Source organism: Mirounga angustirostris, unplaced genomic scaffold (assembly GCF_029215605.1).
Source record: "Mirounga angustirostris isolate CCGP_5_RB_7025 unplaced genomic scaffold, mMirAng1.0.hap1 SCAF_3, whole genome shotgun sequence".
NCBI classification, from domain to species: Eukaryota; Metazoa; Chordata; class Mammalia; order Carnivora; family Phocidae; genus Mirounga; species Mirounga angustirostris.
In genome coordinates this window covers 8,650,057-8,794,235 of record NW_026991711.1, presented here as the reverse complement: position 1 = coordinate 8,794,235, position 144,179 = coordinate 8,650,057, and positions in this window count along the sequence as shown.

Here is a 144,179-nt window from a genome sequence, read left to right as displayed (position 1 = left end):
AATCAACTATGACACTGGTCAGTATGTGGGAAATACTGTTTTCAGATATTTGTCAATAGGCAGCACAGTCAGAAGAAAGAAGGCTAACAATGTGAACCCTAAAGTTGTCTCAGATTTCCTGCCTGAGAGTACGGTTTGGACCTCAGTGCAGGGAGAAGGAATACAACCAGTACATGCCCGGTGTGCTGAGCTAAAACAGGAGGGGGTAGCTGGAATTTGTAGAGCAGACTGCTGAAGAAGGAAGCTGCTGGCAGGAAGAGCTCCAGAAGTCTGCACTTAGGTCTGTCCTTGATCTTTGGCTGACCACTAAGCTGCATAGGCAAAGGATGAAACTCCACAAGGCTGGGCCAAGGATAACCAGTACAGGACTGTGAATGAATAATTCCTAGAGCTGACACAGCACTAGGAGACATCGAATTTCTGACAAGTCAGAAGGAATACCTGGGGCATTCAGTCAAGACTCCAGAAGGTCATGCATGTCTTAGCAGAGACTCCAAGAGTTCCTGCCTCAGCCCTAGAGCTAAAACAGCCCCGGGATTAAGATTATTCGGAATCTACAGTGGTGGAGCCTAAAAAAAGTATCTAGAGGATCTAACTGCTGCTTTAGTACCTGCCAAAACAAACACAATACTCCTTAAGGAAGACAACAAAATACTCTAACATAATATTCACAAAATCCACCATCCAGAGAAAAATTATTAGATACGAAAAGAAGCAAAAAAAATCTCACCCATAATTAGGGGAGAGAAGTCAATAGAAATAGGTCTAGAAATGACAGAGATGATGGAAGTAACAGACAGGAACTTTAAAGCTGCTACCAGAAATATGCTCAAAGATTTAAAAGAAAACACGAATACAGCAAGAATAGAAATTAAAGATAGAAGAAGAACCAAATGTAATTAGAAAGCTGAAAAAATACAATATCCAAAATACAAAAATAACTCGATGGGCTTGCTAGCGGATTGGACCCTGCAGAAATCAAGGTCAGAGACCTTGAAAATATCCATACAAACTATCCGCACTAAAGCACAGAAGACGATGATTTCAGTAATTATCACAAATCTATGAGATACACATCCATGTTATCCCCATTTTGTAGGTGAGGAGGCCGAGGCATAAGGCTGTGAGGAAATTTGGAAAAGGTCACACTGTTGTAAGTGTGGGGTCAGGGAGTATGCTGGGGTGTAGGGGCAAGAGGGAGGGAACATGGACCCTCAGGAGGAAGTGAGTGTTCCCTGCCCTGAGTCTGGGGGAACTATTTTGCTCCTCAGGGAAGGAAGGAGAGGAGTTCAGGCACAGGAAGAAGCATGAAAATGCAGGAGTCCTTTTTTCTTGTATTTTAGTTTCCCCAGATAGCTAGAAAACCATGCAGATTTTGTAGGGAACCAGGCGGGTTTTACCCACCTCAGAAAATATTCCCTTCCTTCTTCTTCACTCTCTTTGTGATGTGAACCTTTTTTTTTAAAAAAGATTTTATTTATTTATTTGAAAGAGAGAGAGAGAGTGCACAAGCGGGGGGGGGGTGGTGGTGGGGGGAGCAGGGAGAAGCAGACTCCCTGCTGAGCAGGGAGCCCTACGCAACTCGCAACCCAGGACCCCAGGATCATGACCTGAGCCGAAGGCAGGTGCTCAACGGACTGAGCCACTCAGACGTCCCCTGTGATGTGAACCTTAGATATTCTCTCTGGCTTCCAAATTGCTTCACTGAGCCCAGCAAGCCTGGTGTGGGGGAGAGCCACCTTCTTCACTGGCCATGCTCTCTGTGTGCTTGCTGGAGTGTTCCTTGTGCCCTACATCTGGCTCAACTTGTACAAATATTCTCACACAGCAGGTTCAAATATTGAAGAATTTCCATGCTTAGTCTGGCTCCACCTGAACCTAAAGGAGAAGAAATATTTTTTATATGGGATTTTTTTTTCTCAAATTTTTTTCCTCAGCTCCAAGTTTATAAAATTTCAAAATCAGATGTAATATCATAGTTTTGAGATCTTTATCCCAAGTTGCTCAGAATACATAAAATCTATTACCTTGTTCTATGGGCAGCATTGTGCCCCTCTTCATTCCAAATTCATATGTTGAAGCCCTAACCCCTAATGTGACTGTACCTGGAGATGGGGCCTTTAGGAAGTAATTAAGGTTCAGTGAAGTCATGACGGTGGGGCGCTGATCTGATGTGATTGTTGTCCTTATAAGACGAGACACCAGAGAGCTCTCCCCTTCTCTCTTTCTCTCTCTGTAAAATGGAGATCCTCCCCCGTCCAATAGCTATAATAATATATATAGATATATCATAATATGTAGATATTATTATATCTGTCAGTGCCTATAAGGAGAAACCGAGGGTGAGGGTGGCTCGGTAACTAGTGGACAAGTAGGTATTAGGGGAGGTCTGCTGCAGCCCAAGGCCCATGCTTTGAGCCACCATGTTATACCGCATCACAACCAAGAATCCGAATTTTGGAAGCAACGTTTCATTATCTGCCCTTCATTTGCAGCATATCTCTTCTTCATCCTGCTCTGTGTCCGAACGTCTGGTGGAGCATGTGGAGGCCTGTGGAGACTGATGCTGTTGATACATGTCATCTCCTCTGAGCACCAGTTGGCCAGGCATCCTGGGACGCGAGGGATGCGCAGGTGGCCCCTGACAGTCCCCTGACGGAGTGGTGAGTAGCGTGAGACAGCCGTTGGCTTTGAATCTGCTTGCAGTGCCACCAGTGCTTTGTCATCTGTCTAAACCCAGTGCTGCTTTGTTCGACTGTCATTTATTGAGGGGCCGTGGGCTGAGACACACACCACGGCGATCACCTGGTAGCTTCGGTAGTGACGAAGGCAGGGAGTGTTCTCTGGGCACTGAGGACAGTCTAGACCACAGCGAAGCAGAGAGCTGGCCGCCTGGAGACAAAAGGGAGAAAATAGGAGGCAATGAGGCGAACTGCTTTTGAAAGTGTTTTCAGGAGTAGAGACTTTAAGTTAGCTTAGGCGTCCATGGTATTCCAAAAATCGCATGCAAACGTGTGTGTGTATGTACCTACGGAGTACGTTTGAAAGATTTTTTTTTATTTTTAAAGCTGTCTGTAACTTATGTAAAGTAAGGAACTCCCGCTTCAACAAGAAGAGCCACATCTTGTCACATCTGAATTCGGGTTTTACTTGTTGAACCAAAGCAGTTATTAGTCCCAAGGACAGACATTTAGAGAGATGCAGGCACCATTCCTGTTGGAACCAGAAAAGGCTAAAATTTAATACTAGAAGCGGTGAAAACATGAGCCAGCAGAGTTCCTGCCCTCTTGTGATTTACATCCTGGGCTGTTATCCCTATGGAGCAAAATATAAGATCCACTGCAAGATTCTACCTTTGTGGGGCACCCGGGTGGCTCAGTCAGTTAAGCGTCTACCTTCGGCTCAGGTCATGATCTCAGGGTCCTGGGATCAAGTCTCAGCAGGGAGCCTGCTTCTCCCTCTCCCTCTGCCTGCCGTTCTGCCTACTTGTGTTCTCTCTCGCTCTGTCAAATAAATAAATAAAATCTTAAAAAAAAAAGCTACTAAAAAAAGATTCTACCTTTGCTATTTTTATATAACTATATGCTATAGATATATAAATAGCATATATATCCTCATACTCATCATACACACACATATACATGCATATACACACATATACACATACATACATATGTACACATAAACACACATACACATACATATGTACACATGCATATGCACACATATCACACATATATACACACATACACAGATATATACACACATATACACATACACATATACACACACATTTATACACATATACACACACATATACACATACATATGCACACATACACGCATTTATACACGTATATATACACATACACATATATGCACACATATATACACACATACACAGATATATACACACATACACAGATATATACACACATAAACACCTACATATATACACACACATATACACACGTTCCTGAGTGTCTGGGTATTCCCGTGCGTGTGGATGTGTGCAGAGGCACCCCTGTGGGACACGTACAATACATCTGGGCTTCTCTCCCATTTCTCCCAGGCACACTCCTGCCACCTTGTGAAACAGTGGTCAGGTGAGCTAACTGGAGTGTCCTGGCAAAGGACAGGGATGTGAACTAACTGGCCCAAAGTGCCCCCTCAGGTCTGGGAGAGAGCCTCTGCGGCCTCTGTAGTTGAAACTTGTCATTTCCCAGGCAGGGTCGCCCCTCCCAGAGCAGAGCGCGTCATGGGACGAAGGTCGGATGACACACGAAATGAAGGGGCTTGGGCTCGGCCGGTTGGTGAGTGTGCGCGTTGTGCATCACAGGAGAACTTATTTCTCCTAAGGACAATCTTTAACTTCAGCAGTATGTCCTAAAGATGTCTTACAAGGGCAATCAAGATTTAGCCAGGGGGCTAAGTGGGAGGAAGTTATAATGTACAAGGTGAGTCTTTTGAGACTCTGAAAAACCCATTAACGGAGAAGTTATTAATGTCTTTTTTTATGCAGCTACAGAGCAGAGGCAGACCCCAAAGAAACCAGTCCACATTATGAAACATTTTATAGAAATCCATTTTTAAAAATAGGAGAATGCTCTAAATGGAGTCTGGAGGTGGGAACCGAGTACGTGCCTGGCCTCCTGGGCCAGCTGCGGATTTTCTACAGAATAAAGGGAAATTCTCCTTAGTCTTCACTTTGAGACAAAGAAATAGAACGAAATCTCCTACTGTAAAATTTGATTATCTTTTCTATTTTTCTTGCTCTCATATTTAATTTTCTCCCTTTCTCTCTTGTACTTCCCCTCCCCAAACCTAATATCTTCAGGCCTCTGTTAACTTGAATTTAACTTAAAAAATATCAAATTGTTAAACCTTCATTAGGCATAGATGTGATCTACCATTAAGGGAGTTCCTCTAAGAATGGTAGAATATTCTTACCCTGGTAGAAGATAAGGGTAGGTTTTTCATCATGAACATGAAGCCTCTGAACTATTATCAGAGGGAAAGAATAAACTTAGAAATGCTTTCTTCCATAGAGGTGACATAGAGGAGGGGCATTCTAGAGAGAGGGTCACAGACAGGGTCAAAGCCAGGAAGGAGTGAGCCTACTGCCCACAGTGTGTAGACGCCTGACCAGTCAACATTCCTTGTGATCACTGCAGGTGAGCTGGCGAAGGCTAATGCTGGAGACAAGTGTGCAGGGGTCACAGCGGAGGACCTGAGGATCCGTGAACCGTGCCCTGATGCCCCAGTATGTTCTGACCAGATCTTTTAGTGCCCTTGAGAAACATCTTTTTAAACAATAAGATGCACACAGGCACAAAGAAGTGCATGAAACAATGGAATCAACCGTTCAGCAAATGCAAAAATGTTTACTGATTCCAGTTCTTTTAATTCTTAGGGCATAGTGATAAGTAGAAAAGTATTAAAGCCAAATAAATATGAAATAGAATTTTAAAAATCTGCACTTGAATTTGCTCAGTGTTGGTCCCGTTGTCACTGCATGCTTTTGTGCCTTCCTAATATCTTTAAAGGCAAACCCAGAGGGAAATATCTTAGGTAAAAAGCCTGTTGGTGACCCAGAAGATGATGTTTTTGGGATGATTCATCACAGCCCGCTGGTTTGGGGATGGAAGGGGGGATATTCAGGCAAAAGTTTAGCTGGATGATCTGATAAATCACTGATTATTTTCACTTATTAAAAGAGAGTGTTGGAATAAGGGATCCCTTTATTTTATTTTTTAAAAAAGATTATTTACTTATTTATTTGAGAGAGAGACTGAGCATGAGAGAGTGAGCTTGAGTGGGGAGAGGGGCAGAGGGGAGGGAGAGGGACAAGCAGACTCCGTGCTGAGCAAAGAGCCCCACATGGGACTCTGTCTCATGACCCTGAGATCATGACCTGACCCAAAATCAAGAGTCAGAGACTTCCAGGAATCAGAATCTTAACAGACTGAGCCACCCAGGTGCCCCAAAGACATCTGAATATATATTTTTTTTAACTTTTTAAAGTGATCTCGGGCGCCTGGGTGGCTCAGTCATTAAGCGTCTGCCTTCGGCTCAGGTCAAGATCCCAGGGTCCTGGGATCGAGTCCCACATTAGGCTCCCTGCTTGGTGGGAAGCCTGCTTCTCCCTCTCCCACTCCCCTTGCTTGTGTTCCTGCTCTCGCTATCTCTCTCTGTGTCAAGCAAATAAAATATATTTTTTTTAAAAAGTGATCTCAACACCCAGCGTAGGGGTCAAACTCACAACCCCGAGATTGAGAGTTAAATGCTCCTCTGACTGAGCCAGCCAGCGCCCCATAAGTGATCCCTTTAGCTCTCAAATCCTCAGACAGTAGCAATTCCTTACTTGATCCTTATTTTTCATAAAAGAATAACCTTTACCTTTTCTCTTTATCTAGAAGTTAATTTGTCTTCTACTCCAACTTCTGTTTTTTTCCCTCTCTTCTTCTTCTTTGCTTTTCCCTTTCTTCCCCTTAATTTTCTTTTCTTAGAGACAGAAAAAAAATAAAAAAGAAAGAAACTTCCTTTTGGTTACAACTGAAGTTAAAACACAGATATGAGAGAGATTACCTTTAATAGTTTGAGCTGTGCTGGAGAGTTTAAAGAGGATGTTTCTGACTCAATTGAATTTTAAACTTACCGAGGTGGGTTTTAACCTTTTCTTGAGAATCTGATAAAAGCTGTTTCCACCTCTGCTCACCCCCCGCACAATTTTGCATCTAGTAACAGGAAACCATCTTTCTCTCAAAACCCTCTTGGGGAGCTCAGGTTGGGAATGCTTTGCATACACAGGAATTGAAGGTAGACCAGGGATGGGAGATGGTCCATGCACATGTTGAGTTCGTTTTAAGCACAACCGCTGTTTCTTTTTTCTCTTTTGCTTTTTTGACTCCCCTCCATAACCTGCAACCTTCATATGGGGGCAATTCACAGTTTTGCCAGGTGGCTAGTTGGACACAGCACGTGTGTCGTCCTCTGTGCTCCTTGGAGAGGGGCCATAGCCCCTGCTGCAGGCCACTCAGCTGGGAAAGGCCTCTTGCAGATTTCAAGCTGCAGGGGAAATGCAAACCAGGCTTCTGGGCTCCGAAATGGTAATAAAACGTGGCCAGGAGTGCAGCTGTGGGTAGGCCTCCCCATTGAAAACCTTTTTATTTTATGAGATATCCTAAATTGTCTGCTCTGAGTTTTATAGGATGATAAGTCAGAAATCTCAGATTCTACCTACTGTGTGGAAAGGATGGGGACTGAGCTCAGGTGGACGTTTGGTGGTTGTCTCTAGCACAGCGGGGATTCCTTACATGGTAGTGAGTATTCTGGGTAGATAAAAGTTTGTAAACTCTGGGTTTAGGGAGGGGGAGTTGAACAGCAGTCTGTGGTTGGAGTGATACGACTCCAGGAAGTGTGCCTGCATGTGAAGCGAACATGTGTGACATGTTCACCTGCCAGGCTCTCTCTGCTGCTAGGGCTCATCACGTTTAAGTCTTCAAGTAAAAGAATGAGAACTTAAGACATTAAAATAGCACCCAATATTATCAAACGTCTGGTTCAGCAGGGTGACTTTTAGGAGGTAAAGATATCTTTTTTTTTTTTAAAATATTTTATTTATTTATTTGACAGAGAGAGACACAGCGAGAGAGGGAACACAAGCAGGGGGAGTGGGAGAGGGAGAAGCAGGCTTCCCACCGAGCAGGGAGCCCGATGTGGGGCTCGATCCCAGGACTCTGGGATCCTGACCTGAGCCGAAGGCAGATGCTTAACGACTGAGCCACCCAGGCACCCCTAAAGATATCTTTCTTAAGAACGAAACGGTTTCATTTTGCAACTTCAAAATGTCAGCAATGATCAGTATAATGCCTCTTGTATCTCCTAATGCTCAAAATAATGCACACAGGAAAACAAAGTCCTTTTTGTTGAAAGAACATCCTTGTAAACATACCCATCATGAGGTTTGGGGGTACCCCTCAAGGGTTCCACAGTGTAATGATTGAGAGAAGATTCTCTTTTCATTTTTTACCCTGGGGAATGGTATGATTTGCCTGAATTCTGCAACTTGTACTTTTTTGATTTTGAAATGGGATAAGAGTTCTCACATACAGACATGTGTGAGAAGGGGGTCATCCTAAGAGGCCAACTGCACCCCTGTTGTTTGGACTAGAGTCCCCATAGTGATGATCCTCTGGACTCTGGGCCACTGAGGAACTTAGGACTGTTCTTAGAGACTTCCTGCTATGCTGCCTGCAAGTCTGGATGGAAGGATCATTGATCTGATTGATCAAAGATCCTCCTCTTGGTGACCTCCTTCGATCCCAAATTGTCACCACCTTTGCTCTGAGCACTACCCTACTTGCAATGCAATGGGAATTACGGCGGAGAGGAAAATGAGGTCATTTTCTCCTGCTCCTGCTTTGTTCATTCTCCCAAGATGGCTCTCATTAGTAAGCTGCTGTTAGTGGAACTAGACGGATGTGTTAGTTTCCTCTTGCTGCTATAACAAGTGACCGCACACTTAATGAGGTCAAATGAGGAACAAATGTGGACTTTGGTAAGGAGGCACTCTATTCGAAAGGATTATTGCAAGAGAGGTGGAGTGACTATTGCAATAGGGAAAACATTCTGTCCCTGAGATCTGTAAGCATCTCCAAGTTCAGGCAGCAGAAGGCTTCTCTTTTATAAGAAAGCGTGAATAAGGCTATCGGTTGAACCGGGTGTGTGCAGTGGGGTGACAGGACAATAGGTCAGAGAGGGCTTTACCCTGAGGTTGGCCTATTCTTAAGAGAGGACATTAAGGAGGGGCTCTGGTTGAGGCTGGGTCAAAGTTCAGGGACATGGAGGAGGGAGAGAAACTTAACTGATGTTTGGTAAATGTGGATTTTGCTCTAATTGTCAATGTGGCCCAACAGTTCACTCAATCACGTATGAGGCCAAGAACAGGGATTTGGAGGGTCCGTGTCTGGCCTTGTCTCAGGCAAACAAGAGGGTATCCTTGTGTCGTATCTAAGTCACTCAGGGAAGAGGGGATTCTTTGCTGTTTCCCAGAGCACAAAATGGCAGTACGAGTTTTTCAACATTGGCTGTTTTTCAGAATGACGGGGCTTCGGTAAAATTCAAAGTTGTCAGGGTCTTAAAACAATGCAAATGTATTATCTTACCTTCAGGAAGATGGAAGTCTGACATGGGTATCACTGGGTTAAAGTCATGGTGTTGGCAAGCCTGTGTTCCCTTCTGGAGGCTCCAGGGCAGGATATATTCTCTTGAAGTTTTCAGCTTCTAGAGGCTGCCGCATTCCTTGGATTGTGGCTCCTTCCAGTCTCCGAAGCCAGCAATGGCTGGTAGAGTTGTCCTCATGTTACCTCACCTTGACACTGACCTTCCTGCCTTGCTCTTCCATCTGCATAATCCAGGATAATCTTCCTATGTTGAAGTCAGTTGATAAGCAATCTTAATTCCATCTACAACCTCATTCCCCTTATGCCACATAAAGTAACATATTCCCAGGTTCCAGGAAATAAGACATGGTCGTCTTTGGGGGTTATTATTTGCCTAGCACTTGAATAATTTGTGGTAGGTACAAAAAGACCTATTTTCCCAAATACTACTTTTTTGAGTACTTAGAATTTTTTTAACTTAGGGCAGCAGCTCTCAGACTTTTTCATCTTGGGTCTTTTCTACATTCTTAAAATTCTTAAGGACCCCAAAGAACTTTAGTTTATGTGGGCTCTATCTATTGATATGTACTGCATTAGGAATTAAAACGGAGAAAATTTAAACACACTTATTTATTAATTAATTTTAAGTATCCGTAATAAATGTATTGCATGTTAATATGAATAACATTTTAATTAAAAATAAACATATTTTCTAAAACAAAATTTTGGTGAAAAAAGTGACTGCTTCACATTTTTGTAAATCTCTTTGTCTCATTTGATTGAAGACAGCTGAGTCTCATGTTTGATTCTTCAATTTCTTGTAATATGCTGTTTTGGTTGAAGTATCTGAATAATATCCAGCCTCACACAGATATGTAGTTGGAAAATTGAGGGGGGAAAGGGTGTTTCAATCATAGATAATTGTGGGTATACTTCTTTAATACTACACCAGAATTTGACAAGTGAGACAGGTGGTGGTTTTTAAAAGGTTAATTGCAATGTGGAATATAAAAACACATCAATGAGCTTTTTGTAATCTATTACTCTAATATCCAATGGTCTTGCACTTTGACTAGATCTTTTATTCATGCATGATTTTATAATCCCATTCATGATAATTTGGAAAATGTTAATTCATAGAGTTATGAAGATCTTCCAATTATCAAATTTTTAGTACATCAAAAAAATCACACTTGTTAATATCACTGCTAATTTTATCAGAAAAAAACTAAGTTTTAGAGACACCTGGGTGGCTCAGTTAGTTAAGTGTCTGCCTTTGGCTCAGGTTATGATCCCGGGGTCCTGGGATGGAGTCCAGCATTGGGCTCCCTGCTCAGCAAGGAGCTTGCTTCTCCCTCTGCCTGCAGCTCCCCCTGCTTGTGCTCTCTCTCTCTCTGACAAATAAATAAATAAAATATTTTTAAAAAATGGTCCAATATTAAAAAACAACAACAACAACAACAACTAAGTTTTGAAAAGTTCACACTGACAGTATGAGATTTTTAAATTTCTATTTTTTTCTTGATAGGTCAAATTTTATTAGTGGCAACAAATCGGCCTTTTCCCCTGTGTGGGCACTTGCATTAATGGTACAAAACCAGCAGTGAATAAAAGTGCCGGTGCCTGCCTGTGAATCATGGCCATGACCGCAAACTGGATCAACAGTCACGGCATTCTTTCGCATCCCATGCAGCAGAAGCAAAGAAACAAAAGTTAGTTTCACTTAAACAGGTTCATGATGAAATAGCAAAAATCATATTTTATATTAAATCTCTACCCTTTGGCAAACATGTTTTTAAAACTATTCCTGAGTAATGAAAGGATAAGTATATATATTGACTTTTGCTATGGACCAAAATTTGATGGTCATCCCCAGGAAAAGACCTTGTGCTGTTGTTTGAATTGTGAGATTTTTTTTTTTTTGGTGGACTTGAAAAAATGGTGGACAAACTATGGCTTATTTAGACTTGGGTATTTGGCAGATATCTTCTTGAAAATGAGCTCAATAGGTTAATCACTTCAAGGAGAATAATGAACAGTGAGAAAGGCAAACAGTATCTCAGCATTATTATAAAAGTGGTTGGTCATATGGACCGCTGAAAGTTCTTGGGGACTTCCAGGGTTGCTGAAAATACTCTTGGAGAACCTTTATATTTTTATCTACAGTAGGAAATGAACAGTATGACCTTTGCTTACGTTAGGACCACCATATTTATCAGATTATCCAGTTATCAGATTGCCTTTGTCATGAGAGAACCAGGCAGGACATAGGCACGTTATGTTTAGGAAATTGGAATCAGAAAAGGTTTGGAGAATGAATGGGACCCAAGACAGCAAGATAGAAGGACCCAAGTTATCTGCCACCTAAGTAGCCAGGAACCAGCCTGAAAGCAGCAGGTTCCTTGTGAAGTTGAAAGGGGAAGGGAAACTCAGGACAGGAAAGATTCATCTTTGCTCACTTTGCATGACCTTTTGCCGAACTTCTTCGGACACAGGTTTCTTTATACAGAGGGGAGAGAATGAGGTCTGGCTCATAGTTTGATTGTCAGGGTTCAATGAGAGAGTGAGTATAACTTGACGGGCTCAGGGTGGGCGCTCAGTAATGGAACCGTTATTGGTATGACTTCGTGAGCTTGTACTGTGCCTCTTCCCTCTCCAGATCTTTGTGCAGGCAGTGCTCATGGTTGTTCTGATATCTGTGGTGTTTAGAACCCACATGCGCCAGACCAACCACGCCTTCTTCTTCCTGGACCCTGACTCTGCATCACACCATGGGTTTGTCCCATCCTGGCTCACTCCTTATTACCTCTGCCCCAGGTGACTCCCGGTCTGGGGACATATACTCTTTGGTGCTCCTTTGAGCGGGGGTTCACCCCCTGGATCAAGGGCAGTGCACCCTCCTGGGCTAGCAGACCTTTGTCTTTACCAATTAGCCGGTGGCTTGGAACAAGCCAGGGTCTTCCCATGCCGAGGTGATTTGTACTTTTCAGACGTAGGGTCAGAAGGCCCCTTTTAGTGGACTAACTATCGTTTATCATAGAATTTAATCTTGAGGCCATATTCTCCTCATGAAGGAAGTAGTAGTTGCATTGTAGAGATTGCCGATAATCATGCCACAATTCTACTAACTACCAAAGTGCCAAGCGCTTTGCAGATGCTGTCTCATTTAGTCTTCCCGAGCCCCTGCCTAGGAGTTGTGGTGATGCCCTTTTAATGAGAGCCCGGTGTTCTGCGGGACGGTGAACGGGTTAGACCTACACCCCTACACCGCTAGCTTTGAGGAAAGTTGGATTTCCAATCCAGGTCTGTCTCATTTTTACAACACGCTGCCCCTTTTTCCAAAGACAAGTGTGTTGCTATGATTTCACCTACCTAGTACAGTCACAATTAAAATTCAAGTTTCCTTCCATGGAGTGATTTTCATCTTTGTTAGCTGCATAGTTCATGTGCTCTGGCTAGCTCATCCCGAAGTCAAATGCTACCCACTTCAAGCAACAAATACAATGCAGCCTCGAGGGAGTTTATTTATGCCAGCAGCCAGGTGTTCAGGCCTCAATACCTCTTCCTGAACCAGAAAAGTAGTGTTTTTCTATTTGTCTCTCTTCAACTAATCTGCAATTCTTCAGGCATTATCTGTAACTGCTGAGTCTTAATGCTGCCTTTCAAACTTTAATCAGCTACACGAGGCAGATGTGCTGTCTCCTGTGAATTTCTCGTCACTTATAAGTGCCAGTTTGTAGCTTTAATATCATCTCAAATGTCAGCGTTCTGGCATGATTCTAATTTTAGTTCCTTTCTCTCTTTCCTGCATTGTTTATAGAAATGGCAAAAGCACGCCCCCCACCCCCCTTTGGTAGGAGCATGCAAAGCATTTGGTCACATGTGTCTTGGAGTTCTGAGTTCATCTGGCTCCTTGAAGACGTTTTAGCTTTCTTTTTAATCTCAAGGGAGATTACTTATCAACAAGAGATGTTTAGTTGGTTCCGACGAGCAGATGTTGGAAGAGCAGGATATGCTCTATTATACTGGTTTTCATGCATTTGATTCCTCGGCACTTCGGAGTCATGAATATTATTAAACTGTAATTAATGAGCTGTTGGGCTTATTGAATGTTGTAGTTTGCCTGTAATTCGGCTTCATCAAATAGCGTTTTCCTTCCCCTTGTAGCATGCATGAGTCCAGGATGGTCTGGTGGTTCTGTGATGTCCCCTGTCTTAGCCTCCTCCCGTCATTTTCCTCCCATTCTTACCTTATGGTTTTTGTCTTCCCTCTCATCACCTCGTGGTTGTAAGACAGGCTCCAGCTTCAGCTTCATATTCATGCTTCAGGCTGGGGGAAGAGGGAGAGCCAGCAGCGTGCCTCCTTCAGAGACTCTATCTGTCCTTATTGGGGAGGGGATGGCGTCTTCGGGGGTTTCTGCCTCCCTCACACGGGGCCAGAACTATCTCGTGACCCTGTTCCCATCCCCTGCACCCCCTACTCATGCAAGGAAGGCTGTGAGACTATTTTCAGCAGCACAGATTCCTGCCCTGAACAAAACTGGGATTCTTTAGGAAGCAATGGGAGGGATACTGGTGTACAATCTGCCTAAGATATCCATCTTAACTTAATCCCCTCCTGAGCCTAATGCTCAATCTTTCTTTCATCTGGCCCTGCCTTTGGGTAGTTTTGGTGTTCTAGTTTCTGATATATGCTTCCCTAGACTCTCAGTGTTTTTCTCATTAACCTTATGCCATTTCTCACTCTGATTCCTTAACAGGTTGCCTGTAATTTGGTACAAGACCCTCTGTATCTTGACTCCATCTTTGAGGCTGCATGGTGCATTGCCCTAGCCATATCTGTGGTTCTTCATTCTGGAAACAAGACACATTCCAGGCTTGTCTCGTACCCAGGAGCCTCCTCGTTTTCCAGTCTATGTTTTCATATTGAGCCTCAGTATCTGAATTTTTATGGGATCTAGCCCCTTACAACCTCAGCCCTTCTACCACCCATTCTGAAGTTGGCTGTGTTCTTTGGACCATTGGAAAGCTATATATCCCATAACCTATAAATATCTCTTAGAAAGTCTCAAAAGCTTTACGCAGTGGTCCTCCCTGGAGACCACAAAAGGAGGAACTCATGCCAAGTGTTTTCTATATTATGGGCATAAACTCTGAGTACACTCTAACCATGTGCCCTGATCTTAATGTATTTGAATTGTCAGGAGGACCTGGGAGAGGCTCAGATTGAGGATTTGCCCTCTAGTCATTGCTGCTATTCTGGTACGACCTTGGTCAGGGAGTGCTGATGCAATTATTTGGACAGGAAATCTGAATTAGTAATTTTCTCTCCAAGTAGGATGACTGCTGGGTAGAAACTTTGGATTCTGGAGGTAGAAGGGGACCTGGACACCCCTGGTCAAATGCCTATGTTTCACGGATGAGGACACCTTGCTTTAGGGAGAAATGAGCTATTAGAAGTCATATTGGTAATAGGGACAGGTCTAAGCTTGGAACCCAAGTGTTTTCATGCCTGGTCACAGAGCTTTGCCCCTATATTATTTTTTAGGGGAAAGGCTTTGTCCTTCTGCCCTGTCCCCTCCACTTAGGAATGCTGGGACAACCAAAAAGACTGACTAGCTGAAGGAGAAGCAGATACCAACAGGTAGCATCGAAACAGTTTTGTGAAGACATTAAAAGATCTCAATCAAATCTTACATTTTCTATCCTGTTGAGCGCCTTAGTCTCGCCTCCTTCTGCACTTAAACTGTATTTTGTTACTGTGTGTTACATTGTTGCAGTTGCTTTGTGTAATTAACTTGAAAGGGAAAAAAAAAAGATGTTGGGTTTCAAAGGAAAGTCAGAAATGTGTTTAATTCACCTTAGTGACTGTATTTAGTGCAAAATCTTCCATATACAGAGAGATCAATCACATCACAGATTTTCTTAATTGCACTATACTCTTGAGTGCAATTAAGAGCATTGGTGCTGCCCTGTTTAATGCTTATATTCTAAGACTTCATTAGCAGTTACAATGGATGGAGTCTTAAGTGTGAGAGTGCTTTTCAAAGATACAGAGACCTGGGCCCCACTTCCCTTTTCTACACCTTTCAGATTCTGGATTAATTAGTCTTAAGTGTGTGCTGGGCATTGGAATTATTAGAAGATAATGAAGCAAATAGTAACAACAACAAGACAAACACCCCAGGTGATGCTAAAGTGCAGTCAGGGAAGAGATGCACATTTTCATGTGTTTATCAAAAACATTACTTAGATTTAAGGAATCAATTTTCATGACCTTTAATATGTATTTTATTTTTTTTTTAAAGATTTTTATTTATTTATTGAGAGAGATAGTGATAGAGAGAGAGCATGAGAGGGAGAGAGTCAGAGGGAGAGGCAGACTCCCCGCTGAGCAGGGAGCCTGATGCGGGACTCGATCCCGGAACTCCAGGATCATGACCTGAGCCGAAGGCAGTCGCTTAAACAACTGAGCCACCCAGGCGCCCTGTATTTTATTTTTCTATGTGAAATTCTGTGCATAGATTATTTGGTCTAATTTATCTGAATACAGACTTGTGTTATCCGTGATAATGTAGATAATGTGCTTGGTGATATCTCTTCTACAATCACGGTTTGCTATAACTGCTTTTTAGGGCAAATGAATCAATCAGACTTTATGGAGGGAAAGCTGTACTGAGAGCATAAGTAGAAAAAAGGTGGTCAGATTTCATGTGTCATTAAATGATTCAAATCATTATTTAACAAAAATAATTAGTTCTCGGCAGATAATGATAGTTTTTCCTCAACATCCATTCTACCTTCTTCTTTAATCATAGAGCTTCTAAATGCTAGCTGGGAACATAATTTCCCAGGATAAAGATGAAATTCCCTAATCTCTTTCACAGCTGTATGGCCATATAATTAAATTCTAGCCAAAGTGCTTGAACAGAGGGGTATAGACATCTTCCAGTAAGGATCCTTAAAGGGAGGGAGAATACACTTCTGCCCTTTCCTCTTCCCTTCTGGCTCCTTCCTTCTGGACACGTTGCTAGAGCTGAGGCAAACATCTTGATCCACAGGGTCTCTGCCATGTGGCGAGAATAGCCGAGATCCCACGGATTGTGGAGCCATCATACTTTGTATACTTGAGAGACAGTAAATTACTTCTTGCTTCAGCCACTGTTATTTTGTCTTTTCTGTCTCATTAAACTCAAACTAAATTCATTGCCCATTCTGAAGTATAGCTGGATGTGTCACTGTTGATTAGCAGAGAATCATAGTAAACAGAGGGTCTGACTAAGTCTCTAACTGCATTCTGAAAATATTAGGGACTAAGAAAGCCCATTTGATGCTGTTGATACTTTTTCTGAGTATCGAACCTTCATCCATTCTCCGGTCTGTTTAAACTATATTTTGGCTTCTCTAGTTGTTTTAATATTTCCTCTTTCCATTTCGATGAGTTCTAATCAAGGTTGGCAAAGCCAAGAGGCAAAAGAAGTGATAAAACCTGCTATCTCAAGTAGGTGAAATTGCTTCCCCAAGGCCTCAAATACCACTTCCTCAAGGCCCACACCTGTCATATGGGTTCTAAGCACAGTGTGTCTCAAGAATAAAATTACTATGGGGCACCTGGGTGGCTCAGTCGTTAAGCGTCTGCCTTCGGCTCAGGTCATGATCCCAGGGCCCTGGGATCTAGCCCCGCATCAGGCTCCCTGCTCAGCGGGAAGCCTGCTTCTCCCTCTCCCACTCTCCCTGCTTGTGTTCCCTCTCTCGCTGTTTCTCTGTCTGTTAAAAAATAAATAAAATCTTAAAAAAAAAAAAAAGAATAAAATTACTAATCGAATGGGTTAGTCCTGAAGACTAACAAATTATTTTTCAAACTAGATCCAGCATGCGAGTTCCTAAATGGGCGTAAACACTGAGATTTTGGTCTGTGACATCGACTGCACAGTGACTTTGATAAATTAAGAACCGTGTCTTGAAACGAAAAGTACATATGTAGGGACCAACATCAAACTCAGCTAAAGGATATTGAAATTACCTAGCCACTATATGGCTGGATTAGTCAAATGATAGTGCATAATCAGGTCAAAACCAGTCACTCACTGTCACTGCACAGAAATCAAATGGCTGTGACCTGGGTATGGAGGTACTACCAGTGAGAGAGAGGGAATGTGGTCTTTCATACCATTTGGGTAGTTATTCAAGCTATTTGCCTACTCACCCCACCAGCCACCATGGGACTCGGTACCTGTCATATGCTCAATTAGTATAGAAACACTCGATGAATTAATGTATTAGAGAAAATGTTAGTCTCAGAATTTAGAAAGAGGTTGGAATCAACAGTGTTCAACATGAACAAAAAATGCATTAAGAGTTAAGAAGAATAGGTTATATAAGATATTGAAAGATTTCACAGTTCGGAGAAAGGAAGTTGAAGACAGGATAATGCTTTCAAAGTATCTGTTGACATGAAGACCCAAACAAAATAGTATGATTTAAGATACATTGCAGACTTCCTGATTTACACAGAATAAGGTAAATGGGTAGACTGCATATGGTGGAAGAAAAAAAAAAAGGATTTTACTATGGATTGATTCTTGAAACTTAAAGTGATTAATCAAATTCTTTCTTTCTTTTTTTTTTTTTTAAAGATTTTATTTATTTATTTGAGAGAGAGAGAGAATGAGGAGCATGAGAGGGAGGAGGGTCAGAGGGAGAAGTAGACTCCCTGCCAAGCAGGGAGCCCCATGTGGGACTCGATCCTGGGACTCCAGGATCATGACCTGAGCCGAAGGTGGTCGCTTAACTGACTGAGCCACCCAGGCGCCCTAATCAAATTATTTCAATAACAAATGATTCACAGTATTTTTTTAAAAAGATTTTATTTATTTATTTGACAGAGAGATAGAGAGCACAAGTAGGTAGAGAGAAAGGCAGAGAGAGAGAGGGAGAAGCAGACCTTCTGCTGAGCAGGGAGCCCAATGCGGGACTCGATCCCAGGACCCTGGGATCATGACCTGAGCCGAAGGCAGCCGCTTAACCAACTGAGCCACCCAGGCGACCCGATTCACAGTATTTTGACTGACTCAAACCTGCGGCTGACATAAACAGTTTATCACAGAGAATAGTTAGTAGCAGAAACTATTTCACTGAATTCACTAGCTATGTCTAGCTCAAGTGTTACAAATACACAGGAAATTGCAAAATTCTTCTAATTTTTAGGTACTAAAAGTCAGAGTAACGATTAATTAGATTGGGAATTTGTCTCTGTAGTAAAAGATGATCTTGACAATAGAGGGAAATAATGGAGTTTCTATTCTAAGAAACATTCTCCCCAAAGCAATCTTGCCTTTACTGGGACTGGGTAAGCAAATTTGAAGGTATTCCCTTTAGATTCCTAAAGAATAGTGAACTCGTGAAAATGAAGAAATCTCAGTTTTAAACCCTCAAATAAGGAAGAGATAAGGGTAATAGGCTTGATGAAATGCAGACTCATTAACGGCACCTTTAGTTTTATTTTACTGAAGGGAAGGGAAGATTTTCTTGCCTGTGTCTACCCAGGCACAGAGAACAAAATACATTGAGTCGATTATGTAAGTCATATATATTTGAAAGCCCTGTTTGGGGGCCACAATTTAGTTGGACTGCCACTCAGATCCTCTGCATACTTTCCCTCTTAAAATTTTATTTCCCGGGGCTCCTGGGTGGCTCAGTCATTAGGCGTCTGCCTTCAGCTCAGGTCATGATCCCAGGGTCCTGAGATCGAGCCCCGCACTGGGCTCCCTGCTCAGCAGGAAGCCTGCTTTTCCCTCTCCCACTCGCCCTGCTTGTGTTCCCTCTCTCTCTGTCTCTCTCTCTGTGTCAAATAAATAAATAAAATCTTTTTAAAAAATTTATTTCCCTGTGTAATTGAAGACTATAAATAATGACAACAGACTGATTTATTTGTTTTTCAAAAGAGGCAAAATCAATGATCATGTTCTGCAGTGGTAGATGTGAATTGATGAGTAACTATCTGGTGGATTTGCTTCACCTGAACAATTGAATGGATGACAACATCTTAGCACTTTTCTCTCCTTTTTAAATCCAGATGATAGAAGTCTCTCTCAGGTCTAAGCAAAGTCACAGACACTACCCTCTCCCCTCTTTTTTTAAACTCAAACGATACAGGTCTTTCTCAACTCATCATTATACATTACCTGCATTTTCAGGCTGTATGCAGAAACTTTCCTTCACAGGTATTTCAAACTTGTTTGTTAAAGATCATTTGTAAGGCTTGCTTTCCTCATTGAAGAGTCTAAATAATTTGTAGAATTTTCAGATATGGTCTAAGCAATCAATGATTCACATTCTTTACATCTTAATATAGTTTTAGAATAAGCTGGACAATTTTCTTCATAGCCAACTTTACTGAAACAAGAAAAGTAAAAAATATACCATCAAGCTTGACTAAGGATACAGAGCTTTAAAATTCATGGTAGGCCATCAGTAGCCTTAAAAATGGTTTAGGTGCATATAGCTCCCCTGTACTTAGACAATAATTGTGGGAACTTGAATGGTGATGTTGTTATGACAATAAAATCACTCATAACTGGAAGTCCATTAGAGATGATCTATTTCAAGCTCTCATTCTATTTAAGATTAATTAAAAGTAATACTTATATTATTGTATCATATTACAAAAATTTGGAGAAGCAGAGAAGTATAAAGAAGAAAACACCATAGAAAACACCGCGTTTGACATTTTTTCTCCCTCTCCCTCTGCCCCTCCCCCACCTCTCTCTGTCTCTCTCTCCAAAATAAATAAATAAATCTTAAAAAAAAACTACAAATTTTACTGCAAGGTTATTACTGCTATATTGAAAAAAACTATTGATTTTTTTTGTATTTCTCTTATGTGTATCCACTTTGCTGAACTTCGTAATGAATTAGGAGAGGTTTTTCAGCTTATTTATGTAGATTTTCTAGATATACAGCCACATTTGTCATTAATAATGACATTATTCTTTCTTCCTAATTATTGCCATCTTTTTTTAAATTCATAGTAGCATCCAGAACAATGCTAAAAAAGAGTGATGATTATACCCTTCCTTTAATGAGGTTGACTCTCATTGACTTAATAATGGCAGTGGCTTTCGGTATGAAATTGTTGCTGTGTCTCATGTTTTTAATTCCTAGATTGTTTAAAGCTTATAATGTGCATCAAGACATCTTGATTTTCCTGCATTTTCCATCAAGAAAAATGGCTAAACTTTATTAAATATTTTTTTTAACCCCAAATCAAGGCAACCACAAGGTTTCCCGCATTTGAGTTAACATAATTTCAATGCTAAAACCTTTATTAAAGCATCCAGGCATTTGTTCTTGATTATAGTGGATTAGAAATTTGCTAGTATTTCAGTTAGGACTTTCATATATACATACAGAAATATATGAGAATGATCTCTAGTTTCTGTTTTTTTCATTATCAAACTTTGATGAATAGGATTATAGTGGATTCATAAGTTGCTCATCTTATTTTTTTCCCTAGATGTTGAAAGGGCATATAAATATGTAGAATGGTCTAGGATGTTAAAGTTTGAAATAATTTGCCATGTGCCCAGAGATGTATTTGGAAGTGGTCTTTTCCCCATGCATTCTTTGTTTATAGATATATTTTTGTTTTCTATTTTCTTTTAATTGATTTTGACTATTTCATATTGCTCCAGGGCAATGTTCCTTTCTTTGAAATATATCAAATAGTTAACATGAAGTGATACAAAGTATTCCATATTAAAAGTTATTTTAACTTTTTCTTTACTAATTTTGATTTTTTTTCTTAATTTGGTATTTCTGTTATTTAATTTATTCCCTAGGAAGCAATCTCTGTATTAATATATATTAATATAAAATTTTCCTGCAATTATTTTTAAATTCTTTTTTATAATACACAAATGTATTATAACTACTTGTTATATTAATTTCTTCATTTAAAAAATGTAACATTCTAAGCTTTTAAGTATTTTGTGGTGTTCTCATAATTTTATTTTACAGTGTTTTTCTCTCTTTTTTGTCTGTTAAATATTTGAATAGTTGTTTTTTTTTTTTAAAGATTTTATTTATTTATTTGACAGAGAGAGACATAGCGAGAGAGGGAACACAAGCAGGGGGAGTAGGAGAGGGAGAAGCAGGCTTCCCTGCGGAGCAGGGAGCCCGATGTGGGGCTCGATCCCAGGGTCCTGGGATCACGACCTGAGCCGAAGGCAGACGCTTAACGACTGAGCCACCCAGGCACCCCGTGAATAGTTTTTTAATATTCAAGGAATTTTTTGTATTACATGAACAAATTAATTTATAATATAGTTTAATAATCAGAAAATCTGGCTTCTATAACTTCTGCCTTTTAAACTATGGGATAGATTTTTTTGGCCACGTTTAAGATCAATTTGCCAAATTTCTATTGATGATTTTTTTTTAAAGATTTATTTATTTCAGAGAGAGTGTGTGCGAGTGGGGGGAGGGGCAGAGGGAAAAGGAAAGAGAGAATCCCAAGAAGACACTGTGCAGAGCACGACATGGGGCTTGATCTCAGAAGCCTGAGATCATGACCTGAGCTGAAACCAAGAGTCAGACCTAGATCCATTTTCTCCTGGAATCTAGTCTGATGGAGGAGACATATGAGGCTAATATGGTATCTCTTCTCTTGCTGAAAACCAGGAATTTTGTTCTTGACCTTTGAAATTTAACAGTTTTGTCAAGTTTTATATTCTCTTCCTGGAATGAGGTGAATCCTTTTGATCTACAGAGGTAGTTATTATTTATTTATTTTTTTCAGCTCAGGGAATTTCTCTTTAATTTCTAAAAAAATATATATATTTTAGTTTCTTTTGCTCCCTTTGCCACTTTCCCTCCATTGTATCATCTACTCCTAATCTTTTTATCTTTTCCTTTGCATTCTAGGTAACTTCAGTTTCCTTAAGTAGGAGCTAAATATGTATAGATTCTTCTTTTTAAAGATGGTTGCCTTTGGATTTTAATTCTGCCCTTGTGGTTTTAGGGAGGGTTTACAACTTTTCTTATCTCAGATTAAATCTCAGCCTTTGTCTTCTTGTCTTACCTTGGTCTCTTTTTAGGGCAGCCTATTCTATATCATTATTTTTTCAGTGGAGTCTATAATTTCTTGCTTATCTCTGAGAACAAGGAAAACATTTTTCTAAAAATTCTTCCTTTAATTAAAGCAAATCGTTTTCAGAGATATGATTCTCTGAAGTCTTTAAGACTTTAGGCCATAGAATAATCATTCATAAGGAAAATGAGGATTTATTGTGTCTTCATCTAGATTTAGGAGGCATAGGTCTAGTTTTAGTTTTTGCCCACAGATAGAATACAAAGTCTTCCTTTAACTGTGCTTAGGGTCCACTTAGGTGCCTTGTTGAAAACCTATCTCAGACCAAAACCAGGGTCTGGTCTCTTGAAAACAGAAATTATCCAGTAAAATTCTCCTAGACTAGGATGAGATTTTCTCCTTCCCTGCAGCTTAAGTGCTTTGCCTGCAGGATTGAGAAACTCTATCCCCAGATCACCTGTGGCTGTCCATGGTTCTTTTCTAATCAGAAACATTTATATGAAAAATTAGAATTTCTGTCATATTCGGAAACCAGAGTTTCCCTGTCTCTGCCTTTATGTGCACATCCCAAAATGTAATAAATTTGGGAGGTTGAATATAGAAAAAGAAAATGGCCAGACCATATATAAAAGGAGATCTGTAGCAACCAGCCCAAGAAAGCAACCCATTATCCAGAGTATCCAGTCCAGGAAGCCAGCATTCTAGCTGTAAGTCAAATCTAACAGAAGTTCCACCACTATCTCTAGCAACCATACAATAAATGGCCTTTGTAACAATTGGCCCCAAATGGCCAGGGCTTAATTAATAACTGATGGCTTCCTTAATTTTTTAACTCATTTCCAACTTGGGACCAATCAGAGAAAGCCAAATGTGTACCCTAGCCAATCACATCCATCACCCCAGTTCTAGTTAGCCTGCCTCCAGCTTCCTCAGGCCAGCAGCCTCCAATCAGGGCACCCCTGGAACCTTCCCTTTGAACTCTGTCAAGCTCTCTCATCCTCTGCTTGCCTTTGAGTCTCTGCCAAACCCAAGTGATGGTGGCTCCCTCTCTCCCTATAGCAAGCTCTAAGTAAGTAGCCTTTGCCCGTTCTCATCTGATGGTCTTCATTTATTTCCCAAAATGATACTGTCTTCTTAGTCATTAGGTTTTTGAAATTCTAGGTCTTTTGGTCTGTTAAATGAGTATGCTTATATGTGTGTGGAGGATATGATGGTATGGTGGTAGCCACATGGGGGGATATAACTTTTATAAAAATAGGTTGTGTGCATGGTAGGGTGAGGCAAGGTGGGTGGGAATGGATGCACTTTATTTATTTATTTATTTATTTATTTATTTATTTATTTATCTGTTTATTTATTTATGATTTTGCAGATCCTCTAACTCCAAGCAGGCAGTGAGATAGTGGGTATAAGGTTTGGCATTTTCCTACCATTGTCTAGGCATGACATAATGTTCTACTTTAGAGAACAACACATACATAGGCCAGCAGTTTTGTTGATGAGTCTATCTCTAACCATTTTCTTTTCTTTTTTTTTTTAATTTAAATTTAGTTAGCCAACTTATAGTACATCATTAGTTTCAGATGTGGTGTTCAACAAATTATCAGTTGTGTATAACACCCAGTGCTCATCATATCACATGCCCTCCTTAATGCTCATCACCCAGTTATCCCATCCACCCCCCAGCAACTCTCAGTTTGTTTCCTGTGGTTAAGAGTCTCATGGTTTTTTTGCCTCTCTGATGACTTCCCATTCTGTTTTCCCTCCCTTCCCCTAGGGTCTTCTGCTCTGCTTCTTATATTCCACATGTGAGTGAAACTATATGATAATTGTCTTTCTCTGATTGAGTTATTTCACTCACCATAATACCCTCCAGTTCCATCCACATCAATGTAAATGGTAAGTATTCATTCTTTCTGATGGCTGAGTAATATTCCATTGTGTGTGTGTGTGTATATATCTATATCTATCTATCTATCTATCTATCTATCTATCTATCTATCTATCTATCTATCTATATCTTTATCCATTCATCTGTCAATGGACATCTTGGCTCTTTCCACAGTTTGGCTATTGTGGACATTGCTGCTATAAACATTGGGGTGCAGGTGCCCCCTCGGGTCACTACATTTGTATCTTTGGGGTAAATACCTGGTAGTGTAATTATTGGGTCATAAGGTAGCTTTATTTTTAACTTCTTGACCATTTTCTATATATTAGAAGTTCCTCCCAAATCCACAAATGATTTGCTATTAGCCTTAATTTCCTGGAAGTATTGCACATTAAAAATTTTCCCATTTCTTTATAATTTTTTCAATGAGGGAAATTTGGAGAAGACCAGGAATTGCTACACAAATACCGTCTTAACCTGGAAATCAAGCTCAATCTATCCATTTTAGAGATGTAGAAACTGGGGTTTGGATCTCTGGATTTGTTGTCCATTATATCCTCTGCTCTAGGGTTTCACTTATTTTTTCCATAGCTCATCAGAGTCTTTAGCCAATTCTTTGGAATTAATTTAGAAAAAGTCACTCCTCCACATAAATAGCTGTATAATCTTGGATGAGTTACTTAATCTTCTTAAGCCTCAATTTTGATAATAGGATTGTCAACGCATTGAATATGTCAGAAACCATTTTAGGTAGTTTTAAATGCATCATTATGTAGTATTGTTAATCCTCTCAAAAAACCTTATGAGGCAGAAACTGTTAGCATCCCTAATTTACAGACGAACAAACTAAGGTTCAGAAAGGTTCTGTTTGCTCAAGATCATATATCTAGTGAGTGGTAGAGCCAAGCAGTCTTAATTATGACTCACTCTTTAACCACAACATAGTTTTTTATTGTTTCTTTTGGTGCTAAAACATAACTATACTTAAATTTAAGTGATATTGTGGAATGAGGCCAGGTAGGTACAAATAAAAGGGGCCTCACCATATACTGGGATCCTCAGAATTGAGAATGTTCAAGATTTCAGTCATCCTATAGGGCAAAGTGTCTATGATGGGGGATGTAGGGCAGCAACATGGCCCCATGGGACCATTTAGGGGCACAGTTTTGAATGGTGGCATGACCTTGAGATATATTTAGTTCTGCAAATTCCTTAGGAATGGTTCATTCCAAAACAACTCTAAGGTTTGAGACATTTCCAACCACTCTGGGGAAGAATGTGGTAGGTCTGGGAATTTGAGATTTCATCAAATCCAACATGGATAATCTTAGGGGCAAGATAGGCTTAGGAAGCAATTTATATTTTCCAAGGAAAGCCCTGGAATCTTGCAACTTGCTGGAGTTTTGGAATGCAGTGAAGAGAGCCTTCTGGGACCATCTGTGAAGTGTTCAGAGGCCATAGTAAAGTGGCATAATTTGAAACAATTCCTCAGTGGGCTTTATTATTCCTTTGAGTTCCCTGCCTATGCCTGGGGAATTCCCCATCTTCTGAGTATTTGTGGAGGAGAGTCAGCCTCCCACTGTAGAAGGAAAAATGCCAGACACACACTTTCCTATTTACTTTTGTAGCTAGGAGTCCTGAATCATGACTTCCTTGTGAGAGTTAGGACCAGAGGCTCCATTTTCGTGTGCGGTGGTTGGAGCAAGATCAGGGGTTCAGGTGGCAGCAGGTGTCACGTTCACCGCCATTGGCAGGAACCACTTCTCCTGGCTGCTAAGTTGTGTAGCCAACGGGAACCAGAGGATGTTAGTGATCATTCACCTCAAAGATCCACCACCGCATGCTGCACTTCCGACAGAGCCTGCACCACCCAAGTGGGCTAGCTCAACCTTCATCCCAAATTTAGAGTCCGTCTTCTGCTTTTTCCCCTCAGCCCCGATTCACCCTTTTTAGGCATCGCTTTTAGTTCATGACTGTAATCCTTGGTCTGAAGCCCTCTCTTTGTCCCCTATTTTATAGCTACCTCTCGAATTTCCTTTCTTAGTTCTCTTGTGGGTCTTTTCTGTCCATCCTGCGGGATACAGACTGATATGGAGGCGGTTTACTTAAAATTTTGTGTGGGTTTCAGAACTAGAAAAGCCTCAGTGACAGCACGGACCTGTTACCTCCAAGGCTGGGTTTCCTGATCTCAGCAATGCCCTCCGAGTGTCACTGGGGGCCCACACATGGTCGTGTACAGGAAAATGCTCAGCCCGAGCACACAGACCCTTCTAGAATGCTGGCTTTTGGAACACAGAGTGTGGGAGGGAGAGGTGTTGTTCTCAGTTTGGGAGAGTCCCAGTTACACTTCCCTCTCTGGTTACCAGGTAGAGATCATTTTCTACGTGGCTATGTCCTTAATTCATTCCACTGACTTTTTGGGACTTGGAAATGCTGGGTTTTGAATCTGTTTCCCTCCCACCACCCTTTTTTAAGACAGAAGCACTCCAGCTGGGTGTTGTAGCCCATTCTTTTCAGGGTAAAACTATACATGGCAATTCTAAAGTGCGCCCAAACCAGTATGTTCAAGAAATAAACACACATAATGTTCAAAAGAGAATATAAATACACACAAGTGAAAGTGGCGATAGTTTGTGTAAGCTGATGTTCACACCAACAAGAACCCTCCTGGGACAGCAGGCTTTGAGATACCAGACATGCCCGTTTTCTTCTGGCATTCTTCTTTTGCTAGGAGATACACTATCCTTTCTCAGGGCAAAGCCCCTACACTGATCTAGTCATTTTGCTCTGATTTCTCCCTCTTCTCTCTCTCATCTTCTATGACCTGTTGTATCTCTCTCCAAGCTTCCCTAAAGTGGGCTGAAGAGAACCTTTTGGGGAGTGGGACCCCTGGGAGTCATTTTAAGTAATGTGAGTCTGCACCTCATTGGAAAGATGTCCAGTCCCTCTTTTTGTATCTCCCCTCTCCTCTCCCACTTCCCACCTTGTCAAACTTACAACGTGAGGGCCCAGGGGGGTCAGGGGTGCTAGAAGGAGAGGGCAAGCATTTCTTGAGGTACCGGGTCCAGGCACTGTGCTCGCCATTTTACTCATAGACTTTGATTTCAATGCCATTGTAATCTAATGAGAAAAGTATCATATCACTATTCTATAGATGAGGAAACTGAAGCTCCAAGAGACTATGTAACTTGCTTACTGTCAAATAGCCAATAAATGAAGAACTGGGATCCGAACACCAATTGGTCTGACTCCAGATCAGGTGATCATTTCACTACCCCCTTCTCTCTCCTGTAGTTCTAACTCTATTCAACAGACCCTATAAACAGTTTCTAAGTCTCTACTTATGCCAGTTCAACGGGAAGAAGGATGGGAAAGGATTAAAATATGCTGGACTCAGAAGGTTCTAGGATACAAATGACTATCCATCACTTTTTGTCAGGGGTGGATGTTCAAGTCTACCCCTGGGGGGTTGTGTTCACTACATAAATCTGGAAGGTCTTTCTGACTTTGTCCAGGATGCTAAAGGTTTTCCAAGGTTTTCCATTGCAGGAGAGAAGTGACGAGATTAAACTATTACCAGGTGAAACCACCTGCAGGCTCAGTTTCAAAGTATTTTTGCCTTCAAATGACTTCTCTGGAGGAAAAGGGATTATAAATCCCCCAAAGAAATAATAATAAATGTAATAAATGTTCTGGTCTGTGTGTGTGTCACAGGGAGATTACTTTGGCATGCTGGACTTAGCAAATGAGAAATGTCAAAACAAATAAACTGCTTAATCCATATTGGATCATGACAAATTGATTTGGAAATCCTGCTTTCTCCTCTCAGGTGCTGCCTCAGGGATGGATTGTTTCACATTTTTTTATACTGGCTTTGAGGCCTTTGACTCATGTTATTGAGAATAGAAAGGCAATTTAGAAGTTCTAGGAGGTATCTGACAAAATGCTTTAAAAAAAGTTTTTATCATCCTTTTCCTGAAGTGATATTTTATGTCACCTCCATACAGAGTCATGGTTACATTGACTTTTTATGCTGGGAAAAGTGTCTATAACCATTTCTATCATCTTCCATTTATTATTAATTCATCCTGAATATCTATAAAGAAAGTTATCTGCTTTCAAATTATGCAGAATCCTAATGACTTTGGTAGCTCTCATCGTTCAATTACTGCTAAAGAGATTCTTAATAAATTATTGTACCTAAAACAAACTTGTAAGAAGCTATTTCTTTTCCTATCAAATTAAGACTCACAAGTTATAATATATGGCTATACCCTCACTTATTTCCTTACATTATTCTTTTCTTTTTTTTTTTTTTTAAAGATTTTTTATTTTATTTATTTGACAGAGAGAGAGAGAGACAGCTAGAGAGGGAGCACAAGCAGGGGGAGTGGGAGAGGGAGAAGCAGGCTCCAGGCCGAGCAGAGAGCCTGATGGGGGGCTCGATCCCAGGACCCTGGGACCATGACCCAAGCCGAAGGCAGACGCTTAACGACTGAGCCACCCAGGTGCCCCCTTACATTATTCTTAATCAGCCACTTTCTTATAAGCTTAATAATAATAATAGACAACAACATAAAACATGCTGCTTTTGTGTCATCAGATCCCCATCTGAAACTCACACCCACACTCTAAGGTGGATACTGTTATTACCTGCATATTGGAGATGAGCAAACAGATGCAGTGACTCGCCCAAAGGTCACAGGTGATGAATGATAGCACCTGGATTTGAATGGAAGTGCCTGTGCTGTATTTCCTTGATACATGAAGGAAGAAAGCTCCAAATTCTCTCTTCAGAGTGCAAAAACATTTTAGACAATTGTATTTCTTTTTACCTTGTTTGCCAATTTAACATAACCTCAGAGCATTACGAATACTTGGGATACGTATTTTTCAGGCATATATCGTTATTTCTCAGCAATGTTGTCCTGCAAGGGCCCATGGTTGGGGGTGGTGGTGGTCATGAAATCAAAGCCACATGACTCTGTGGGCAATGTCAATCAGTGGGACGAGAGAGACATCGTGGAGCAAGGAATTTGGGTTCTCCTCCAGTCCTCCTCACCACCCAGATGATCGGTTAGGAAACACCAGCCATCGCATCAGCCTGTTCCACGTTCACTCCGACTTCTGCTGAGGCTCAAGTCAGTCTGCTGTGTTCCTGTGGCCGCAGTTCCTGGATGGGTCCAAGGGTGACGCCCCCACACCAACATCATGTGGGAAGATAGGCCCACCGCCGACGGTATGAAGAGTCATCAGAATGATGCTCCACACCAGAGGTCGTGAAGTGGTGACTGCAGGCCAAGTATGGCACATAGATGTGTTGAGTTTGGCTCACTAAATGTCTTACTTTTTAAAAATTAGCTGTCGATGTTTAAAAAAGGGAAGTTTTCCCGCACATCCAGATCTTCTTTCCCTCAGGAAACATCAGAAGAGCTGGCAACACTGGGTTCTCATCCACAAATGCTAGCTGATCTGGAGGCAGCTGCCCTGTTTGGATGATTTGTCCATTTGTCAGCTCACCCCAGCCTCGCCATGCACCATTTTCTTATTAACTCACTCATTTTGTATTTTAAGGGGCCAATCAATGGCATTTGAGTTTGCGATACCTGCCTCTACAAAATTTTTGTTATTGATTCTTGTGATGAGTAAATTTCCTCTGATGAATTGAACTGTTTCATGGTTAAATTTCATACCAAAAACATTGTAGAAGAAACATGGGCTTTGCAGTGAGGCAGATCTGGGCTCGAATTTGGATCCTGGATGTGACTGGTCCAATTACCTTGAAAAAGTTCCTTGCTGTCTTTGACCATCAACTTCTTCCTGTATCAAATGGGAAAATTACCACCTGACAGAGAACTGTGAGTACATACTTGGCTTCCAATAAATGTTGGTTCTCTCCACCCTTTCTACTACACGTGGTGTTTTATAGAATCTGGGAAAGCAAAGATGAATAAGCCTAGGACCTTTTTTTACAGTCTCACAGTCTGGTGAGGGGTCCTGTGATCCATGTCTTTAACTTTGATCACTTGCTTAGCAGTGGCTTCTCCACAATAGAGTTACCATTTTCCCTTTTGTGATTAGTATACAATTTGTTGGAAGGCATTTAGAGATGTTGTAAATATCTTATTCCTCACCAACCTTCACTCAGCCACTTGAAGATCCGGAAATGATTTTTATCTGAATAAATTCTTACTATGATGGTGGCCAAGACAACATCTGAGCAAGGTGTTGGGACTTAGGGAACACAATCAGTGTTTTTCCAGACAGGGCATGGTCAGGCCTTCTTTGTCCCTACTGCATCACAGGATACCTTTGTTACTGCTTCTGCAGTGAAGACAATCCAACCTGCTATTCATCTTGGCACAACTTACTCATTTTGCTGGGTGAGTGGCTTGGGTGTAGGTCAAAAAGAGGTCTACTCCCCTCACTGTGGTGGGGTGGGAAGAGCAACACCTGGGTTCTTTCCTTTCTTTGGTTGAATGTGGTGAACTGACTCCCACCAAGAGGACAGAGTCAAGGAGGCCTCAGAAACGTTGCAAAAATGCATGGAGCGTGTCACTGGCATACCTACAATGCTCCTTTAAAACCTCATACACATTTAATCCCATATCCGTCTGGAGCATTAAGCCCTGTATCTTTCTCACTTTTGTAAAGGTCCTAAATAAGTCACTTTTATAAATTCTAAACACTCTGATGATGAACATTTTATGTTAATAATTTAATTATTTACTTGCTTTCCTATAAAATATAGAAAATTCAGTTATGTGTGAGAACTAGTAGAAAATAAATGCAGAAGAGTATAGGAAGATTAGATTATTTTTATTTACTTTCTGCCAATTTCCAAGTAGAAAATGTTCCCAGACCCATGTTCCCATTATAAAAATGATATAATTTGGTATAGAGAAAAGAATAGAAATATTTCCATTGTTTATCTTGCATGTTCTTCTACAACATGTAACTTTATACTTTATACTACTTTTAATTATATGGGATATATAATTTTACCTTACATTGTATTACAAACTAGCCCCATAAATTTATTCCCATAAACTATTATGTAGCCTACATAGTCCTTACTTTTAATATCTGCATCAAGTTTAATTGAGTGCATGTAACAGTGTAGTTGGCCACTCTTCTATAAGGTGTTTATTACAAAAATTTCTATAATGAACATTGCTTTGCATAGTGCTTTTATGTATTTAAGACTTTTTTAAGGTAAGGAAGAGATATTTCACAGGAAAAGACTTTTAAAAACTTTTCATGCATATGATTAAATCAATTTTCAATACACTTTGGCCACTTTTCATTGTTAATGGTAATATATTAGTCTGTTAATCTAGTAGTGTTACCCGTCTTTACTATGTTTCTGTGTTAAAAAATTCCTTTGATTGGAAATATTTATTGCCATTGGTGTTGAACATTTTAAAATGTTCCTTACCTTTCCTCATTTATAAAATTTATCTTCTGTATATCTATCTATTCTATTCTCCGTGCTTTTCTTAGAAATGTGTTTGAACTCTTTATATATGAAACTCAAATATTCCTACTCTCATCAGCCTATGGCTACAAAGTAAGACCTAATCCAGAAATAATTCTAGCATGGATGGGGCCATTTGGGTTTGACTGACAGAAATCAGCAACTCTTCAGTGCCTCCCATTAGAATCTTCAAAGGCGTACCTGGTATTGGCCATGGTCCAGGTTGCCAGCTATGCTACAGAGTAGGATACACAACTTTGGGGTGCTCTCTGGCCCATGTCCATGAGGCTCCTTAGAGAATCTTCATCTGTTGCTGGCTATCAGAAGAATGCCAAGGGTCGTGCCACAGATGCTATTTCCAGATGTTCCCAAACTTCTGTTCTTCCAGGTGTAAGAGCATTGCTAGGTTCAGAGGTTGGAGGAATGTTCTTCTTCCCAGTTTATCACTTGGTCCTCCTAGACTTCAGGAGCTTAGGGTCATTCAAATTCTATTTGGACTATTCCATTGAATTTTGTTTCTTACTCCCCTCACTACAGGCTCAAAGCCTGATCTGGACCCTCTCCTCCAACCCAAAGTCCTTCCTCACTCATGAAGCAAGAGCTGCTGAATATGTCAATAGATACAAACATATGGCCCAGGGGTACGATAAGTCCAAATCATATTAAAACATAATATCCACAATCTCTTGTCTTTCTCTACCATCTGAAGATAAAAGAGTCTTTGCTTGTTTAGCTATGTAGCCTCCTTTGTGTTAATCCTTGTGAGTGATAAAGACAAACATTAGAAAACTGGAGACAATGGTCAACAAAGAAGAGGGAGGGAATATATAGATGAAAAAATATGATTTTGGAGTAGGGGGATTTAGATGAGCTGATCCAAAGGGAGGACTAAAGAATGGGGAGGAAATGACCTTGTGCTAGAATTTTAAGAGCATAAGAAGAGCCCCTGAGCATTGTAGAAATTGGGGATTTTGTCTTCCCAGCATGCATTTCCTTTTCCACTTCTGTGGACCCTTGTTTCTTATAGTAAATCTGTTTCATTTGGTTTGAGTCAGGTAGATGCATCTTCACCCCATCATGGGGGTGAGCATGTGAACCCAAAAAGGTCAGTCATAGAGCTCTTTGGAACATTTGTTAGAACTCTTGGGGAAGGGAAGGGCCTCTCTTCTTTGGGATCAATGACTGCGATGACTGTGTAGTCCCACAGGAGCTGGTGGCCAAAGCAGCGGTGAGATGAGCCTAGTGACAGAGGGAGACACAGAGTCCTAATGACACCACTGGGGACTCTGGATTCAGCCATGATAGGAGCAGGTCCACTCCTGGACTTTCCAGGTATTTGAGAAAAGAAATTCTATATTTTCTCATGTTAATTTGATCGAGTCTCTAAAACCTGTAATCAACAGAGTCCTGACTATTCCAAGATGAGAGATAATGGCAGGATTATAGGGGTTTTGCTCTGTACCCTTGTGTCAGCTCACTTGGTTTCCTCAACTTCAGTACTAATTTGCTTTACTGTTCAAGGGTTTTTGATCTGGATTTGCATCTCTTCTGAGTAATCTTTAAAGATGAAGCCAAAAGCTCATTCAGGCTACAGAAGTTAAGAAGTGTTTTCTGTATGAGTGGTCTTTGGGCCCTAGTTCAGGCAGCTGGAAATACCTAAAAAATGATTAACCCTTGCGGCAAATATCTTTTCCTAGACTATTTGCCAATTTTCTTGCAAAGGGATTTGAGGGTCTTATAAGAATGAACATGATAGAAAGAAGGACACTTGGGTTGAAAAATAGGATCAGAGGGAGTAGATGCTTCCAGACAGCAGAAATGTGTTTTTATTTATAACTAATCATTGTATTTAGCTTTACGTTTCCTGGCAGCTGTAGACAAAAAGGAAAGATTTGGGGTTAGAGTTGTTTTTCCTGACAAAATAAGTCATAGAAATTCACTCAGGATAAACTTTAATCTGGAGCCAGATGCTGATGGGGGCATAGTATAGAAGTCCATGTATCTAGCTCACTGGATTATGTTACACAAAGGTGTTGCATGTTGTATTCATCACGAGAGAGACTCTGAAAAGGAGCTTAGTGCACAGAAAGGTTGTCCAGGTGTGTTCTTGGGATCATCCCCTCCAGAAGAGAGGAGAAAATAGCAGGATTGGGCAGAGAGAGAAATCAGACCAGGCCATAGTCTCTGAGGCCTTAGGCAACTCTCTGGGGTGCTCTTAGGCTGGGAGGACCCATCAGAACTGTCCTGAATGGGAGAAAGGAGCTTGGGTTGCCCTGGCAAGAAGGTATGTCTTTGGTGAAACTGCTTTCTACAGGACCCCCCCCCCCCCCAGGTAGTATAATTATTTAGATAGTTGTCATTCTTGTCTCCCAGCTAGACTGTAAATTCCATGGAGTCTGGAATCCTTGTTTTAAATCTTATTTCATTGCTTAAAAACTTAACACTGGGTTGAACACAAAGTAGATGCTCAATGAGGCAAAGCGAATAAATGGGTGGTCATAGTATTGAGGATCATGTAAAAATAATAACACAAATTAATATGAAGAAATAATTTTGTTTCCACCTTGGAAATATATCTAAGTGTTGAGGAACCCTTACTACCTCTCCTGCTAGTACCCAGATCCAAGCCACGATTGTTTCTTGTCTTTTCCTGACACTGTTAATGTCATTGGTCCCTTTCAGTGTTCTCAGTGGAGCTGCGAGAGCCATCCTGTTGAAGTGTAAGTCAGATGATGTCACTCTCCTAGTGAAGGCCACCAATGGCTCCTGATTTCTTTCAGAGCAAAAGGAAATGTCTCTCCAATGGCCTGCAAGGCCTCACAGAGTCTCTGCCCCTTTACTGACCTTGACTGAATCACTCTCCCGCATCCCCATTTTACCTGGCCACAATGGCCCCCTTGAGGTTTCCACCCCTGGGCCTTTGCACTGGCTGCTTCATCTGCCTGGAGAGCTTTTTCCCTACATGCCCATGTGGCTCCCTCCTCACTCCCTTAAAATCTTTTCTTACTTGAGGAAATGTTTACTTTGAAACTCAGAATTTCAACTTTTAGAATTCCCCCAACACTTGCGGTTCTTATCCTACAGTATCCCCCCCTCCCCTGCCACAACCCTGACAGACTCTATAATATGCTTTCTGTATTATCTTGTTTTTTCTTAATCAGTTCTCACAAGAATGTAAGTTCTACAAAGGACACAGTGTTTTGCTGTTGTTGTTCAGTTTGTCTACTGCCTAGAACAGTGCTTGGTTCAATAAATACTCCCAAATGAATGAACGGAGGACTTTCTGCTTAGAGTTTAAGCATGGGGCAGATTTCCACTTGGTCATGAAATACAAGGAGATTCAGCAGTCTGGGAGAGTGGGAATATTCTCTGGCAAGCTTGCCTGTGGAGATGAGTGGTCGGGGCCCTGACCCTGTGCATCTATCTGCCTCATTTCTAACGCATCTGCAGGGTGGCTCTCTGCTTTCCTGGTCGGTGGGTGGGAAATGCTTCCCCACCTGACCCAACAGGTCCTGCACTTAAAGTGCTTAGAACAAGGGCTGCCAACTGTTTTTAAACCAGTATGCCACAGATCTTGGCCTCCAGAAAGAATTAGAATTTCTTTTGTTTCCAAATTTCATACCCTTGGGAGAGTCTCTGGTTGCTCTTCCTTGGATCAGTGGTTCTCCCTTCTGTTCAACTAGTAGAAAGGGGAAATAAAGTCGGGAATAAGGTTGCCAGACTGCATGAGGCTACCCCTATGGTCATGCACATGAGGCTAGTTTAGAGAAGGAAAACTGCTTTCTGCTTAGGAATCACATAGTCACCCAGGGCATGGGTCCCTGCTTCTCCCCTCCATCTCCATCTCCTTTCCCTGTTTTTCTGACTTCTCCTACACTGTTCCTTGTTTTTGGTTAAGAAAGAAGCTCAGGCAGTGCTAGTTTAGGGCAAAGGAGACACACTGGTGGAGGGCCCATCTGGCCCTGCCTTTCAGTCTCTGACATGGCGTAGGTCTCCTGGTATTGTATGGTTGAGGCCATAGACTCCTTTGTTGTCCCCAGACACTTTTCACTATGTCTCTTAAGCAACGTGTTAACCCCACAGGCACTGCTCCCTGCCACAGCCTGGCTAAGGAGTCTGCTGCTGGAATCGGGCCCCCAGCTTGCTCCTCAGCTTTCCTGATCAGAGCGGCCTGGGGAGCAGCAAGCAGCAATCAAGTTCCTTTAAGACCTGCCTTGCTAAGGGAAGGGTTGGCTGGTTCTGGTCCATGCCGCCTGGCATAAAAGGAATTGCAGGGAGTGAAGCAATGATATTCTCTGATGCCTTCTCCAAAGCAACCTTAAGAAATCATTTATAAGCACTTGATATTTTTCCTCCTTTTAAAATTAAACTGGTAGATGATAAGCATCAGTAGGTTTTACCTAAGCCTGGCTTCCTCCACTTTTTTCTCCCTCCTCAGACTGGGAAACTCAAAAGATTATGTAAATGTGTTTGTTATAAGTCTTGGATGTCTTCTCTGGGCCACTGCACAGGTTTGGATAAGAGACAAAGATAAAGTTCCAGGTCATTTTTTGAGTTCTTGTTCAGGTTGGACGTTGTGTTCTCCTAAGAAGGCATTTTAGCTAGATGCTCTGCTGCATTCCTAGGAAATGTCCTCAAATATTGAGCTGCCCATGGGGTAGAGAGGCATTTCCATATGGGGCTGCTGGGGGAAAAAAGGCAACCCAACACTCTTGTTAGGCCGTGCAGACCACCTACCAAGTTGACTCCATGAGCTGACCTTTTGTACACAGAATAGATGGAGTGATGCCTGCTGGCGGAGTAAAACCACGATTAAGTGCAAACCAAGGGCCGTCAACTAAAGTGAAGGATGAACAAATGCAAAGGTTAATACACAGTGCCCTGGGTGCATGTGGAACTGAACTGTTCTATCTGGAGGCCCATGAAATTAGTGGATGGGACCCCCCCTCTAGAAAGGGTGAAGCCAAGGGGCTGGATGAGATTCCTAGGCCCAGAGTGACAGGCAGAAACTGTAGAGCTTATGCCCAACCCAGGATCCTCTGGCAGAGCCGAGTGGTCTGTGCCTGGGGAGGAGAGAAGAGCAAACACATTGATCCTGGGACTGGGTTCAGCTGCCAGAAAACAGCAGGAACCAGCTCTCTCTCCCTCTCTCTTCTGATGGAAGAGAAATTAAAAACCACAACAAACTGAATATCACCTGTGTGTTTCATAGTCAATGTGTAGCTGTTAAAATATCTTTTTTTTTTTTTTTTGCTGGTTGCTTTTACTAGAAATGGTCCTGCACCATGACATGCTCATGATGTGATCAAATAATGCTTCCTGCTTTATCCCTAGGTGGGGCTCACTGTTATTTATGTAATTTAGTTTAGATGACATGTGCAAGTGCTCTTTTTTTTATGCCTGTAGTTTATGTTTAATGATTTGAGTGTTTTTAATACAATATCAACAATTTTAAAACTTAGAGGATTGATCATTTGTTTTGTATGGTTCTAAGAGGAGAACTTAAATTTCATACTGGAGGAAAGTCACACACCCATTCCCTCCTCTGATTTATGACTTCATCTATTACTAATTTTGACCTATAACTTATTTATCAATGAGCAACCTCAGCTAAATGCAATGGAGAAAAGCAAGGGAATCTACTGCAAGCCTATTATACTCTCCCTCAGCCTGGGTGGCAGTGGGTTTGCCAGCGTGGGCCCTGAGCTCTGTCTTCTGACGAGGTTTCCTGGGTACTCCCCAGAGCACCAAGCAGATAGTTGTCCTCAATGAAGCTCCACTGGATCCATTGTATCTTGGGATTTCCTGTCATATTCGTTGTAAAAAACATTTATTCCCACTTAAGAGTAAGTTTGCCCATTGTTTCTATATCACACTGAGTCTTCACAACATTCCTGTGGGTTCACGATGATTTCCATTTCATAGACGGATGAATTCAGGCTCGGAGTAGTCATTTAAATTAAAAAAATTTCATACACAAATACTTATGCATGCTTCTCATAAACAATTTTTATTTTTTTATTTTTATTTTTTTAAAGATTTTATTTATTTGAGAGAGAAAGAATGAGAGAGAGAGAGAGAGAGAGAGAGCACATGAGAGGGGGGAGGGTCAGAGGGAGAAGCAGACTCCCCGCTGAGCAGGGAGCCCGATGCGGGACTCAATCCTGGGACTCCAGGATCATGACCTGAGCCGAAGGCAGTCGCTTAACCAACTGAGCCACCCAGACACGCTCATAAACAATTTTTAAAAAGATTTTATTTATTTGTTAGAGAGAGTGCATGAGTGGGGGGAAGGGGCAGAGGGAGAGGGAGAAGCAGACTCCCCCTGAGCAGGGAGCCCAGCAAGTGGCTTGATCCCGGGACCCCGGGATCATGACCTGGGATGAAGGCAGATGCTTTATGACTGAGCCACCCAGGTGTCCCTGCACATGCTCCTCATAAAAGAGGCCCCCCTCAACTGTCACATTCTCATTTATCACTAGGATGATGGATCTGATTACCAGACCTCTAGCCACTCACTCAGCAAGTTCAACAAATGTTTATTGAGTCAGGAGTCAAATAGAAGTCTGCTTCAACGGAGAGCAAGGCTGGGAGGGTGCAGGGAGAACAGGACAGACTTGGCCTGCCTTCATGGAGCTTACAGAGAAGGGGAAAGTTTATAAATTTACTGTCAGTTTTGAGACAAATCAGACCCTATGCAGATAAGTAGTATGAGTCTGATGGGTAGGAAAGAGCCACCCAAAGCAGATCCTCTGGGAGATACTGGCCCAAAAGCAAAGACAGGGGCAAAAGAGCTGTGGAAGGCAGACACAGAGGCCATGGTTTTAGTTCTCTTGTGTGATGATTATAACAGCTCAATTAAGTCTTTACTATGGCCTTATTAACATTATTTAATTCTGCCAGCAAGCCTGTGAGAAAATAGTGACCATTACACGTGTTTACAGATGAAAATGCTGAGTTCCAAAAGGTCAAGCAACAACTCCCTGAGGTTCAAGGCCAAGGAGCGGACAGGGACGTCCTGAGGGTGTTTCCATGGCTCCACACAGCTGTTAAGGCTGACAGAGCAGTGTGGAGAAAGCACAGTCCCTTTTACTGCAAATCTAGTTTCTACTGCTTGTTAGACTCAAATTGGATCCCCACGCTCCCTTTCCTTTCTTGCTGGAGGACTGAATGATTCTCACCAGTTCTTTTGTTTGTAAAGCTCATAGCATCCCCATCAGCTTTGTTAGCCAACCCCCTACCCCCGCCCCCGGCCCTCTGCAGCTCGCTCCCCTAAGACAAGTGTAGGGCACTTGTGTTCTAATCTAGAGCACGGATCACCACGGGAATATAGGTGTGGAGGGACTCAAACACATCGGGCAGCTCTTGAACTTAGGGATACTGACTAATGGCCATGGCCACTCTATTAAGACAACTTCTGCTGGAGGCTACATCTCACTGTCTTTTATGTCTTAGTTTGTGGGCTGGTGTTATAATGGGGTCGTAACAGGAGAGGGCAATGGGTAGCCACTTAGATGCTTCTCTCTTGTGAGTAATTGCAAGTTTTAAAACTTTTCAAGGTCCCTGCTTCACACTGATGGATGTTACTTTCGGTGGTTTCAACAAAGTTTGTTTTCCTGATTTGAAAATGGAATTAGACTATTTTAAACATGTTTTAATTCACCCTTTACTATTAAACAATAATCAGCAATGCTTAAAATTCTAAAAAATATTTGATGGCATTGGGAGAGGTCATGTATAAATGTATTTACACAGTCTTGTATGGATTTCAAGTCAGAATAAATTCTTCAGTCTCCATGCCTATCTTTATAATTTTAAATAGGAGGTTTTCAAATACCTTAGTCAGCAAGACAGCATGGTGCTGGCACAAAAACAGACACATAGATCAATGGAACAGAATAGAGAGCCCAGAAATGGACCCTCAACTCTATGGTCAACTCATCTTTGACAAAGCAGGAAAGAATGTCCAATGGAACAAAGACAGTCTCTTCAACAAATGGTGTTGGGAAAATTGGATAGCCACATGCAGAAGAATGAAACTGGACCATTTCCTTACACCACACACAAAAATAGACTCCAAATGGTTGAAAGACCTCAATGTGAGACAGGAGTCCATCAAAATCCTAAAGGAGAACACAGGCAGCAACCTCTTTGACCTCAGCCAAAGCAACTTCTTCCTAGAAACATCGCCAAAGGCAAGGGAAGCAAGGGCAAAAATGAACTATTGGGACTTCATCAAGATAAAAAGCTTTTGCAAAGCAAAGGAAACAGTCAACAAAACCAAAAGACAACCGACAGAAGGGGAGAAGATATTTGCAAATGACATATCAGATAAAGGGCTAGTATCCAAAATCTATAAAGAACTCATCAAATTCAACAGCCAAAGAACAAAGAATCCAATCAAGAAATGGGCAGAAGACATGAACAGACATTTTTCCAAAGAAGACATCCAAACGGCCAACAGACACATGAAAAAGTGCTCAATATCGCTCAGCATCAGGGAAATCCAAATCAAAACCTCAATGAGATACCACCTCACACCAGTCAGAATGGCTAAAATTAACAAGTCAGGAAACGACAGATGTTGGCGGGGATGCGGAGAAAGGGGAACCCTCCTACACTGTTGGTGGGAATGCAAGCTGGTGCAGCCACTCTGGAAAACAGTATGGAGGTTCCTCAAAAAGTTGAAAATAGAGCTACCATATGATCCAGCAATTGCACTACTGGGTATTTACCCCAAAGATACAAAAGTAGGGATCCGAAAGGGTATGTGCACCCCGATGTTTATAGCAGCAATGTCCACAATAGCCAAACTGTGGAAAGAGCCAAGATGTCCATCGACAGATGAATGGATAAAGAAGAAGTGGTGTATATATACAATGGAATATTATGCAGCCATCAAAAGGAATGAGATCTTGCCATTTGCAACGATGTGGATGGAACTGGAGGGTATTATGTTGAGTGAAATAAGTCAAACAGAGAAAGACATGTATCATATGATCTCACTGATATGAGGAATTCTTAATTGCAGGAAACAAACTGAGGGTTGCTGGAGTGGGGGGTGGGGTGGGAGGGATGGGGTGACTGGGTGATAGACACTGGGGAGGGTATGTGCTTTGGTAAGCGCTGTGAATTGTGCAAGACTGTTGAATCTCAGATCTGTACCTCTGAAACAAATAATGCAATATATGTTAAGAAAAAAAAAAGAAGAAGGTAGTGGGAGGGGAAGAATGAAGCGGGGGAAATCGGAGGGGTAGACGAACCATGAGAGACGATGGACTCTGAAAAACAAACAGGGTTCTAGAGGGGAGGGGGGTGGGAGGATGGGTTAGCCTGGTGGTGGGTATTGAGGAGGGCACATTCTGCATGGAGCACTGGGTATTATGCACAAACAATGAATCATGGAACACTTCATCTAAAACTAATGATGTAATGTATGGGGATTAACATAAGAATAAAAAAAAACAACAAAAAAAAACCCCCCCCAAACCCCAAATACCTTAGTCAGGGCATGAGGTTTTTAACATTTAAGAGAGAAAACTATTATCTCCATAAATGTTATTTTGATTTATCAGGTATCTCAGAAGCAAATCCAGGCAGCATTTATCCCTGGTTTATTGTTAATTTATTATTTATTAAACACTTCATATATGCTAGGCACTGGGGAGATCCAGAAGTGACTTAAACAGGCAAGATACTGGTTTCACTAAATTTATATTCTAGTGGAGAGAGACAGATAATGCTGCAAAAAAGAAAGAAAAGATTAATTTCTGATAGTGAAAAGTGAGATGAAGAAAACAGGATAATGTGATAGAGACCTAACTTATGGCTGGGGGAGGGGAGTCTAGACCAGGGAAGGCTGTTAACAATGGTGAGCTTTCAGCAGAGACCTGAATGAAGAGGAGCCAACCAGGGAAAGGGGTTCTAGGCAGAGGGACTATAAATGCAAAGGCCCTGAGGCCGAGGTGGGCTTTGTGATTTCAAGGAACAGAAGGGCTCATGTGTCTCAGGTGATGCACAGTGAGTAGAGAGAATTCTGGAAAAGGTGAAATAGAGGAGGATGCTGGGCCCAGAAACAAAGTCCTGATATGGATTTAGTCTATATGAATTGGGAAGCCATTGGAGAGTTTTTTTCAGGAAGCTTACATAAGTAGAAAACAGTTAAAAAGATTACTCTGGATTAAAGGGAAGTAAAAGTGTAAGCAGAGATCTTGTCAGGTAGTTAGGAAAGTCCAGGCAGGATAGGAGGGTCGTTGGGCCAGGGAGGAGGCAATAGAGGTGGGGAGAAGTGGGTGAAGTCCAGGTGTATTTCAAAAGTTAGAGCTGCTGGGATTTGCCGGTGGATCACATGTGGGGAGTGAAGGGAGGTGAGGGAAGGAGGAAGATTTCCAGGTGTTTGACTCAAGGAACTGTGTGCGTGACTGGCCGGTGGTGGTGTTTACTGAAATGGGGAACAGTAAGAGAGGATTCGGGGTATAGATCACAGACTTTGTTTTGCAGTGCAGAGTGTGAGATTCATCATATACATGAAGTGGAGATCATGGGAGGAGGAGGAAAAATGAACGAAGGGAAGCTGGGAGGGGCAGGTAGTCAGGTGAGAGGGGAACTAGTGTTGTCATAGAAAACAACGGAAGAAGGTGGTCCAAGAAGGGAGGGGTGGCCAACTGTATCATGGAGAAGGCAGAATACCATGATGGTTGAAGAGGGACCACTGGATCTCCCAACATGGAGTTCACTGGTGTTCTTCATTTGGTCATTTTATAGACAGAACAGAAACCCAACTGGAGCTCTATTACAAGATCGAAAATCTGAGCAGAATTCTAATTGAGCAGAAATTCTAATCCAATTTCGAAATTGGAAATTGGGATGCCACATCAGTTGTGGAGAAAATGGGAGTGCGAAAGTAGAGACAGAATAGTCTGCACTCAGTTAGAAGTTATCCTGTGAGGGGGAGCATAGACCTTGGCTGGTCAAGGTATTCATGTGTTAATTGTAAGGCGGGAGATGTATAGTATATTTGTATTTTAAAAGGAAAGTTCTAGTATTGAGGGAGAATTAAGGATGTAGAAGAGAGGGGAGATGAGATAATTTCTGATAATAGCTAGGCAAAGTCTTTGTGAAGTGAGTAAGTGAGGGTGGGATGCAGAGCACTGAAGGAGGTGTAGATTTTAATAGTCTGAACTACTTGATCCAGGCCATAAAGAGGGAGGGTAGACAATAGATAGAGATAAGAAAGGCTAGTCAACTCGGTGGTGTTGAGATAAGGGAAGTCCCCTCATGGCTTCTATTTTCTCTCTATAAGATGATAAAGAACAGACCTAAAGATAGAAATATTTGTAGACAGGTTTTAGGGAAAAATCCATTAAAATGCAAAGCGGTGTGGGCAGCAGTTTGGTTCCTTAAAGAGGTAAACCATCAAGCTCTCTAGAATGATCCACATCCCCAGGGTTCTCCAGGGCTGAGGGCCTAAGCAGAGGTGTCTTGTTAGATGTCAGCATCTACTGGTGAAGTCTGGACACTGCAGTCCAGAGCTGCTGAACGTTAGCCATTCAGAGCTTCCTACTTCACAGAGACTAGAATTCAAACTCCATTTCAATGCCCCGTATTTGGATCCAGCCTTCTTTCTTATCTTAACTTTTCCAGAAGGTTCTAGAAGTTTATAGCATCAGAAGGTAGCTGAGTGGAAACTCTGAATATGAGAAAGATGTCAAAGGAAAAGTGATTAATTATTAAGAAACCACCTTTTTAGCTGATTTCTTAGAAAAATGTATTATTTGAGAATGAAGTTCTTATTTTATAATGAAAGTTTGTAGGACAGTAGAACTTTTCAGAACCATGGATAAATTCAGGAAGCCTTGATCCATTAATTATTCTGTCCTTTCTATATTTCCAAATTCTGCTCAGTTGGCCTTTGTGACTCCGCATACAAATATATTCAGTCCTTCTCTCTTACACAGGAAGCCTCTTACTACTTTCTGAAATCTGGCTTGCAGACTCTTTTCCTTAGGCAGCCCCTTAGATATTTATGTTCTTGAGTGCTTGTTGTTTGGCATTTTTCTCTCCACACCGTGCAATTTTCTGGACAATCTTATCCACACCAAGGGCTTTAGTTATTACTTATAACCTCTGATGAGCCAGATAACTGTGTTTAGTAGCTTTCTCTCCCCGCCTGGAGATGGGGCAGAGGTGGCCCATGGGTATCTCATGTGTGTACCCCATCTTCAATCCAAAGAAAACTGGATTTGTCATCTTCCCCACCTGTGCTACCTGTGGTTCGAAGATTGTTGAATGCAGTCTTCTTTACAGCTGCCCAAGCAGGAAACAAAGAAATTATGATCTCTATCCCTTACCTCTGACATATATTTGGCCCTTGGTATCTTTCAAATATGCTTCCACCTTTCCTTCTCTTCTTTCTCCCAGACTTTTGCCAAAGAAGCACTAGCTGTTTCTTCCACATCCAGTCATTCCCCTCACATTCCTTTCTCCATTACTTATTTCTCTGATCCCACTTCTTGTTTTCCCTCTACAAGTTCAAGCTGTCACATAAGCAAACTACTTACCTACCTATGAATAGGTTAAACTCTCATCTCTGTGACTGCATATGCCAGTCTACTTCTAATTAATTCATTGATCAATAATTCTGTCAATTAATGAATTCAGCCACCTTTTTCATTTATGTTATTTTACACTTCTACTCATTTATTTTTCAGCACCCAGGCTCTGTTCTAAGACACAGAAGAGAGGGAGCCAGGAGAACGTTTGCTTTTCATTAAGGTGCAACTCAGAGTAGGATTCTGGGTGGTTCCTCTGAGGCTACCCTCTGACGTTGAGTTGGGTGTTCCTCTTCTGTGCGCTCACATCAGTATTACAAATCATCATCACACTACTCAGCATAGTAGGTTATTGTTGATTTGCTTGTCTGGAAAACCTGGGAATTGAGATTTAGGGGTCTGGTCATCTGTCCGTCCCAGCCAGACACATGGTTGTGGCTCAATAATAAATACTGAATTTGTGAGGACAGGAATGAAAGAAGGGATATTTGAACAATCTTTTTTTCCCCCCTCTTTCTTTAGTGGTTCAAAAACTACAGAGTTTTTAATGACCCATTTATATAGGTTTCCAGATAGCCTGCTATAAAAGCACTGCTATTTGATCAAGGGATCAGGGGGGCAGATTAGATGGTCTGTTAAAAGTTCCTCTCAATTCCCTCCTGGTAATATATCCAGGGATATGGAGGGTTATCCAAGGTGATGAGGCTGACAAAAGATCTAATGCAATCCTCGGCTGCATTAATAGAGAGAAGAATGGTATCCAGTTCACAGAGGATAATAAGCTCCCTGCACTCAGCACTACTAAACCCACACCGGGTGAATTGAGATTAATTCTGGGTGCCTTATTGAGGAAGGAGAGCATCTCTCTGACATCTATGTGGAGAGGTCAGTGGGTAATGAACCCTATCTTACATAAGCAATGGTTGAAGGTGCTGTGGTTGTTCAGTGGGAAAAAGAGACAGCACAGAAACAAGCCTTCATGTATCTGAGATCTGCTCTGTGGAAAAAGAATTAAACTTATTCCATTAAGGGGCGCCTGGGTGGCTTGGTCGTTGAGCGTCTGCCTTCGGCTCAGGTCATGATCCCAGGGTCCTGGGATCGAGCCCCTCATCAGGCTCCCTGCTTGGCAGGGAGTCTGCTTCTCCCTTTCCAACTCCCCCTGCTTGTGCTCCCTCTCTCGCTGTGTCTCTCTCTGTCAAATAAATAAATAAAATCTTTAAAAAACAAAACAAAACAAAACAAAACTTATTCCATTAAGCTTTCAGAGCTAGGCTTTTTGGGAAGGAATTATCTGCAGAATAAATTTCAGCTAATTATAAGAAATAATGTTTTAACAATTGGAACGGCTGCCTTTTATATAAACGGATGTCTCAAAGCTAGTGGTGTGCAGGATGAATGATTACTATTTGGTAGATACCTCTTCAGGTTCTTTCAGATCTAAGATTCTACTGTTCAAAGATGGCAACCTTATTTTCCTCATCTCCAGAGAGGATTCAAGGAGAAATGGAATTTAAGTACATTAGGGTAATTTAGGTAGCAAGGAGAAAGAAATTCCTGAAAGACCATGATATTCGTGAGTTGGTCCGTCAGAAGCATTAGGAAATCTTGATTGCAGATTAACTTGAAAAATAGTTTGGATAGTCATTTATTAAAATAATTTTGTTACTTGTGTTCAAAATCAAGAGGAAGTGAATAGGCAGGCTCATATTACCTTCAACTCATGGTTTAATTTGACCTATATGATGTCTTTCCCCACAGCAAGACTGTTAGTTTTGAGCATGGGGATGTTTTAAATAAGACGAACAATAACAATGAGAATAAATTAAAAAGAAAGGGCAAAAGGGAGATCAGTGGTTTATCAATTCATCAACTGTATTGCTAACTAATATGTTAGGGAACTTCACTGTAACATTTTGCAGAATCCCAGAGTGCTTTGTTTTTAAATAATCATTCTTGTTTTTTTAAAAAAATCATGTTTTATCTTAAATCTTTATAGACAAACACTAACGGTTTTTTTTCATTCAACTAATTTGTATCCCACGTGTGGCATTATGCAGACAATTTTATCTTAACAAATCAACAAATTTATAATTTATTTTGTTCTTGAGATATGAAATTCTAATCACTATTATCTTTACAGTTTATACCACCTTTGCTTATTGCACGCATGTACATTCCATTATCATTAATAAGAGTTATGTAATGAAGGCATTTACTCTTTAGTATCTAATACACTTCTCAAGGTTATCTTAAGATGTGGGAGTTTAATGAGTACCTAATGAGAACTCTAGTATCACTGATTAAGACTATCTATCATATTTGTGATAAGTCTATCACAATCTAACACTGGGAAGCTAGTAAAGAAATTAAGTCCCAAATACCTTCTTTTGTTATTAATCAACTATGTGAAAGGCACTTTGTGCTGACAAAGTTATGACCTTTATTTTAGTCCATTAAAACTTGGAATCTGCTAATCTCATAAGTAACTCTTTATAATTTAAGTTTTCATGCTGCATATGACACCTTTGTGAAAACTATCATATGCGACTGGAAAAAATTGGGGTCTTGTTTTAAAATAGAACTTTTACATACTAAAAAACTGCCTGCTTAAAATTGACTTTAATTTTTTGCTCTTTCCATAATAATCTAAAATGGAAAAATCAGTAATCAGTGAATATGGTGTGAGTGAAGTCAGTCTGGATAATTCAGAACAACCTTATCATCTCTCCATTAACATAGGTTCTTAGTTGTACATCTTAAGAAGAGAAAAGTATTTCTAATTGTGGGAGATATTCTGAAAACCCAATTAATGGTTTGATTTGAACTTTTTAATCTGCTTTATTTGCTAGATTTAAAAAAATCAGATAAAATATAAAGTGGAATTGTTTAAACAGGCTTCTCAGCAACTTTATACATTTTCAGTTAAACAAAGTTTTGACATTTCCATTGTTCTGGACTTCATATTATAAGCAATGCTTCCCATGCTGACTGTGGGTTTTTTTTTTTTTTTTTTGTCTAAAGCATTTACCGAAAAGTTTCTTTCCCACAGAACTGATAGGCTAATGACTGTCCTCCTACATTATACAATGGTGGTTGTAATGATCAAATGAGGTGACACATATAAAAGTACTTTATAGCCATAAAGGCTTTATAGGTGTGTAATTTGTTTTTGTTGGATATCAGTGAAAATGGGCTATAAAATCTGTAGCTTTTGAATAAAACTTGGTAGGTTGTGATAGATGTGTGGAATGATCAGTTTCCAAGAACCAGCATTCTCGTGTTGCTATCTGTATGTCTCCCTACGTCTCTGCTTCTCTCCCTGTCTCTGTCTCTTTCCCTCTCTCTGACACATACAGCACATACAAACATTTTAACTGGATGCATTTTTATGTATACTTCCTATAAATAGACCTAAATCCCACGTGGGCTGAACTCTTGGTTAGAAAAATATATATACCATCATTCAGATTGATACATAGATTTCTTAACCCATGATGATCAAGAGAAACATGTGGGATATTATAACCAGTGCCCTAGGAGATGGAATCTGGGAAATCAACCTGAAAATGAATATCATTTTTGTTATTTTGTTTTATTTATTTTTATTTATTTATTTTTTAAAAGATTTTATTTATTTGAGAGAGAGAATGAGAGAGAGAGAGAGAGCATGAGAGGGGGGAGGGTCAGAGAGAGAAGCAAACTCCCTGCCGAGCAGGGAGCCCAATGCAGGACTCGATCCAGGGACTCCAGGATCATGACCTGAGCCGAAGGCAGTTGCTTAACCAACTGAGCCACCCAGGCACCCTATTTTGTTTTATTTTAAAGATTTTATTTATTTATTTATTAGAGAGAGAGAGAGAACAGGCAGGGGGAGGGGCAGAAGGAGAGGGAGGAGACTCCCAGCTGAGCAGGGAGCCCAATGCGGGGCTCCATCCCAGGACCCTGGGATCATGACCTGAGCCAACGGCAGATGTTTAACTGACTGAGCCACCCAAGCGTCCCCATTTTTATCATTTTAAAAGTGAATACTAATATCATTGTAAGGATTGATTAGCTTTGCCATATCTTTTCTGGAGCCAAAACAGAAGAAGAAATCCAGGGGAGAAGTTCTTTGGTGCAACATTCAGAGTAGGAAAAAAGAGAAAATCCAGAGTAAATGATGACTGAACATCCAAGTATAAAACAATTATCAATAGATACTGTGCAGATGTCATAATTTTATTTACGAATACTTCTCAAGTGTCATGCAAATAAGTGAGCATTAGACTGAATCATGGAATCCCAGTGGTAATCACTAAATTCTCAATCCCCATTTCTCTCTGGGAAATACATTTTACTTCCTTTATAATGAGAGACTTTTGGTCTACCCATTATGGTGGCAAAACGTTAGGGTACTCTGATCCCAGTTTTTCCTTGTCTTGTACTAGATCATTACTGCTTGTAATGAATTTGATATGTATTTCAAAACGTGCAGGATTCACTATATGTCTCAGGTTGACATGCACATAAAACATTCATATCTCTAACCTATTTTAATATCTCTTCAATTAGATGGCTGAATAAACCTTGTCTTGGTAAAGCTAAATGTGTTGGAAAAATAAAGTTACTGCTTCGCCTCATATCAATATCACTTATTAAGAACCACCTAAAAATACTTTTATCTTTATAATTTACATATCAAAAGCATACAACACATAATTACATGGTTCTATAAATGTTCACAAAGCATACCCACTACCTAAATGGGGAAATAGCAACTCTCATGAGAACACATATAGGTGGTAATGCCTTAACTGTGACTTTACACCAAGGGTAGTACCAATTTTCTCCCCATTCACTGTGATTCCTTTTTAGATCAAAGGATAATCAGATTTACTGAAAAAGCTGATCCAGAAAAGTCATAGCTGAAGAAATGCAAGAGTTAACAGTGAAACTTTTCCAGTCAATGACTTTTATAGCTGATAACGTTTTCTGTACGTCTGCTTGGTCATTTGCACTGTCTTTAATGGTTCTGAGTATTTGGCATTTTGCCTTCAAAATGTTACGGAAATCATATCCAGATTTTTGAAAGCAAATCTGTTAGGATCAGCATTTTTCTGAAAAAGTCTCGAAGAAATGATTCAGTCACAATTTTAAAAGTTAATGTGTTTTTTTTGGGAGGGGGGTTGGGGACTTTTACAAACATTAATTTAGAGACCAGGTGCAGTGGGATATCTTGTGCTAAGTAAGAGACATAGGTCAAAATTTCAACCTCTGTGACTTGGGGGGTATTCCCATGCATACAAAATTGTATGGTTCAAGCTGTTAAGAGCATTTATAAAGTGATAGGGCTAACCTAAAAATCTCAGCTTTTCCAGAAATTTTTGGTTTTCCTGTTGAACCAGTAAAATGAGAAAATCATGACATTCATGGAGGATGAGTGACACAGAGAGAACTAGTGAAAACCATGATATCCTTTTCTTAATTCTTTGCAGTGCTTTCTCCCTATACCTTAGCAATGCTTTTGTAAGATCCTATTTAATTTAATGCATGGAAATATTTGCTTTTATAAGCCACTGCCAGAACCACAGGTTTTCTATTTAATGACACAACCATCAACTGAAAAGTGGAAAACTTGACTGTTTTGCTTTTAGCTTCTTTTCTTCTCTTGCTTATTGACATAAAAAACAATAACTGAACTAGGTAATCCTTTAGGAAATCCATCAACATCCAACATTTAGCTGATTTACCTTGTTCATGTCTTTAGGAAATTTCTTAAAAATTTTACAGCTGCACAAACACATACAATAAAATAAAACACAACAAAATTAGTAACATTATACTGAGTAAAACAGAAGTAGACAAGTCAGATGAGTTTAGAAGGAAAGTTGGTTTACAAAAGTGCATATAGCAGAGCTTATTTACTAATAAAGTTGGGCTAAAAGCTCTGCATTTCTTTAAAAATAACAAACAAGAAAATATTCTCTGTTACAAGATTTTTTTCCTGTCTCTAAGACCATCTGGCTGATGACAGACGCTACCTGCTAGTGTCCAGTGAGGGCCCTAATATCTGTGGACAGCTTTTTGAGCCTCTGTCTTATCCAGGTGTTTTGAATGTATTCCTTCCATATTCAAAATAATTTTCCAAAAGAGATATTATCATTTCCTTTATGTAGATGAGGAAATGGAGCCTTAAAGAACTTTTGTAACTTACACAATGTCATAGAAGCAATAAGCTGAGCTCCAGAGAATTGAACCCAAGTTTCTCTGAGGTCAAAGCACATGTTTTGCTCTCTACAGAATTCTGTTTTTCGACCCATAGCATTTAAAAAAAAAAACATTTTAACCATTTTAAACGGAACTACAGTACAGTTCAGCAGTATTAAATGCATTCATAATGTTGTGCAGTCATCCTCACCATCCATCTTCATACATCTTTTCATCTTGTAAAACTGAGACTCTGTAGCAGTTAAACAATAACCTCCCCCTGCATGCCCCCACCCTAGCCCCTGGCAACCACCAGTGTTCTTTCTGGGTCTCTGATTTTGATTTCTCTAAGTATCTCCTGTGAGTGTTTCATTCTTGCTGCTTTCAAGATTCTTTTTTTTTTTTTTTTTTTATCTTTGGCTTTTGGAAGTTCTATAATAATGTGTGTTAGCGTGGATCTCTCCGAGTTCATCTTACTTGGAATTTGCTGAGCTTTTTGGATGTAAGTATTTACGTTTTTAATCACACTTGGTAAATTTTCAGGAATTACTTCTTCAAATATTTTCTATGCCCCTTTCCCACTCTTCTCTGACAGGGACTCCCAAAATGTGTATGTAGACCTGTTTGCTGGTGTCCCACGGGTCCCTTAGGTTCTGTTTACTTTTTTTCAATCTTGTTTCTGTTCCTCAGACTTGACAGTTTCTCTTTTCTTATCTCCAAGTTTGCTGATTCATTTTTCTACTGTGCAAATCTGCCTTTGAATCCCACTAGTGAGTTTTTCATTGTGGTTATTGGACTTTTCAGGTCCAGAATGTCTTTTTGGTTTCCTTTTAGGTTTTCTGTCTCTTTATTGATATCTCCATTTTGTTCATGCATTATTTTCTCGACGTTCTATACATCTTCCTTTATTAGATCTTGGAGCATTTTTTTTTTTAAAGATTTTATTTATTTGACAGAGAGAGAGACAGCTAGAGAGGGAACACAAGCAGGGGGAGTGGGAGAGGGAGAAGCAGGCTTCCCGCTGAGCAGGGAGCGCGATGTCACGACTGAGCCACCCAGGCGCCCTGATCTTGGAGCATTTTTAAGACAGTTGTTTTAAAAATCTTTGTCTAGTAGATCTGCTCTCAAGTCTTTTCAAGGACAGTTTCTGTTGATTATTTTCCTTTGAATGGTACATATTTGAATCCAATATAATGGTAACTCTGGGAATCAGATTCTCCCTGTCCTCCAGGGTTTGCTGGGTTTTGTCATTGTTTTTGTTTACTGTTTGTTTGTTTATTGTTGTTTTGATTGTTATAGGCTGTCTTTGTGTCAAGGATCAGCCTGAGGTGTAAAGTTAAGGTAATCTCTCTTCTTTTCTGAGCCTTTCTCTGTGCATATGCAGTCGCTTTTTAATTTTCCCCATTATGCAGTTGTTTTTGCATGCCCTAGTCTTTAGTGTCTGGTTCCCAATAGAGGAAAAAAGAGAAAAATAGAAGGAAGTGAATCCAAGGGCACTGACCATTTAAGTTCTCTGGAAGTCACTTCAACTGGCAGAGGAAGGTCTTGCAATGGTGGAGAGAGATGCAGCAGCAGTGGTTAGAAGCAGCATTAACAATCACAGCACAGATTTCTGATATTTGGATATTTATCCCTTGATAGATGACAGGAGTCCTTTGTGCTCCCCACCTGGCTCCCACAAGCTGTATTCTAGCTGCTCCAGGAAGAGAGCTGCCTGCCACAGGGGTAGGGTTAGGGAATGGGTAGCTGCTACGGTGCAGAGAGCTGGAATGGACCAAATTAACCACAAGTTACCACCCAAGTCTTCCTCTGGAAGTTGCAAGCCTTCAATAGACTCTGGAGTTCCAAAATAGTTACAGAACACAGATGCTGTAAGTGTAATTGTTGTCTAGGTGGGGAGAGAGATCCCCCCATCTTCTCAGAATCTTCCTGGAACGTCCCTCAAAGCACACTTCTTGTATCTTCATTTTTTGAAGATTGTGATTATTTTTATAAGTTGACTTATTCAGGCCTGAGTGAATATTTTCTGGAAGACTTAGTTGCTTTGGTGTTAATATCTATGCTTAATACAAGGCAGCTATAGACTTTTCTCCAACAATTTATTTAAGATAAAAAATCTGATCAGTGTATTGTCAGGAGGGACTGCAATATTCCGGATATTGCCCTGATTGCCTAGCTATGAAGGAGGGGTTATATAGATATTTAATTTTTAGTCTTTAATCTTATAAGGCTTAAAAATCTGGTTAAATAAGTCCTAAGTATAGAGAAATGTAACAGTGAAATATTAAAGTAACACTTAAATGCAAAAAAAATAGAAGAGCTACCAAAAGCAGTATAAAATAAATTGACAAATGAGTAATGCAGACCATAATTGCTACAGGATTTCAGAGGAGGTAGACATTGCTTTTATGTAGCTGATTGGGAAAGGCTTTATGAAGGTAGCAGAATTTTAAAACTCCCATCTCCAATTAAATGCTCAGATTTGTTTTTTCTTCTTTTTTCATTTATATAAGTTCAACGGAAAACTCCATGATGAATCTTAGACTCAAGGAACTGGTTGGTGTTCAGGATATTGGGCTATGCACTCCAATGACCTTTTAGATTTCCAATAAATGAAACTAGGATGCATTGATATTTGTGTGTGTGTGTGTGTGTGCTTTGAAAATTGCAAATAATTGTTTTGAGGTTTACAGACACACAGTAGAGAAAACCATTATACTTAGCAGTTGGCAGACATGAACAACTTTAAAAGATACCCCTTGGGAAGTAGAGAAATAATATTTTCCTCAATGAATAGCTAAGGAAATTGAAACACAGAAACAGCCACCAGTTGTCTGCATATGCCTGTTAAGGCTAAAGAAGTGAGTTTGAAAATTTAGTTCCTGGTTTAGTATCTTGAACTTGAGAGGGGTTGGACCACTTAGTAGGCACATTGCCCTTATAAAACTCACTTTGGTCATTATTTAGTTGTCCTTTGGTATGATGTATTTCATATTTCTGTTATAATAAGAGTAGCACATTTTGATCCTTTTTGCTTAATAAAATGAGCAGTTATTTCATAGGTTAATTCCCATGCTGTTAACACCTCATAAATTAATGTATATTTAGGATGAGATCATCTTGCATGATTAGTTCTCGCCTTTTTTTTCCAAACCATGCTTGAACACCTTTATCAGACAGCAGTCTGAAAATTCACCTTTTTTACATTATTAAAGTTTCTGCTACTATAAGCTGGTAACAACAAGGCCACCATGGATTTTTTAAAAAAATGTTAATCAGACAATTAAATGGTTTCTTAGAAGTTTTCCTTTTACATGGAGTCATATGTGAGCAGTTTGATTATGCTTTCTTATTTTTTTGAGAGATTTTCAGAATAAAGCGAAGAAAGTAAGGAAGCCACAAACTAGCCAGATGAATTCAGTGGGTTCCAAGAAGATGCTCTGGTGGGAGAAAATGGCGAGGAATGGAAGATTCATCTTGAATAGAAGTCTGAGGAGAAGCTTTGGTCTTCCTTTTGATGTTCTCAGAGGTATCAGAAATATTTAAACACCAGGCAGCGAATAGATCTAAGTACAAATCAAAATTTACTTCTTTCCCTTCAGGTTAGACAAATCTCATTTATCTTTCAAGGTCTGTGCAAAGGTGTCCTGTGTTATGACACTTTCTAATATGACTCCACATCACGTTTGCTTTGGGCCAGCACTGTTGACTCTTGCTGCCCATATCCTATACGCACATCTCTCTTTAACATCATTTCCACCTCTCTCCTTCACACTTCACTCCTGCCACGCTGGCCTCCTCACTGTTACTCAAATTTGCTAACATCACTGCCACCTCAGGGCCTCTGCACATGCTTTTCTCTTTCCTGGGCATGTTCTCTTTGACATTTTTAGTTCTCTACTCAAATATCAAAGTATCAGAGAAATATTTCCTGAGCATTCTATAGAACTAGTAACCAATCCCTGTTTCCAGCATTGCCTCTGTCTCTTGCACTCATAGCATAAGTGGATAAACTAAATCTTTATCAATTTACTTTCTGTCTTCTTCCAGTGGAATGTTAGTTTCATAAGAGAATAGTCTTGGTATTTATTGACCAATATATATTATTAATACATTATTACAAATATATTACAAATATATTTATTGACTACTGTATCAACCAACAACAGCTGCCAGGTACATAGTGGTTGTGCAATAATGTTTGTTGTGATTACAGGATGGTTTATGTCCTTCCTTTTTGAATTAGCATTACTGTCAGTATCACACAATTTTACAATCGTTCTTTTTTTTTTAAGATTTTATTTATTTATTTGAGAGAGAGAGAATGAGAGACAGAGAGCATGAGAGGGAGGAGGGTCAGAGGGAGAAGCAGACTCCCTGCCGAGCAGGGAGCCCGATGCAGGACTCGATCCAGGGACTCCAGGATCATGACCTGAGTCGAAGGCAGTCGCTTAACCAACGGAGCCACCCAGGCGCCCCCTTACAATCGTTCTTAAGTAGACTTGGGAATCTATGAAAGTTCTCTTAATCATTTCTCCTCTTCTTGCTTAACTTCTGAAAGTCACTTAGCTGATGTGTTACCCATCTCAGTAACCCAAGAGTGCTGTAGGGAGAGCCTGATGTTTTGGTACCCATGAAGAAACCTGGAAGCCTCTCTCAAGAATATCAAGGATCTATACTGTGGTGAGGAGTTTGGTTATTATTATTCTTGTTCCCTTAACTCATAATTGCCTTCTTACTTCTGTGAGGGCAGGGACATGTTATATAAACTTTCTGTGTGGGTGTGTGCCTGCGTGCCTTTAGCACAGATTGGGCCCAGAATTGATGTTAAAGAATTATCTATGGATACAGGCATTAGACTATGTGAATTATTTTACAGCAGCAGTGTGTTTTTAATTTTGCAAAATAAGTGAATATTTGGAGAGTTGTGAATCCCTGCAGTTTCTAAAACTTTGATTTGAATTTTTCAGAGTCACATTTTAGCACAGTATTTCACACAGAATAATGCAGAGAAAAATACCCTACAAATAAAGGAATCTGTGAAATATTAGACCTGAAATTCTGTAATATATTCTCGCTTTTTCTGCTAACCTTTTTGTGAAAACTCAGTAACAAGAAAATAAAAAAAAAGATTATATCAATTTAAATTGTCTTTGACTTCCTGATATTCACTTTGACAAATGAAAATTATGCATTTATTTCATATTTAAATATGGAAATTATGGTAACAATGTCATCCTTTAGTGAACTCATAGTCAGAAATATTTTTAGTTTCTTCCCAGTTTACTAAAAAAAGTCATTTTCATATGATGTGTTTTGAATTTACTAAGTTTTACATTTCACTGTTCAGGCTATTTTTTTTAAGTTCAATCAATGACTTCACCAGATAGGAGTGTTTTACATTTGTAGGCCTCCTTCTCTTCTACACCTTTTGTATGGGCGGCTCGAATTGCCTTACAGACAGTTCACTTATTTGTTAGGTATTTCTGTACATCTGTGCAGAGTAACATCTTGTTACTCATATTTTTTTGAGGGAACTAAGATACATTTGGGTCAAGTGGGTGCCTGTCCCAGGATATGCCAAGCAGGTCATCTTAAGTGTGTTGAGATATGAGGTGCTCAGTAGAACTTAGCTACTCCAATGAGACCCTTAACTTTTCAGATCTTACCTTTGTGTTAAAGGAGAGAATTCTCACCATTCCCTTCTTTTAATGTGCAGATATTTCTGGGGAGAGTAGCCAATTATGCCATAATAATTTATTGTGAATTGTTTGGGACAAGTTGCGATTCTTAGAATACAGGCACACCTCATTTTATTGTACTTTGCTTTATTGTGCTTCTGATAGTGCGCTTTTTTTTTTTTTCAATTGAAGGTTTGTGGCAACCTGCATCAAGCAAATCTGTTGGCACCATTTTTCCAAAAGCATTTACTCGCTCTCTGTCTCTGTGACCCATTTTGATAACTCTCACAATATTCCAAACTTTTTCATTATTATTATATTTGTTATGGTGACCTGTGATCAGTGATTACAATGTATTGAAAGCTCAGATGATAATTAGTATTTTTTAGCAATCAAGTATTTTTTTAAATTAAGGTATGTACATTTTAAAGATATAATGCTATTGCATGCTTAGTAGACTACAGTATAGTATAAACATAACTTTTACATGCACTATAAAACCAAAAATTCATTTGACTCACTTTTTTTTAAGATTTTTATTTATTCATTTGAGACACAGAGATACACAGAGAGAGAGAGAGAGAGAGAGAGAAAGCACGAGCAGGGAGAGAGGCAGAGGGAGAAGCAGGCTCCTCGCTGAGCCAGGAGCCCGATGTGGGGCTCGATCCCAGGAGCCTGGGATCATGGCCTGAGCCGAAGGCAGATGCCCAACCATCTGAGCCGCCCAGGCGCCCCTTGACTCACTTTGTTGTGATGCTTGCTTTATTGCAGTGGTCTGGAACCAAACCTGCAATATCTTTGAGGTGTGTCTGTATTAAACAGCCAAGAAGTAAAAGGTAGCATTGTATCTAGATCAATATTCCTTCACAGGAACTTGTTTTGGGTGTCCTCGACAAATTGTATAGTTTGCATTTTCCAGTAATATGCTCAGTTTACCCACACTGAAAAGACTGGTATGGCACCATGTTCCCTCAACAGTCATTTGTAGGAAAATGAAAGTGTTCTGTGGTCAAATTAATTTGAGAAACAATGAAGTAAGTAAAATCAAATCGTGTTGTTTCCTATAGGTCTTTGTGGAAAATTCTGGGATAGTCAAAAAAGTATGACACTGGCGGAAAACTAGTTGTATTTACTATTAGTTTAGCTGTCAGAAATTGAGTATGTTAGGGTAATACACTTAGACTCTTATGTGCAAGACACTATCCCATATGGTTACTCCTGCAATGGAATGAGGTCATTGATACAAAGCACCAAGCAGAGTGTCTGGAACATGGTGGGTGCTGCCAGAATATTGTTTTTTTTCCCCTCCATTACTTTTTCTCTTTTTGCTCTTTGGAAAATCAAGAACTTAAGACCAGTACTAAATAGAAATTAATATTTTGTAATTTTGACTTTTATCCATTGGCCTATAGATCTTTCCAAAGAACATTTGTTAGCATTATTTAAGTAGGAAATATTTTAATCCTTTCCTGTTGCACACTTGATGAGTATCATGCTTTTGTACATTTTCTGTAAAGTACTTTTATATGAACTTTGTGTGAAGATTCATATTTAAGTGATATGGTAAAAATTCCATATAGGGGTGCCTGGGTGGCTCAGTCAGTTAAGCATTTGACTTCGGCTCAGGTCATGATCTCAGGATCCTGGGATTGAGCCACACTCAGCAGGGAGTCTGCCTCTCCCTCTCTCTCTGCCCCTCCTCCTGTTCGTGTTCTCTGTCTCAAATAAATAAATAAAATATTTTTTTTATTCTTATGTTAATCCCCATACATTACATCATTAGTTTTAGATGAAGTGTTCCATGATTCATTGTTTGTGCATAACACCCAGTGCTCCATGCAGAATGTGCCCTCCTCAATACCCACCACCAGGCTAACCCATCCTCCCACCTCCCTCCCCTCCAGAACCCTGTTTGTTTTTCAGAGTCCATCGTCTCTCATGGTTCGTCTACCCCTCCGATTTCCCCCACTTCATTCTTCTCCTCCCGCTACCTTCTTCTTCTTCTTTTTTTTTTTTCTTAACATATATTGCATTAAATAAATAAAATCTTAAAAAAAAAGTTCTATATAAAAGTGTACGGTAGACTCGAAGTGTTTTTAGGATGATTATTATTTGTCTTAATGTCAATTACTTGGATATATGTAAATATAGAAATAGAATATTAAATAGGTGATACTCAAATTTATTTAACACAGGCTGCAGGTTGTCCTAAGTTGGATATAATTTTCCTCTTGTCTAGAACCAAACTTTTTAAGATTGCAACAAGCTTTAACATTTTCATAGGTTTTATCTGGTGATCTGAAGTGAAGACTAGGTTCCCAAGGCATGCTTATGTGTGTTTCTTAGAACTTATTTTTAAAAGAAAATTGAGGTCAATGATTATAAGAAGTGACATTCATGAACATTTGAGGAAAACTAAGGAATTCTCCAAAGAAAGTTACGATGTTACAGTTATTGAAAAAGACTCTCTGACAAAAAGAAAAATTACATATGTAAACTTTTTTGAAGTAGCCATTTTTTTATTTTAGTGTAATTTTTTAGGGTATCTTCGGGTCGATATGACATTTTCTGGTGGTTCGATCTAGGAGAGCCAGGTGAACAGATTTTGAAAGATGATGGTCCTCTGCATGTGTCCTGGCCTTAATAAGTCCCCCCCACTTTCATTTTTAATTCACTTACTGAAGTGTCATTTCCAACTGTATTTTTTAAAATCATTCTAGCCTTACTAATGGAACAAAAGGCCTTTTAAATGCTCTTAAAGACAGCATTGCAAGATTGGCACAGATTCAGAATAACTAGATGTGTATGTTCTTTTGATAAAGAGACCAGCTTTCAGAAACATTTCTCAGCTCATTGTGCAAAATTGTTGACATTTTGCCATTGTAATCCTTTTAATGTTGTAGACCTTTGAAATTTGTGTAAAGGTTTTGCTTCACATCAAAGTAGATGAGAATATAAGGAGCAACCAAAAATAAAACCTCTGAAAGCGTGCCTGGTATTGTAGGGATTTATGATGGTATCACAACATCTATGGATCAGTGAACACAAATTTGTTAAAAAAAAAATCATAGTTACTCAGAGAGTTCCAGAGAGACTGCTTAAAGCATGATAAAACAAAATCCTCTAGGGGGACACACTAGATTTGGACTGAATATCACAATCTGTGGGATTTATTAAATTTGCTGTTGGCCTGGGCTCCATGATGACATGTCAGTGCGAGGCAGAATGAAACCCAGCCCTGGGAATGGCTTTGGTCTGATGTGGTCTGTTGTCCTGCTTTTTTTTTTTTTTTTAATTTTTTTTTTTAATTTTAAGATTTTATTTATTTGCGAGAGAGAGAATGAGAGACAGAGAGCATGAGAAGGAGGAGGGTCAGAGGGAGAAGCAGACTCCCTGCCGAGCAGGGAGCCTGATGCGGGACTCGATCCCGGGACTCCGGGATCATGACCCGAGCCGAAGGCAGTCGCTTAACCAACTGAGCCACCCAGGCGCCCCCGTTGTCCTGCTTTTAATCGTTAGGGTTTCTTTGAGCTTTCTGTCCCAGGGTCTCAGAGCGATGGTGGAGGCCCCAAAATGCCATATTTAAATCAAAGATCTTGGAAGAAACTCTTGATAGAATATTCACAAGCTACTGATGCCTTAGCTTCTAGTTGTCTATTCAGGAGAATCAATATATTCAGACTAAGTTCTACTTTTTCTGAAACTTCCCCCTTTTAGCCTCCTTCTGTGGCAGAAGCTGCTCCCCCAACCATGCAAACAGGTTTATTTTAAGAACCTATAAATCTACAATCTAAGGATTGCATACTTGGTCCCTGACTGGGAGGGACTGTGAGCCTTCCATCTCTTCAGCCAGCCATCAACTCAGGTGCTTTCCATCCAACTAGCCTCTCTCTTCTCCTCGGAGCCCAACTCATGTGACTTACACAGGGGTCAGGCCATCCCCCTTGTTCTGCACTCTTTGCATATCTTACTTCATAAGAAATCCCAAGCATCCAGTGCAACCTTGTCCAACTATTATGCATTGAGTAAAGGATCTAGTGTGACTTCTTATTCATCCTGTTCCAATGCCTTTGTCTCTTTCGCTCAACACACCTGCCACCCTAACATCCGCCTGCTACACTACTGATTTGATTTGCCATTTCTCCATAATCCCCTCAAATTTAATGCTGATTCTTCTGCCACAAGCCGAATCCTTTTCTCTCTTCAGCAGTTTTTATTATTATTTTTTTATTTCTTGGTCTGCACCATGGTTTCTTGATCTCAGCCTTCGTGACATTTAGGGCTGGATAAATCTTCCTTGTTGGGGGGCTGTGTGAGCGGTGTCCCTGGCCTGCACTTACCAAATGTCTGTGGTGCCCTCCCCCAGTGTGGCAAAAGTGTCTCTAGATATTGCCAAATTTTATGCTTGGAGGATAAAATCACCACTGCTGAGAACCACTGGTCCACATATACCCTCTAGAACTGTGCAGACATATCTGTTTTTTGCTTTGTGGAGCTGTTCCTTTGACTGCCCTCTGCACCCCTCCTACTGGTCATACGTGCGTTCTGGGAATGCCCCTCACCTGAGCCAGGAAAATGTTCAAAGCACCAGCTGTGAGGTCCCCTTTTGCCCCTACTTAGCCATAGAACCTGTGGGAAGTTTTCATGGCCTGGGACCTGCTGCCTTTAACTTGTAGCATCCCTTGAGCCTGGTGGTATGTAGAGCAATTATCATGCTTCATGTCCTTACTTGTGTGGGCTTCTCTGAGCACAGGGGTGATCAAATATAACACTGGACTGAACATGGGGGGAAAGTACTGGAGAGAATCGTGATTGAATTTAATTTCTTGGGTAAAGAATGAATTTTATACATCTATTCATGTTACATCTTCTTAAGCCTGCTGTTCTGCATGTGCAACTTTGATTCCAATTGGAATTTAATAGGAACAATAGGATGAGGGTCAAAATCTGTGACATATTTTCTCCCTCTCCTTGTACTTCATTCATTACGCACCCTGGGTGCATGTTCCTTCCATACCGTTTCTGTTAGTTGGCAGGTATTTCTTATTGCCCCTCTAATTATATTCTGAAGTCTTTTACAGTTTCTTATTTGTCTTGTTTTCTAGCCTGGTTACAGCTGGGAATATATTTTCCACCTGTATTTTACTGTGTTTGCTTTTTCCACTTAATATTTGTTGTACCCTGATTATTTTTCAAGATTCCGCGCCCCCCGCCCCCCCGCCAACCCCAAGAGACAGGCTTCCTACCGTCTGTTGTATTTAGATGACCATGCCTTTAACTCTTTGGCTGTTTCTTTTGTCTCTTTGACAAATTTAGAGCAGCAGTTTGGAATATTTAGTGCTGTGTCTCTCTTTCTGAAGTTAAAAAGGAAATGTCTCTGTGAACCTCCCTTCTAAGGTTCACGTGTATCAGCATTTTCTAAACAGGCTCTCTCCTGGGTAGAGGCAGCCGTGGGTGGAGCCCCACTTTCTCTGAGATAAAAATATCTTTGAAAGGTTTCTTAACTCTGCTCATTTCCCCCTGATACCATTTCTTCAGTGGGCTGGAGAGATTTTGGCACCATTCTTTACACACACACACACACACAGTAGGACATAGGGATGGTATGCCCCCAAATGCACAAACAGGGTGGCCTCATTTGACTGCTTGTCCCAGCCGGCACCTGAACACAGGGCCCCTGTCTCCCCACCTCCATGGGAGGGTAGGAGCCTAACTTCCACAAGCGCCAGTTAGCAAATCTGGACGGTTTCCTAGGGACTAACACCTCCCCCTGCTTTTTGTAACTTTTTGCTTCCTGACTCTTCTGGAGCCCCTGCTGTACCCTCTCTCTATATACCTTCCTCCTCCCTTTAGAACACTTAGTCACCTTTGCACAAATTGAAGTTGAGTTCACACTGGATTCTTTCCCCATTGCAATAGTGTGTCACTGATTCAAATCTGTCTTTACTACTTCAACAAATGCCTCGCTTTGTTATCTATGACAATGGTTGTGTAGAATCCATATACTGTGTCCCTTGGAGGCCTCCGTTTTTGTGACATGGTGAGCAATGAAAACAAAAGGGAACAGAGCTTCTAAGAACAGCATATCCCACTACCATGGTTAGATAGGACCCAAGGTAGAAAGGCTGGGGAGTAATCCTGTGGTTACCAGCTCCCTAGCTCCATGCTGACCTGCTCTTGGAAGCTTTAAGCCTAATGCCACCACCTAATGCCCACTCCACCAGCCAACCCAAATCTTCAACAGGAGTTTAATTTTCCAGCAAGCAATAGAGCTCTATCTTCCACTTCTAAATTAGGTTCTATGCTGGTGACCTAAAAATGATGGAAATGTCCAGGGCACCTGGGTGGCTCAGTTGGTTAAGTGTCTCACTCTTGATTTTGGCTCAGGTCATTGTCTTGAGATCAAGCCCCTACTCAGGCTCTGCACTGGGCATGGAGCCTGCTTAAAATTCTCTCCCCTTCTCTCTGCCACCTCCCCACCCCTGCTCTCTCTCTCTCTCTTAAAAAAAAAAGATGGAAACGTCCTTGTGATATGTTTTATAAAATCTAGTTGGAGAGAATATTCTAATTCTGGAGGTAGTGATCCGCATGAGTTGCAGTTTTTGACTGACAGAACCTGATTATTTTTTGTCCCCAGCTCTACTGAGGTATGATTGACAGATAAAAATTGTACATAGTTCAGGTATGCAAGGTGATGTTTTGATATACATATTTGTTAGGACACAATTACTATCATCTAGCTAATTAACATATCTACCACCTCACATAGTTACTATTGTCTTGTGTGTATGGTGAGAACACTTGGGACCCTCTCTCACAGGAAACTCCCAGTATACAATGCGGTGTTGTTAACTACAGTCACCATGCTGGACATTAGATCAGCAAAACTTACAACTGAATGTTTGTACCCTTTGACCAACATCTCATATCCCCCACCTCCCAGGCCCTGGTAACAACCATTCTACTCTCTGTTACTATGAGTTTGACTTTTCTAAAAAATATGTATTCCATATATACGTGAGATCATGCAGTATTTCTCTTTTTGCATCTGGTTTATTTCACTTAGCATAACGTCCTCCAGGTTCATCCTTATTGTCACAAATGGCAGGATTCCCTTCTTTTTTTAAGGCTGAAAGAGCTCTGTTATCTTTCAAGTTCGAGTGTCCTATGAGATCAAGAGCTACAATTCTGAAACACCTAACTCCTCAAATTTTAGTCCTTTGGTTAATTAAAAAAAAATAACTGCTAACTGACTTGGTGGTATCTTCAAAATTCACCATACTCTTCACTTCTCTGTGCCATCGATTCTCAAAACCTGGGTATGCTTCAGAATCATCCTGGAGGGGTTGTTGCGACACAGGCTGCTGGGACCCACCCCCAGAGCACCTGATGCGTAGGTCTGCGGTGGGGCCAGGAATATGCATTTCTAGCGAGGTCCCAGGTGATCTGGATGCTGCTGGACTGGGGGCCACCCTTTGAGAATCACTGAGCTACACATATCTCAATAGTACGAAGGCTGTGTTTTAAAGGTTATATTTTTTGAGAAAGAAGGAACTGAGATATGAACATGTGGAACAAGGGAGGTAGTTGAGAAAGTTGACTCTCAAGGTAAGAAGCTGTAAGACTTGAGCCTGGTTATGGAAGGTCTGGGGATCTGAGGGACCAGCCAAAGCTTGAACACTCTGGCCCCATGGAAGTGAAGACATGGCTGAGGGTGTCAGTGTGGGCGGCTCTTCCCCAAACTGCTTTCAGCTGTGGGCATAAATTTTGGGCCCCATGAGTTTCAGGCATCAAACTTGCCTACTTAGAAGGGCTAGGCCAGTGCTCACAATCCTGATTGGACTTTAGAGTTACCTGGAGAACTTTAAAAACTACCTGTGCCCAAACCCACCCCAGAGCAAGCAAATCAATTTTGGAGGCTGCAGTGTGGCCAGTGGAAGTTTTCAAAAGCAAAACACTCTGAGAATGGCCAGGCTCTACCTTCAAGATTCTGGTTTAATTGGTCTGGGGAATATTTTGAAAAATATCCACCATCTGTGGTTTTTGAAATTGATGGAGGTGACTTTAATGCTTACTTATGTGTGGGGGTGAGCTCCGTGAGGCTAAGGGTTTTGGTCACTGCTGTGTATATTCTTAGTGTCTGGCACTGTGCCTGGCTTAGAGCAGTCCTTCAATAAACATGCACTGAATATGTTAATTAATGATTGTTTTCTGTAGTATTGGGCTCTGTGAGGCTGGATACTGGCAAAGCCATGTATGACCTGACTCTTTTTCTCTTGTTGTCGACATGGGTGCTGGGATATTTTCCCCCCATGACTGTCTCATATTTTGATGCGAGGCAAGAAAATGAGATGTAATGGGAATATGTGGAATTTGCAATTGCTTTTTCATTTAGACCAAGGGTAGGTGATCTACAACTTGCAGGCCAAATATGGCCCATTGCCTGTTTTTGTATACTTATAAGCTAAGAACGGATATTACATATTTAAATGATTGGAAAGACTCAAAAGAAAAATAATATTGCATATGAAATTCAAATTTCAGTGTGTATAAATTTTTTTATTGGGACACAGGCATCCCTATTCACTGTCACATTATTTCTGGCTGCTTTTGCACAACAGCAGAGTTGAGTAGTGGTGACAGAGACCGTGTGGCCTGCAAAGCCAAAAATGTTTACTCTCTGGCCCTTTTCAGTAAAAATTTGCTAACCCTTCACTGAGAGCCTGGGCCTCGCTAGAAATACACTGGTTATGATATCACATTGCCCAGCTTGATGTCTCTAGATCTTCTAAGATGCATAATAGTTGAGTTCTTTACAAGTAGAAAAGGACAAGATGATTGTTATATTCAGTGAGATCCCCGTGGAACTCTTAGAGAGGCTCATTGCATCACTTTTTTTAAAAAAAATTGAGGGGCATTAGAATCTGTGGACTGAAGACAACATGTATTTCACAAACCCATGGTCCCTGGGGGTTCTTGAGTTTATCAAGAGCTGCTGAAGATGCTTTTGAGTGAGTGCTGCCTTTCAGTTTGGAAAAATAACCACTCCAATTATCATTCAGCTATAGACCTCCATCTTTCCTTTTCTTTTCCCACCCATTCTTGTTCCTTCTCTTGTTCTGTAGAGGGCAAAAGTGATAATGGTTTCCAAGTTACCCGTGGACGCTCAGCCTGACTGAATTTTAGATAGGTTTCTTCCTGACTACAGGCCCCTGACCTACCTTTTCTTAGAGAATTTACTTTAGAAACTTGCAACTGTAAATTCTTTCCCTGCCCTTTGAGATGTAGATCTACAGCCCAAGGATGTCTTTCTCAAGGACCTGGGAGCCATCCCTTTGAAATGACATCATCAGGAAAGATAGTGCCCCATCTCCCAAAATCTGTGGGAGGGTAGGAGCCTAACTTCCATAAGCACCAGTCAGCAAACACATGGCCTCATCACAGTGACCAACCTCACCTGATGTCTTCCAGTATTTTCCATGAGCTCACCCCAGCACTTAAAACCCTCCCACCTTTGGTTTCAGTGGAGTCCAGTTCAATCTCTTTCTTCTATTATGATAGTCTTGAACTCTATTACAATAATCTTGAATAATGTCTTCCTTACCTGTTTAGCTTGTCTGGTACAATTTTTCTTTGACACTGGTTACCATGGTATTGTGGGTTGAACTGGCCCCAGAAAGGTATGGTACCTATGAATGTGAACTTATTTGGAAAGAGGGTCTTCGTAGATGTCATTAAGACATGATTAAGATGAGGTCATACCATAGTAGGGTGGATTCTTAATCCAATATGAGTGGTGTCCTTGTAAGAAGAGAAAACACACAGAGACAAGCACAGGAGGGGAGAAGGCCCTGTGAAGACAGAGTCAGAGATTGGAGTGATGTAGCTGCGAATAAAGGAACTCCAAGGACTGTTGGGAAACACCAGAAGATAGGAGAGACCATGGAAGAGGTTTTTCCCCCAGAGCCTCCACCTTGATTTCAGACTTTGGGCATCCAGAACTGAGAGAGCATCAATGTTGTTTTGCGATCTGGTTTTGGGATCGTCATGGCAGTCCTAGGAAGCTAATGCCCTTGGGACATGGACTTTCACCTGTCAGCCCAGTCTCCTGTAGCAGTGTCATCTTCCAGTGCTTTTTGTCAGCACCTAGTACTCATATCTGAATTGCCACACTGTGCCCTTGTCCATTTCCAGGCTTCTTCCCACACAGATCTGTCTGCCTGGAGTGCTTCAGTCTCACCCCCACATACCCTTCACGGTGCTCGGCAGAGTCCTTCCTGTCCTTCAAGGCCTGGGATCATCTCTTCTGGAGCTCCTACCGGTTTCCCAGGCAGTTTGTTGTCTGACCTCTGGGCTTCTCCCATGTACACAATTGCCCTCATATTAGGATTTATTGGTGATTGTGACAGTCTTAACCCAGATTTTGGAGGGCAGGGGCCATGTCTCATTTCTCTTTGCCCAGCGGGCTTTAGGAAGACATTGGTGAGTGAATGAAGCAGGAACTAGAGAGGGCCGCAAATAAGTGTTTTGTTTTTCTCCTTTTCATAGGAGGGAGGAGCCCTGGGGCCTGTTTCATCATGTTAGATTAACCTTGTCTGCCAGTGAGAGAGGAGTCTGGAAGGGCACGCTGTCTATCAGATGCCACTTTTTAAATACACAACCAGCATTTCAACAACAAAAGGGTGTTCATCATTTAAAAAAAAAACAACAACCAGAAATCAGCATGGACAGCCATTAGTTATAAACTGTTCCAATCAAAATGTCCTATGTTCTTCCACCTTGTTAAAGGACTATGAGGCGATATATAGGCTCTCAGTAGGTTCTGAATGTTTATTAAAAGGCTAAAAGAACTAAAAGAAAATTAGGTTGGTTTGTGTTGGGGGCTGTTTGTTTAATTTGTACCCAGAGGCCCGAGGAAAGGATCCTGAAGGAGTTTGTGCTGGTTCTCCAGGTTTCCCGTTCCATGATATGTTTATTCCCCCACGAGTTCTTTTGTTTTCTCTTCTGGGACAGGAGGGGAAGGAAGGACATAGTGAGCAACTGCTTTGGTTGAAGACCATTATTCAAGGCACCAGGACTTTCAGTGAATGTGTTCAGGATCCTGTCTTTGCCTCCCTGAACTCCCACAGAAATCGGCCACCTTTGTCTGGAGGGGTGGATTCAGGGCCTGTGGTGTTAGAATCCACACTGACATTTCCTGATCTTGTCCACTCAATTATTCCTTCCCGCTTGTCTGTTGGCAATAACTTCGCCTTCCTTTGAGGAGCTGCCTGCTCCCCACTTGCTGTGGTCCTGACAGGGTGGTCAGTTACAGTGTGGCTCATCTTCTGCTTTCCACTCCGGGCCCTTAAACTTTCCATCCAGGCCTTTCCTCCTCATGACTCAAGGACAAATATCGCTGCAATAAGCAAGAGCAAAACCAATACACAGGGAAAAAAAGGAGGACTGATACACCATCTTAGAGGTGGAAGGAGAGCAATCTAAGCATAAATTTGAGCGTCGCCCAACTTCTCAGTTATGGGATCCCACCACTTCCCTTTTTGCTTCCTTGGGAACCAGCTGGGTTGTGTTCACTTGCACCCAAAGGGTCCTAACTTCAGCAGGGTCCCGGGGAGGGCTGTGCTGTGCTTGGGTCTCTCATGTTCCACTGAAACTTGAGATTGAAGTCTAAGGAGAAGAGGCAACTACAGAGATCCTCTGAAATATTTTTGTGGTCATTACTTACATCATCCTGAGGTTTCATTTTGCATTTTCTTCCTTACCGGGTAACATGCACAGATAAATCATGTCAATACTTCCTTTTATTTATATCTTAATAAAACATCAGTAGTGTGATTAGGTAATTTGAAATTTAATAGAACTCTCCAGTGTGAATCAGCTAAGATATATCACAGTGAAATCTCAGAGCCTGGAGACCAAGTAGGGAAGGAGCAGAGAACTCACACACACTACTGAGTCAGCACATAATAGCAATTTTCTGTGTCCTCATAATAGATACTTGAGAATAATTACTGACAGCCTGTGGAGAATTCATCAACCTCAGGTACCAAATAATAAGTTATACTCTCACGGTAACTGTGTGAATTAAGTCAGAAATTCAAAGAATACTGATGATGTCTCGTTACTTTTTCCCCCCCAGAAAAGCCAATCTGCATAATTGATGCCATAGGTAGAAAAACATTTTTTTTTTACTATTACATTCTAAATCAAATAGTCTTTAATAAATGAGAGGTGCACGATCATCAGAAACTAATGGTGGCCATGTGGGACAGCAATAATGGGTATCCATAATTCTTTGGCATGTAAAAAATAAAAGTGCCTGTGTTTATTTTCTAAACCTCAGCATGCCACGTTCCAGAGAGAACTCTCCAGTGGCTGAAAGAGGTAGATGGGGGTGGGGGAGGGAGAGTTGTATTTAGGGAGAGAGGCTACTAATGAGTTAGTGCGGTGAACATAGGCAGGCTGCCCAAAGAGTGGTTGGGCCCTGGAGCACGGAGGGCTGGCAGCCGAGAGCCTGACTTCATTCTTGTAGGCTGAATAAGGTCTCTGTAACTCATGGTGGAAAACCATGGTGGGGCCTTTTGTGATTACTAATTAAGGACTAGAATTTTTGCCCGGTAATATTCTGTTGCTTTCCTCAACAGATTCATTAGAGTAAATTCTATTCTTGGTGTTAATATGCTTTACAACAGATGCCAAAGTAAATTATATATATGTATTTGTTTTGATGAGCAGATTATTGATAAAGGAAATAGGTTTTGTGTTCTCCTACACAGAGCTTTGAAATATAGTTAGTCCCTCAGTGCTCTCCTTTGCACTCAGATTTCATAGCTAGAAACTGTTCAGCTGTCTGTACCAGGGTTAGACGCTGGGTCAGAGGCATTGAGTTTTGCCCTCTTGGCTTCTATGCTGGGCATCTTCCATCTGCACCTTTCCACTTTTCTCCTCTTGACTCTGTGGCCGGGGAGGGCGACTTGAAGAATTACACCCCCGCTGTCTGGCTTCTGGTTGGATCTGGCCAATGGGGAGCCCCAGGAAGAGATCTGAGAGGGAGAAGGGAGTGGGGTTGGAGTCCTTAGTCCCCAGGAACCTGCCCTGTAGGGTAAACTCCAGCTGGCTGTGCTCACCGAACAAAGGTCATGGCTCCATTCAAGATGGTGCTCTGTAAGTCTTGCCTTACAGGATGTGGTCACTACTTCCTCTTCATATCCCTTCAGAGCTTGGAGTGGGAGCAGCTCCTTGGCCTCCAGAGTCCTGGGATTCTGTACTCTCTAGTGTGGTTTCCCAGTGCCCTGCCTCCATATAGTAACGGCTCTTTTATTAACACCCCCTCACCTCCCCCCACCACCATCCTAGTGTGAATATGCTATCAGTTCCCTGATGGGATTCTGACTGATAGAGATCTGAGGATCTTTGTCTTCTTGGTTTGATTTTGCTTCTTGATTTCTTTGTTTTATCCTGCTACCCTTCACTGACTACTTTTCTCCTTGGCTCTCTACGTTTTCTCATGGATTATCCATGTTTTACCTTTGAGTCTGAACTTGACTTTTATTTTTCTGATTTTGCCTTTACTCTCTCTGTCATGTCCGTTACCATTGACATTTAAAGACTCTCACGATTACATGTCTCCAGAAACCTTTGGGTATTCCCCACCTCAGCTATAAATTGACTCCACCATTCTCATTTGCTGCCGTCAATACCCATATTCTCCTGGTTATGAGGCTCACGTCCTGGCTGACATGAATGCTCACATTTATAGGATCTTCTATTCACCACCAGCCTATCTCTCATCTTCATATCCTGCCCCCCCTTTTTTCTTCAGTGTCTTAGATCTGGCATTTCTTCTCCATTTCCTCTAGTGCAAAACAACAGCAACACCAGCAATAACAAACATGTGGTCTGGCAGCAGAAGGCATTTTCTAAGTTCACAAATTATACTACCTTTGAGGTTAGTATTTATCTATTTTTCACACTCATACACATCCATTATCGCTGAACAAAGTCCCCCATGTCAGCAGTACTTGGCAGAGAGGAAGGAGACTCAGAGTAAGATGCAAAGTTGGTGGTGGTTCAGTAGGAGGAATGGACAATGCTTCCTTGCAGCACGTTTCAAGACCTTGCTTGCCCAGAAATATTTCCTAATAGCATCTGCTACCTCTTTTGAGATTTCCTATGTAAGAATCACTAATGGTTCAAACTACAAAGTGTGAGGTCTTGCCTTCTGACAGGTCACAACAGCTCCATGTTTCATCTCTTCTCTCTCACATCAAAACTCTAGCCTCAAGGATGAGTCATACAAATGGAGTGCATCATCGTGGTAATGTGGGGTCCAGTGTTGGCACAAAGCAGGGAGGGGGAGGGTGGGAGTTCAGCCTATAATCAGGACACAGGTCTGGGGAAACACAACTCCTGATGGTCACCTTGTTCTTGCTATTAGAAACAGCCAGACAGAGATTTGTAAGCCTAACCTCTTAAAAGCAAGAGAACGGAAGATGTTGGTATTTCTGCCATTTTTCTTTGCTTTTCACCTCTTCTCCCTCTCCTCCCTCACCCCCTGACAGAATTTCTATCTCTAGGTTCTTCTGTGGAAGTTATCAGCTAACAAGGTACATAATTTCAAGTTTAAGGCTATGTTTTATAGGTTACATTTTATGAATCTTTGGTGATGTGTTATCAAAGCTGGAGTTATCTTGCAGGTGTCTCCTTATAGATCTTGATGTAGTGCTTCCACAGATTTGTATCTTGATCTCTTCAGAGCAGAAGCCTGTCCTGTTCATATATGCAAAACTAGCAGCTTCCATCTTACTTAGCACATAGGAACTATAAAAAGAAAATTGCCCCAGACTAGTTAAATAACAAGGAAGTCTTTATTTAAGACTGATGGAATCAAGAAAGTTACCATAGGGGAGAGAGATTGACCTCAACTCCACTGAAACAAAAGGTGGAAAGGTTTTAAGCCCTGGGCTGAGCTCCTAGAAAAGTACTGGAGGACATCAGGGGAGGTTGGTCACCGTGATGAGGCCACCTGTGTTTGTTGACTGGTGCTTATGGAAGTGAAGCTCCTACCCTCCCACAGAGACTGGGAGATAGGATAAAGTCTTTCCTGTTCACACATCGAAGGGATGCCTCCCAGGTCCTTGAGAAAGACATCTTTGGGTTGTAGAAGATTTACATCTCAAAGGGGCAGAGAAAGAATGACAACTGCCAAGTTTTCTAAAGGAAAATCTCTAAAGAAAGTGTGGGCAGGGGTATAGTCATGAGGAAACCTGTCTAAATTTCAGTCAGGCTGAGGGGAATGCTTTAAGGCCTTCTCGGTCAGAACCTATTTTGGTGTTCATATGGCCATCTTATTACATCAGCAAGTAATGCTCAATTTTGAATTCTAGAAAATATTGTGTGTGTGTGTGTTTGTGTGTGTGGTATGTGTTGGGGTACATTGTAGTTTTATTTCTTAGACCAAATATTTCTGGGCATAATTTTAAAAATTGTTGTACAAGAGAGAAAATTTTAAGTATTTGAATTTTCCCTAAGAAGAGATGTATACTCTGAGATCTAGGGCAGTGTCTACTTCCCCACTATCTTATCTATCTCACCTAGCACAGTGTTGTGAATATAGCTGATGCTCATTGAATATTTGTTTTTGCAGTTGAATGAGAAAATATGGCTTCCTTCCATAACACCCATCAAGCAAGTGCAGGTTAGTTTAGAATTTAATTGACACATAATGGGAAGCACCTGGGTCTTGAGGTGAGCAGTCTAGGCTGGTGTTCTGGTGGTTACTTCATCGTTATGCAACTTGGGCAAGTCACATAAACTCCCCAAGTCTTTGTTTCATTATCTGTAAGATGAAGCTAATACCCATTTCAGAGAGGTTGCCGTTAAGAATAAATGAGATGTTGCCTATGGAAGCACCCCGGAAATCTCAGTGCAGGACACAGATGGGGGCATGTTGTTGTTTCTGAGTAAGTGTGCATTTTGCTTTCCCAGCACTGTTGCATTATAGGTAAGTCTGATAAAGGTAGCCATGGAGAGCTCACCATGCTGCCTCTCAGCCTTCTGATTTGTAGTAATGAACCCTCATTACGTTTCTGGTAAACTTGTTTTGCTTTAATACGTTATTGGTGCCTTTGTTTCTGCTTAATTGTTTTATTTTTCATGACACTGGCTTGATTCAAAGAGGGAGGCATTTCTTTGTTTATCTAATTCTTTAATTAAGTTGCCCTACAGTGTGGTTCAAGCCAATCCCTCTGGATGCTAAACAAGAGAAGCTAATCACAACTACAAAGCCCAAGGCAGAAGCTACAAAGCCCAAGGCAGAAGCTGCTATGAAATTGATTCTGTTGCTGATGTGGATGCTACCTGTCCAAATCAGCTGGAATTGGAAGCCTGCGTCACAGATGGGCCAGGCATTTGGATGTTTCTTAGGCTGGGGAGAATACAGCTTTAGAATTCAACCCTCTTTTTACCAGTGTCCTGCTTCTATCCCTTTGCTCTTTCTACTTGAAGGCCACACTTTTCATCAAAATGGGTACTTTATACATTATTTAGGACTTTCATCTTTTTAAAGTGCTTTTACATCCATCTTCTTTTACCTCCTTAAAATCTGGGTGAGGTAACAGTCCACATCAGTGCATTTGGATGGAGAAACGGAAAGAGCACCTGGCTTGTCTAAGGCTAATCATCCAGAAACCCGTGGAGGCAGATTAGAGCTCAGCATTCCCAGCAACCAGCATGCAGGCCCTTCTCACCCCAGGAGATGCAAAAGTAAGAACAGACAAATGACTTTCTGTTCCCATTTCTTGGGCCTTGGCTTATGAATCATACTCTTTCATTGCAGAACAAGCAATGTGTGGTCCTAACTCTTAAATAAGCCCAAGCAATGGGCCATTTGCTACTTGTTCCCCTTCTTCAAGTTTGCATATGAATCCCCTACACAGGGGGCATTATCAGTGTCCTTATGGTTTCCACTGTTGTCATACATTCATCCCAGCAGCCATTTTGTCAGTCAGCATCTACCTAAATGAGTAGTCTATGTCCTAGGTGAGTGTTGAGGGATATTAAACACAAAATCAAAAAGAAAAGAAATTGACTGAGACATAGTACTCACTTTCAAGGGGCATGGGATCAAGAAATGGCATGGGAATATTCTCAGTTGAGAACCTCAGGGCCTTTTGACTGCATTCTTGAAACAACCTTCTGCTACTTCTACCTGCTGTGTATATGGAAAATTTCAAACTCTGAGCTGTGACATTCAAAACCCTGCTCAACTTGACCCATGCCCTTCCTTTCAGAAATCATCACATGTCATATGCATTTTATGCTGGCCACACTGGGCTCCCTGCCATCTCTTGAACATTTCCTTTTCTCAGATTCTCCTCACCTGCAAACTCCTCTTATTTGCTTATGAAAGTTCATCCCTTTCTTTATTGAATTTTTTCTATCAATATGCTCCAGTAGCTCAATATTTCCAGGGCTTGGACCCTCTACAACAACATACGTCAAATCTATCTCTAATCAGTTTTGTATGTATATGTTTGTCACCATTCATGAGATTAGAAGCTCCTGGAAAGGAGCTAGGAGAAAGGAACGCATCTGTCTCTTACTATCCAACACAGCAACTTGCAAATAGATGTGTCAAATGTAATTTCATATGTTCACTGAATCCCACTGGAATTTTTTCTTCTTGGGCAAATGCAAAAACTACATTTTTAGCCTCCCTTATAATAGTAGGTTGGGACCATGTGATTGGATTCTGGCCAGTGGGATGTGGGTAAAGTGTAAATCACATCCAGGCTGGTGGTCTATTGACCACCTATTCTCTTCTCTTTCTTTAAAGATCCAGAAAGCTGTGTGTTTAAGATGGTGGCATGAGAAGATGGAAGGAACTCAGATCCACGTGTCACCACTAAGAGTTGCCAAGGAGAGCTGCTAGATCTCTGCTAGATCTGCTAGACCTCTGTTAGATCTGCTAGACCTCTTGGGCCAGATGGAAGATTTAGTATCTGCTTTTGGACCTTCCCTTTCAACCTCTGACATGGGTGTGTGTTAACTGGCAGCTCCATTTTGGACAGTTGCCTTTCTTGGTTTGGCTCTGGATCCTGGGGTCTGGGTCTACTTGCTAGCAGTTTTCTGGGGCCAATTCTGATCCCCATTGACAGGCTCAGACAACAGCTAATTAATTATTCTACTAATTAAATAAACATGTATTATTCTGTACATTGGAAGGAAAAGGATAAAAAGACACAATTGCTAGTATTATAACTTAGAGTCTAGTGAAATGCCTGAAAACCCATTATATATAAAAGGCATTCACAGGCATTATCTGATATGGTATACAACCCTCTGAGAGATGCTTTTTATATGGGAAAATTGAAACGCAGATTGGTTTTACTGACTTGCTCCCCTTAGCATAGCAATTAAATGGGAGAATAAGTATTTGACCCAGGCCCTCTTGCTGCAAATATCTTGCTTTCTCCAAAATATCACATTGTCTGTGAGAAAGCAGTTTCCTACAATATCTGAAAGATTCATCTGCTTCTTGTTGCTGTTTGCACTATTGGAGAGTAGACACATGCATTTACGATGATAAGGCTAAAAGGGATTAATTTGGCCAAATCCAAGTGTTGCCTTGATAAGGACTCCGTGATATATGAAGTTGCTGGGAAAACCTGATCGCTCCAACAGTTGTATTGTGCAGCTTTTCAATTATGTGATGTTTTGTTTCTGTGGATTTTTATTTTCAGAGAGCTCAGAGGAAGAGGGTGGGAATAATCTTTGTTAGAGGAATGTTAATGCTCTTGCAGATATTTTCATTTTCATTCAGCAAGATAAAGGGGGAGACGATTGATTTTTACTAAGGCTAATATGGAGTCTGGCTTCTGTCTTTGAATTTGTTGCCTTTACACCTTTTTCTTTCCTTTTCCTCCTTCCCCCATCTCAACGTCTGCTGCCTGTCCTCATAGGTAAAGTTACTTGTTAGTTTTGGCAAGTATTTTTTAACTAATTCTGCCCATGTTTGGTGGAGAGGGAGAGTCTTTATGTTACTGATGGAAGGTGTGGCAGCTTGATGAGTGGTGTGGGATTTTGTATTGTCCCAGCAAGAATTCTAGACCACAAAACAAGCAGACAAACAAAAATCTCACCCCTCCCCCCAAATAAGCAAACAAAGTAACAAAACCCAAACCAACCTGATTTACAAAAAAATGCCTACTCTTTGGGCTACTTGCAGCCTCCTGTTGCAGAATGATCTGGGGACACTAAGGTGTTGGTTCTATTCCAGCTTTAGTCTTCTCAGTTAGATAATAATTGCTCTTTTCATTGGCTAACGACTTTTTAAAAACTGCAATGAGAAGGCATACTTTAGTTCTCATACTAACCAGTGCAGAGGATCTTTCAGCCTGCACCCAAGTTAGAAGAGACTTAGGCCAATATCTTCAAATAGGAAACATTTTCAGTGAATCCAATTACTGGGTTCATATCCCCCCTTTGCATTTCTGTGGAAGAATCTTTTATTCATTTAAATCCAACTAGGTGGTTCTCAAACTCTCTGGGGCACCGAGTGGCCTGAGGAGCCTACCAACGTGTAGATTGTTAGATATTGTAATTCAGCAGGGTGGGATAGGCTCCAGGAATTAGCACTGGGTGATTCTAATGCCCAAGGTCCTTCCGCCACATTCAGAGAAATCTCTTTCCAGAACAGTGGTTCTCAGATTTAAGCTTGTTTCAGGATCACTAGGAGACTTTTAAACACAAATTGTTGGTCCCCACCCCCAAAGTTTCTGATTCAGTAGGTCTGGGGCTGGGCCCGATAGTTTGCCTTTTCTCACTAGTTTTCAGGTGATGCTTCTGCTGCTCTTCGGGGGACTCCACTTTGAGCACCACTGCTCCTGAGTATTCCAGGGATGGTCGTCCATTGGTCAGCAGAGAGTCAGACTTTGACAAATAACACCGATTCTGAGGGATATGAAGGCTTAATGCCTCAGCCTACAGTTTGTTGAAGGACAACTCCTATCAGACATAGGCTCCCTTTTAGGCAGTGAGTTACCATTGTTCATAACAGAACTTCAAACTGAGACCCTAATTGAACAAATTGCTAAGTACAGGTTTTAGAGGGTGCTCACAGAGTGTCCAGTGCATAGACTGCACCCATGCTGACGTAGCTTATCTAAAACGGATTTAACATGTTAATTGTTCTATAAATAACATCAAAGTACCATGAACAGGAGGTGCAGTTCATGGCTTTACTTTATCAAGGACTGTTCCAAAGTACTGATTTGAGTTACTGTGAAGCACAGTTATCAACTGGGTTGAAAATAAAGCTATTTGCACTGGTAGAGTCCATAAAAGGTATTAGCCAATTATTGGCTACTAGTCATAATATTAATTGGTTATTTATCCTTTATCAATCAATTACTTCCTCTATGCAAGGATCTCTGCTGGCTTTCTCACTACTTCATGAATCAGCTAGCCTCATAACCAGAATTATTTGGTTTAAATTTATTCTTACGAATGACCAAGAGAGTTATTTTTTCCTAGTCACCAGACTGAGGTGATTATGTATTATTTGAAATGCGAATGCTTGTGAGCTTCTGGTGCTGTTTCAGGTCACATGCATTTTCTCTCCCATGGATATAGGTGAGTAACTTTTAAATAGCAAAATACTTCCTTAAGAGATTTAAGTAGAATAATAATAATAAAAAAAATCTGTTCACTTTTTCCACTTTTAATTTTCCCCAGCAATTTTATTGCAGAGTGGATGGGAGTTTAGAAGGTTAATAACAGAAAACACAAGTAGTCTGGATGATTTGTAATGTCAGAAAAAGCAGAGGAAGAGAATATTACCAAATAGTACAAAACAGCCTTCTAAATTAAGATCCAAAAGGCTAACACAAAAACCATAGGCACTTCATTATAAAATTGGCTATCATCTATCCATAATATTGATGAAGCTGACAAGCTGAGCAGGAGCTTTTAAGTCCTTCAGGATTTTTTCCTGCTCTATTTTGCATTTCTAGGAGAAGGGAAGAAGGAAAAAGATATACGTAGTTATGTTAATCTCTGAAAAAGCTTTTCAATGAAATTTTAACCCCTGCCATGTGCCAAGTGCAATAAATATCTAGCTTTTGTGTTGGATATACATATTAAAATCCCAACCTTCTTTTTTAGTGAGCCTTACATCTAAATTGCAGTGTTTGGATGATCACACTATTATACCTGATATAAAAAAAAAAAAAAGACAGGAAAAAACACCACCACAAAGAAGTGATGGTAATTGCACCTGGTCTGGGCTAGGAAAGGTAATTACCATTTCTCACTGCTTCTCCTCTTATGTGAAGTTCATTTGGATGACCTTTTGCCATTTTTGCCAAATGACATAGAGTCCCCTGTTTTTGGACTGAAAGCACTCTAGCTAGTCTTGCTGTTACAGAAAAATTTCAGCAGATCCTGGTCTGCAGTTACGATCAGAGACCAATGAATGTGCGGGCAGAATTCTGTTTACTCTGGAGCAAAGAGAAGCCTTTGTTTATCTCATTTGACCCAAGCCTAGTTTCAAGGATTTGATATTGGCTTTGCCAAAAAGTCAAAATAATGTACATGCTGGTGAAATTGCATTTCAGCAATTAAAAATGATAAATATCATTAAAAAAATGAAGTCATTGGGATGCCTGGGTGACTCAGGTGGGCATCCGACTCTTGGTTTCAGCTCAGGTCATGAATCTCAGGGTCATGAGATGGAGCCCCTGTTGAGCTGGGGAGTAGGGCTCCACGCTCAGCAGGGAGTCTGCTTGAGATTCTCCCTCTCCCTCCACCCTGCCCCTCCACCTGCTCGTGCTCTCTCTCTAAAATAAAAATAAAATAAAAATAAAGTCATTGTGCTTAGAAACCAGATACGAGGAGCAGCCTAATGATAGTTGGCAAGAATGGATCTCAAGAGTTTCTCAACTGTGATTCAGGCACCTCAAACCCATCGTAGAGGTAGAGCTGGGTGTGGAAGTGGGTGGAGCCTTAGAAAATTGTTCATTGTAGTTTTTAGATGTTGGCCACTCTTCTTTGCAGGGAGTGACAGCGTGGCTTTGTCAAAAACTAATGATAATGGCTCCTATTATATAAAATATGATCATATATGGATATAGCCCAATGCCCTACTTATCTGGGTTATTCTGCCGAAAGTTCTATTTTAGCCCAAATTACCTGCTTTGGGAACAAGGATGCTTTTCTCAGGGGGTAATTACCAGTGTAATCGGAGTACCATCTGCTTGCCTTATGTTCTGTAGATGGCTCAAAGGAGATAGTTTCAGGAGAGTCTTGGAAACAGAACATTTCAGGAGGGGGGAAATGAAGGTAACCGAAAAGAAAGTAATAATTAGGAGTTTAAAGAGGAAAAGCATATGGTGTTGAGCATATAACTTAGAAACCAGCATCCTAGACCCTTGGCCCAAGTGAGATTTCCCCAGGAGTAAGAACTAAGAGAAATCCAAGCTAGAACAGAGAGTGACCAATTAGCCTAAAGGGGCTCTCCGGAGGGGCCAGTGAAGAGGAGCAGCAGATGGTATTCATTTGTGATTTAGTGGTGAAGGCGTCACTGTGGGCTAGGTGCAACGGCAGAAGCTTGCTTTCCATATTCTAGACAAAACTTTACAAGGGAAGCCTGAGAACCCTGGAGAATTTTCGTGCCACGATCATTCATTTGCAAAATATATTTAACACCTCCTAAGCAGGATGTCTTCCACTAGGCTCATAGAGCAGATATGCTGATGTGTAACTTATGGTGCCTTCCCTTGGGGATTGCATGATGCTGGGGGGCGGGGACGGAGGGGAAATAAGTTGTGTGCATGTCCAGGTAACTGCCATCCATGGCACATAAGTGGCACGTTAGGGAGACAAGGCGTTCTGGGGTTTCACAGAGGTGAGAGTTCCTGCTGGGGCACCGGGAGAGGCTTCACGGAGGATGAGGAATTTGAGCAGGACCTGTGTGGCTGGAGAGAATTTTGCTAAGCAGCGAAGGGCTGCCTAATATGGAGTTAGGAGTCTGCACAAAAACTTCAGGGACCTTAAGTAGAAGTGGTTCAGGATTTTAATATTAATCTGATGAGACAATAATTATATAAATATTTTTCACGCTTTAAATACATCTGAAATGTGATTCTGCATTCTTGGGCGATTAAGCCTCACTTGAAAAGATGTGCACAATCAACCTTCAGTGTTTCTAGCTTTAGCATATGTTAATCCTGCAGCTGTGACCCCAGAAATAGAATTTTAGCAGGAATAATTTTTTTATGTCTTTAATTTTTTAGCTTTGACAAACAAAAGGGGAATGGCTTGAACTGCAAAAGCCATTGGTCTTGATAGAGTGTCCTCTGTTTAGAGCCAGGCTGGGGGTGTTTTTGGAGGAATCAGAGTTTCCATTGTCACCCTGGCCCCCATATTCCACGTGAGTTGGTCCCTGTTTCTCAGTGTCGGTGGTTGAATCTATATAATGGGAATGCTTGCATCCATCATATTTCTGCATTCATAAAATAAAAAAAAAACCATCTTTCAGTAATTTTTGGATCTGGCAAGAAAGTAACATTGGGATACAGGATATTTTTTCACAAAGGCAAGTTATAGAGCTACTTTTTTTTAAGAGAATGAACACCTAGAAATCACCATCCAAGTATAGTAAAATCACATTATTTTGTAGCATATTTCTTTTAGCATATTTTCTTTCCTCCCTCAATTCTCACAAGTTCATACAAGTCCTAGCTCTTACCCTTCCAGCCCCATCCACACATCAGCCTCTTTTCTCATGCTTCCTCCACTGTCAGCCTTCAGGTCTGCCACAGCAGAAACCTGGACTCTCCGCAGAGCTGATTGGATCAACTGAGGTGTGAATTATGTTTAATTAGAACCTGTCACTTAGAAGTACATGGAAGGGCGTTTAACCTCTGTTCATTCCACCTCAGCTCCTCAGAGCCCCCCAGGGCTCCACTCTGCAGGGCGTGCATGCTGTTCATGCCAGAATGGGCCACCAGTGGTCCTTCCATGTCCGTGAGCTGTCAGAGGGCACATTCACGCTGCAGAATCAATGCCACAAAATAGTCCTTAATCCCCGTCCATCCTCCTATTATGAAAACATCCAAGGTGTGTGTAGGCAATCAGGCATGTGAGCTTTCCTGTCCTCCGTCCCTCAGAGGGCTCCTTGTTCTCCTGGACACCCGGCTGTCCCGCAGAATGGGCGGACACATTTCACTGTCATCTTCACTGTGGTGGTGACTGAAGACAATTGTCATGAGATTTCCCAACTCTTTAGAATATTTCCCAACCTTGCATTTCCAGCTGATGGTAGCCACCATCATTTGGTCATCCCCTGTGACACTTCAGGTTATGTCTGGGCCCAGCCAGCCAGGACTTAAGTTGGCATGGGTCCGTTAAGTTGGTGACTCTGTCAGGAAAACCCTGGTGAGAGGTGGCTGGGGCGGTACCGTCTGAGGTCAGTGGATGGCCAGTATGGAGGGTGTGAGCCATGAGCAAATGGCTAAGCCAACTAAGCCAACCATCAGTTGGAAAGACTAGTTGCTGGGAAGTCAGAAAGAAGCAGATTAGGTGGAAACAATATTGAGGTGTTGATGGGGCAGATGTTGCTCTAGAATTAACGTAAGTTACATGTATCCAATGCAGATATCTTCTCTGGATGGTTTGGCACGCGTTCCTGGGTCAGGGGAATGCACCTAAACTTCGCAGGAATACTACACAAATCTGTACACCTGAAAAATGAACTTATTATCTTCTGTTTCCTTCCAGTGTGTTCCATATGAATGGCACCATGATTCCCCCTGCATCTCCCTCAAGATCCATTTGATTGTTAAGTCCTTTTAGCTCTGTCTCTGAGGTTTGTCTCACACCCTTTGGCTGTTTCCTTCTTCTCCTGTGCGGTCCACTGCCGTAGCTGGCGCCCTAACGGGTCTTGTCTCCAGCTGTGTTCCACTCTGCTTTTTACTCAGAGTTGGCAATCTTCCCGAACCAACCTTTGGTTGGTTATTTACTCACATGCTCCAAACCTTTCACAGATTTCTCATTCCCTTTAGAATAAAGAGCAATTTCTCAGCTGGCGTGCTAGGCTGTCTGTGATCTAGTTTCAGTATGTTCTAACAAATGTGTTTCTCATCACTCCCCTTCTTCGTGAGCCATCGCTGCAGGCAAATGAAGGGGAGTGCTGCTCTCTGCGGCCATACCTCCCATTTTCCCACCTTCGTTGGTCTGCTTCCCTCTGCTAGGGCATTCTCCTTTCAACTCTGCCTCTACCACTTTCAAATGACTGGATCTGACCTATTCCGCCCCAGTTCAAATGCCGTGTCCTCTGTGCAATCACCCATCATCATAATAGCTAAGATGGAATTCATCTTTACCTCTCCTGAACTCCAAGGCATTTTATTTATACTTACCTTAGTTTATGTTTTCATTGTGCATATATTTTATAGTCCCTTGTAGGACTGAAATATCATTAAGGTTAAGAGTATAGTCTGTTCAGTTTTGTAGCCACCTAGTTCTTAACACAGTGCAATACAATTGATGATGTACAAGAAATACTATTTGAATGAATTAGTAAATGAATGACATAAAGAACAAGTATCCATTCCTACAAATATGTGTGCTAGAAATTTTGCTGCTCATACTGTTATGGACAGAGGTTTTGTGTGGGTATCACTTGGTCTCGGTAGGTCCCAGGACAATGAAAGACGCAAAGAAACAAAACTGCAGGGTGTTTGAGTTAGATTTAGAAGAAGCTCAAGGGGAAGCTAAACTTGTACTTCTAAATAGTTTGATTGGAGAGGAAGTTATTTGCTAAAATGCCTTCTGGAAAGGTAAATGATAGCATGGTGATTCATACAGAAGATTAATGCAAGCTATCGAGTATATTATTTTGGAAACGTTATTTTGGGGGATTGGGTCAGCAGACATACATTCTGCCTGTAATTCCACAAGGCTGCACATTTGGTCATTACTATTTCCTTTCGTTTTTGCTTACCCATTTGTTCAGTTAACCAGGAAAGTCATCTTCTCTGATTGCTAAATGATGATACTGAAATTTGCTCGGAAAGAAAAAAACAACAACATTCTTTTTGTAGACTTTGTCATTCCCTGTGATATCCCTGCATACAAGTCTGCCTCCTTTTCTTACTGACACCAGGAAGGTAAACTGTTTGATGATTCTGGAGAGAAGCAAGCAACACGAAGTGAGCCCTACCATATCCTTTCTTGGATTGGAGTTTAGGAGAGCTTAAGGGGGGAAAGAGCAAATTCTATATGAAAATTAGATTATTTTAATTGATGCATCAGACAATATTTCATTTAAGCAGTAACACACATGATTCCTCCAATCTTGTCATATTGATGTAAAAGAAGAGGATTTCACAGATGGTGCCCAAATAGGATGCTTTGAGAAGCTGTATTAATTCAAGTAGCACAAGTGTAATAGAAATCTGTGGAAGTTTAAGGGCATTCTTGAATGACTGGATGGAAAGAAAATGGACTAAGTTACGAACAGTTAAACAAGGCTAGTTTGTGGTAAAGGAAGTCACTCCTGGCACTTCCTTTCATGGAACCACTCTAAGTGGGACAGACCAGCTGAAGATACTATTGGCCTTCCACGGAAGAGTCAACGTGGCTGAGTTGGTAAGACACACAGGGAAATACTAGAGAAGAGACACTTCTATCACCGAGAGGTGTGGTCCATGAGTTGGGGATGGGAAATAACATGGTTAGGCTTCAAGTTAGCAGGAGTATGGTGGAGGAAGAGCTGGAGGAGGGAGGAAGGAGATGTCTGCTCTGGGTTTTGTCCTCCTGAGTGGTCCATGGGATGGACCATGAGGAATGGAGTGACTTCCCTACTCGTGTGTCATCTGCCACTGAAGCCTTCAGTTGAAGGACTGCTCAAGCCTCTGGCACCCTTCATTGGATGTCATCAATCAGGAGAAGACAGGAGAGGTGGTATTTGGATGTGTGTGTGTGTGTGTGTGTGTGTGTGTGAAGGTGTGTATATTGTGCAAGTGCAGGTGTGTGTGGGTGTGTGTACTTGGGAGTTTCAATGTTTGTTTTTATGTGTGTACAGGAGTGGAAATCCTGAAGGGGGTCATTCATTCTGTAATTGTCATTTATTGGAGGAAGGGAAGTGTAGATAGATGATTCCGTCTTAATACAATTTTCTGGTTATCTGCTAATGAATTATTTTTGTTGGGGTAGATTATTTTTTTCCCCTGTAATCTGAGTTTCTGCATGAATTACTACAACATCCTTATAAATGGGATGAGGGACAGTAGTAATGATATCAATAGTGTTTACCCTGTAGATGATTTTGAAAGTGATATTGTGTTCAGTAAAAATTGGAGCTGTTTTCTTTTCAGCAAAGTTTGGCTTAAGTTGTAAACATTACCAACTATTTAGAAAGTTAAAAATAAATTATTTCAAAGGCAATATGCTGTTGTTGAGTTTTAGAAGTATAATATTGGAGTTTGGCTAGCTCACCTCTGCAGAATACATTCCACTGTGGCATTACACAGCATTTCCATATATCTTCATTTTATGATCTTCATTTTGAATGATTTGATGGTTCAGAGGTGTGGTAATAGATATGAATTTTATTTTGACATGTGGAAGAAGGCATTTAGATGCGGGTGTGTGTGCACTGTGAAATGATTAGAAATTATTATGGGGTAGAAAATTTGTGATTGAGTTTGAATGATTGAATCTATTTTAAAATGTGCAGAGCTGTTAGCTTTCAAAATAATTTGTGCAGTCAAAAGAAATCAAAATTCATTTCAGTTATTCATATTTTATTTTTGAAGTAAGCCATAGTTATTTTATTATTTTTTTTAAAGGAATAGCTTAACTACAACACTGATTCTCCCAAGGAGGAAGGAATCTTCTAGAAATCATGGCAATATAGTGCTTTCCTTAAGATGAAATGATGAAATAGTAAATGACAACACCAGTTATTTTTCTTTTCATTAATTACCCGCTTCTCTGAATTTTAGTTAATATTTGTAAATAGCTTGTGTTAACGAATGGCTGGGGGCATTGGAGCATGAAGGAAAAAGAACTAGAAGCTAGAGGGTAAAGTGAATAAGGGTCTGATGGATGGCAAAGGTCCAGGGACTGGGGGAAGAACCATGGCATTTCCGATGAAAAATACCAATTTGAAAAGGCCCTTTTAATTTATTTCTTTCCTATTACTCCTGGTTTTTCCTTCATTTATTCTGTTCTTATTTACTTATGTGTTCCATCAGATAACAATCATAGGGAAGAACCACGAGAGTCCTCTATAAAGCCCTACATGGAGGGCCGGATGAGTGTTTGGGGAAGGAAGAAACCCTTCAGCAGTTTAGACTGATTTTAGGATATGCCCATTTGTTTTCTTGTTTTCTGATAGTATTCTGGTTTTTCAGTGACACTCAGTTGCAGATCCAATGAAACCAGGAATTTTGCCTATTGTCTCCAGCGGTGTGGAAAATAACATGAAATGAGCAAGGACATAGGAAGAGAAAATGTCTGTAGCCTTGAAGAAGTGACACATCGATGCATTTATTTACTCACAGTGTCATTGACTAATTTAGTGACAAGTGAAGCAATAACATTGAAATCTTGCTAAGATTTAGACTTGCTGAGTCTAAGACATCTCACTCTCCATGTGTTTTCTGTAGCAGATGTCCCAAAGCAGCGGAGGGAGACACCTAGAAATGCTTCTTTTTTACTGGCCCCTGGATGTAAATGCACAACTGGAGGTCTCGGGTCATCTTTCTACCTTCCCAGTAGCTCTCAGGAGTGTCCTCCTGCAGAAATTTCTTCTAGGTGTCTTCAGGCCATAAAATAGACCCACTTGTGGTCATACAAGTTTCTGATGGCCACCTCGGGAATTTGAAATAGCCTTGTACTATTTTTTTCCCTGAAAGCTCAGAAAGTCTCCCAATAAAGGCAGGTTTTCTTCTTTATGATTACTGCACACCGTTGGATATTCTTTTGAACTTTTTTGCCTTAGATATGTTTCTACATATTATTTATTTACTACCCATGGTATCCACCTCCTAGATGGATTTGCAGCAGATTATAAGACAAATATACAATACCATCATTAGAACAAAGACACTTAATAGTGTAACAAAAGCAGCAATAACATCGCTACTTATTTTGCTCTTTAACAAAGTTTGCCGGCACTTTCCAGGTATTAACTCACTAAATCTTTTCAACAACACTTTGTAGTAAATGCTATTTGTATTTTTATTTTGGTTATAAAGAAACCCAGGGGTGCCTGGGTGGCTCAGTCGTTCAGCGTCTGCCTTCGGCTCAGGTCATGATCCCAGGGTCCTGGGATCAAGCCCCACATTGGGATCCCTGCTCAGTGGGGAGCCTGCTTCTCCCTCTCCCTCTGCAGCTCCCCCTGTTTGTGTTTGCTCTCTCTGTCAAATAAATAAATAAAATCTTAAAAAAAAAAAAAAAAGAAACCCAGACTTAGGTTACTTACCTTGCTCAACGTCTATGATGAAGGCAAGTAGGGGAATGGTGTTTACTTTGCAATTACTAAGTGCCTGGTGCTGCACAATGCATCACTCAAGGAATAAAGAGCCTTTGCATCAAAATTCATGCACTAGGAAAATTAACCACCATCAAGGACAAAGTTTTTGCACTAAATTATCTGGAAGGCAAGACAAAATCAAACAAAAAATATGATGTTACACCGCTGTCATTATTTCACTGAAAAAATACAGGCTTTTGACAAAGATGTAATAATATCAGGGTGGAGTAAGACCGGAAGATACATTTTTGAGACAAGGCTGGTCTTTTGGTGCTTTTGAAATTGGTTTACAACTGACCCTCACTTCTTCTGTAGCAGGATATAGGGCAGAGTAATCAATGAACTGAGTTTATTCATAGGTGGTTTAAATTTTTTAAAAAATATTTTATTTATTCATTTGAGACAGAGAGATACAGAGAGAGAGAGAGCATGAGCAGGGGGAGAGGCGGAGGGAGATGGAGAAGGAGACTTTCTGCTGAGCCGGGAGCCGGACTCGGGACTTGGGGCTTGATCCCAGGACCCAGAGATCACGACCTGAGCTGAAAGCAGACTCTTAACCATCTGAGCCACCCAGGTGCCCCACTTGGGTTCAACTTGAGACATTTAGTTTTTGAGTGTCCCCAGTTTCCAAACCTTACCACTGTGGAGGAGTGAGGAGGTTTTATTAACCCGAGTTAGGTAATATACATCCTTGTTTGCTAGGAAATTTGTTGGAAGATGCTCATTTTGTACAGGTCGCAGCAAAGTCAGCCCAGAGATTTGGCACTTGCTATTTATAGAGCAGGTAATTTTTCTGGGGAAGCATCCCTGGTGCCCATAACTGAAGTGAATGACTTAGCCCTAAAAGGTTCAAGACCCTTCTCAGGCATTCTGTGAAACTAAACCTTTGAATTTCTGCCCTCGCCTTGCCCCCTTAGGGATGCCTTTTACCAGGAAGGGATAGCTGCTGCCTTGGAGCAGATGTTTGCAATTTGGGTTTCAAAGACTATTATCAAAGAAAATAATCCTCCTCTGTCTCACCTGGTTAGCCCCTTCTTTGCTCGGAAAGAATTGCGTGCGAAATGGTAAGCAGAAGAGGAATCCACGCCATGTTCACCCCCAGGAGATGGGAACCCTCCATACACTGAAACCAAGGGCCTAGATAGAGGCTGCCGATGAAGGTCTGGGGGGAGCTCTGTCTGCTTGGTGCCTTTGGGTACAGCACTTGACTTGGTCCGACGCTAAGAACTGGCCTTTGAAGACATTCAGTGTCAAAGGAGAGCTGCCAGAAAGAAAGGGTCCCTTCTCTTCATGGGGTGCACTCGCCTGCCCATGTGAGCCATTCCCTGCTGGATGTGAGTGCAGGAGAACATTTTCTACACCGTGGAAGTGACCTGTCATTTGAACGATTAAGGTCACTGAGTAAAAAGCTCCGTGTTGCTTACGACTGAGAAGTCTTTGCAAAGGTCCCTGACACCCAGGAGGGAACCAGTGTTGTCTGAAAGACCTAGAGAGGCATAAAAAGTCAGAGAGGCTCGTCCCAGCAGCTACCCTGGGAACAGTGACCTCTTCTGTGTTTGATGGCCGCTCATACTTATTATCAACCTCACAGCCACTGGAATTTGATGAAAAAAGAATGCTGGTCTAAGGGGAGTGTAAATCACGATGCAGATTTCAATTTGTGATTAGCTGTATTTGTATAAAAATGTTCAGAGGTCTTGAACCATGAAAACTAAAAAGCATACCCAAGAAATAGAGGATGGTCATCATCCTAATAAGAGAAGACGTTGATAATTTACTGCTGGAGGAAAAATGATCAAAAAGAGATCCAGAGGCCCCAGGTGCTCTGTGGCGAAAAACAGTTCTGAAGAAAAATGGCAAGTGTGCTTTCAGAAATAAAGATATTATTGAAATACCCTTTCTAACAGAATTATTTTTCCTCGTGCCCAAGAAGTCATGAATAATACTTAAAAACAGAAAACATACTTCCTTTATAATCTTTCGCAAATCCCGTTGAATGTTAAGCTCCCCTTAAGCTCTATTTACAAAGAATTCCACCAATGTTCAACTTGATATGGTGGATTTACTCTTACTATGCAGTTGGAAAATTGACTTTTGTGCTCCTGAGGATTTCTTTTTTTTTTTTAAACAAACCGAATTTCTGAAATTCATTATTTTTTCAATAAAATGCATAGCTAATGATATTAAGGCTTTTCTACACCTTTCTACTACGTTTCATTTTCTCTTGAAATAGACACGGGTTTGTGAGCTGATGTATAGGAAAAGTTAATCAGAAAATACTTTAAAATTAGAATTCTTGGGCTGCCAGGCTCACTTTTTCCAGTAGGGGGCAGGAAAGGACTACATATAAAAGCCAGAGAGCCCCTTCTTTTCCAATCCTACATCTTTGCAAACCAATTAAGTTCCTGAATTGTGAAATGCTAAGCATGATAGGGAAAGGATATTTAAATCCATTAAATATAATCTTTTCCTTATATCAGAGGGCTATTAGGCATGATCTTTAGCTGCTCAGTGAATCTCTCTGGGAGAGAAAGAAATGAATTTAGGAATTTGGGAAAGGCCAAGAGAATGGGATGCTGCCCTTTGGCCAAGATACCTTGTCAGTTCTCCAGCAAACAGCTATGGTGCCCAACCCCCTCCACATCGCTGGGGCAAAAAAAAAAAAAAAAAAAAAAAAATCAATCAATCAATCAACCGGACCTGTTAAAATGCTGAGTATCTTGTAAGACACTTTTCCTATACTGACATGCATGTGCATAGTCATTCAAGTGTCCCTGTCTAAGTAGCTGCTTTTAGTCTATATTAGAGACAGACATTCTATTTATGTTACGGATAATGAGTTCACACGCATATTGGCCAATGCAACTGAGAGAATCAATTACTCATAATTGATCCAAGCTGTAAACTTTCCAGTTATGGTTCAGGCATTCTACAATCATCTGTACAGTTCCTCCAGAGCAAATTTCTAAATCCAACCCGGACTTTCTTACTAGATATATATATATATATATTTTTAAATACCACTAATTCAAATGCATTTTCCATGTTTTTTTCCCTCTGCTAAGTTCTTAATTTTGACAGAGTGCTTTTTCCCTTTTTCTAATTGTTATGGGAAGAAGTAGCCTACAAAATCAAATCAATTTACTTCATGATGCATTTGATGTATAAATATATATATATATGTTGTCAAAAATATTATTTTGGAAAAGACTCAATTGTGTTGTTTAAAGTATAGTATTGGTAATCATTTTGGTGTACTATAATACATCTAAAAGGAAACACAATGCCATTTGTCATAAACTTCTACTCTTCCTTGGTTTGTGTAATATTTCCTGGCTATATAAGTCAATAGCTTCCACATGATGAGGTTATGTTCACTTGGTTACTTGAAAAACAGATGGTTATTTGAACATAAACTAAAGTACTTAAAGGACGGTATCTGAGGTACAGTGATGTAAAGACTATGGTAAAGTTGTCTGAATCAGGTAAACGGCCTCCCAAAGGACATTGTCATATTTTATAATCTGTTCCTTGGGAATAAATTTGCTTTGTTTACATGACATTGTATTTTGTATGATTTACAGAGTCACTAAAAGAGAATACGAAACTCCACTTCCTTTTAGAAGTAAATTCTAACTGTAGGTATGCTGGTTTCATTTGTGATGGAAATTTAGAAGATCCAATTTAGGAAAAAAGGTTTGGCATATTGGACTAATGGTCAGTATCGCTTACCCTGTAAGCAGGCTCTGCATGACAAGCAAGCAAGACCTTCAGATGAAGCAAGGTTTATGTATGTTGAGGGGTTTATTGGATTTTTGTGGAAACTAATTTGTCTACTTTTTCCATGTTTGTTTTTATCTTATTTCTAAGCATTGGTTTGCTTATTTTTCCTTTTCTGGACAAGATTTTGATCTGTTCTTAGTAAGTCATCTGTACCAGGGTCATATTAAAATGCTTCTGATAAGCTCTCAATAGATTTTTCTTCTTCCTTGACTTTTATCTATGGTACTTCTTCTTGCCTGTTAGTATATGTGGGTATAGGGAAGAGACACGGAACTTTTTCTTTTTTAGTGAAAATATTACCCATGTAGAGAGGGGAAGTGAAGTGGTTTTCTCCCAGAGCTCTTCAGTAGATAGGAAGTTATTTTTACTCATCTCTGGTCTGTAAGTTTGGATTAGCTTCCTTACTAGAAAATGTTTTAAGGCAGCACATAGATTGCATTTTTAATTATGATTCTTCATCTTTATAGAGGGCATTCTATCTATATCAAAGTGCACTGTAAAAACATCCCCTTGTAGATGGTTCATATTCTGAATACTCCAAAGAGAAGACTTACCCTGAAAAACGATTATATTATCCTATTAATTTGAAGGTCTCCCACATATATGAATTTATCCAATACATTGAAAATATACAATACATGAAAATAATGCATGTCAATCTTCCTGCCCCTAATTTATTTGTTAGAAAAGGGGCAAACTGTTGAATTCAGGAAGCTGTTTTACATTCATTTCGTTCAGCATTTTTTTTTTTTTTTTAAGCAACTGGGTCAAAGGATCTGAGGAACTCAAGACAAGAAAATGGTCGCATTTAGCACAAACTTAATTTTGAGCTAAGTGAACTTGACCTGCTTTATTGTGAAAAGGGGTGTGGGCGTCCGTCCATTCCTTCTGGTCTTCGTGCTCCTGCAAAGTGACAGATCAACACTATGCTTTGTGGTTTCTCCAGCACAGACATTTGTCCTCACACGTGCTTGGGGAGCCTCTGTGACATAACCTCCTTTGGAGCGCTGGCTGGTGGAAATGGAGGCCTGCGGCCCCGGGAGGAGGCGTCTCAGGCATTTGCGGAGACCCTTAAGGGGAAGGTGAGACCAAGTGCCACTACCGGAAGAAGCTGCAGAAACTGCTGCTTCTACTCAGACTACCTTCCTTTCAACTTCTGCTTTGTTTTCCAAGAAGGTCGATCATGTGGGCCGTAGAGAAATGGAATCTGTAATGCCAAGTGTCTTTGGTGGGCGATGTAAATTTTAGAGGCTAGAAGGCATTTAGGTATTTTAGCCTTGGAGCTGCGAGCTTCTCGTGGTGTCGGCATCAGTAAACAGAGAGAGCCTACTGTATACATTCTCTAGATGTGCCTTTCTAATCTCTTTTTCTCTGTCACGGTTCTCTTTTGGCCTTTGTTCTAAAAAGGGTAATTCACTATGACATGCAGAATTCATTAATGTTTGTCACTCTTGTAAATTTTTAAATCATCAACAACATGTATCACAGGGCAAAAATGTGCAACTGTCACACGTATCATTTTGCAGTAGTTTACGGACTACGACATTTTTTATAAATAGTGTATATGTTAAGGGTTTAGACATCAGAAAATAAGCCTTTAATTGGTTATGCATCCTGCCTTTCTGTGCACTTCCCTGAGTGCAAACAGAAGCCCATTTGCAATGGTTTCTGTTAATTTCTATTTAGCTAATATATGTGCTTATTTTGGTTTGACCATATGTTTAGAAGAAAAAGTCATCCGAGGAGGTTTCTGCTTGATATTGCCTGTTTGCATCTTAGAATAGGGGCTTTTCGGTTCAGACCGAGGACTGTAGCGTGTTTTGTTATAATCAGGACTTAGAAGTTATTTTGGCATTTTATGTGTTTAGACATGTAAATTGAAAATTTCTCATTTTCTTTCTTTTTTTTTTTTTTAAAGATTTTATTTATTCATTCATGAGAGACAGAGAGACAGAGAGAGAGAGAGGCAGAGGGAGAAGCAGGCTCCCAAGGAGCAGGGAGCCCGATGCGGGACTCGATCCCAGGACCCTGAGATCATGACCTGAGCCGAAGGCAGACGCTTAACCATCTGAGCCACCCAGGTGCCCCGAAAATTTCTCATTTTCTTGTGAAACCAGGATTTTGCATTTTTTCAATAATATCCCCTTAACCACAGATATATTTTATTTACACTTTGGAAATGGTCTATAAATGTTCCCCAGGATGAAAGATATTTAAAGGACACTTGAAAACACAATGATACACACTTTTGGAATTAAAAATAAGCAAATAAAAATGGGTTCCTCAGTTTCAAAACAAACTCCAAATCCCTAAGAGCAAAATGTAGAGCTGTCTTGTAGCTTGGGTTCATTTGGAGACAAGCCTAGAGACAGAAGTACTGATAGTTTATGAGACCAATTGTTTTCTTATTAACTTTGACTTGACTAGAAATAGGAAGACAGTCTAACGCCCAACACATACGTTTCTGAGGAACAGGATGCAAGGGACAGCATTAGGTCCAGTGACCAGCACCCCACTTAGAGTCTGAGTTAGGAAGAAGAGACATTTTAACTCAATAAAAGGACCATTTATCTCTCCAAGGAGCTTTCTTAGTGGATACAAAGTTTCTTGTCCCTGGAAGAACAGATGATCACCCGGGAAGCATGTGTTGTTACACGGGATGCAAACATTAGCTCTGAGTCGTATTTCTGCCCAACCCTCCTTTAACCACTGGAGTTGAAGTTTCTGGAGTTCCGCATATGGGAATAAGCAGGATCTTCTGTGAAGCTCAGGTATTTCCTGTGTCTCACTCAGATGCGGTTAGAAACCATGCAGACAGACTATTAAATGATATTAACAACCAAGACTGCATGATCTATAACCGTTCCTCTTTTTCCTTCTTCTCATTTTCCCTGGCCTCAAGTCTTCATTTTCTCTGTTCACATTCCTCTCCTGCAATACTAAGAAGTCAGTATAATTTCTCACCGGGGACGGAGTGGGTCAATCACTTTTCCAGTGGTTTCTCTGATTCATTAATGTCTGTGCTATAGGGGGAAAGTAATTAAAGGAGGGAAAAAAAATCCCCATAAAATCTACCTCCCTAAACTGAGAAGCACAGTGATAGGAGAGCCAATTCCACAAGGTGACTTAGGTTTCCAGTGCTGCCAATCTGGCAGGTATTCAACACTAAATTTCTAAAAATTTAAAAAGGGGAAAAATACCTACTCTGCCAAGTATCACTCTACTGTCAATAAAATCAAATGAACTGCTTTTTCTGAATATTGACCCCCAAGGAGAAGAGCATGCTGATTACCTTAAACATCACAAATTCTTTTAAAATGCTTTATTCCAGGTGTTTTTTACTCTTTAAATATTTTATTAAGAATGATCAAGTATTTTCTATTAGAAAGTTGACCTTTGGGCTAATTAATTATTAATATTTTAAACTATATAGATTATGGCAACTTTGGAGTAGGTTCCCCCCCCCCCCCCAGTATGCCTAGAAGCCTAGTAAAATCCCATTTTTGGATTTTGGTGTAATATTATGTATTTTCCAAGAGGCATTTACATAAAACTTAATCTGGAATGTTGACAAGGAAAATGAAACAAGAAAAATAAAAATTCAACTTTCATATGAAAAGGAACCAATGTATGATTATCAGTGAAAAATTCTGAGTACTATAAAAAAGGCAAAAGGGATCAGAAGTATAAGCTATCATCCAAAACATACAGAGGAGAAGGTGTTTCTAATGGGCATTTAATGAGGAATAAGTTGCTGAAACTCCAGTTATTGCAGTGTTGGCTGGAAGGAAATGAAAATGTGGTACTAAAAGTAAAATATCCTTTGATTAACTACAACTTCAAAATGAAAGTAAAAACTGAAATTGATTATAAACAGAATGGGTAAAATAATGACGTTCAGAATATCTTGGAGACTTCCTATACGTGGCTGGTGGTTACATGTGTTTGGAGGACATGAGAGGACCCATGGCCCTCTGGCAAGGACAGTTCTGTTTGCATCCTTCTCTAGGTAATCAAGGCAAATCCCAAGCACACAAACTGTGAAGTGTGTGGGTGACTTTGTAAATGACCAAATCAGAAGTGAAAGTATTATGTGGTTCTTAAAGCAAATCGTGTGACTCTCAAGGTACAAAGCTTGCTTGAATTACAATTCGATGTACAAAATATATGCTTACAAATATTTACATTACATTAGAGTCATTGAAATAAGGATGCATTTGAAAGTGCATACATTTATCACTCTTTACTTAATGTGCTTTAAATAGTAATCTCTGTTGATCCACCTTGGGGACAGACTAAGAAACTAGCAAGATGGTGGACAGCAGGGTAACTTAAGTATCTGCAGTAATTGCTGATCAATAATTCCTTAACTAATCACATCCAATTCATTCGTTGATTCATTCACTTATTCATCCACTGATGGCCCCAGATCATCACAGATGAGTCACATTGAGGCTGTGGCTCTAAATTGTTTAGAGAAGGAAGAAAGCTCTTCTTATGCTGAACTGTCAGTTTCAGAGATGGCTTCGCCTCCCCCCAAAATGGAGTGAAGATATAGGGATTCTTCGCCAATAAAGGACTCCTAGGAACATAAACAATTTTCACAGAGAGGCTTCATGCTTTTAGATGGAGGCATTGGGAAGTTTCAGAATATGACGGAAAAACATTTTCAAATGTAAGTATGGGGGGGGAATACAGAACTAAATATTATTAACTCTTAAAGTGCGAGAAGCGTGGTAGAGCTGGAAGCATCTAGGTGTCAGAATAAAAGAGACGAGGATTGGGGTTCACATTTAACTATTTAAGGGCTCTGTGGCTTTGGCTGTATTATCAACCACCCTGATCCTTCACTTCATCTTCTGTGAAATGTAATATAGGCCAAGCAGGATAATGGTGAGCATTAGGAACTGGGGATGTGAAGAACACACATTATTTTCTTCTCCTTTCGTGTGTGTGTGTGTGTGTGTGTGTGTGTGTGTACTCCAAATATTCCTACTACTATTTCTGTCCTCTATCATGGCCAATAGAGTTAAGGGTGCTTTATTACCATGTAAGTTCAGTATTAAGCTTTAATGGTATTGCATAGATGTTGACTTTTAAGACAACTACACTGGATAGAGGTAGAAGGTCATGGTCTGGTTCATGTTGTGACTGTATTTGTTGAAGCTTACAAGTGCTTTGTACTAAGCCCAGTGTGTTCTCTGCTTGAGCTTTATTTAATTCTCTCACCCACCCTAGGAGGAGGTATATTATCTCATGTTACAGCTGGAGAAACTAGGCCCTAGAGATCTGGAATGATTTGCCTCGCGTTAGTTAGTGGAGGAGTGGGGACTGGAACACACAGAGCAGGGGCATCCTTCCCTGACTCCATCACACACACAGCGAAGTGCGTAAGGAATCATGTTTTACCTGAACAAGAGTGCCCCTAAGTGTGGTGACATCTCACCGTGCTTGGGGGTTTGACCATAGTATTGTTAATGTAACCACACTACTGCTTGGTCTAATTTCTTTCCTTTGGAAAGCTTTAGGAATGTTAATTTTAAAAAATGAGTAAAATGTTTTATCTCTCCCCAAAGATGTCAGAAAATCTATACCTTACCTAATGTAAATCTACTAGAACAGAACTTTCTTTTTGTCCCCCCCACTTGTTTCCCCCCGCTTTTTTTTTTCTTTTTAGTGTGTTGACGTGACCCCAGACCTTGGAACAATGTCTGGCATAAAGTATGTGCTGAAAATATTTTTTGTTGAGTCCTAGAGTAGTATCACTTTGAGAAATCCAAGAAGATAACCCAGACTACATTCCACCCATCACCTAGGGCAGCGTGAATTCCTTCCCAGTCAGAATCAGATTTGCATCCAAACTCTACAGCTTAATTATTCGGGTGCAACCATGATTATTTAGGGTTCAGTTCTGAGTTTGCTTCTTTTTATTTTATTTATTTATTTATTTATTTATTTATTTATTTATTTATTAAAGATTTTATTTATTTATTTGACAGAGAGAGACACAGCAAGAGAGGGAACACAAGCAGGGGGAGTGGGAGAGGGAGAAGCAGGCTTCCCGCGGAGCAGGGAGCCCGATGCGGGGCTCAATCCCAGGACCCCGGGATCATGACCTGAGCCGAAGGCAGACGTTTAACCGACTGAGCCACCCAGGCACCCAGTTTGCTTCTTTTTAAAAAATTTTCCTCTGTATGTATCTAGGATTGAATCTCAATTTAATAAGATAACGGAGAGGACACTTAGCTCTAAGCCTGGCCACTCTGAAAGTATTTGTTTCTCCTTCTTCTCTTTTTGACTTAATGATATGTCAGCTTATAATGTGCCACCATTGATATTTGCAAAATTTCTGGACTCTGAGTGGTGTCAGTGAGATGGGAAATATTCTTATTTATTTTAACAAAAGGCATTATCTCCAAATGCCATAATGGATTTTCCATTAACAGAGCATTCAGATTCTAGCCTGGAAGACAAGTAGCTATTTCTTTGTTATGAAGTCTCATAAATATATTACTCTTGTCTTTATTTTGTTTGACTTCAGCTGAAAGACAGTTTTAACATAAATAAGAAAACTGCTTTTTAAAAAAAATTGTGTATAACCATCCACATTTGAGAATACTAAAATCTCTTGCTCTCGATACTTTATATTCTAATTTCTTACAGCCGTTTTTCGTTGTCATTCCATCTACAGGATTGGAAATGACCACCCTGTGTATGTAAAATTGCTTCTGGGAACTTTTCAATGTTTATCCCATATTGTGTTAGAATTACTTTTGGCTTCTAGAGTCAAAATTTGCCTCTCAACCTAGACTTAACATTTTTTTTTTTTTTAATCCATGGCCTTTGAAACAACATATTGGCATATTGTTTGTTCTTATCTGAGGTTCTGGGAGTTCCCTGGAGTTTTAAAATGTACTTTTTCTCATAAACCTCATGTGGAAGTTACTGTTTTGTTTTGTCTGCCCTGCATGCTTTCTGTTTTCTGTTTCAGAACAAATTATCCACTTACCAAGGCAGGCCGTGGATTTGCTCTGGTCTGTAAGCTGTTGCAGTCATTGTCTTGTATTCCAGGATCCAACCTCCCCGAGCTCTCATCCTGTTAACATCTGCAGCCTCAGTGAGATAGGACAGGCTTGGGCCTTGCCCCTGGAAATGCCACATGGATTCCATGTTGGCTGTTATGGATAAACAACTGGCAGATTGGATTCTCCCTATTTCATGTCAGTGCTGGAGAATCTCCTAGACCCAGCCTTAGTGTTTGGATGGTGTCAGGACTGGGGGACAGGTTCAGACCTTCCCAAGGTCTACAGCATGCTTCAGCAACGGGAAAAATACAACCAGCTGAGAAACAAGGAACTTGGAGCAGGCAGACTCTACCATTGAGTGTTAATAGATCTTTAAGTAAATGCTATGGGAGTGAGTCGCACCAGCAAGGTGTCTGGGTGTTGTCTGCTATCATCCTCTCTGACTTCTTCCCCTTCTTTGTTTTTTTTTTAGGTTTAAATTCAATTAGCCAACATACAGTACATCATTAGTTTTGGATGTGGAGTTCAATGACTCATTAGTTCTTCTTCCCTCTCTTTATTGCCCTCGGCATAAAATGGTGGACTGGAGATTGGTTTCTTTTTTTTTTAAATTCTATGACCACCTGCAAGTATTTTTTTGGTAAATTGCTGAAGACAAATGCCGGTTGAAGTACACTCAGGAAAAATTTGAGTTTCGGTGGAAAGCTATGATTGTCTATAGCACACGATTCTATTCTCCTGGTGCTGGTTTACAACTCTGTAAGCTGCGGGTAACTCATAGCAAGGCAAGAACACTTGTCCACTTGTCTGAAGACACACGAATTCTGTCCAGTGGAGGTTCGTTTCAATTGACTTCCCTACTCTGATTCTGGAAGGAGCCAGTTTGTCTCCATGTGCACATTTATTTCGATATTCTTGATCTATACATAGGCCTGTTTCTGTTTGTTTTATCTTTGAATTGGGGGTAACACCCCACCACTGTCTCCATTCATGAGTTAAGTAACATCTTAAGCACGTGTTCATTTTTATATCTACACGAGTCCTGCTTTAACCCTTTTTATGAAAATTGCCCTTTATCCAATATTACATCTTATAGTATTGGTTCTCAGTTTTGCTCAAATAGCATGTTTGTTTCATTTCCTTGTCCCTGAGGGATTTATTTGCCTATGTAGAAAGGTTTTATTGACATAGACAGGTTTTCCTGTTGAAACAAGAGGACATTTTCTGCCAGATTCCTTGTTCATGAAAGCCTTGTTGCATCTGAGTGCTAATGAGCAATGGCCCTGCTTCTCTCCATTCCTGCTCCCTGTGTAGTGTCTCCCATTTCCCTAGGCACTTGAATGTGCATGCCTGGATGGGCTCTCCTGGACCTTTCCTCCAGCTCATACATTTTTCCTGAGAGGCACCAGGTTACCCTGAGTGAGGAACAGCCCAATGGAGTGAAGCCTCTGTCCCTCCACCTTGGCTCAGAATTAGGAAGGGTTTTGAGGTATTTGTGGGTTTGAGTGTTATTCCTCAAGATGGCTCTCTTCACTGCGAAGCCCAAATTTCTACAGAAATTTTCTGTGGCAAGTCATATCCTGCCTTTTCATTGCCTAAGTTCCATGGGGAGTTCTCCTGGGAGAGCCCAGTGATAGTGAGACACAGAACTGCTCTCACCTAGGATAGTGTTGTCTTTTGTTGGGTCTGAGATTTTTTCTGGAGGCCATAGCCGCCACCCCCCCCCCCCCCCCCCGTACTCTCTTCCTTTGTCTGCAAATAGCTGATGAACAATTTCCCTGTGTCTCCAAAAATTTGCTCTCTTGTGCTGTGGTACGATATTTTCTTACAATGAAACACACGTAGATGGGTTTGCTTTCGTGTGCTCATTCCGCTTCTTTCTCTCATGTCCATTGCTAATGCTCACATGCTTTGTTATAAAAGCAATAGTCAGTTGTCTGCATTATTACACCACTTTCCCAACTGGTTCCCCTTGACTTTTTGTCTTTTTAGTTTTTCAAATTCATTCTCTACACTGTGGCTACAGTGATCTTTCTAAAACACAATTGTGATCCATGTCTCTTCTCCAGTTAAAACATTGCAAGAAATCAATATGGCGATCAGGATAGAAGACACTTCATGTTTTGGCCTCTGCTTAGCTCAGAAATGAATGTCCCTCGCTGCTATTTCCAATTCCCCTGATTGCCAAACTCCCATGCCCTGGACCACATTGTTCTCTTGGTCTAGAAAACTCTACCACTCTCCCTCTGCTCATTTCTGTCTACTTCCCATTTCATCTTTAGGCCTCCATTTAGAGTTTGCTTCCTCTAAGAAGTGTTCTCTGATGTATAAATCCAGCCAAAGTGCCCCTCATGTGGTAACAGAACTTCCTGCATGCTCATTAAATGTTTATGATAGGATGTTAAAATCATGTGGTTATTTTTCAGTGTCTGACATGTTCATTGATGCAGCCCCAGCAACTAATAGGAGTGCTAATTAGTTCTTTTAAATCATTGCATAACTTCCCTTATCAAACACTTCCCAAATGTGAATGCTTCACAGACATTTTTACTGGACTAGGCAACTTTATCTTATTAAATTCTTACTACAGTCTGTGAGGTAGGTTTTCTTTTTATGAAGAAGAGATGAAGTTGAGGTTTGGAGAGGTTAAATAATTTACTCATATTGCTGTTAAATGGTCCAAAATGGGATTTGCATCTGGGTTTGTCTACTTCCAAAGCTTATTATCTTTTTTTTAAAGATTTATTTATGTTAGAGAGAGAGCGAGAAGGGGGAGAGGCAGAAGGAGAGACAGAATCCTCAAGCAGACTCCGCTCCTATCAAAGCTTATTATCTTAATTGTCCTAGTAGACAGAGTGACTTAGTTTCTTGGTTACACAGCCTGCTTAAGTCTAACTCAACGGAATCGTGATGTGGTTCTGCTATATACATGCGGTATTGGTTTCCCATCGCTGCTGTAACAAATGGTCATAAACATAGTAGCTTAAGACAACAACACTATTATCTTTCAGTGGACTCGGAGTCCATTGTGGGTCATACTGGGCTGTAACTAAGGTGCTGGTAGGGCTGCGTTCCTTCTGGAGGCTCTTGGGGAGAATCTGTTTCCTTGAATTTTCTAACCTCTAGAGGATGCTCTTTTTCCTTGGCTGGTGCCTCTTCCTCCATCTTCAAAGCTACCAGGGAGGCATCTCTCTGACTGCTTCCCTCATCAAATCTCCCCTGACTCTCTTTTTCTGCCTCCTTATTCCACTTTTACAGATCCTTATGATTACCTTGGGCCACCCAATAATTCAGAATTATCTCCCTATTTTAAGACCATCTGTTTAGCAACCTAATTCCATCTGCAGCTTTACTTCTCTTTGTCATGTAACCTAATACATACCCCTTTGGAAGGACCATTATTCTGCTCACCACACATACATACAACATTAATAGGCTTTGCCTCTCCAAACCTTTGCTGAAGTTAAAGAATGGTATGCCAAAAATGACAGAGTGGAGTGGGCTGTGACCCAGACAAGCTTTATGAGGACACAAGTATCTTAGTGAAAACCTCAGTTTGAATTTTTAGTGTCCTAAGTGTTGATCAGCCTCTAAGGGCTGATGCTCACCTTGTTTATGAGAAACTAATGAATATACTGGAATGCAAATTCTTTATTTTGCAATGGGAAGCTTTGCAAATTGATACGGTCATCCACAGTCCAGGTAGACTATCCCAAGGAAGCACAATTAAATTTAGTAAGTTAAGAGGAGATAAAATCCGGGTTCCTCCTGGCCAGGATACGTCATGATCCCTGTCCTTAGGAATTATGTTGTCCTAATGGACAAATGACTCAGCATCTCTCTTTGACCTATATAAAGTGAAATATGCCAAGATCTCTGAATGCCCCTTTTTTCTGCATGAAATAACATTTCTTCTACTCACATGTTCTTTCTTCTATTGGGTTATTACCATTACTGAAATACTGCTTTTGATAGATTTTACTTTAGAATCCATCTTTAGATGGCCAGGATTCCCTAATTTTTTTTTCTTCCCTTTGAGATAATACTTCCCTTATGATGACTTCACCATATGGATACTGTCATCAGCATTTTATATTTCTGGTTCAACTTTTAGAGAGAAAATTACCTTTCCGTTCCCAGGGGCCATTTCCTGCATTGAGTCTTTCCTTTGACCTCTAACTGGCTGTAGGGAGTATGTGCTTTTAATAACCTCTTTCCATCAAGCACCCATGGCATCCTACATTCAGAGCTTCATCGTATACTTATTCTCTACTTTATCAGGGAAACCTATTATTTTTCCCTGAATCTGCCTTGAGCATTCACTGGTGGCTGATCCCTTACATTTTCTCACTATATTCTTAAGATTAGTGTGAATTCCTGTCTCATTCTCCATGCCTTTCTCATCTGAGAAACTGGCCTTTTTCACCTAGGACCTCCACTAAAAAACTTTTCTGCTCATTCCCTCAAATGTAAATCACATCTCTTTGGACCCCTCTGACAGTTTTCACCATCTTATTTCATTCGTAATAGATTTATGTGAATTTATATTCTCCTCAATGAAGAATCATGTCCTAAAAATCTAGCAGAAGACCAGGCAAATGGAAAATGTGCACAACATACAAAATTTGTTGATGCTATTTCCACATCTACCTATATCTCCTTTTTGGCATAAATAGTACATTTATGCCTAGAAGGATTTTATTGTACTTTGAAAAAAGGGTTTTCACAAAAGGGAAATAATTAAAATCTGTCATCTTTTGAAATCCACCCTCTATCTTTATTCTCAAAGAAAGTGAGGAATACTAATTGGTATTTTAATATCAGTAACTTAGCAAAGTTGCAAATTGTGGAGCTCTTTTCTTGTAGCTGGCTTAAAAATCAAAACAGTGTCACAAAGATGAAGTTTTTAATGTCAGACTTAGCAGGACCACCAGACCTTGTGAAAAGCAGAACCAGGGATTTGGGGCAGGGTCTCTGCATCATCTGTGTGTTTACTGCCAGAGACATCACGTTTTCTGTGTTGGTGCATGATAGCACCTTCTGCATTGAATATATTACCGCTGCAGTAAAATGTTTCAAAATATTGTAGGGTCTGGGGAAATGGAAGAAGTTATACTAAATGAGGATATTATCATTCTCATTTGGCATGTTCTAGCCTCTGAATTATGTATACATTGTTGAAAGAAAGTTTGGTTCTTGCTAAGATACATAATAAACAGCCAAACAGCCAGGAAACAAATTATGAGGCACCATTTAAAAAAAAAAAAAAAAAACCCGGGGTGCCTGGATGGCTCAGTTGGTTAAGCGACTGCCTTCGGCTCAGGTCATGATCCCAGGGTCTTGGGATCGAGTCCCACATCGGGCTCCCGGCTCAGTGGGGAGCCTGCTTCTCCCTCTCCCACTCCCCCTGCTTGTGTTTCTGCTCTCACTGTCTCTGTTTCTGTCAAATAAATAAATAAAATCTTTAAAAAAAAAACAAAACCCAAAACCGACCCCCAAACAACAACAACAAACAACAACAAACCACAAAGATCCTTAAATCAAAAGTGTCTTGATTTTCATTTCCAGTAGTTTAATATTAATTTTCCTGGTCCTAATACAACTGCATTAAAGTGAACTTTAGAGTAATAAAATTAGAGAAAAGAAAATAAATGCTGGAAGTTTATAAGGAAATAGGGATTTTAATGTAACTCGGTTGAGAGTCTATCTCTCCATATAATTTATAATGTTAATTTTGCAAGTGTTGATCTTTCTTTCTTTTTTTTTTTTTTTTTAAATTTTATTTATTTATTTGAGACAGAGAGAATGAGAGACAGAGAGCATGAGAGGGAGGAGGGTCAGAGGGAGAAGCAGACTCCCCGCTGAGCAGGGAGCCCGATGCGGGACTCGATCCAGGGACTCCAGGATCATGACCCGAGCTGAAGGCAGTCGCTTAACCAACTGAGCCACCCAGGTGCCCAAGTGTTGATCTTTCTTAATAAAGAACTTGAATTCTTGATAAAAATGAATGCTCAATTTCTGAAACATTACAGACTTGTTTTCCAAAGAAAGTAGCTATAATTAATGTTTTTGGGGAAAAAAATTACCTTACTAGAAAGAGCGATTATCTCAGAGGATAAGGAAACTTTAAATTCAGATTCCCTATGAAAGGAAAACAAAATAGTTAATTCCCTGCATCTGATTTTGTTGCTAGAGGAAGTATTTGGACAATGGGAAATGGGAAAGAACCAGAATCTTTGGCCTCCCTGTCAGTTCTTTGTTACAAAGCCGTGATTATTCAGTTAGTTCAAGGCAATATGTTCAGTGAGCATGAACCTTTTCCCAGTTAGCAACTTATAAACACTTGGGGAGTTAACAGGGAGCTGATTAAATGAATGTTTCTGGAGCTGGTCATCACCATATTGATTCTAGTTCCTCCGGATCTAAGGGTCTATGGTTCAAATCCCAGCAGGGGTGAATTGTCAAGCAAAGGAAAGGCATTTATTGGACTAGTAACTAGATGGTGTGAATTACTTGTGTGTTCCAGGGGATTCATAAACCCATCTTGAGAACCCGTGGTATGAACCCAAGGGCTGGGCTCTTGGGGCAGTTTGTTTGTGGAGCCCCCCGGCAGCTGCTGTGGCATAATCAGAACCAGGGTTTATTCTGGACTTGCATCAGACCAGGTTACAGACAGTTCCCCTTGTAGTAGTCCTGGGAGCGGGTGTTCTTGGACATGCAGAGGTGTCCTCCAAAGGAAAACTTGGTGTGATTGGCATTTTGTATTGGATGACAGGTTCTCTCCCTACCCGCCCTCCTTTTTTCCCCCATTTTTTTTACACTTAGTTTCTCTCCAAGTCTCCTCTGTTTTTGCTCTCACTGTATGCCCTCAGGCTTTTTTGTTTCAAAGTATTCATACAGAGACTTTTCTCCACATTAGAATGAACCTCAAGTGCTTCAATGTCTTAGCCCGACCCTGTACTTGATGACTGGATCACCTCTACCTTATCCTTGTTTATCCACGTCCTCTTTTGATGCTTTCAGAAATGGGGATGTATTACTTCATAAAGCAGTCTGCTTTTTTTTTTTTTTTTTCCCCTAGTATTTGTTCCCATATTCTGGCTTCCTTTTTTATTATTATTATTTTTTTAATCTTCTCCGACAAAAGCCTGTGCTGGAACATTGTGTGGTTCTTTCCTTGTCTAAGCTTTTTGCTTCTCATCTCCTGCTGTCCATAGATGGGTTATTTTGTAGGTCACCAAGGTCCTCCCTCTTATTTTCTTCTTTGGCCAGTCTCTGCAACTCATTTTAACTCTTTTTTTTTTTTTTAAGTTATATATTTCCTTCTTTAGTTCTTCCAACTAATGTTAATGTTTCTATTTGACAATTTTGACTCTTGAGGGTCTTCTAAATAAAATAAATAAAAAGAAAGCCTTCCTTTTCAGATTAATTTTGTGTTCTCTTGAAAGCTAATCAATTTATTGCCTTCCTCTGGTCTTGAATGGTTCTGATATTGGAAACACTTCTTTGAGATAGCAAGAAATCCTTGTATATATTCATCAAACACTGAGTATAAATATATTCAAGCTACAAATATCTCTGGAAAAACCCTTCCTGCATCTATTCATTCATTCACTTGCTCATTCTCCAAAAAATCATTGGTATCTTTTTAACCAGAGAAACAAGCGCTCTTAGTTCCAGAAGGCTACTTTCCAGTGTTGAGAAACCAGGGCTCATTTTTGAATCCTGAGTATGCTTAATATCTTGCACATTAAACTATAAGCTTTCTAAAATAGAGACTATTTTTCATTCATGTTTGCAGCCTCCAGAATCTAATGCTGTAGCTGACACCAATAAGCAATTGTTGATTATGAATGACTGACATAATAGTCTTCAAAATGTGCTTGATTAAATGATCTGAATCACTCTTGTGTGGCTAAAGGCTAAGATGATAGCTAAATGGAAGTACTGATGACAAATATCAGTTAGTTTGGGAAATTTGGTGTTTGGTAGTATTCTCAATGGGCAAAAAGCCAACAAATCATATTTTCTTAGTCTCAGATTCCCCTCCAACCAATGTGACATGTGCTTTTTAATTTCTTTCTTTGGGGCGGGGTGCAGGTTGAGTGAACATTTTATTAATGCTTTGGAGTGCAGGTGGAAATGAACTGCTCAGGGTCCCAGTGGAGTTGCCACAGATAGCTAGTTAGCTGCTTCAGAGGGAGGCCGAGCCTGAACTGATTTTTGTCGTGCTGAATGATGTTTGAAATCTAAAGCACTCAGCACATAACAGTGGACTTTAGAGCCCATGGGAGGAAGGGGAGAGAGAGGGAAGATGGGGCTGGAGAGGTACTTTGGAGGAAGGAAGAAATCTCATAAGAATTTTTTGTTTTGGGATTATTTTAAGTGATGTCTTCCCATCAGTGTTTTCAGAAAAATCTACATTTATCATTAATGCTTTGTAGAGTTGTATGTACTTTATTGAGAAGGCTAGGTAGAAGTTGATATATATAATATAATGTATATTGTATTATATATTAGAGCCTTAAGATAAAATACACATAAACATGGGTTGAAATTGCCTTTAGGAAGCCAGCTATATCTCTATCTATAAAAGTGTATGAGTGTGTGTATGCACACACACATCCTCAGGGATATGTAAAAGTAATATTTGAACAGTCTTGAAAATATGAAAAATATTATAAAGAAAATGATAAATATAACCCATAATCCTACCATATAGTGATTATCCCTATTAATGTATTACTTCATTTTATTAATACATGCCTTGAGAGATAGTATGACATGTTGGTAAAGAGTATGGAATCTCTAGTCTCAGTTCTGTCACTTACAAGCTATAAGTATTAACTGATATATATTAATGTTTTCTATATTTATTTAAAGTTGTGTAGCTTATATCGGTGAGCTACTGTTTATTGAGTGCTTACTGTATACCAGGCACTGTTCTAAGCATTTTGCACATATTTTATTTAAGATCCCCAACAACCCTATAAAGTAAGTGCTATTATTAGCTTTTATTTTTTTACTATTATTTTTTTTAAATAATTTTTTTCCTTTTTTTTTTTAAGGTTTTACTTATTTGACAGAGAGAAAGACAGTGAGAGAGGGAACACAAGCAGGGGGAGTGGGAGAGGGAGAAGCAGGCTTCCCGCGGAGCAGGGAGCCCGATGTGGGGCTCGATCCCAGGACCCTGGGATCATGACCTGAGCCGAAGGCAGACGCTTAACGACTGAGCCACCCGGGCGCCCCTTATTAGCTTTTATTATCATCATTCCACAGATGAGTAAATTGAGCACAAAGAAATTAAGTAAATTGACGAAGGTCAGGTCCACAACACAGATGTGGTGGAAACCAGGATTTGAACTGAGGCAGCTCTTGACTCCAGAGCTTATGTTCAAAACCACAACAGAAACACGTAGATGTAAAAACAAAAAAACGCAGAAAACACACACACACACACACACACACACTCATGTGATTTGGAGACATAACAGCAATGCATGTTGAGGAGATGGCCTAGTAAAGTGGAATGAGTACTAGTCTACAAATCAGAAGACGGGCCTTCGGTGATGCACAGAAGTGCTTTTGTACAAGAGAGCCAATTGTTAAATACTCAGGAATTTTCCAAGTTGGTTGTTAAATCATTGGTGGTTTGAAATTGGCCATAGTGGGCCATGTTGGGCTACGGGTATTGAAAAACATGACAAATTAGATGTTTTCTTTTGGGAGTCACTTTACCAGCCTGCTATGACTGCATTTTCAATTCTGCCACTAACTGGTGGTTGGACTGGATTTCTGGGGAATCATGTAATGGCTCTGAAGCCTGACTTTCTTATCTGTATGATTGTAATAATGCTTGTCCCTGTTACAAATTCTATAGTGTCTGGTAAACATTTTATAACACTTTGTTCTTTACAAAGATTTACATAGAATTAGTTTTACAACTAATTCTATGTAAACTAGTAAACAACTAGTTTACTTTTACTAAGATTACAAAGATTTACAAAGAATTACATATGTAATTATTATTTTTGACATTAAATCATTTATTATGCTAGAAAAGTATATTTAAAGCAAAAGTTTTTTTTTTTTTTTTTAAAGATTTTATTTATTTATTTGACAGAGAGAGACACAGCGAGAGAGGGAACACAAGCAGGGGGAGTGGGAGAGGGAGAAGCAGGCTTCCTGTGGAGCAGGGAGCCCAATGTGGGGCTCGATCCCAGGACCCTGGGATCATGACCTGAGCTGAAGGCAGACGCTTAACGACTGAGCCACCCAGGCGCCCCAAGCAAAAGTTTTTAAAAAGCAGTAATTTTGTTAAAAATTGGAATACTACGGGACGCCTGGGTGGCTCAGTCGGTTGAGCGGCTGCCTTCGGCTCAGGTCATGATCCCAAGGTCCTGGGATCAAGTCCCACATCAGGCTCCCTGCTCGGCGGGAAGCCTGCTTCTCCCTCTCCCACTCCCGCTTGCTTGTGCTCCTGCTCTCGCTATCTCTGTCTCTGTTAAATAAATAAATAAAATCTTTAAAAAAAAAAAAAAAAATTGGAATACTAATTCTATTTGCAATTTCAATGAGTCATGGAGAATTATATCACTCTTTTCCCCATTCAGAGAAAAAGATATATAATAAAAATAGAATTAAATACAAAAAGGAAATCTGGAACCACAGAACATGAAGAAAAGTCCTTTTAATTGCAATATGGTTTTTAATGGTACTTCCTTTACTCATATGTAAAAATATATAAGCCAAATTCCTGATTTTCTCCATGGGTTTCAGTTAGGTGATTTTTGGAGACAGTATATGATTGGTGATTAGTAAGGCATTTAGGATACTGGATGTAATTAAACATTACAGCTGTTTTACCCAGAAGCCAAGGCTATCAATGCTTCTGATATTTCTGTGTGCCAGGCACCTTGCTACCTGTTACAGATTTACTCAAAACTCTCAAACAACCCTATTTGATTACTATTATTATTTTCATTTCACAGTTGAACAAATTGAGTCTTAGAGAGATAAAACACCTTATCCAAGGTCACACAACTAGGGCATATAAGGTTTTGTATGTTCGTACAGTTTGGAATTTAAGGTTGGTAGACAAGAAATTAAAGAAGAAAGTCTGAAGTAAATGTACAATGTAGAGAGCACACAAGTAAGATTTGAATTATTCATGGAAATAAAAAGGACACTTTTCACTCTTACTTTAGTAGCTAAAGGGGTTATTTCCCATTTTCTAGAAAGAGTAAAACTTTTTAAGGGCTTGTAGGCATAATTTATGTCTCAGGAAAATCAAATCCCCCCCACTGAAAGGTTTCCAAATTTGAATGTACTATAATTAACAACAATGTTGATGAAGTTTTCATGTATCTCTTCTAGCACTAAATAATATACTAATGCATCATCCAAAACTCTGAGAGAAGAAAACTGTAATTTTTTATCCATTCATTTTTGGAGATAACAGGTTTTATCTTAACATGCTGGCCCACCCTCCATGCTCTAATTTGAGGGTGCAAAACTCAGTGTCATTAAAGAAAATACACTTGAAGATTAAAAAAACCCCAAACTTTCCTAATGCTTTCACATGTATTTTCTCACTTAAATCATGATGTAGAAGCTACTGAAATTCTTTTCTTTTTTCCCCAGACTGTACCTCCACATGATGGTCGTCAGTGGTGGTTAGACTGACAGAGGCCATTGGTTGGTTATACATTCTAGAAATGGAAGGCTCCCTACGAAAATTAAATTACCTACTCAAAGAGTTTCTTCTGCTTAGCTTTTCTGAAACTAAAGAATTTTGGATCAATTAAGTACAAATATCTAGTTGATAAGAACCACAAATGCAAAATTCGTGTATATATATTGTTGGAGGTGCCATATTGTCTCATTCACCTAAGGGATTTAGGGCCCTAAATTCAATGCCCACCTCCTCCCCGACTGTGTGAATTTGGACATGTGAAAGCTTACTTTTTATTTTGTTTTATTTATGAAGCATTCTTTTAATTTTAGGGTTAGCCAAGTTTGTATTAGGACTCTTCTAGAATCACTTGTGACCTTGATCCCTGCAGCACTGTTTTACTTGTTGTGAATCAAGTTGCTAAAATGAAGAGGAATGCAATCCTCAGCAATAGAGAAGGAAGATTATATGCTTACTTGGAACTCATGGTAAAAGACCACACTATCAGGCAGGGAAGATTGTCCCACTGGATATCAGGAGCATAATGAGAGTTTAATATATGCCAGAAAGTGTGCTAATCATGTCACATACGTTATTTCTTTCAACAGCTCCACGTGATGTGTACTTATGCCTCCCTTTTTATGGAGCTCTTAGAAAGTAAGCAGCCTACCCATTTTACAGAAATCACCCATGGCAGAGTTAGATTTCCAACTCAGGATTTGTCTTACTCCAAATCAGGGGTCTGTAATCTGGATCTGTCCGCAAAGAATTGTGGGAAGAATTTAGGGATTGCATGAACTTGGATGGGAAAAAAATTGCATGTTTGTGTTCATTCACCTCTGACTGAAATTGAACATTTTCTTTAATTATGAATGCAAACAATCACAGGATTATCCACAGTGTCTGTGGACTGTATCACCTACAAAAAACACAGATGTTTTTCTATCACAATTTAGTTGTTGCAGGCTTGAAATACTGCTTAGTTATTATTGAGAAATCATAGTAGTTTATTTTCATATGCTGATATGTGCATTTCAATATAATTGGTTTCCTTTGTAGTTCTTAGTATTTTATTGTTTTATATTTTATACTAATTATATGCATTACATTTATATTTATATTAAATATTTTTATTTATATATGTGTGTATTTTACACACTTAAAGTGTTATTATGAAATTCATTGGACTTGCCAGAAGGAACCATGGCCAACACTCTTAAAGTCCTGTTCTGAACCTTTGCTTCTTATCCATTATAATCTTGTCTTTTTATTCTTATGCCATATCTGGATATAGAGCCAGAGAGAGAAATTTAATGATTTACACAACTCAACTACAGCACTGTTTAGTTTAACTGCAGAAAAAGAAAGAGCAGATGAAACACCTAGAATATTTAACGCATCTATTATTTCCAAATACATGTGTATCTGCAGAACAGGGAAAGGGATTATGTCTCCATCTCCTACTAATCAAAATCTCCAGATACCCATTCATTTTTCATAGGCTAGTGCCAATTGGCTGAAAGTTCTTTCTTTTACCTCTGGTTTTGAGTTGTGTTCAAATTATTAATGGTGCTTAGTTTTGTTGATTCCTGAATATAAACATCCCAGACAACCTTCCAATCCGGCTGACCTTGTACCTGGATCTGGGATTTCTCATCTAGGTTGAGTTACCAGCCATAAAACAAATTTCATACCCCAAAAGCCAGCCAGTCTTTGCCTAAAGTCGCATTGGACGTGTTTTCTTGTATTGATAGGTTTATTACTTAATGAACAAACATCAATGAGTAGTTCATTCAATAAACTCACTAAATGACAGGCATTCTTTTAGGCACTGGAGATACAGAGAAGATGCCCCAAAGGAGATTTTGAGAATTTTTCTTTATTTAGGCAAGTGTAGGTTTATTGGGAAAGGCAAAGAGCACCAGCCTAACCTTGCTTTTTCTCTGTCCCACACCCTCCATGAGTCATAAATGTGTTGGTTTATTATTGTTATTATTGTTCTTGTTCATTTTTTACCTATTTACTGGATTGCTGGATAACGTTGTTACTGCGCCTAGATTCTGAAAGGTTCCCACAAGACACCACAGGACTGAGAAACCTCGGAGGTTGAATCCTCCTTGACACTTGCCCAGGAAGATGTCAATATTTTAATATTTCATCAAAGTGATTCCATACCAAGGTTAATAGATTGACGTCTACGTCTGCTTCAGGCCCACCTTAGCCCATCTGGCTTAAAAGAGCATAGACCTGTCTTGTCTCTGGAAAACATAACCCTGGACAATGAAAGGGCCTCTGTGCCACTTCTTTTCTTTCTAGTAGACTAACAGAGTTGGAGCCAGGTGAGTGCATCTTTAAAGATATCACTGCAGCAGGGTCAAGTGCCAAACTCTGAGAAGGGAAGGACATGCAGACTGGCTGGGGTGTTGAAGTCCCAATCTGTCTCTGACTACTCTTGTGACCTTGAGAAAGTCAATTCACATCTCCGGCTCTTAGACCTAATTTTTAAAATGATGAGCTTGAATTGACTGAATTTCAAATGTGTCTTCCAGCTCGAAAATTGTATTTATGTGTCTGAGGCATCACAAAGATAGTAAGGCCTTAAATTTTCTTTTTATTGATGTTGAGAAGATAAAGCTTCATTTAATAACATCTGTTCCATGGAGCATCATTTTTTGACATTTACATCATACTTGAAAGGTGCAATTTAAAAATTTCCCATTAAAATGAGGATTGCTTAATACCAACAAATCAAAATTATGTACTATATGACTTGTATTATAGATCAACATTTTAGTCAAGCTAAAAAAGAATGTCATGAAAAGATATTTGCTAAATTTTCTACAATATACTTATAGAATATACATATTTCTAAATATGTGCCTTTTAAAATAATGATTGTGTTAAATATTAATAGGATTGAAGGCCTCTGTGTTGATTCTGTAGTTTGACATAATACATGTTTTTAGACATGTACAATAACAAATGTTAGGTTTTCTGCATTGGTGGGTAATGGATAGATTCTTTCCCACAATTATTTGTTAGAATACTGTGTAAATATCTATCACCAAGATTAGTGAATGCTATTACATGAAACCAAGTGAAAATGGATGGTTTTGATGTAAATTAAACATTGAAGCTCCAATTTGTTGACAAGACTGCTTTTGCCACGGTCCTTTCTAGAATGTCACTGAGAAAAGTTGTTGGAAAGGTAGTACATGAACTTTCTGTCTGTGCATTTGCCCGGAGGCCTTGGTGATATAAATCTAAAGAAATAAATGCATGTGTGAGAGTTGTTCTGTCACTCTTGGATAAAGTCTATAAATGGGGTCTGTTGGTAGACAGTAATTCAATACGAGGTGGCATTATCAGGCAAAAATAACTTTGTACAGCATGCTGGCATCGTGATTTGGGTTTGTTTTCTAACCACATGTCATTTATGTTCATTATTGATGTGAGTGAGAGATTATACCAAAGTCTTAAAACACTTTTTTTCCCCCAACATAAAATTTAAACAACCGATACAACAATGGTAATTACAGCCCATTCCTTCCTGGAAGTACCACATCCATATCAAAACTTGAATGGGTGTATTTTATAAACTTTACCTTGACTTTTCTTATTTCACCTTCTGTAGACTTGAAATGCCTCAACACTTGGTCTGGGGAGAAAAGTAAAGGGAGGGGAATAAGGTTTTCTTCAGCAGTTATATCAACTCAGCTTGGAAATGCACTTGGAGGGCCTGCTGGAAGGGGATTTTACAGCTGTTAACTTCTGTATAACCTGGTAGCTATTAAAATTGTAAACAGTGAAGATAAATTCCAAAGGTCTAAACTTGATAGCTTTTTGCCTGCATATTGAAAAGAGATGAATCTCAGGGACATGTATGCTTGTCCTCCAAGTTTCTTTTTTTTTTTAAAAGATTTTATTTATTTGACAGAGAGAGACACAGCTAGAGGGGGAACACAAGCAGGGGGAGTGGGAGAGGGAGAAGCAGGCTTCCCGCGGAGCAGGGAGCCCGATGTGGGGCTCGATCCCAGGACCCTGGGATCATGATCTGAGCCGAAGGCAGACGCTTAACGACTGAGCCACCCAGGCGCCCTGTCCTCCAAGTTTCTAATATGAGGTCAAGACCAACATGTTTAGAGGAACCTTTTATTTCAGGAGATTTATATTCAAATCATATCAGAGGTCCAAGACCAAAAACCAACCTCACTAAAGTTATGTCAATGCATTTTCCTGGAGAAAGTCTGAATCTGCTTGAATATTTTTGGGACTTCTCATCAATATAGGCATTTGCTTTACAGGTTGCTATTATCAGTACAAGCTCAGTCCAGTTTATCTCCCTTTCCCTTAATTTCCCTAAAAGAATTAGTCAGAGATCTCGTCTTTATGATGAGAAAGGGTCCCAAGTGGGGATTTCCACTTTGGAATTCCTTTTCCAACTGTCAGCTGTTTGTGGGCTTAATGACAATGTTCTTTCATCGCAGTAAATATACAGTGTGTCTGCCAAATCAGAAGAGACATAAGCCTACCCTGACAATGTTTTTGAAAATTGCTATGGAATGTGTGCCTGTGGCCTGTGGCAAAAAAGATGAAGGTGGTGCCGAGTGTGGCTGGCTGGTCTAAAGTGTGAGCCTGCCAGTTGAATTGTTAGCCTGCTTTCATGGTAACTCATTTGCTTATTTATTCAGTAAGTACTTCCATCCTGGCGCCATGGGGGCCCCTCTCCATGCCCTGGAAGCTTGCCGCATTAGTGCATACATATTGATATCCTAATACACAACAGTCAGATGTCTGGACTGAAGACAGGGCCAAGCCCGAGCAGAAGAATGGACATGGAGAAATCTGTCTTCCTAACAAAGGACGATTTGCAATAGACAACCACCCAAGAAGAGAAAAACAACATCAGCTTGACTGATTGTTGCCACATCAAAGAAACCACGCTTGTTATCTTTTATGACCTTTGTTTAGAGTTTTTCCGTCTCTGAAAAAAACATAGCACAGCATAAGAGTGTTAAAACACTAGAGGACAGAGAGTAATGAGTCAGAATTTACGTTAGAAACGTGTTCTATACCTACAGCATTTTAAGTTAAAAATGTGTGTCACAAAGATAAGTGACATTTAACTGTTTACATTTACTTCATTAAATACTGAGACAAAGGTACTGAGTGTAAATATTGAATTCTATATTCAGTGCCCTTGATCTCTTGAACCTTGATGCCTTTCCCTAAAAGTTGTTTAATTCTTGGGTTTAGGTTTTAAGATGTAGAAATATTTGATACATTATTTTTAACAAATTCTTTAAATAATAGTTTATTAAAAAGATGGGCTTTTTTTGTTAAAAAAAAATTCAATGGGCTTTCCTGTGTCCTATATGTGATCACTGGTTCTAAACTTTTGAAAAGGGTTACTTGCATGTGAAGTCGTCAAAAACTACAGTATTTCCATAATTACTATTTTTATTAGCTAACAAGTTCAATCACAAAATTATGTTTTCCCCTGTACAGCAGGTTCAAATGGCAAGCTTACACTCTGTGGCTACTTTAAATGGTACTACAGGTAAGCCATTCACATTTAACTGGTTAGTCAACATCCACGTAGTAAGTCATATTTGTATTCAATGGCAGCCTTTGATTTTCACTCAGATGTGAGGGAACATGAGCTGGGAAAGCTTTGTTGGTTGCTTGCTCATGCTGATCTTTTAGACATCTCGATGACTGCGACACCACATGAAGTGCCAATGAGCTCTGAAAAGGATTCTCATCAAAGAAGTCAATGACAAAACAACACCAGGTGCTGTCAGCCTTGTAAAGCAGGTGACTAGCACATCAAGGAATGGCTGCTGAGGACAGGTGACCCTACAGATGTAACCTGTATGAGCCACAGTGCCCGTCATTTCCCAGATCTCCATTAAAACAGCACTTTTCCAGCTCTCATGGACGTAAGACTCACCTGGGCACCTTATCAATATGCAGATTTTGAATCAATATGTCTGGGAGGAGCCTGACATCCTGCATTTCTAACAAATTCCCAAGTGATCTTGACACTTGGTTCATGGATCACACTTGGAGAAGCAAGGTGTGAGAGTGCTACAAAATTTTTGGTGGGAGAGATTCTGTGGCGGGGTGACTGTGTTCATTCACCATCTCTTTACCAAGAAGAGCCAATGGAGGGGGCATACAACCTATAGTTTGTGGGATTTCTCTCATTTCTTTCTAAATCTCACTCTCCATTTTAGTCTCTTCCTATGATGACAAGAAAAGCAGATGATAAAGAAAAAAATTCATTCAAAATTTACTCGTCTTCATGGTAGCACAAAAGTTGGACACTTAATTTTCACTCGTCCGTTTTTACAAAAGTGTTTTTTTCAACAAAATGACTACTTTTACCATTTGAATGCAGATTTGTAGGAAAAGATTCAGGAAATGCTACGTCAAAAATGATTAATTAACGGAGTTCTGTGAGTCCATCATTTCTAATCCATACAAAGGGATTATAATCTTCTTTGTCCTGCTTTTGTTTTCTTCCTTCTACAGTTTCCCATTGGGTCCCATGGAGCCCAAAGAGTTTTACTTATGTATGTATTGTGGCCATGTAACAGAAGAGAATTAAGCGGGCCACACAGCGATCAGATCTGTGACCTTGGTCTCATTAGCACAATGCTCTGTTCAACTGCACTAAGGACCCACGCATTTGTAGCTGCCTAAGCTAAGGGAGATGGATGTCTCTTCTCTCTTTCTCCAGTTACTGAAGATGTTTCAAATGGTCCCACTAGACTATTGGGATTCATTTGCTTAGAGTATCTGCCAGGTTAGCCCAGACCTTGCGATTTATTGGTGCATTCTGTCAAACTACAGGCTCACACTGGTAAATCAAAAAAGGCTTTTTGGACTGTATCGCTAGTAAGCTAGGTAGTTGGGGACTGAAATCTTGGGAGGGTCATAGTACGGCCCAGGTATATCTTGGTAAAATGTAAACAGTTGTGTCTCATGCTCTGTATGCTGACAACCCCGGTTAAATCATTAAAAAAACATGTGAGTATGGCCAAAGGATCCCTTTTTCACTACCAAATCATTCATGTGCAGCAGAACCTGAAAAGATGTTTGCCAGAGGAAGTCATGTCACTGTTAAGCTAGGGGAACTGCCTACAGAATGTGGACTAAAACCTTGTTCTTGGAGGGGCTGCAATTGCAGGAATATCTATTTGAGTTTGAGTAGGGAGGGCACTTTATCTCCTGAGCAATGGTTTTGGATCCAGTGATTCTTAGGTTCACCTTCTGCATGGTAATCCTTGCCAGAGTATATTTTGACACTCTGTGCCAGAAATTTCATTAAAAATTAGTGTTTTATTCTCTTAGTCATTTTTTTCCCCTCATGCCAGGCTTTACTAGTTTATCCGCTAGAACTGAGCATTTGCTAATCTTTTTTTTTTTTTTTTTGGTGGAACTCATTTTTTAAAAAAGCATCAAATTGAACATTCAAAATGTCATTATGTACATGTGGTATTATTTTATGCAGAACAGATTTCTAAAATGCAGTAAATAGTCTTGATTAAAATGGAAACCTTTTAAATAATCATGGGGTATAAAATCAAATGGAATAAGTCTGAAGTAATGCAAGTCAACCAAACCAGCTTTAATGCTGTTTTTCTCATTTCCCTCTGCTTCATCCCCTGAAGAGCATAAAATTCTTAGGAGTATATTAGTGGTGTATTGAATGGCCCCCTGAGAATACCTGAGCCCTTCGCTCCAGTATAACTGGTGTAAAAGGTGTTTACACTGTTGGCATTCTCTTTCCCACGCCTTTGCTCAGGCCATTTTCCCTTTGAGAAAGGCACCATCTCTTTCTCTAAGTAAGAGTTTCTCAATTGCAACACTACTGATATTTCATATTGGATAATTCTCTGGCATGGGTGGCCATCCTGTGTACTATAGGATGCTAAACAGCATCCCTGGACTCTCTACTCACTAGATGTCAGTAGAACCCTCCCCTTGTAAATAACAACAAAAGATCTCCAGATACGGCCAAACGTCCCCTCGAGGGCAACTTTTCTGGCAGTTAAGAACCACTGCCCTAACTCCTTTTTATCCCTCAAGCCCATACGTCACCTGTATTATGAAGCCTCTCTTGATCATTTCTATTATTCCATGATGACTTTTCCATTAAATTTATACATAAAATCCAATTGCCCAAACCATATACATCCACGTGAACAATAAAATGCCACAGAAAATAAGGGAGTTGCGGGCCGCATTTGTCTCTTTCTTGGGTCTCCTCTCCTTTTTAGAGAATACCACTATTAAAGCAGGGGCCTTCCCAGACTGAAGGCATCTGAAGGTATTAAAAAAAAAATACTATCTCAGTGTTTTAATTTGCTTCCCTTTCCTTGCTAATAAGTTCAAACATGTCTTCCTATGTTCTATGGCCATTTGAATTTTTTCTTTCTATATTGCTTTAGCCCACTTTCCCAATTTATTATTTTTTCATACTGATTTGGATTGAAATCCATATTTACATTATAGTTATAGGTCACTTGCTTGCTTTCTATATATATATATATATATATATATATATATATATTGCAAAATGTTCTCCCAGGCTGTATAATTATATGTGTCGGTGCATATTAAATTTTTATGTAGCTCAAAATGTCACACTTTATGGTTATTGGATTGTATACCTTATTTAGAAAGTCTATCATTACTCAGATATGTCAAAAAAATTACCCCATTTATTCCTAATGCTTTTATACTTTTCTCCTCAGTTACCTAACTTATAGTGAAAAACAAGGATTTAACTTCTTCCCTTTCCATCCCAAATGAATAATTCTATCAGTCAGTTCAGACTAGTTTAAGTTGCAGTAACAAACAACCTCAAATGTCAGTGGCTTACAACTTCTCGGTTTAGCTAAGACTCTGCTCCATGTCTTTTTTATTCTAGATCCTGAAGGATCAGCCTTTATCTGTGATGTGCCAAAGAAGAGAAAGAGAGGTTGATAGAATTATACCTTGACTTCTCCTCTGATGTGGCCCAATCACGTCCAGTCACATTTTATTGGACAATGAAAATGACATGACCAACACTGATAGCCATGAGTGAGAAGTGTTATCCTTTTTCAGAGACAGGCCTGATAGAAATGAGTTCAATGAGGAAGGGGTAGTGACTATCTCAATAATGAAATCTATCAAAAGAATCCATTTTCCTAAAACCATTAATGGAATATTTCCTTTACTTTCCATTGATTTGCTATATCAGTCACCTGGAACCGGCATACATCATGTTGTACTATTTTTATTCATCCCTTTATGAATATATTCTCTCTTCCCAACGAAATTCGTTCCTTGAGACTAGGGATTGTCTCTTATTAGTATCGCACTTAGCCATTGACGGAATTATTTGCGAAGTTGGAGATGGCCCAAATATTCATTATTAAGACAATGGGTAAGAAAATACTGAAGAGCATAAGTAACTCAACTTGCAACATAGGTGGCTTACATGTATGCCTTTTTTCTTCTACAAAATGATATTTGAATTCTGAAAATCTCATGTTTGGCAAAATCAAGCCTTAATGTTAACAGCCCTGATGGGAAAAATAGGGCTGAGGCAAGTTACTCCAAACTTACACACTACCACTATGAAAATACTGAAAAGAACAATAATTATTCTAATGGATGCATTAACAGTTAAAACATCAAATTCCTAATGCATAAAAAATACCGAAGCACATATAAAGCTTTATCACAATAATTTGAATGTAGAGTGCCGGAAGGGAACATAAATAAGTGTTCAGCCTGCCGAATTTGGAGAAAAGAGCAAAAAGTACAAAAGATTGAAGAGAAGCACATATAAAGACTTCCAAGTGGATAGGTGGTCAAGCCGAGACAAGAGGACGTATGCTAAGCAGGCATTGAGAACACCACTGCAGTCCACCTGCTTGCATCATTCAGCTGGATTTGTGTACTTTGTGATCAGCGGCTCTTTATTAGTGTTCATAAACATTTGAAAGCTGGGAAAATAGCTTATGAAGCAGTGTAACATCTTTGTTATCCTACATCATTCTCCTCTTTACCATTTGTACATAAGCTAATTTGCATTAAAGTGACAGACTGTACATTCAGCAACATGCATGGATTTTTAAAACCTAATGCTGAGATGAAAAGGAAGGAAACAATGGGGCATTTATTGCAAATACTCCTTATGTAAATTAACACCACAAACAGGGGACTATGGTTTTACAAAGATACACACATATTTAAGGATCTATTTCAAACACATTGGAGGAGGTAGGTATCTATTGGGAGGGGTAGAATTCAGCTGAGCACACAGACAAGGGAAAGAAAACAAAGTGAAATGCGAGAGGAATCTTATAACCATTGAGGAACATAGCATACTGTGTTCTAGGGAGCATGATTAGCTCAGTCGCTGTGTCTGAGAACACCACCACCACAATACGTCTCTGGTTAATGATAAAGTGTTGAGGAAGGTAGTTGATGTATGGTCTGGCTAAAGCACTCAGGTCCTGCTTGTGTTGTGCTTATCACTACTAGGAGATTTCTAGACTATTCAAATCAGTTTAATTTTAAAGCCTTTAAGTGGAATTCCTAGTGAAAAGTTTAGCACATGGGAGGCAATTAAATCTTAAAGTGTAGGTGCTTCTGGGATGCAGTTTCCTTCTGTGTGAGATTCTGGGCTCAGTGCTGAAGTGTGGTCTTGGAGATCAAGGTCAGCCAGAACAGCACTTTGTGAGTTCTCCCTGGGTGTGATGTGCCTTCTTCCCAGAGGTTTGTGTGGCGGCCAATCATACAGATTTTGCCCATCATCTGGGGAATGTCTTACACTTAGTGACATCAGGATCATTGAATAGTTATAATGCCTTCCCTGAATTTCCAGCCCCCTCAAGTATTGGGCTTTGGGAATTTACAGTGGCCACAGGTGGAGGATTACCTGGAGTCATGTGAACCTTTATTGGGGGCTGGGAGTGTACCTGCTGCTCCCCAAGCCCGTGGGCTCCTATTTGTTCTTAGGTTCCTTTTGTTTCTCCTCTCCTTTACCTTCCACCTTTTCTTCCTTCAGGCCGCAGATCAGCTTAGGTTTCCTTTGTCCTGAAAATATTTCCCATTACTGTGCCTCCCTATTCAAGCAATAGCTCATTCTTCCTGTTCCTCATGATGAATCTTTTGGAAGGATGTGCTCCTCACCAGAATGTAAGAAAAGCGGTGCTTACTTTGTCCATTGCAATGTCCCTAGTGTCTTGAACAGTGCTTGGCATGTAATAGATGGTTAAATAAATATCTAAGGAGTGGCTGAATGAATACATGAATCAACGGAAGTCATTCTCTTAACTTCTACTTTCATTGTCCAGCATGTTACAGTCAAACTCCCTCCACTAAACATATTGAAACTGCCTTATTTAATAGCGTTGACTTCCTATATGGCACACTGGGTTTTACTTTGGACTACACTATTCTTGATCCCCCCCCCCCCCGTTTGACTTAATTGTTTCCTTCCTATTTCTTAAAAACCCACTTTTCCTTTGGCTTCCAGAACCCCAGCCTATCCCGATTCTTCTACTAGGATTCTGATCATTTTTTGCCACCCCTTTTTGGATCTTTTTCCTTTGCCAATAAATATTAGTGGTCCCCTTCTCTCTTCTTCTGTTCTTCAGGCTTTGACTTTGCTGGTGCCTCATGAGTATCCAATAGCAGACTCTCTCTGGAATGGCGAATTTGCGCTTCCAGAAATTGCAAGACATTTCTTTTCTTGAATGCATCACAGCTGCTGTGGCATTAGCATTTGAAAAATTATACTAAGTCCCACTCCAACTAAATTAGTTGTCCTTTCTCCTGAATTCCCCATCGATGATCTTACTATACCTCCCATCTCCCAAGCTGGAGACGCTCGTCTTTGCCAGCTCCTTTCCTTCTGCCATCCCTGTCCTTTCATTGGTCTTCAAGACCCATCATTTGGGCCTAAGAAATGCCCTGCAGGGCTGGACTCTACTCTCCATTCCCCTGCTGTCATCTTTGTACAATGTTTCAACATTTCCCATCTGAATTATCTTTTCTCTATTCTACCGCTAAAATTATCTCTCTAAAAATGCCAATAAAATCTATCACAAATTCCTATTTCTCCAAATAAAGTTTCAGCTAGGGGTGCCTGGGTGGCTCAGTTAGTTAGTCATGGTCTGGGGGTCCTGGGATCGAGCCCCATGATGAGCTCCTGGCTCAGCGGGGAACCTGCTTCTCCCTCTCCCCACTGCTTGTGCTCTCTCTCACTCAAATAAATAATAATGAATAAATAAAACCTTAAAAAAAAGTTTCAACTAGCTATACAAAGGACCTAACAATTTGGGGTCATTCTCATTCTCCAAATGAATTTCCTGTCTTTCCTTAGTTCCTTTTTATTTTTAGTACCATCCTTCACCCTCCTTCTGACTAGAATTCTTCATCGGTTCAAGTCCTTAATCAAGAAGTGTCTCTTCTACCAGAGACCTAGAGGTATAAGAGTATCCCTCTTACCTTCATCTTTCTTCTTATTTCAGTGTTCACCTCTGAGAAGAACGGCCTGGCATTTTTTTTTTTATTAAAGATTTTATTTATTTGACAGAGAGAGACACAGAGAGAGAGAGGAAACACAAGCAGGGGGAGTGAGAGAGGGAGAAGCAGGTGTCCCGCTGAGCAGGGAGCCCGATGTGGGGCTTGAACCCAGGACCCTGGGATCATGACCTGAGCCGAAGGCAGATGCTTAACGACTGAGCCACCCAGGTACCCCGGGCCTGGCATTTTTTATTAACTCAGTTTTCTTACAGCCTGTCATGCAAATATGGGGTATCCACCCATTCATCTGTCCATCCACTCATCCATCCCTATCATAAATCCTGTGAGGTTTAATGCCTACTGGAGAAATTCAAATGTACAAAGTATGAAATTTTATACTACATCAAAGGCTGAAAAATTATATCCAGAAGATTTAAATACAGTGTTTACTAAAAGTTACTTTTTAGAAGCATTGTTTCAACCTAACTCAATTTTTTTTTTTTTTTAAGTGCATGTATATGACCTCTGGTTAGGTTGTGTGCATGGGAATTCTCATGGAGCCTTAAATGCCCAATGGGCATTTCAGAGATGAATGTATGTTTGCTAAGATGTCACAGTAGAATCATGCTGACCGTGTTTAGTGCATTTAAAGACATGCTCTGTGCTTTTTAGAAAAATCCATAAAATGGAAACGTTACTCACACTGTTATCTCTGTGCGTTGAAACATATCAGACATCCTGTCCTGATTGTTTTACCCCTTCTTTTGAAAGTTTTACATTCATGCATTTAAAGAATGAGACAGGAAACTGATTTACAAACCTCACATGAGGGTTTTCTATCTTTACACTTTTAGGCATCATTGTCTAATCAATAGAGATGGGAACACTGATTTTAAAAGTAGAATTTTGATCAGGTTCTCACATATCATGTATTTTATGGTACTTTCCTGAGGTAGACTTAAGCTTAGAGTGCTTACAGAGGCCAAAAGTAAATTGATTTATAAGAAAAAAAAATTAATATTTGAATGAGTAGCCGAAACAAAATGGTGAACAGGGCTTTTTTTTCTTTTTTTGAGTGATAGGCATCTCAAAACACGAGCATTTGATTTCTAGCTTTTTATACTAGTTAAATTGGCTTAAAGAAATATCCTCTTTTTTTGTAAAGTAACAGAGAAAATACACCTAACCTTTTATAAAAAAAGAAATGAGTGAAATAGAGAGGTTTACTTTTTTTTTTTTTTAAGATATTTATTTATTTGACAGAGAGAGAGAGCAAGAGAGGGAACACAAGCAGGGGGAGTGGGAGAGGGAGAAGCAGGCTTCCTGCGGAGCAGGGAGCCCGATGCGGGGCTCGATCCCAGGACCCTGGGATCATGACCTGAGCCGAAGGCAGACGTTTAACGACTGAGCCACCCAGGCGCCCCGAGAGGTTTAGTTTTTTTTTAGTAGAAATATGGAAAGTAGTTAAATGGCTTTGAGACAAAAGCATGACGTTGATCTCAGAGAAGTTCAGTAGCTCTTCTTTTACTGTTTGGGTTTCTGTCCCTCTCTGAACATGGCCACAGAGCCCTATCAGCAGTTTCTAATTCTGCTTTGAAGGAACAGGGGAAGTCTTCCCTGGAGATTTATATCTTCCTTGGATCCATGTCCTGGAATTGTCTGCATCCATGGTTGCCAAACGGTGAAGGAACAGGGATTCATGGAGGAGGCTTGATCAGTTGCCACCCATTCACCCAAACCCAGAAACACACAGTCCAAACCATGTGTAGCCAGCGTGGCGCAGATGCTAATTACTCCTATTACCTCAATAACTGGAGAACCCTGGAATAATACATTTTCAGTCATGAATTAAAAATGGCAATCTATTGGCTTTGATGCTGTCAAAACGAAATCTGCATTACCAAAACTCTGTGAGCCAGAAGATTAATTATATTTGTACAACCTTTTTTCTTACCAATCACTAACAAATTATAAAAGTACATGGAGTCTTATTTGGGAAATAATTTTAGGCTATTATCTGAAATAGAGTGGTGCTAATTTTGTTGGTCCAGTCAATGTGCTGATTGCTACACTTCTTAATTCTACTTTATCTCTCAGAGATGGAATCATATTAAAATCCTTTGAAAATAAAACCGCACATTGTTTAACTGTTAGATTAACCTTCACCGAGTCAATGAGATTCCTAATGAATAAATCCATTGCATTATATTTGATTTGACTTTATAAAAACAATATCAGAGTTAATTGACAATATAATGAAGGGTTTGCAAGAACTACCTTAGAGGTTTTATTTCCTTGTCTTTCTCTTTGTTTCAGAATTAGAGTGTCGCTCAAGTTTCTGCATAATCTTTGGTTGGGGCCCCCACTCAAGGTGCTGGGCCAGAACTGGACAGCCCCTGGCTATTAAGGAGTAGATTCTCTTTTGGGCAAGTAGCCAAACTCGACTACAGTGGTATCAGTTGTAGGTATATTATTGTATTCATTTTACTAAAGGGCATGTCACTTTTTTTCCTTCAGGAATTTTTAGCAAGTGGTTAAAAATAACCTTTAAGAAAGGTTATATTACTGCTGAGGCCTCGCCAAACCTTTTGGATGGAAATCTGCATCCATCATACTCAGATCTGTCAAAGGAAGTCTAGTGAGTAGTTCAGTAGACACAAGGTTGAATTCAAATGTCACTGTGCCATGTTTTGTAAAAAAGTGGCTGGCCAAGATGACCTTTGCATGCCAACATTCCATTTTGTAGTTTGAAAGGTAGGGAAAAGCTAGTCCACAAAATTATGCAGTATTAGGACCCAATCTACCCTGAAAGCAAAGACAGATTCAAATTTTAATTCTGAAATTGTCAGCTTTGGCTGAGAATGAACATGAATTTAATCACCTCTTACATTTTCATTCAATCTTAACCTGAAACATTCTTTTAGGAATGAATAATGTACACTGTTGGTCATGAAAATGTGAGTTTAGAAATTATAGAAAAAGCTGTTTATTTATTTTTATTTTATTTTATTTTATTTTATTTTATTTATTTATTTGAGAGAGAGAGAGAGAGTGAGAAACAGCACGAGAAGGGAGAGGGTCAGAGGGAGAAGCAGGCTCCCTGCTGAGCTGGGAGCCCGATGTGGGACTTGATCCCAGGACTCTGGGACCATGACCCAAGAAGAAGGCAGTCGCTTAACCAGCTGAGCCACCCAGGCACCCCTAGAAAAAGCTGTTTAAATAACTTTTCATTAAAGCCCTTGTTTCTTTAAAATATGTTGCATCTTCTATAATTATGAACTGCGGCTACTCACCTCCCTAAAGTTAACACCTAATCCTAGAGAACATCAGAAAACAAAGTTAATAGTCATTAACAATGGTGATAATGAGGAGCATTCAGTATAAAGAATCTAAATAAAAATTTGAAGACTACCTGTTGCACTTTGATATAGTTGCAGAAAATGAAAGAAAGATCTGAACCAATGAGAAAAATGGTAGAGTACTATTCCAGGAGCGTTTATTACACTTGTTGCATGCATAACTATTTATAGATAGACTGTAAATGTGTGAACTGCAAAGAGAAGTAATTCCTTTAACGAGTGACGTTCTAATTACATAGGTCAAACCTCTTGAAATAGGTGCCCACAGACAATAGTGGGTGCCACTGCATTTAGCTTTTGTAAACACCAAGGGGATTTAGAGAAACAAATCTTGGATTGCTTTGCTCCTACCTTTATCCGTCCCCTTTCCCTCTACCACTTTTAGAATATATTCTTAGGACATATAGGCTAGGTGATACTTTCTAATTTTGGAGAGAAAGCCATTGCCCCCATGACTATCTTACTGTGTTTTAGGTGACACCTTACATGGTAAGACCAAGAATAGAACACTCCCATGTTCTGCCAAGATTGTCCTATGTCTACTGCTTCTTCTTCTCCTACACCCTCTTTCTGGGTACTTTCATCCACTCTCTTGGTTTAAACTACCACCTATATGCTTATGATTCTCAAGATTGTACCTTCAGTCATGACTTTCTTCTGTCTAAAGATGATAATATACATCTATCTATTGGATATTTCCACCATGGTGCATCATAGGGTACACCACACACTCTCTCTCTATCCTCCTGATCTTCCCATATTTCCAATTTCAGTACAATTTTAGGTGCCTAAGGAACATCTGGGAAGCTATAGATGTCATAGTAAGTTAGAAATGTATGTCTACCACTTCAGCTATATTACTCATCTTTTTCACCAACTCCATTATTCTTAAAACCTGGGATCATTTTAGATTACATATTTGCCCACATACCATGATAACTGGCCAATAAGTTTTTGACTTTACTTTCTAAAATTAAAAACAAAGTAGAATAAATACAGTTGTTTGCTAATGACTGTTGAGACGAAGAATTTAGCTGAGTTCACATCACCTGATGTACATATAAGTATGAATGCACTACCTATTTATTTAAGACTCACCTAGTAAATCACTTGATAAAATATGCTAAAATGAAATAATGAGTAGAATGCAAACAAATTGTTGTAGAACAAGATTGGCAAACCGTGCCTTATGCGTAATATCTGCCTGGTCATTAGAGGTCTTTTAAAAATTTATTAAAAAATTTTTTTAATAGGGGTGCCTCGGTGGCTCAGTCAGTTAAGTGTCCTACGTTTGGTTTTGGCTCAGGTCATGATCTCATGGGTCGTGAGATCAAGCCCTGTGTCACTCCACGCTCAGTGGGGAGTCTGTTTGAAGATTCCCTCCCTCTGCCTCTCCCCCCACTCATGTGTGCTCTCTCCCTCTCTCAAATAAATAAATCTTTAAAAAAGATTTTTTATAGCATGCAAACTAAGGTGGGTTTTTACATTTTTAGAGAGTTATAAAGCATACATACACACACACACACACACACACGAATATGCAACAGGGACAATGTGCCTTGCAGAACCTAAAATATTTACTGTCTGGCCTTTTACAGAGAAGTTTGCCAAGCCCTGTTGTAGTGGAAGAAGCAGCTACACTTCACAATCCATGTTGTTAGTTGATGCTTTATTACCAAGCCTATAAATAACTCAGAAAGTTGAATTTGAACTTTCTCATGCATATAGGGTAGAGCATATGTAAAGTTAAGTTTGCTAAAATATCTTGCAGTTTGTTTTCAAGTAATAATGATAATAGTAATGATATTTTTATATACAATATTTTAATATAAGTTAAATTATGAATTAAATTTGTAGTGAATATATGATCATATTGAGACTATATTCTAGATACAGCTGTAAAAACTTGAAAGGCAAGATAAGCAAAAATATTTTTGTTTTTACAGCTGTACTGAGGAGGGCACCTGTGGTGATGAGCACTGGGTGTTATATGCAACTAATGAATCATTGAACACTACATCAAAAACTAATTATGTACTATACAGTGGCTAACTGAACATAATAAAAAATATTTAAGGTACCTAAGTGATTTCAAAATGAATTAAACCCCAATTTCAAAGTGAACAAAATGCCACGAAGTATCTAAAGACATCATGAATATGCTTTGGGATATAATTACTGATTCATTCATTAATTAATTTATTAAATCCACAACCATTTAATGAGGAGGTACTTTGTACTAGGGGTCATGCTAAGTGCTTCCTGTAAAGGATGGAAGATACATATAAAAATATTTGTGATAAAATGAGATAAATGCTCTAAGAGAGATATGCATTAGGTATAGCAATAGAAAAATAGGACAGATCAGTTCTGCTGGGTGATGGCTCACTGAGTGTCCACTATGGGTCTTAATGAGTTGGAATTAGCCATCTGGACCAGTGTGGGGAACGCAGGAGAACATTGGTAGAAGGAATGACATGAATAGTCCAAGCAAGGCACAGGCATGTGAATCAGCAGGGTGGGTTGCAAGCCATGTGTACATCCAGGTTAGATGGAATGCATGATGTGGTGAGGGGGCTATAAGGATATGAGGCTAAGGATCCTGATTACACAGGGGTCATGATGTCATGTAGAGGGTTTGGAGTTTCTCCTACAGGCTCCAAAATCATTGTTGGCTAATATTAATTGAGGCAATAATACAAAAATTATATGCAACATATTTTTAGAGGAGAAAAAGATAAATTGAAAGGGAGAGGTATGAGGGGTACCTGGGTGGTGCAGTCGGTGAAGCGTCTAAATCTTGGTTTCAGCGCGGGTCATGATCTCAAGGTTTGAGATCGAGCCCTGTGTCCATCTCCATGCTCAGCAGGAAGTCTGCTTGAGAGTCTCTCTCTCTCCGTCCCTCCCCACCCTCAAGTAAATATATAAATCTTAAAAAAAAAAAAGAAAGGGAGAGATGTGAAGCTAGTCAGGAGGCTATTCTAAGAGTTGAGGCAAGAATAAGGAGCATGGTAGGATTTGGAGATATCTGGAGGATAAAATTAATAGGACTTAGTTGTCAGTTTGTTTGGGTAGTGAGAAAGAAGGAAGCACTCAGGACTACCCTCAGGTGTTCAGCTTATGCACTGGGTGAATGGTTAAGCAAAGTTTAGCAAGCTGCAGTCCTTCAGGATGAATTGAGCCTGTTGACAACTTTTGTAAATAAAGTTTTATTGGAACACAACCATGACCACTCATTTATGTATTATTTATGGCTGCTTTTGTGCCACAAGGGTAGGGTTGACTACTGGTGAAGAGACTGTGAGGGTCACAAAGCCTAAACCATTTCCTATTTGTCCCTTTACAGGAAGAAGTGTTCGGACCCCTGGGTTAAGGCAAGGACAAGGGATTTTGAAATGAGAGCAGGTTGGAATAATAAGACCGATGTTAGATGTGCTGGGTTGAAATGCACGTGGCATCTCTGGGTATATGAAGATGAAAACGTGAGATGAGACAGGAGCAGAGAGGCATTGGGAGAGAATCTGAGGCACACATGCTGTGTATCCCAGGCCTATGCAATGTAGGAGGCCTAGAATAGGTAATGTGTGTTATGGACAACACCCTACAACCCCTAAGTTACAGCCTGGTCAGACCCTGCTCACCTGTCTACACAGGTTCCCACCATCCCTGCTCTTCTCTCTGGGCCCTCATTTTGCTCCCCCTCTTTCCTTGGCCTCACAGCCAGACCCTGGGTCCTCATTTGGACCCATATTTCTGCTTTGTGTCTTGGCATTTTCTCTTGGGCCGACTTGCTTTTCCTCTGGCCCCAGTCGTTTGTAGCTGCAGGTAAAAGGAGCTTCTGCCTCTAAGTAGACCCTGTCGGCCTGGTGGACAGCACTGATCTTATAGAAGCAAACAGGGAAGAGAGACAAGGTGACTCAATGAAAGTAAGGGGCAGGGAGGATGAGAAACAGAGGAGGGTGCTATCTGGGACCCCAGGAAGGAGAGGTCAGCTAGGCCTTGGACACGGACTGGGATGAGGACTGAGAAAGGGCACCATGACCTTGGAAGTTCTCTGCTTACAGTGACGAGCTGACCTAACTTGAAGGTGCTTGGCTTGGAAATGACTGTATAGCTAGAGTCCTGACCAGTTTACTGACCAGGTAATCCACTTACCTGGTAAGATAATGGTAATCCAAGTAATCCAGAGAGGTCACATGCCCTTAACCCAGATATCCTTTCTTTTCTCTACAAAGCTGATGCCTCAGATGACCTAGTTCATCCCCGGAATTCTGGTTGCTTTTATTAAATTCTTACCATATACTCAGCACAAAAACAGAATGTAGCATCTTAGGTAAGAGAAATCACATAAATATTTCCAATAGTGTTTTTCTGCTTAAGATCTTACTACTGTCTATGAATCTAAATATATTCATCTCCATGGAGCTCCCCAAAGTACTTAAGGTTCTGTGTGTCTCAGGGAGGCATCCCCATCAGGAAGAAGTGGACTAAGATTTTGCTCTTTCCTGCACCTATCACCAGACAATCGTTTTCAGGTTAAAAACAAAACAAAACTCTACTCAGAACCTCAATATTTAAACCAAATGGATGAGGCTGCCTAGAGAGGTCGCCTAGGATGTCGGGAGACAGGAGGGGGACTCTAAGCCCCATGTTTGAGATTGTTTCTGTCCTGAGGGAACTTATGAAGAAATCCCCTGAACTCCTGATGTTTGAGGAACATTGTTGCCTCACTAGAGCCTGAAAACATATATTTTAACCACTGAATATTTCAAAGAGCCAGAATACCCAGTCATGTCACTGCCTGAAAAACAGTGAGCTTGTTTCTTCCCCTTCCAGAACTGTAGTAGTGTGTATTGATACATGGTCTGTGTTAAAGACAGATTGTTCTGTAAACTAATTCCCACTTTCAGTTGTGTGAACACTTTCTGGGAGAGCAAGTCCAAGGCCATAGGCAGCGTGAATTCATCGTCAGGCACTCAGTGGTCCCTTAAGGTAGTGACAGGGGAGAGTCCCTGTTCTTCCCACCTGCTTGTGAGCGCCCCATGGTGGCATCCTCAAGCCTTTCCTCATTACACATTGACTAGGGATTTGGTCTTCTCCAGGCTGGCTCCACGAATAGGCACCCTGACATTTAGTCAGGAAATCTTGTCCCAGACTCTCCAGAGAGAGAAGTTTGGTTCAGAAACAATATTTTTCACTCAAGTGGAAACTTGTTCTCTATTTGTTTTTGATTCCTTATGGCCCTTTTCGTGTGTGTTTGATAAGAATACTTAACATGAGGTCTACCTTCTTAAATTTTTAAGTGCACAACACACTATTGCCAACTATAGGCAGATCTCCAGGCTTTATTTTTTGTGAGGAACACCCCAGAAGCTTCTGCCCAGAACACAGGCCATTGCTCTCCTTATATTTTCCCATCAGCTCCTGAACACGTCCTAGGTCATAGACAGGCTCGTCTTTCCTTAGAAGTCATGACGCCATTCCTCCTCAAACCTGAGAGAGAGGGAGAAGCAGGACTCTCCTGCCAATCTCTGGATGGCACTCCATGAGGTTGCCCAGAGCAAAGCCGTGTGAGGCAACATGGCTTTGTCAGCTGTGACTTTACAGGCAGAGCAGGCGATTATTTTTATTGGACGACAATAAACTCCAAATACTATCATCACGAGCTTTCTCCCAGCCTCCTTTCCAACTCTCCTTATTACAGCCCAGCAGCCTCAGCAATTGTATTTGTCAACACTGTAGGGAGAATTGTGCAACCTGTTGGTGGGCTCTGCAAATTGGGGTTTGCCATGTGAATACTGATGTTTTCCAAAGCTCAGTCTTGTCATTCAGAATGACATTTCATTCTGTTTATTGTGATTAGTTTTTGCAGTAGCATTTTAAAAGTGTAATTGCTTTTGTAGTCTCAGGAAGAAAGGGGCCGGAAGCCACATTTAGAGATGTATATAATTGTTAAGCAGGTTGGGGAGGTTAAGAATAGTGAGATTTTGAGAAAAGAGATAGTACATAGATTTAAATACATGAATTTGTTTCTTTCAAGCCATTTGCCAAAAAGGTTTGCAACAATGTAGGCAATAAAACTTGAATTTAAAGTGATTTCAGAAAATAATGAAGAGGGTTCAAAGAAACCATGACATTGATCAGTGATTGCAGGGGAAACTGGAGATGGTGAATTCAACTATTTGGACCTAAAGTGACTAATTCATGGGGATGAGTAAAGTAGTACAGTTCAGGGTTGATGAAGCATTTATATCAAATAGTAGTAGGTACATAGAGCTGTTATTATGATGTCTAATAAACTAATAGAAGATACTAATGTACATTAAAATAAGAATGAAATATGCAAGATCCAAGAAATGTGTTTGGTACTGGTCAGACCCATATCCCAGATAAAACATTTTCTTTATAGAAAAGAAAAGACATGGAACGAGTAGCAGGATCTATCCATTTACTCCCTCATTCGTTAATTCATTCCAAGGTGTTTATGCCGTGTCTACTGGATACAAGTCACCATTTTAGATGCTCAGGGAATAGCTGTGATCAAGAGTTCTTATTTCATGAAGCTTGGAATCTAGAGATGGGGACAAGCAATATGCAAGGTGATGATTGAATTTTACATAGTAATGTGTTTCATTCAAATAAAAGAGTCAGAAGTTAGTGACAGGGGATAGTATTTAATATGAATCTGCACAGCAATATCAAGGTATAGTGGACACAAGAAGAATGGTGGTAGCTAAGACCTACTTGGCACAGCCTTGCTGATGAGGAGGGTCTAGGAGAGGAGGACAAGTGATGGTCTACAAGAGAGGACAATTTCAGAAGCAAGGTGCCTGAGTGAGGGAAGAGAGATGGGACCCAGCAAGCAGGGAGTTTGCCTCTCAATGGAAGCACAGGTTGCTCATCCATTACAATGGGAACTTTTGGTGGGTTTGACCTGAGGTTGGCCACTATCTGTGTTTTTGTTTTAAAGGGTTGATGGAGGGAGGTGGGTGGGGGATGGGCTAGATGGGGGAAGGGTATTAAGGAGGGCGCTTGTGATGAGCACTGGGTGTTGCATGTAAGTGATGAATCACTGAATTCTGCTCCTGAAACCAATACTGCACTCTATGTGAGCTAACTCGAATTTAAATACAAATTTAAAAAAATACTGCAAAGAAAAGGGATTTATAACCACACACACATACACACTAAAAAAAAAAACAAAAACAAAAACCCAAGTGGAAGTTCTAGAACTAAAAAAATACAATATCTGAAATTTAAAAATTACCAAATGTAATCAATAACCAAAAGGAGGTGTAAAAAGAGTAAACTTGAAAATAAAAAGAAATGAATAAAGAGCCTCTTTTGCTGCAGTGTTTAAAGTAGAATACGTATGTTGTATATGTGCTGGGGACAGGGTATGTGGAGCAGGAAGGCTTTTGAAGAGGCTACTGCAGTGGTCCAGGTGAAAGTTAGTAGATACTTGAATGAGGGTGATATGTAGGTGCTGGGAACAAATGGCTAGATGCTCAAAATATCTAGACGGGAGATGCTGATAAGACGGGAAGTTGAGTGTGAAGAAAAGAGAGGATTCAAGGGTCGCTCTCAAGTTTCCAGGCTGGGAAACTGAAAGAATTGATACACCACATGAAGAGATGAGAAAAATTATGGGAGAAGTAAGTGTTGGGAGAAATAAGACTTTTTTTTCTCAGATATTTTAATGATGACATATCTATTAGATATAGTCAAAGTATAAGTGCTGTGACAAATGATAGTCAGAGGCAAGATACTATAATGTTTAAAGGTCTATAGACTCTGGAGTTCAGAATGTTCAGGCAGCTCAGGTTGCTCATCTGTAAAATGAAGACTATTGTATTACCCACCTTATTAAGTTATTAGAAGAATTAAATGATGAATGCTTGTAAAGCCCTAGAATATGGTCTAGTACACACTAAGCACCTAATATGTTATATATTTTTAGTGGTCGTATGGTAGTATTGTTGATGTGACCAAGAAGGTTTTGGGATAGCGAGAGAATGTCTATTCAGACATGACATTGACCATCTCAACATGGAAGTATCTAGTGTGAGCCTTTTATAATGAAAACCCACATTGTGGTTTCTATAATTACTTTATTAATGAGCCTTGTGAGAAAATAATTGGAAAGGCATTAACTCTTTGTTTTGTAGACATTTAGGTATAGTTTGGTGATGATGAGAACTTTGACCTCCCGGAATATGAAACAATTCTTGTGCTTCCCTGACACGTTATTACAGAAATCACCTGAAACTCTAACAGATTGTGACCTTCCTTTCCATGGATTTTGAGTTGTATTTTTTTTACCTGGTGAGCTTTTTCTCTTGCAGAATCTGGACGCTTTCATCCTTGAATCTGTGACCAGAAAGTACATAGCCCTTAGCAAGCTGCACTTGTTTCTGTATGTCTGAACTCAACTGCCCTGGGGATTTTAGGCTGGATGGATTCATTGAACAAAAGTTCTTAGTTACATAATAAGACATTTGTTTTAGAAGCTGTCACTTTAAGCTTTCTGATATAAAGGTAATGTGGTGTCATAGGCAGGGTCTTTCTCAGGTTATTTCTTATAAAAGTAACATTTTATAGAGTCAGGAGTACTACTGAAGAGTTTCCTTTTGAAATTTTTTCTAAGATGATGCCCCAACATTTTAAGTAAGAAGTCCCAACATTTCAGTGCCCTGACATTGATTCAGTTGCCTGGTAATTGGTTCTCCTTATGAATTTCCAATATATGAAAATAACAAAAGATTTGCCAAGTATTCTCAAATAGGAGAATTGGTAAAAGATCTTATTATGGATAGTATCTGGCCCCCAAAGGGTCGATGTCCACAGTGTAAGTTCCAGTCAGGGCTTGTTATCTTATTTGCTTCAAATTAGAGTGAGAACCTCTTGTCAAAGGAATCAATTAAAACATGATGACAGATGCCTGAATCATCAGCGTGACCTAGAGGAGATCCTAAAATGCTCAGCACAGCTTGATTACATTCAGTTGCTTATCAGGAGTACTTAAAAAATAAATTCGCAACACTTGCTATACTCTGCACTGTTAATCCAGATCTCGCTCTCTGTTTAGACTACAGTGTACATGCCTCTATGTGGTGGTGGGGATGGGCAGGGCCTGGAGCAGGAAGGCATTTGAAAGAAGTCATTGCAATGATCCAGGTGGAGATACTGTTACGGGTTGAATTGTGTCCTCCAAAAAGAAATGATGAAGACCTAACCCCCATTTTTCAGAATGTGACTTTATGTGGAAATAGGGTCATTGCAGATGTAATTAGTTAAGATGAGATCACACTGGAGTACATTGGCCCCTGACCCAATCTGACAGGTGTCCTTATGAGAAGAGAAGAAAACCCAAAGGCACAGACACATGGAGAATTTCATGAGGTGGAGGCAGAGGGGAGAGATTGGAGGGACGCAGCTACAAGCCAAGCAATGCCAAGGATTACTGGCCACACTGGAAGCTACAAGACATAGGGCAGGATTCTGCCTGGGCTCTCAGGGGAGCAAAGCCTATCTGACACCTTGGTTTCAGACTTCTAGCCTCCAGAACTGTGAGAGAATAAATTTGTTTTGAGCCACTCACTTGTACTTTGCTATTACAGTCTAGGAAACGAATACAGGTAGGATATTAGTACTAATATGAGGCAGGCTTTCAACATAAATTCTTGACTGAGAACAATGGCACTTCTAGACAACTCTCCTTAATCTAAGTCACCGTTGTGTACTCAAAAGGCATAAAATGCACAGTGACCCAGAACACTCATGACAATATGTAATCTTAAGCAACTTTATCATTAATATCTATGACTTATGTGCCCAACACTGTGCTAGCTATCTTAATTTATCCCCTCATCAAACCAATGAGGGCTATATAATTCCTTTTTTTTGGTAACCAGTAAGGGACCTGAGGTATAGAGAGGTTATGAATCTTGCACAGGGTCACACAGTCAGGAAAGTGTACAGTAGAAAGCCAGGACTCAAGGACTCAACGTCCATCTGCTCTGTAGCCTGAACTCTTAGTCTCTATAGAGGCTTCACAACTGTCTTGATGTGGGAGAGACTGCAGGGTTTATCTCCCTCTTTGCTGATCCTTTTTGCTTCTTGCCCTCTTGTCCCTGTTGGCCCATTCCACAATTCCCTGGAGGGGAGGGAAAAGCAGCAATGAAGTAACATTCCTTCTCAGTACAGAGTGAAAGGAAAGCCATCTCCAAAAGATCTGGAAGGCCATTCCATGTTGCTACAACTTAAGCTCTTCAGTTGACTCACAGGTTTGTTTGGAACGTGAAATATTTTGTTAGTGTCAAAACTGCATACTTTAAACCCATGAATCATGAAATGCCTTTTTGTAGGGGGGTGGGGAGTAGCAATAGCGTACAAGAGTTACCTATGCTTAAAAAGTAACTGGGAAAAATATTATTGGTACTGATTGTATTTGTTAAAAAGAGCAAAAGCTTCCAGGATTCTGTTTCTAGCTTTGGTCAGTAATGTGCCGTGGGGTATGTGACAGTGCACCGAACAATGGACCTAACCTCTTCTCCCTGCTTCTCCACCCTTGGGAGCAGGCGATGGGGAAGTGGGCTTCAGTTCTGAAGAATGAATATCAATTTTGTCTTTGGTTTCACCTATGTTAGTGGGAAAAAAGGTCATTCAAAACAGACAAATACAATGATTCCCTTAATTAGAAAATATTTCAGAAGCCCATTCTAGGAAAATAAATCTTTCCATCCTATTTTAAGGAGAGTTTGTCACATGTTATGAATTCCATGGTTTCTCTTTGAAGCAAATCATCTGCTGGCAATTTCTATAATTGCTGATGTGTATTTGAGCCTATCTATATGTAATGATTCCTTTTGTTGTGGCTCAAATTCATCATATTGGCTTAATCTGGCATCTCCATAATATGGTCTATTACTACTTTGTTGTGACAGTAGATCACGGTAAGCTTTGAAGCTTTATATCATTTGAAAACATGGCCTAACATTTTGGGAAAATGGAAATAATAATATGTAGACACTCAATGATTCAGCTGTGTAAAATGACTATTCAGGGCGCCTGGGTGGCTCAGTTGGTTAAGCGACTGCCTTCGGCTCAGGTCATGATCCCGGAGTCCTGGGATTGAGTCCGACATTGGGCTCTCTGCTCAGCGGGGGGTCTGCTTCTCTCTCTGACCCTCCTCCCTCTCATGCTCTCTGTCTCTCATTCTCTCTCTCTCGCAAATAAATAAAATCTTAAAAAAAAAAAAACATAAAATGACTATTCAAATAATTGATATCATATTACAAAATCAAAGAACCACAAAGCTGGAAAATATCTCTGACATCATCTGGTAATCCTGACACATAGATATCTAAAAGCTCCATTTAAAAATAAGGTTATGTAAGCTCAGGGAGCTAAGGTGTCTTGCCCAAAGTCACGATGGCTGTTTTAATTTCTGCAACATTAGTAAGAGTGAAATCACTCTTAGCCATTGGCTAGTGGAAAAACAATATCAAATATTACAAATTAGATTTTAACATTATTGCCCTGTGGCTAGGAATCCAACATCCCAGGTGTAAATTCTTCTCTACCACTTCGGGCAATTTATTTGAGTGCTCTGTGCTCGGTTTCCTCCCCTGTAAAATGGCGCTGACCTCTTTGAGTTTATAGAGAAACAATCCGGAAACTAGTATTAATCTTGTTTGCTTTTTATTGTATCTTGTCTGCTGAGCTGGGTTGTCTGAAGACATTTATAGGTCAAAAGAGGGCATTTTCAAAGATTTAAGAATTAAAGGTCACATTTCCATTGACAATGTGGCTTTTCCCTAGATGGAATGTGCAGTCTATAATTACCATCTTGTACCATTTCAACAACACCCTGTTACTTTTATTGCAGCCATGGATATTTTAGTGATCAGACCATATTTATTACAACTGATTTATTAATTAAATGATAGGATGCCCCAGTAGAGGTAAAGTTTTGCACATTTAAAACTATCTTTTTATACATACATCCAATTATGAATATCTAAGTGAAAGAGAAACAGATAATTCTGTTTTTCAGCCTCCACCCCCCCGTCCCCTTTTTAACAACAGAAATAATTGTTCCCAGAAGTCTCTACGCTGTGAAGTCTGGGCTGCCACCCTTTGATGTGTCTCTTGTGTGGTAAGATCAAATAGTTCCCATAATTACATTAGATAATTTTAGAGTCATTATTTTTGTTGTTAATATTTTCTGTACTCAAAAAAATATAATTCTAGGTCAACAAGTCATTGTATAATGAAAAACAAGTACCCAGCAGCATGATAACAGTGGGGAAGGAATGAGTGTATTCTGCTACCTCTGGCTCTGGATACCTTGGGCCTAAATGCACGGTCTTGGTCACATAAATTGAAAATGACCACTTTGACCGTGTGTTAAAGAAGCCCCTTTACAAACTGTGCCTAATCAAAGTGGAGAATCTCAGGGGTCACGTTGACATTTAGAAAACAATGGTCTTCCCTGAGATTAAGAAAACAGTGATCTTAAGGAACAACTCTAATAGTCACTGAAAGAGTCGATAGAAATACAAGAAATAAACTTGAACTTGAGTTCGTTGGTAACAGGGATTTTCAGTGGATTGTGAAGCACTTTGCTAATGGCATTTCCAGGTGTTTAGGATTTTATTTTTGAATTATGTGAGTGCCACACGAAAGGAAAAGCTTGCAATTAAATATCGTGTTTGCAAATATGCCTCAATAATATTTAGGGCATTTAAGCTACCTGATTTGCATATTGTCTTTCAATTCCCTGCAGGAAAACCTTTTACAGCAGGATCCATCCTGTTCAGCAAATTTTAAATGTAGTCCCATCTGAAGGCAGGCAGATGAAGCAGGTGATGTTCTCCATCCCTGGCAATCTGTGGATCAGAAGATGACACTGACATTCCACTGGAGCCAATCTTTCATGGCAGGTGCTGAAATGAAGTGATGGCCATTTGGCCAAATTGGAAGGACACAAAACATTCATTAGCACCCGGTTTGGTCATTTATGTGGCTTGACAGTATTGCACAGCCTGTAATTATTCCTACTTGGTCCCTGGTGAATCAAACTAAAGGATATTTTTCCTGACCCATTTTATTTCACGCCTAATAGGTCCATGTCCTTGTAACTAATATGCCTTAATCACTTAGGTCTATGTTCTTCTTGTGGAACAAGAAGAGAGAAAGCTAATTTTTTTTTTTTTTCAGTTGTAAGGCTAAACTTAGGGATGCAAACAGTTGTCACCTTTGAATAATGCAAACTGTTTCTGTGTGGGGGGCCTTAGCCATCTCTAGAGAGTTTTAGAATGATGGGATTAAAATCTGGCAAATTTGTACTCTTTGACCAGCACTTCAACTTTTAGGAATTCATCCAACGGATGACTTATGGATGTGCCCAAGGATTTAACCACAAACATGTTCATTGCAGTGTTATTTTTAATAGAGAAAACTGGAGAAAAACTAAATGTCTATTTAATTCATTTATTCATTCAAAAATACATAGTAAGCCATTATTCTGAGCCATACACTGTTCTACTTCCTAACTAATGATCACTGAATAAAATGATAATGATATTTCGTATCATGGAATACTATGCAGCTAGTAACTATGCTGCATTAGAATATCCAATGACATAGCAAGATGTCAATGATACATTAGTGAAAAAGTGGATAAAACACAGAGATGTACCTTTAAATGTTTATATTTTTCAAATGTACTGTAATGAATACGTATTACTTTTCTAATAAGAAAAACAAAATAATACCCTTTATTTCCAAACAACTCACCAAAAAAAATCTATCAAACTGAAAAATCATGACTATGTCAGCTGATAATGATGGATCTTCTAAAGGAAAGGACTAAGTAAACAAATGTTTATTGAGGTCCTACTGTGTGCTGTTTTGTGCAGGATGCTGGACTATAATGGTGGATGCCTTCAAGGAACTTCAGGGATGACTAGTCATTCCAGGGTGTGATCAGTTTAAGGACCACTGTGGGATTCATCCAGAGATTGTATCATGTCCCATGGTTTCTAAGAAAAAGGGGGGCGTATTGCTCCACTCCCTTCCATAAGAAACATCTGAGTGTTCTGGGTAGCCTGCCATCATTTGAGGATATCTTTTTTGCTTTCCTCTGCATTTAGGCCCAAGGTATCCAGAACCAGAGGTAGCAGAATACACTCATTCCTTCCCCACTGTTATCATGCTGCTGGGTACTTTTTTTTTCATTATACAATGACTTGTCGACCTAAGGAAAGGAACTTGACTTCATGGTCGTAAACATTTTGGTGGCGTGGAGTTGTTTTAAGCTACATCTTGTTTAAGGTTCCAGACAGATAGCTTTGGTTGCTGTGAAGAGTTAGAACAGCCCCAAATGATATAGACAGCACTGTATGCTGGTGGTAAAACAGGAGCTAGTAATGGGGAAGGGAAAAGAAAAAAGCCCAAGCATAGCATGTGAGAGGTAGGCAATCAGAAGTGAAGAACAAAGGCGTGGCTCATTCAGTCCATGTCCAGTTAGGCATCACAGCATATAAAAATGGAGAGGGTCCAAGTTGGAGGAAGCCAGCCAGGACATGACTTTGGACATATGGGCAATGATGGGAATCAATATCATCTGCAGCATAGGAATTTATCAAAAGCATGGTTTCTCAATGGGCAAGGCAAATTGGAAGTGAGAATACAGCCATGCAAGAGCCTAATTCCACCTGTCTTTAATAGGAGTATTGTGAGTCACCAAATAAGTATATTTATTAAAAATTGAATTTACGTGGCTCCTCTGATGTTTACTGGAATGTGACCACCATACAATCAGTCTGCTTATATGAAAGGTAAGGAAAAGAGATCTTCTACAGGAACTTCAACTGAGGAAGAAATGATTCTCTGGATTCTATGCTGTCCATTTTAGAACACGTCATGTTAGGTTTTCCTTGAGCCTTCCTATAATTGCATAGAAAAAATATTGACCTCAAGAGTGCTAAGGAAGTTCAAATAAATCTCTTCTCGTGAACGGAGGGCACTTTCTCTGATGTTGTTACTCTCATCTACATTAGTAACCTTCGGCTTGGCTTCTTTTACATTCTAAACCGCTGAGGGAAGCCTGCAGTAGATAAAGCCGACAAATGTGTTTGAGACTTTGGAGTAAAACAAACAGAAGCAAATAAAAGCTAACGTTTGAGTGTATGCAATGTAATCAGATTAATCTACAGGAAAGCTAATTATGAGTCAGATGTATGGTTTTCAGGGAATTTTTATGTAAGGTACACTCTATGTACCCCGGGTAATAAATTGCAGGGAAGCGTGTGTGCCCGCCACACAAGCACGTGCACACGCACACACGGGTCTAGCAATTGAGGCCCACAGGGAGCTATGCTTTAACTTCAGATTTAAATTTGCTCCAGTTTTGGAAGTCTTGAAGGTATTAAATTCGAAAGATCTGACTGCACGACTCTACAGTTGGTTTTTGGAGCTTATTGCCCGCAATTAGAGTAACCACTAGGAGGATTTTGTTTGTACATAAGCAGCAGAATGAGTTATAAAGTTGAGTGCTGATGGATGAATTTGATCAATTTAGATAGTCAACCAGAATAATTGAGGCCAAAACAGAGCTCTTTTTCAGTAATTAAAGGTTTTCAAGAGTCTGGATTTTCTGAATAATTATTTTAGCTGTCTTCAGACTTACACTGTGCCAGTATAAGGACTACTTCATGTTACATACAATTTGGAAAATGCTTTAATTCCTCTGTAGACTGTTATTTTGCTTAAAAAAAAATCTGATCAACACTTAAAATCAGTATCTTTTTTTAATGTAAAAATTATCCCAATAATACTGAACTGGCATACTGACTTACTCTTCAAGCCCAAGACAAGAAACACAGTGGCTATAGTTTTTTCTCTTGCTTCAAACCTAAAAAGGCCAATGAAAGAAAGGTCACCTGACTTCAATACTCATGGTGCTTGGCATCAAATCCTCCTGTTTCTCGTTTTTGGTCAGGCTCTGACATTCCACTGGTTCTGATTACTCAGTTTCTGTTTTGTTGCCAATAAGATGCCAGGTCAGACTAAGTCTCCCTTCTTTGTTGCCTTAAACTGAGTCTCTGGGGGTGCCTGGGTGGCTCAGTTGGTTAAGGGGCCAACTCTTGATTTTGCCTCTGGTCATGATCCCAGGGTCGTGGAATAGAGAATGTGTGTGTGTCTGCTAGCTTTAAGTTTGCTGCTGTCCCATTGGTGGAAGCGAGTCCCACGGCCAAGTCCAGGGTGGGCCATGAGTGTGGTCGGTCCACACCAGGTAGGGCAGGTATACAAGAGCACTTCAATAAATGGTTTCATGTGCTGGAAAGGGGGCTGGGGAGAGACACTGATCAGATGGAGTTGTACAGTTCTCAAACAGGATTCCTCAGGCTAATCATGTCATCATTTTTCATAATCTCACTAAATTAGAATTCTTTTCATAAACAACGGCCATCCATTGCTTTGGACAGAAGTTTCCATTAGGAAGGAAAACCCCCAAATAGTTTTCTGCTTATAGAGAAATTATGACATTCTTGAAAGCTAGGCGAATGTTTTCTACTATTGACATGACACTAATGCCTTGCAAAAATAACAGTAAGTATTTACTTTTAAGAGCTCTGTTGAAAGTAATATTTGCCTTTCCCACACATTAGTCTTGGGGATTGTTCTGTTTAGAAAATGAAACCAAACCAAACCAAACCAAACGAGTTTGAGTGAAGCCAGTGTCTATTGCCTTTGCTTCCTGGGAACCTGTCACCAGGACCATATTCCATTTGCCACCAAAGCATGGCTGGTGCGAAGCAACATGTGACAGACATGATTTCAAAGCCTTATCTTCCTTCCAGGAGCTGATCTTCTTTCTTCTTCTGTTCTCCAAGCAGCCTCCTGGGAATTCCTCATGGGCCCCTACATCCCTTTCCTGAACATTCTTCTGTAGTATCATTCCTAAAATAACTTTCCCCAAAGCAAGGCATTTTGCTCAAGATATTATTTCACCATTTCCTCACTCATCAGTATTTAATAGTCTGTCATATACTGTCACATTCCTGAAAGTTAATGCTTTTGCTAAGGTGTTAATAAATAAAATGGCTACCATACAGTAGTTATGTTTAAAAGGAAGCCTTTAATGATTTACGATGGCTTACCTTATTTTGAGCCTTATGGCACTGTTGAAGAAGAGATTTCGGGGTGACAAATTTTAAATACCTTTTTTTTCTGATTTTAAAATACTATGAATTAGTTTTAGATGATTAAAAGACTAAAAACTATGAATAAAATAAAAGCACTCATAATCTCACAAAGGGATCAACTACTTGATTTTTTTCTCATTTTAGAATTTATATGTACATGTCTGTGTATTAGTCAAACTATATGAAATGCCAATATTCAATTATTTTTTGAGCTACAAAGACAAAAATTTCATGTGTCTTAACCTTATAGTAGCGATCATTCTATTAGTAAGGCTTCTGCAGAGAAACAGAACCAACAAGATGGATGGATCGATGATCTATCTATCTATCTATCTATCTATCTATCTATCTATCTATCTATCTATCTATCATCTATCTATCTATCATCTATCTGTCATCTATCTATCTATCTATCTATCTATCTACCTATCTATCATCTATCTATCCATCCATCCATCCATCCATCCATCCATCCATCCATCCATCCCTGTATTTTGAGAGAGGGGATTGGGAATGACTGAGAGAGAGAGACAGAGGGTTTTCTTTTTTAAGGAATGGACTCATGATTGTGGGGGCTGGCAAGTCCAAGAACTGTAGAGCAGACCAACAGGCTGGAAGTTCAAGGAAGAGTAGATATTGCTGCCTTGATTGTCTATGTTGCAGGCTTGAGGCAAAATTCCTTCTTCTTTGGGAAACTGGCCTTTGCTTTTAAGGCCTTCAGCCAATTGAATGTGGCCCCATCCACATTATGGTATGGTATGGTATGGTAATCTGCTTGACTCAAAGTCTACAGATATAAATGTTAATCACATCTAAGAAATACATTCCCAACAATATCTTGACCAGTGTTCGACCAAATAACTGGGCATCATAACCTAGCAAAGTTGGAACATAAAACTGAGATCACATTCTTTAGAAATCTTTCTGCATCCTGGTTTTTACTATTAAAAATAAATGGCAATAAATATCTCTGTCTACATCTCTGATAAGTTTATTATTTTTATAAGAAGAGCAATCACTGGTTCACTTAGCAAAAACAAAAATCACTCCTAGTTGTGAGGATACCATGATGTCTGGAGTAATTTGTCTCTGTTGGCCTGGGTGCCAACACTTGAGGTCTCTTTCTCTCAGCTAGTATCTGCAGTCATTTGTGGGATAGCACTGAACTATGGAACCAGGGCATTCAAAATTGGGAAGTCAGTGGCTGATTGTCTGAAGATAAATTGATACAAATATCAATAGCTCTTGAAGACAAAGGCTACTCTCAGAATCTTGGGCTTATATTAATGGCTTTGAAAAACAAAGAGTTGGTATCAGATACAGTGTTTTATATTCAGTATTTTATTTGTTCCTCACAACAGTCTTATGAGATAGATACCATTATTATACCCATTTACATTTAGAGAAACTGAGGCTAGAGACGTTAAGGAACTTGAAGAAGAACAACTTGGCTGTTGGATATTAATTTAATGGTCCAAGTACGTGATGCCATTGATCTTTCTATTGCTGTGAAGAGAGGGTGGTGAAACCAGGCATGGCTAACCTTTTGGGAGCTGGGACATCTGAGATTGGCTGTTGTCATTTCATTGTGGAGTTACACACTAACCCATAAGCTGGAGAATTGTGATGGCCCAAAGTCGAGACGGCAGAGTAAGTGTGCATTCTTGTTCCTTACTGCATATTTAGGCATCATCTTATTGCTTCACCAGGCAAAGACCTGGAGGTGTGTTTCTGATTGAAAGGCCAACATATAAGGAAAAAGAGCAGTGTGCATTTTGCCATAATAGAAGCCAATAGAAGTCAAATGCCATACTTGTCAGTGTGTGAGTGACTGTGTATGTGTGTGTGTGTGTGCAAGCACACACTATGCTTTTGAAGCAAGACCATTATAGCATAGAGAATAAATTATAGAATTATAGAATATTAGCTCAGGAAAGGACCTTGGAGATTATCTAATATATCACCTCTAATTTCAGTCATGGAAACTGATCCCTGGAGAGACTGAATGCTCAAAGTCTATCAGTCAGTTCTACCCACTACTGCATTGATATAAAATCCTACTTTTATGCTGAGGGTATGACTTCAGTGAGCATATATCTTTGGATTTTCTGGACAGTGCCATGTTTAAATCTAATTTGCCGTTGGCTTCAAATCTATCGATGTGTTCTAGAAACTCATATTTCAGGACTCAAACTATATCTCCAATACCATATTTCACCCTCAGTAATGGCACAAAGGTTCCTGGTGAGACTATTTTTTCCAACAGTTTTTTATATGGAAAATACATTCACCAGAATCATGACTGAGTGTACTTGTTTCCAAGCCAACAGAGAAAGAAGCATCATAATTTTCCGTCTCAGAGATGTTGTTGCTGTTATCATGGCACCTTTAATCTTGCTCTTCTTGGCTTCCACGTCCCCTCTCTTTCTCTCTCTACACTTTTTTTACTAGAGGGATTTTGTTGATCTCTATGGAAGTGATGGCCGGAAATTGGGTGGGGTCGTCAATGAGTTAGATTGAGAAATATTGGCTGTTAGAGTTACTATGGAGGGGAGAGCTGCAATGTGTGCACCATTAGTTCACATGTGTACAAGGTGTTAGATTCATCTAGAAAGAGTGTCCCAGTTGGTATCCAGCATAGCTATGAATCCTTGCCTGGGTGGTGGATGCAGGGTTCAAATTCACTTTAGAAGTCAATAGTGTGTCAATTCTTCTCTTTCAGCAAAAAGAATTAAACTCAAGAAGACATCTCTCCAAAGGAGATCATATTCTTCCAGGAATGTGCAGACATTTATAGCCACTGTTCACTGAATCTTGTACGAAGAACTGTGGATGACTTGCATTAACTCCACTTTCCAGATAAACTGAGCCCCAGAGTATATGTCACCTGCGTCAAAAGTGACATGTTTGGGGGCCATCAAGCAGGACTGTGGCACCATGTCTTTGGATTAGCTCCCTTGTCCTATTTCCGAGGAAAAATCACCTTCCACAGAGAACAACA